Source organism: Platichthys flesus, chromosome 16, assembly GCF_949316205.1.
Source record: "Platichthys flesus chromosome 16, fPlaFle2.1, whole genome shotgun sequence".
In the NCBI taxonomy this organism is placed as follows: domain Eukaryota; kingdom Metazoa; phylum Chordata; class Actinopteri; order Pleuronectiformes; family Pleuronectidae; genus Platichthys; species Platichthys flesus.
In genome coordinates, this window is record NC_084960.1 from 1,582,682 (window position 1) to 1,721,435 (window position 138,754).

The 138,754-nt window shown below is 46.1% G+C and overlaps 13 protein-coding genes across 21 annotated transcripts in view; 3 read left to right on the forward strand and 10 right to left on the reverse strand.

Moving 5' to 3' along the window:
- Nucleotides 1–10,310, reverse strand: part of LOC133970586 (nuclear factor 1 X-type) — a gene marked incomplete in the record, with an annotated part of 42,082 nt that extends 31,772 nt beyond the window's left edge. Inside the window, 2 exon segments of the mRNA XM_062407494.1 lie at nucleotides 6,543–6,578; nucleotides 10,046–10,310. Of these exon segments, the coding sequence (XP_062263478.1) occupies nucleotides 6,543–6,578; nucleotides 10,046–10,072 (63 nt within the window).
- Nucleotides 10,311–48,792: 38,482 nt separating this feature from the next.
- On the forward strand, nucleotides 48,793–50,691 carry gadd45gip1 (growth arrest and DNA-damage-inducible, gamma interacting protein 1). Its single transcript, XM_062409067.1, has 2 exons — nucleotides 48,793–49,220; nucleotides 50,143–50,691. The coding sequence occupies exons 1-2, from the start codon at nucleotides 48,832–48,834 to the stop codon at nucleotides 50,432–50,434; spliced, it is 681 nt and encodes a 226-aa protein (XP_062265051.1). The 5' UTR covers nucleotides 48,793–48,831; the 3' UTR covers nucleotides 50,435–50,691.
- A 137-nt stretch (nucleotides 50,692–50,828) lies between these two features.
- On the reverse strand, nucleotides 50,829–58,517 carry zgc:158403 (tetratricopeptide repeat protein 39A). 3 transcript variants are annotated; one of them, XM_062408946.1, is made up of 18 exons: nucleotides 58,251–58,517; nucleotides 57,588–57,692; nucleotides 57,015–57,146; nucleotides 56,737–56,795; nucleotides 55,957–56,024; nucleotides 55,789–55,853; nucleotides 55,568–55,667; nucleotides 55,400–55,465; nucleotides 55,196–55,304; nucleotides 54,993–55,060; nucleotides 54,260–54,319; nucleotides 53,901–54,062; nucleotides 53,230–53,321; nucleotides 52,747–52,867; nucleotides 52,531–52,642; nucleotides 52,320–52,434; nucleotides 52,080–52,196; nucleotides 50,829–51,570 (listed from the first exon to the last, which is right to left on the reverse strand). In XM_062408946.1, exons 1-18 carry the CDS (start codon nucleotides 58,283–58,285, stop codon nucleotides 51,462–51,464), a joined length of 1,695 nt encoding a protein of 564 aa, XP_062264930.1. In that variant the 5' UTR covers nucleotides 58,286–58,517; the 3' UTR covers nucleotides 50,829–51,461. The 3 variants fall into 3 exon arrangements, with proteins under 3 accessions (XP_062264930.1, XP_062264929.1, XP_062264931.1); XM_062408945.1 differs by having other exon boundaries at nucleotides 55,193–55,304; XM_062408947.1 differs by lacking the exons at nucleotides 57,015–57,146; nucleotides 57,588–57,692; nucleotides 58,251–58,517 and having other exon boundaries at nucleotides 55,193–55,304; nucleotides 55,957–56,019; nucleotides 56,737–56,796.
- A 1,075-nt stretch (nucleotides 58,518–59,592) lies between these two features.
- tspan34b (tetraspanin 34b) lies at nucleotides 59,593–64,072 on the reverse strand. Its single transcript, XM_062407379.1, has 8 exons — nucleotides 63,843–64,072; nucleotides 61,870–61,947; nucleotides 60,988–61,203; nucleotides 60,745–60,819; nucleotides 60,559–60,666; nucleotides 60,344–60,481; nucleotides 60,168–60,260; nucleotides 59,593–60,074 (listed from the first exon to the last, which is right to left on the reverse strand). Exons 2-8 carry the CDS (start codon nucleotides 61,924–61,926, stop codon nucleotides 60,015–60,017), a joined length of 747 nt encoding a protein of 248 aa, XP_062263363.1. The 5' UTR covers nucleotides 61,927–61,947; nucleotides 63,843–64,072; the 3' UTR covers nucleotides 59,593–60,014.
- A 1,929-nt stretch (nucleotides 64,073–66,001) lies between these two features.
- znf653 (zinc finger protein 653) lies at nucleotides 66,002–71,887 on the reverse strand. Its single transcript, XM_062407380.1, has 10 exons — nucleotides 71,575–71,887; nucleotides 70,665–70,705; nucleotides 70,093–70,425; nucleotides 69,534–70,003; nucleotides 69,226–69,403; nucleotides 68,855–68,936; nucleotides 68,607–68,724; nucleotides 68,408–68,522; nucleotides 68,229–68,328; nucleotides 66,002–68,077 (listed from the first exon to the last, which is right to left on the reverse strand). The coding sequence occupies exons 1-10, from the start codon at nucleotides 71,868–71,870 to the stop codon at nucleotides 67,900–67,902; spliced, it is 1,911 nt and encodes a 636-aa protein (XP_062263364.1). The 5' UTR covers nucleotides 71,871–71,887; the 3' UTR covers nucleotides 66,002–67,899.
- A 163-nt stretch (nucleotides 71,888–72,050) lies between these two features.
- On the forward strand, nucleotides 72,051–73,926 carry swsap1 (SWIM-type zinc finger 7 associated protein 1). The gene is made up of 2 exons (XM_062407382.1): nucleotides 72,051–72,474; nucleotides 72,976–73,926. The coding sequence occupies exons 1-2, from the start codon at nucleotides 72,220–72,222 to the stop codon at nucleotides 73,537–73,539; spliced, it is 819 nt and encodes a 272-aa protein (XP_062263366.1). The 5' UTR covers nucleotides 72,051–72,219; the 3' UTR covers nucleotides 73,540–73,926.
- A 137-nt stretch (nucleotides 73,927–74,063) lies between these two features.
- On the reverse strand, nucleotides 74,064–78,254 carry epor (erythropoietin receptor). Its single transcript, XM_062407381.1, has 8 exons — nucleotides 78,090–78,254; nucleotides 77,723–77,858; nucleotides 77,354–77,520; nucleotides 76,939–77,090; nucleotides 76,704–76,860; nucleotides 76,511–76,598; nucleotides 76,338–76,425; nucleotides 74,064–76,217 (listed from the first exon to the last, which is right to left on the reverse strand). The coding sequence occupies exons 1-8, from the start codon at nucleotides 78,190–78,192 to the stop codon at nucleotides 75,513–75,515; spliced, it is 1,596 nt and encodes a 531-aa protein (XP_062263365.1). The 5' UTR covers nucleotides 78,193–78,254; the 3' UTR covers nucleotides 74,064–75,512.
- A 1,054-nt stretch (nucleotides 78,255–79,308) lies between these two features.
- On the reverse strand, nucleotides 79,309–89,388 carry rab3db (RAB3D, member RAS oncogene family, b). Its single transcript, XM_062407383.1, has 5 exons — nucleotides 89,139–89,388; nucleotides 85,562–85,798; nucleotides 82,452–82,570; nucleotides 81,844–81,968; nucleotides 79,309–81,745 (listed from the first exon to the last, which is right to left on the reverse strand). Exons 2-5 carry the CDS (start codon nucleotides 85,796–85,798, stop codon nucleotides 81,558–81,560), a joined length of 669 nt encoding a protein of 222 aa, XP_062263367.1. The 5' UTR covers nucleotides 89,139–89,388; the 3' UTR covers nucleotides 79,309–81,557.
- A 2,678-nt stretch (nucleotides 89,389–92,066) lies between these two features.
- On the reverse strand, nucleotides 92,067–106,244 carry LOC133970610 (NACHT, LRR and PYD domains-containing protein 12-like). The gene is made up of 14 exons (XM_062407547.1): nucleotides 105,699–106,244; nucleotides 105,355–105,422; nucleotides 103,150–103,275; nucleotides 102,930–103,049; nucleotides 102,710–102,814; nucleotides 101,247–101,449; nucleotides 99,220–101,020; nucleotides 97,913–98,086; nucleotides 97,207–97,380; nucleotides 96,651–96,827; nucleotides 96,098–96,271; nucleotides 95,545–95,718; nucleotides 94,992–95,165; nucleotides 92,067–92,874 (listed from the first exon to the last, which is right to left on the reverse strand). Exons 3-14 carry the CDS (start codon nucleotides 103,191–103,193, stop codon nucleotides 92,862–92,864), a joined length of 3,333 nt encoding a protein of 1,110 aa, XP_062263531.1. The 5' UTR covers nucleotides 103,194–103,275; nucleotides 105,355–105,422; nucleotides 105,699–106,244; the 3' UTR covers nucleotides 92,067–92,861.
- A 156-nt stretch (nucleotides 106,245–106,400) lies between these two features.
- Nucleotides 106,401–108,636, reverse strand: tmem205 (transmembrane protein 205). Of its 5 annotated transcripts, none has more exons than XM_062407541.1 (4): nucleotides 108,518–108,636; nucleotides 107,596–107,702; nucleotides 107,349–107,512; nucleotides 106,401–107,094 (listed from the first exon to the last, which is right to left on the reverse strand). In XM_062407541.1, exons 2-4 carry the CDS (start codon nucleotides 107,693–107,695, stop codon nucleotides 106,792–106,794), a joined length of 567 nt encoding a protein of 188 aa, XP_062263525.1. In that variant the 5' UTR covers nucleotides 107,696–107,702; nucleotides 108,518–108,636; the 3' UTR covers nucleotides 106,401–106,791. The 5 variants fall into 5 exon arrangements, with proteins under 5 accessions (XP_062263525.1, XP_062263527.1, XP_062263529.1 ...); XM_062407543.1 differs by having other exon boundaries at nucleotides 108,530–108,625; XM_062407545.1 differs by having other exon boundaries at nucleotides 108,506–108,623.
- A 1,176-nt stretch (nucleotides 108,637–109,812) lies between these two features.
- elof1 (elongation factor 1) lies at nucleotides 109,813–111,810 on the forward strand. The gene is made up of 4 exons (XM_062407546.1): nucleotides 109,813–109,912; nucleotides 110,530–110,659; nucleotides 110,742–110,812; nucleotides 111,321–111,810. Exons 2-4 carry the CDS (start codon nucleotides 110,544–110,546, stop codon nucleotides 111,383–111,385), a joined length of 252 nt encoding a protein of 83 aa, XP_062263530.1. The 5' UTR covers nucleotides 109,813–109,912; nucleotides 110,530–110,543; the 3' UTR covers nucleotides 111,386–111,810.
- Nucleotides 111,811–111,951: 141 nt separating this feature from the next.
- Nucleotides 111,952–120,331, reverse strand: cnn1b (calponin 1, basic, smooth muscle, b). The gene is made up of 7 exons (XM_062407539.1): nucleotides 120,038–120,331; nucleotides 115,611–115,732; nucleotides 115,456–115,522; nucleotides 114,522–114,659; nucleotides 114,205–114,321; nucleotides 113,977–114,123; nucleotides 111,952–113,884 (listed from the first exon to the last, which is right to left on the reverse strand). The coding sequence occupies exons 1-7, from the start codon at nucleotides 120,095–120,097 to the stop codon at nucleotides 113,642–113,644; spliced, it is 894 nt and encodes a 297-aa protein (XP_062263523.1). The 5' UTR covers nucleotides 120,098–120,331; the 3' UTR covers nucleotides 111,952–113,641.
- Nucleotides 120,332–125,584: 5,253 nt separating this feature from the next.
- Nucleotides 125,585–138,754, reverse strand: part of tlcd4b (TLC domain containing 4b) — a 13,849-nt gene continuing 679 nt past the window's right edge. Inside the window, exons 1-7 of one of the 3 annotated variants that reach the window (XM_062407285.1) lie at nucleotides 137,964–138,112; nucleotides 135,223–135,375; nucleotides 133,211–133,300; nucleotides 130,465–130,523; nucleotides 130,154–130,248; nucleotides 129,933–130,006; nucleotides 125,585–129,831 (exon numbers count right to left, since the gene is read on the reverse strand). In XM_062407285.1, coding sequence (XP_062263269.1) covers nucleotides 129,462–129,831; nucleotides 129,933–130,006; nucleotides 130,154–130,248; nucleotides 130,465–130,523; nucleotides 133,211–133,300; nucleotides 135,223–135,368 — 834 coding nt within the window. In that variant the 5' untranslated portion in view covers nucleotides 135,369–135,375; nucleotides 137,964–138,112 and the 3' untranslated portion in view covers nucleotides 125,585–129,461. Of the gene's footprint in view, nucleotides 129,832–129,932; nucleotides 130,007–130,153; nucleotides 130,249–130,464; nucleotides 130,524–133,210; nucleotides 133,301–133,406; nucleotides 133,578–135,222; nucleotides 135,376–137,963; nucleotides 138,113–138,754 lie in introns of those variants that run through there. The other 2 variants (XM_062407284.1, XM_062407286.1) reach the window with 2 other exon arrangements.

The window sequence follows — 138,754 nt, forward strand, 5'->3', positions numbered from 1 at the left end:
AAAAGGAACGCACAATGTGCACCTCTGCACCCCCCCGCCCACACCGTCCATCGTAAATCTCCACCCCCCGGCTGCAGCACACCGTCAATCTGTGGCCCCCCCGTGAGTCCTAACTCCTGCTTCCAGAGTACTGCAGCTCAGGTGTGCAGACGGAAAGACAAAAGCATAAAATAGAGTTAATGTGCGTGAAGTGATATGTGAGTCTGGTGCACAGGGCGGGGGGGCAGGGGGGGGGGGGGCTGCAGGAGTCGTTTCTCTGCGGCAGCTTGCCACAGGTGGTGGAGATGATTGCACTTTATTCCAGATGATGACCATAATGAGCCCAGTTTCAAGTTTCCCGGGACACGAGACTGACAGCAGCTTGACATGTCAGACAGCCCCCCCCACCCCCCCGACAGAGCTGCAGCCACAACAGAGGAGCGGCACAGGCTGTTTCTCCATTACGGCCTTTTTTTAAAAGTTGATCACATCACGTAGAGGACTCCTGTGGGATTATTAATCAGCGAACATGAACACCGTCTACACATCTGAATACCAGCGGTGAGAGGGAGAGAGAGAGAGAGAGAGAGAGAGAGAGAGAGAGAGAGAGAGAGAGAGAGAGAGAGAGAGAGTTTAATTCCTAGCCGTGGTAATGAGCGTTGGAGACGCTGCCACGCCATGAACTCACGGGGCAAACGCTAAACGTGGTCCATCTGTGTTTTGTATTTCAGCAGCGACATGGAATCCTTATCCTGCACCGAATTTTTCCTGTCAAATACACAACTTTCCATGTAACGCACACTAAGCCTGCAGCTATTTCTCTGAGCCTAAACAGAGCAGAAAGTTTATATTTGAATTCCCTCGCAGAGGATTCGCTGCAGCTGCAGCCGGGACAGAGAGGAGAAGCCACAGAGTCGTGTTGGAGTCTAACCCCGGGTTCTGCTTGGCCTTCGTCTCCTCTGCTCTGACGCTCTGTTTCTCCTTCAAACACACCAACAAGGGTGTAGTTGAGTGTAGTGCACCGGGCCTGCCTGGGCCCGGGGTCTCACGCAGCCCCGGGCCTGCCGCGGCAGCCTGCAAACACAAGTCCCAAGCAGCATAGAGCGAGCACTCATACCCAACACATACACAGACACTTCCACACAAACAGAGTCGGTTAATAACACACAAACTCCCGCCCTGCAGCTCTGTTTGCTCACAGCTGCCAGGCCTCCTCGGAGTTCATCTGAGGTAAAGATTTGTTATATTATGCAACCGAGTATAGATTTTCCAGCCCTGGCCTCGTGCCAACTTCCTGCTCCGAAGAGCGAGCTCCAGCACTTTGTTCCCTGGGGGGGGGGGGGGGGGGGGGCAGCGATTCCTTACTGGACGGGGGGGGGGAACCAGATACGCAGACACAGACAGACAGGGAGAGGTAACAGGACGACACGAGAGGCCAATAAGAAAGACAAAGTTAGAGACGCACACTGTGTGTGATTGTTGTCGTTTTGTGTGTAACCTTAAGAATCCTCCTCCCCGTCTCCTCTGTGTCTTTTTGTTCCCCGGCTCTTGAAATCAGGTCACAACTGTTTTCATTACTGTTTGACTTGCGGGTTCATAAGCCTCCGAGCGTCAACGCTCCTCCACCCCCACCCCCTCACCCCCCCACCCCCAAGACAGGAAAAGATTTTCTCTGTGACATTAACCCAATAACTGCCTATTAAGCCTGATCAGCAGCCTGAAGCCGGGTTCCTGGTGCGAGAAGAGAGAAGAAGATGTCAGATGTTGATGTAGTGAAACTGTTGAAATAGAAGATACTCATGGTTCTAGTTTTTAAATAGTTTGCTAGAAGTTATGATTAAAAAGTTGAAACAGTTTGTTGAAGTACTTAAAAGTTATGAATTAAAGGTTGAAGTAGTTAGCTACGGGTTAAATTGGTGTTAAGTTTGCTTAAACTTATAATTAAAGACAGCTAAAAGTTCCAATCCCATGACAGCTCAACTGAGTGATGAAGATACTGGGATAATATAGATGGAAGATGTTCATCTGAAAACACTCTGGAGCAACATGAAGATCATGAGCAGCATGAGTTGCATGAGGATTATCAGGAGCATGAGGAGCATGAAGAGCATCAGGAGCATGAGGAGCATGAGGAGCATGAGGAGCATGAGGTGCATGAGGAGCATGAGGAGCATGAGGATTATCAGGAGCATGAGGATTATCAGGAGCATGAGGAGCATGAGGAGCATGAGGAGCATCAGGAGCATGAGGAGCATGAGGAGCAGGAGGAGCATGAGGAGCATCAGGAGCATGAGGAGCATGAGGAGCAGGAGGATGAGGAGGAGCATGAGTAGCATGAGGAGCATGAGGATTATCAGTGTGCAGCCTCACTGTTTCTCTGATAGATTGCCCCCCCGTGCCTCCTGTGAGTAATGAGCAGGTGTGTCATGCAGGAGAAACCACAGAGTGGAACACGTTGACTTTGGGCTTGAAGTCAAACAGACACAGGATCCGGTTTGTTTCACACCTGGAAGACGACCTCGTGTTTGTGTGGAAGCTCTGAATCTGCCTCTCGACGGAGGGCGAGTGAAAGTGAGCGAGGAGGAGAGTCTGTGCAGAGAGAGAAGCTGCAGGCGAACACACAGAGATCCGATTTCATCCAGATGAATCTGGAAGCTTTGTAATGAAGGGTCTACTGTATATATTTAGAGATGTAGGTCAGACAGACTAAACAACGTGCCCACACAGAGAAGACCTGGAGTGGACCCACAGCGATCTGCAGCTCTGAATCCAGCTGACCTGTGACACACGAGAACAACGGCTCACCGGCTTCAGACCTGAGGTTCTTCTTCTGCAGGACACGACAGATCCTGGAAGTTCACCGCTCCTCTACATGGAAACGTTCTGATGAAGGAGCCCAGAGAACCAGTTACTGAGTTTGCTCCGCGGTCGGATCCTGGCGTCGGTTCAGCTCCGAGCGAGAACAAAGCACATTTCTCAGTCTATTAATAAATTGAGTCTAATGCTGATATGAATGCGCCGGTCATAAATTCATGTGTCAATATGTAATAATGCACTCGAGCTTCTTCTTCTTCTGCTGATTCCTTAGCTCCACTTGTTCTAGTCTTAACATAAAAATGTGCATTGTTATGTATCTTGGAAGTTTGATATTTATTGTAAAGCGTTTTAGAAATAGAGTCGTTTTCAGGCTTGATCCAAAATGATATGAAAATGGGGTCTGGACATTTTCCAGAGTTTGTCTTTCAAGATTTCTGGATCAGACTCTTTCACAACATGAGATATTTTTCTATTCTTTTTGTTTTCTTCAGTTTTATGTTTGTCACGTGTTTGAAACGTCATCGACACAATTTTCCAGCTATTTTCTCATATTGGCCTCACTTATGTCATTTTCCTGATGTTTTACCAGTGGGGGGGGGGGGGGGGCTTGCAGGAAATGTAGCGGGAAAATTCCAGAAGCAACAGACTCAAATATTTGCATTCTCACATATTCAGCCTCTCCGGAAAATTTCAGGAAAATGTTGTGTGTTTAGCTCTTTAGCCGCCACTTCAAATTAAATAAAACAAAAAGTTGTGTACTTGTAAACTTGTAAAATGTACTTTAAAGTTTTGATAATGAGTCAGAGGGGAGTTTTGCTTCAGGAGGTCGTTAAGGTCACAGCACGTTCATCCACCCTGAACCAAACCACTTTGCAGGTCAAAGGTCGTATCCTTAAAACCAACTCCAGTGTCAACCAGCCGTGACACAACCAGTGGAATTCAACACACTCTCACAACCTGGAGGAGGACGAGTGCAAAGAGAGAAGTGTGTGTGTGTGTCTGTGTGTCTGAACTCAAGGGGCCACACCCTCTCTACAACACACACACGCCGTCACTTCTCTCCGTCTCATTGTTTCACACAAACACCACATGTGTGTGTGTGTGTGTGTGTGTGTGTCACCACAAACACTGTATCCTCATCTGCCCTGTCACAACCAGCACTCACCACAGACCCACATACTGGTCCCAGTGAGGGAGGACTGGTCGTGACAAAAACATCCACCGGAGCTCCACTGCTCTTCTGCTCGTGGTTCCTTCTGGTACAGACACACTCTGTCCCGGTGGTTTCCAAAATGAGACCCCCCCACCCCCACCCCCCCCTCCTCTCATATTGTACAAAGTGTTTTGTGTTGCTCTGTATATTCGAGCTCAATTATGTAATTTAGCACCGGAGTGGTGTGTGCTCGGTAGCGATGGCAACAGCACAACATATCGGCGACCACAGAGCCGCGGCGCCGGAGTCGAGCCAAACACTAATCCATGCCAGAGGTGACATGAGCGCAGGAAGAGTGAGGCGGGTGGAGACAACATGACACACACATGAAGAAATCACACGCACATTCGTAGACAGACGTGTACACACACACACAGACACACACACACACAGCAGTGTACGACTCTCTCCTCTCACTCCTCGGCTTCCTTTTAAAACACGAGCGCACACACTGGATTTCCTCCCATTCTTCTTGGCTGGAGCCTCCCATGGCACTAGCGGTAGGAATCCATTCTCCACGGGCGCCGGGACAGCTGTGCTGATACTGAGTGAGACACCGGCGGTTCGGCCCCAGATAAAAAACTACATGCTACTTAATTCAAATCTACATCGCCGGCTGCCAAGAGGCACTCGGCTCATCTCGTCTTTGTCTCTGCCACCAAACACAGGCTCTGGATTTCATTGCGAAAAAACTGTCGTAAATTTGCCGCTGCTGACGCACGGTGGCCCCCGGTCACGAGCCGACAATAAACACACACAATTTATATGACTGACAAAGACGTTAATCACAGAATCCTTCATAAGCCTCTCATTTAAATGTGTAGTTAGGATGCAAATAATCCACAACACGCTGCCGGTTGTAGAGCGTCACAGACCATAAATAAAAAGCTCCCGTTTGGAGCCCTGTGATGAGGAACCAGGACGAGCTCCTGGTTTCAAACTGGTGACACAAACAACCAGACAACGCCACCTTATTAAATGAGCTCCGGTGTCTTTTAATGGTGGCGGGTTTGGTGGAGGGCTGTGCCGTCGCTGGCAGCACGCTCCAGATGAATAAGTGAAAGGAACATGGTGTCCTTGGCAGTGTCTGGCATTATGACCTCCTGGTACACCACAAAACAGCAGCCCGGCCAATCAGGGACTCCGATTTCACCCGGTGTACTCCCTTCCTCTCTCAGTTACACGAGAGCACAATAGATCAGCCCCACCTGTCAATCAAACCGACTATGAGTCCACTCCCGTGTGTGGTGGCCAAGCGGAGAGTGGTCCCCTGGCTGCCACGTCACTGCTCCGCACAAACATCCACACAAGCCCCACCTCTGGAGCCGGTTTGGCACCCCCGAGCCACACCGGGGTTGTGTATCACATTTATATACATGTATAATCAAAGTCAGTCCAGGTTGGGAGCGGCTGAAACAAACTCCGCAGTCATATCATGAGTCAATATCTGAGAAATGCAATAGAGGCCATAAGAGCCTGTGACTTTGAAGTGAAGTGAAACAGCAGTGAACTGGCTGGAGAAGGGATTTCTGTCTTCAAAGGTCAAAGGTGAGACAGTCGCCTGGAGACTGGGATCCTGCAGCTCCAGGCCAGAGAGACACTCTGCAGGAGAACTGGCATGAAGACTTCTGGCTTCTGTAGGGGCACTTTTGCATGTTCCCGCGTATGCTCGTGCACGTGTATGCTCGTGCACGCGTATGCTCGTGCACACACCCGGGTGCGTAGGTGTGTGTCCTTATAATTCAGAAAAATCCGACATTTTTTTCTGTTTATTCAGACTGCGGTTCCATCAGATTTTAATCCTCGGAGCAGCTGTTCCAACTCATTCTCCAGGCCGGGGGAAGAGAGGGGGGGGGTAATGGCCACCTCACCAAATATGTGTAAACGCAAAAAGTTCTAATGCGTCAGTCTCATCTGCAGGAACAACTGGCGATGACGTCAGGAAATTATAACACAACGCGTCCCGCTGGAGACAAGTGCGCGCCTCCTCCTCACAACGCACGGGGCGAGCGAGGCCGTGCGAAGTCAGGCGCGCGTGCACGGAGCTGCTGCAGCCACCTCCTCTCTTACTTCTGAGAGCACGAGCACGACAGAGGTCTCGTGCAGGAGCGAAGGGGAACGTCCGCACTGGAGGTTACAGTTTGCACCAGTGTTAAATGAATCTGAGAGAATTAAACCAGTTCGCTGTTTTTTAAAGGATTGTTCTGATCTTCTCTTCTTTTCATTTCCACATCGCGCAGGAAACTTATATTTCCCTATTTCCAAAATGCGACCTACTTTCAACTTAAACATAAACAATAGTTTTATGGTCATATCGTCGACACGAGGCTTCACAACAGGAGAGAAATTCAACTTTTCATGGAGCGTGTGCGCGTGAAACCAAAGTCCCCCCTCCGCTGCGCAGGCCCGCAGCTGCAGCGGGAGATACACCACAAATACACATTCTCTCATGATGGAATATAGATATATATATATAGAAACACACACACACACACACCTGATGCTTGACAAATAGGGACTAAAGAGGACTTACCACTAAGGCATTGTTTAGAAGATGAGTAGGGTAATACTTTAGTGTTGAGAGGTGTAAAGAGGCGAGGAGAGCAGGGGTCAGCGTCCAGGCGGGCAGAGGAGGCAGAGGGAAGGAATCAGTTAACAGGTCGCGAGCTGCACAACATACTCAACACATTTCAGATTTCAGATGCAATGACATTAAATTAATAAGAAGAAGAGAGAGAGAATGGGAAAGAATAGGAATGTGTGTGTGTGTGTGTGTTTGTGCTGCGTCATTGTGGCCTGCGGCGATCTGAGAGTTCAGGTTTAGATAAATAAATCAATGAATAAGTAAAATAAATGATGTTTAATATTTAAAATGATGTCAAAGATAATTTGAGGAGGAAAAATGAAACATTCACGTTACAGGGAATTTTTCCTAAATTGAGAAAAATAAGTACCTTTCGTCCATTTTATAAATAAAAGCCTCTACAGAGTATAAAACTACACAGAGCTCGATGTGATATTTATCTTTTATTTCTAACACACTGCATCGACTCTACACACACACACACACACACACACACACTGCTCTCCCTCTGTAATTTGCCTCCATTACGCAGCGTCACTTCCCAGCACGAGGCTTCTCTGCACTGAGGCTTTTATCACAGTTAATAATTCATTCGATTGTTTACAATTGTTTCCATATTCCAGGTCCAAGCTGGAATTTTTAATTATTAACAGCAATTAAATCAACAAAAAGAGACTTCACGTCCAAACAGGGAGCTGTGAGAGAATGCTGCGAGTGTGAGAGTGTGTGTGTGTGTGTGTGTGTGTGTGTGTGTGTGTTGGTGTGAGTGTGTGTTGTGCAGAGAAGAGGAAGAGAAGAAACAACTTTCCTCAACGTGCAAATAGCCACACTCCTTGGCCACACACACACACACACACACACACACACACACACACACACACACACACACAAACACACACACACAGATACAATTGATCAAATAACTAAAATACAGCAGCCTATATTTAATATATAAGTGTTTCCATCAATTTCCTGCCCAAGCAAAGACAAACTGCAAGTTACCATCAAGTGCACAAGCTTCTGATGCCAGCTTATTTTAAATTAAAGTTGAATTAATGTGGCTAAATGAAATATACTTACATATGAAGGATGCATAAGAATTTACAGATGCAGTCCAATAAGAAAGGCCTGTAAGGTGTTTGTATTCTCATCTGTGTGAAACCATCTGTTTCTAGTTTCTCTCCATCTCTCGGTGAGTTTCACCGTCTGAGGAGACGGCAACAGTTTCTTCAATAAAACTCAGAATTAAGGAAAATAATAAAAAATCTCTTTTCCCTTTCTGGTGCCAGCGAGAGGCCGGTGGTTCGATCCCAGCTGCTAATGTCTGCAAATGGAAAGCAGAGGCGCCTGGTGCCCATGCGATGAGCGAGGAACATCCTCTGAGCCTCTGGTGGAGAGCAGAGCTGTCAGAGGAGCACGACCAGAGGAGAACTCTTTTAATAAAACCACGGCGAGAAATCAGGAGTGAATTACACATCAAACGGGAGCCTGGCAGTCGGCTGTCAGACAAAGCCAATGAGGGATAAACAAGTCTGCTTCATGAGAGCAGGACTCCCAGCAGCTGGGCAGGCCTGTGCCACTGGTTGGCTGGGACCAGGGGAAATACCTTCAGAGTCTCAAGGACCTGGAAGAAAAGAGGCTCACGCTTCTGAAGGGGAAATATTAAAAAGGTAAAAAAGTCGTCTTTAAATATGAGATTTGAGTTTGTTTGGCAGAACACAAGCTGGTGACAGAAGTCAGGACAAACACCTGATCACAGAGGATGAAGATCCACAGAGAGACTCTTCAGGGCAGATGTGCTGCACAGCTGGAAAGGTCTCATAACGGTGTTTTACTTACTTCACCATCAATCCCTCAGTCCGTCACTAAACGTGTCTTATCAGGACGAATATTTAACGATTTTCTGCAACAGAAATATCAACTAAATGTGATAATGTGTTAATAAAGAACAGGAAATTTAAATAGTTATGACTGAGGAGAAATATTAAAGCTTGAAGTAATATTTATCAGGACTCACACTGAGGAGTCTGTGAGAGCTCAACACCGGATCTGAAGCCGTGGATTCGACTCAACCAACAAACGCTCAGTTAAAAACTACATTTTAAACTATAAACTCTTTATATAACTGTTTTTCTACAGAAACTATCTCAAAAGATCAGCAGGTTAAAATCTTAAAATGTGAAGTGATGACAAGAGTTTAAAATAAGAAGCAGTGATTCCACATCCTACAGAGGAAAAGAGCCGGAGTCTTTTACTTTGAATAAAAATTAACTGTGAGAAATGAGGAGACGAAAAAGAGCTACTAAAAAATATTTAAAGGAATTCAAATAGATATCAAATCAGCTTACTTTAGGCTATAGATACAATTACATAAGTTGAAAATATAAAATCAATCAGAGAGTAGAGACATAAAGAAATAGATATGAAGTTTTATATACATAAACTATATAATCAGCACAGAGTGTGAATGTAAAGATGTAGATATTAAGTTATATACACACCTTCTAAATCAGTAGAGAGATAAAGATGTAGATAAAATGTTATATATGCACAAGCTATAAAGTCACTTTAGAGTACGGATATAAATATTTATCTATGAAGTTATATATACAATGGTTATAAAACCAGTAGAAAAATAACTAAATATATATATATATATAAAGATTTAGATAAGATGTTACATATACACACGTTATAAAACTCTATAAATATAGTGTTGTATATACGCACAAGTTATAAAAGCACTATGGTATGGATATAAAGATAAAGATGCAAAGTCAAACACACAAGTTACACAATTAAAAAAGATCAACTGGTGCAGCGGAGTAACAAAATGTCAGAAGATGCACGTAGAACTTTACGCACGCTTCCCCACTCACACAATAACGTACGCGCACAGACGCACACACACTAACACACACACACACACACACACACACTCACACACACACGCACACGCACACACACACTCGCTTCCCCCGGTCTCAACGTGCAGAGGCGGCAGCGGCGCGCGCTCCTCCAGCTCCTCTCACGGGCCAACAACTCCCCGCGAGCTCCGACACTCGCGCGCAATCACACACACACGCACACGCACGCATCTTCCAGCAGAAATATTAAACTCCACAGTCTGTGTCCGTGCGCGCGCTCTCACTCCCTCTCTCTCTCTCCTCCTCCACGCACGCTCCCCTCCTTCTTTCCTCTCTCTTTTTTTTATATATGTAATTCATCTCGGGAGAAGCGCCATTTTCTCTCCAAAAAAAAAAAAAAGAACCCATGTGCGATGGAAATTACGCACGAGAGAAAAAAGTTCCGCGCGACGGCCCGAGCGGAGTCGAGGGGGAAGTTGGACCCGGAGCCCGGCAGCGCAGCGGGTTCGAGCCCCGGGCAGCGAACACATGGAAACACATGGAAACACAGAGAGCGGGTAGCGGAGCCCGGCAGCGGAGGGTTACCTGCGTCAGGCAGTACGGGGAGTACATGTTGACTCAGAGCGGGTTCAGGTCGGAGGGACGCTCGGTATCGTGCTGCATCGCACGCGCTCCTCGTCCTGGTTCTCTCTAGTCCATGCTGCTGCAGCGCGCTGTAACCCCGCCTAGAAAGTGAAAGCTTGCACAAACTTTCAGGGAAAAAACTTTGTCTCCCTCCCCTTCTCCTCTCAGGCGCTTCCACCGCGCTCCTCTCTGCGGCGCACAGGACTTCACAAAAAATAAAAAGAAGCTGCACGTTCATGGAGGAGCTGCATCAAACTACTGTGTCTTTTGCAGAGTGATAAGTCTTTTATTAATATTTGTTTATGGGAGGGAGGGAGGGGGGGGGATCTCTACAGAGGGTTTATTTATCCGCGTTCACGGACCAGATCCAGAAAACACCAGTAACACCAGTAACACCAGTGCGCGTTTTTCCCGCATTTGCAGATCTGAGGAAACAACGTGAACGCGTCACCAGCGTCATCGCGTGTTCTGAACCCTGACACGTTTCCTCTGCAGCTCGTGTTCACGTGAACAGTCTCTGATCTGACAGATTAAATACTTCATTAATAATGTGCATGTGTACAGAGCACGGAGTTCCGTGTGAGGCTGCAGGAGAACTTCACGTGCAGCTCTTCCTCGTGCACTAAAAGCTCCAAGTGCTTCTCTTAACTCTTAGTTTGCAGGCGCTTGAATGGCTGCACTATCTCGAGGAGGCTCTGGAGCTCAGTCTATTTATTTGCTGAACCGTATTTGACCCAGTCTGGAGCCCACAACTGCAGTTTAGAAAACCAGTGAAGTGAGTCCAAGCCAAACAGTTTCTGCAGCACTCTCACTGGGAAGTAGAAAACCAGCAAACAGAGGAGACCAACGTGTAATCACAGCCTCGGAGCCGGATCAGAACCCGGCAGCTCGGAGGGAACAGAACCGCTCTCCCTCTCCTCCCTCTCCCGCTCGCTCACAGGCAAACAGCACAGAGCGATCCACATATCACATGAGCGTCAGAAAACGAAGCTGCCTGCACCCGGGCCTGTGGCTCCGGGGGAATTCGGGTGGGAGTGGACTCATGGTGAAGAAGCTGGAGGTTCGGGGCCTGACAATGGCGTCCCACAGATTTATGGGGCCTTCTCCTCGTGCACCACAAAGAGATCTGGGCTCCGTGTGGCCAATTAGTGCACAGGGCCGGACGAGCGAGCCGGGGAGGAGAGGGAGAAAGTGTGCGGTTGGGTGGGGGGGGGCACGAGCACCACAAAACCGTAATCCAGTCCTCGCCACCGCACCGGGCTCCGACGCCAGCATTCCTTTCCCTGGATGCGATACACGACTAATATGAAACACACGGGCCCACCCTTCCATTTAGACAGGTGTCCTGACATCACCACCCGTCTCACGCTCGCCTCGGAGTCTTTAACAGCACCGCAAATACTAAAGGTTACCAGGAGCGGTGGGCCGGGGAATCGAACCTCCCTCCTTTATGGAGTCGACTCGCCGGCAACACACACGCACACCAGCGCCCCTCTGCCGCGGCTCCTTAAACCAGCAGCCACACATTTAGTGGTCTGTGTGAGTAAATCTCTCATTAAGTAACACATGGTGGAGCCATATGCTCCGGGTTGTGGGTCTGCTGCGGCGCTGCTTTTTCACACGCTTAAAAATACACATATGTAGCAGCCGCTGCGGAGACGTGTGGAGAGGACACCGCCAGCAGCACGGAGACGGACGTCCCACTGAAGACTGATGGAGAGACGGAGACGTCCTGTTTGTCTCCGGCTTAACGAGGTCTGCAGAACAGGTTGCTCAAGGATAGGAGCCACTAATGTGCCAGAGACACACACACACACACACATAGACACACACAGGGTATCATACCACAAGCAGGGATGACACCACACCTGAGGTTGTGTTTTCACCTCCAGCGACTCACAGTTGTGACCTTTCATCCATTTCATCCTCTTTACAGACTTCCTGCAGATTGAATTCTTCAGTTTGGACAAAAACCCTGTTTGGTGAAGTCACGGTGACCTTTGACCTTTCGCCCACCAAACTCTAATCAGCTCCACTTGTGCACAAAGGGAACGTTTGGACCACGTTCGATCCCGTGTGGCGTTTCTGAGAGATCGTGATCGTGAGGATGGGACAAAGAAATAAAATCTGCCACCACTGAGAATATTTCATTTTTTTTACTAATATAAATTATACAATAAACACAGTTTGAAGTAAAATTCTTCCACCAAGTTCAAACAGTAGCTTTAAATTAAATCAAGCTTCACCAAATTTCACACAATCATAAATATTAGTCCTCATTTATTTATTTTTATCAAGATCCCTGAATTATTCTTTGGGAAATTCCTGAATTCATCAAACTGTCATCTGCCTCACAATAATAAAGAAACAATCTTGGATTTATTTTCTCAGAAATCTGTCTGTAGCTTTTAAATAATTTTAAAAATACAAACTCACACACAGGGATGAAAACACAAATATCATGATCTTAAAAATATGTTCATGATATTTCAGCCAATTGATTTTCTTTTATAAGTATAAACAGAAAATATCCAACTGTTTTACATTTGTTTTTTTATATTTGTGAACAAGATAAATAGTGAACAGAATATTTAACAGTTTCAACTTTCTTCATCTGGCTGATACACGACCTCAGATCAAATTAACATTTTACAGACTGTGACGTTTCTTATCATTTGTTATAATAATAATAGATTTATAATATCATTTAAATATAGTTTTTAAGATTTCATTATAGACAGAATTGACTTGATTTCATGTGTCAATCATTTTTTTCACTGGAATCTTTCACATCTTGAAAATCCTTCAAACGGTCGATCTGAGAGGAAACGGCTGAATCTCTAACTCGTCTCCGTCATTCGACTTCATTTGTATTTTTAATCACTTCCACTCGTTCTCCTCACTCGCCCGACGCCTTCACACTCTGGAGTTTTAGTTTTATTTTGGACGTAGACGCTCGCAACCACTTGATTGTTTTCTTTCCATCACGACTTAAAGTCCTCAGTGATTCGTCCGGCTCCTGTCACGTGACCTCAGAAGAAAACACCCGACGTCAGCCTCGGCTTCCGGAGCAGAACATCCGCCCTGTTGTCTTTAAGTTCAATTCTGTATTTTACAATGATGGTTTACATGTGGAGGAGACGAGTCGTCATGAAATCAGGAGGTTGAGTCTGAACAGGGTTGAAGCTGCGCAGCCAAAACGCAGCTGAGGTCAGAGACGGTTTTATTTAGATTACACGTAAAGCCGTGGTGATGTGGACGTAGCCTCACATCCACACTCCATCACTAACTCAACAACTGACACCACTTCATAAACACCGAGGTCCCTTCATGTTTCCATTCCCTCTTCCTCAGAGGGCGGCTGCTCCCTCCTCCTCCTCCGTCAGCAGGGCCCTAATGAAGACGGAGGGCGAGGGGAAGCCATGATGCGTTTGCCACAACACCAAGCCCCCCCCGGACCTCCTGGGGAGAGGCTGGAGGTGGACTACCCTCCTGTGGATGTTCTTGAACCCGCTGCCCCCGCAATCCAACCCAGCTCGGGCGACGCTCCTCCCCAGCCGCGCTCTGCGAGGAGCCTCCTCCACCAGCCTCCTCCACCAGCCTCCTCCACCAGCCACTGCTCCATTACAGACATAATGGTTCAGTTCTGCAGCCGAGACACTCGATACGCTGCAGAGACCCAGATCCTCCCGGAGACTTGGCGAAAGTCTCAACTCTGGGAAACAAAGAGCGCAGCCTAGAAAACTGGCTCCCACCTCATTAACAATCAGGTTTTCAGTCATCCCCCCCCTCCCCTCTCACCCTCCCCCCCTCCTCCCCACCTCCTGCTTTTTATTACCGTTTTATATCACGTCGATGGCTGTAAATCCACCGCGCTCGCTGGGTGGATTCTTTTACTTCTTCTAAAAAAGAAAAGCTGCTCCCTTCCTTCAACTTTTGCTTTATTCCTTTTTCATTTTCACACGACTAAGCATGCTGCACATTATCGTTATAATTTCAGTCCCGTGAGGCCACGGCGCTTCGGCGAAGTTGCAAAGGCCCCTTCCCTCTTTCCCTCTTTCCCTCTTTCCCTTTTTTCTTAAAATGTGCCTGTGGAAATAATGATTGTAATGGTTTGCAGCTGAGTAGAGGGAGCTGTGAATGACATTATGATTGTGGTACAATTACCAAGAGCATGAAAACAGACTGTCAGTCACAGTAATGAGTAATGACTCAAATAACACATTTAGGACCAACACATGAAGTAATAAGAAGAAAAATAATAATAATAATAGATGCGTACCCTGTATGAATCTGATACTACAAAGCATTCAGGCATCCCAGGACCTCTGGAGGGTTCTTCATTCAAGAGAAAGGTTTCGGTTGCCTGAAATGTAACACAACAGTCATGAATTCATTAGTCCACACTTTCTTTAGGGGTTCATGGAATTTAAACACAAACCAGAGAAGAAGGCTGCAAAGCTGTAAAAAGCAGATTTCTCATTTTAGAATCTCTCTAATCCTGCTTCTTTACATATTGACCTATATTTAATAATCATCCTCAAGTCCCACCACCAGAGAAACAGGGTTTTTCATTGACATTCTACACACACACACACACACGCACACACAGACACACACACAGTGGATGGTGTGCGCTGCCTGCCGGAGCCCATATGCTGCTCAGGCCTGAGGCCCGGCCCTGCCAGTCACCAGCACTTGAATGGGGAGCGACACGTTTAGCTGCCGAACCCGAACACACAATACTGCTACACAAAGGCGTTTCCTGTCCCTGCTGTTTCACCTGCATGGTCACTTTCTGTCGGTGTGCACTGATTCAGCACTAATCATTCACAGACGCTCACGTGCACGCCCTCACACATGCACAGGCCGCTCTGCGATGTATTCACTGATAGATGCGGCTAAAGTATTTATTCCAAGTGTTTGTTTCTATTCAGCGCGGTTCATTTGTATTCTGTGGGACGCACCAGCAGAGACTTGGAATCTGAATGAGCATCCATCCCAGTTCAGCTGTCAGTGGAGGCAGCCAGGCCAACATGGACGGGGGGGGGGGGGACCACAGGCTGTGGGGCAGCTCAGCCTGACGAGCTCGCCGGTGGCTAACACCCATCTGAGTACACACTGGTGCAAATTGGTTTTTGCCAGGCTAAATTTGAACGTGTGTTTTGGAAGATGAGTAAACCTGTGAGACGAGGGTTCAAACTGACAGATTAATGAAAATAACTCTGAGTTCAGGGGAAGAAAGTTTCACTCACAGAAGGAGCAGGAGACTTCTCGACTCGGAGAGAAGACGAGAGCCACTAATCCTATTTTCCAGAACTTTACGTTCTGATCTCTCAACGTAACGTAAGTAGAAACAAACATGGACCCAAAACAGGAACAAACATTGCTCCTCGCCAGCAGCAACATGTAAAGTTATACTATTTAAACTGGCATGTGAGGTAAACAATTTTTTAGAGGAATTCAAACAGACGTTAAGTTACTTAAGCATTTACATATGCACACAAACACACACACGCACGCACGGGGCGACACGGGATTGTACTTGAACAAATACATGCACAGACACATGCATAAACACACGGCTCTATAATAAGGAGCAGACGTGGGCTAACCAAGTTGTGGCTGGAGACACAGGCTATTCATATCCCTCAGAATGAGAGGTTGCAGCTCGAGTCGTGTCCCTTCTCCTGTGACACGGGCAGGGCTCCACCGAGCGGCCTCCTCTCTCTGTGGCCCCGGGGCCCCCCCCCCGCCCGGCCGGCTCATTAACACAAGATTAACATTGGTTTTGTCGAGCGCAGCCTCTCGTGCTCACAACACATTTAGCACCGGGCCACATGAAGCGCTCGCTGGGTTAAACAAAGTTAGAGCTCAAGTCATCCAAGTGACTAAGAAAACACCACCCGTGGCACCGGGCCCCGGCGTCCGACCTCGGGCCTGTCACCATTAATATGTGGGGAAACACTGGAGGAAAACCATTTCAAACCATTTGTCCCACTAAATGGTGCCCGTGTCAAGCTGCCTGGGCCTCCTGACGAGCCCCTAAACTGCCTGGTGCACATGAAGGATATATTTTTCTCCAGCTGGTAATCACAGAGCAGCTCGACGCTCGCTCTGATCACCGCTCTCTGACAAGTCGCTCTGGGTCATTTACACTGGGAGAGGATTCACGTCGCTCTGACAGAGGGTTTCAGGATCAGGGAAATAAAACGACAAATAAATGAAACGATGAAAACACGAGTCACTTATTATCATTATTATTATTATTATTAAATGTCATTTGGCTGATGCTTTTGTCCAGAGCGACTTACAGTTAGTACACTCAACATTTATGAGGGGCCATTAAGGGGTTCAGAATCTTGCCAAGGACACTTCGGCATGCAGATGGGGAAGAGTGGGGATTGAAAAGGCAACCTTCTTGTTGGAGAACGACCACTCTACCCCCTAGGCCACACCGCCCCCAAAGTTAAAGTTTTGAAGTGTCGCTCTGTCCTCGTCTTTCTACCTCTGTAGCTCCATCTCCCCCCCCCCCCCTCCCTCTCCTGTCTGCTTTTATGGAGCATGGTATCAATTATATATAAATATACATGTATATATATGTGTGTGTGTGTCTATGTGTGTAGTTCCAGAACCGCAAGTAATTAACACTCGGAGCGCCGTGCAGAGCGATTGAAGTCGGAGGATGTTGACTCTGCTCTGTCAGATTTTATCGAGGCCGAGCGGAGAGCGTGGATTCACGACTGCAAACAATCACAACACGGACGAGAGGAAGAGAAACTTCTACAGCAGAAGAAAACATCGGTGCTGCTCGGTGCCAAGTTTCCAACACAGACATTAGAGGAAAAATCTAAACCCCTTCTTTCAGCCATGAGTTACGTCTTCGGTATTCTGAGGTTCATTGAGGACAGAGAGACATCGATCAAATCACAGGAAAAGACTCTGAAGTGTCCATCATCCATTCTTTTGGACGAGTTGAAAGATGACGCATGGAATGTGGGAGGAGTCACAGACGATTAGTCTCCAATGCATTTCTGCAGGGAGCTAACTGCAGAGTTAGCAACCCGAGCTAACGCTGGTGAACCTGGTGGATCGACAGTGAGAAAGACATTTCCATCAGAAGGCTGTGGAAACCGAAACAGGTCAAAGGTCACGAACAGGCCTCAAATCTGCTGAAAGGTTTTAATATCACCAGTAGGATGTGACCGACCAGTGTTGGTGCTAAAATCACAAACTGGAGCGTCTCTCAGTGGAGCTCGTTCGTCCACCAGGGCCAAACTAATTCATACATTCACCGAATTGTCAGCTTCCTGTTTCAGGACCGGGACATTGTCCCTCGTTCCAGTTCTGAGGGATTGACTTTACTGACAACTCGCCCATAACCAGTAGAAGAACATGGTGCTAGATGGGGTTCCACTTCTTTTAAAGGAGGAAACCGAGACAATCAGTCGGTCAGTGGGTCGGATCCAATGGGGATGCTCAGATCTTTCATGGCACTGGATGAATCAGAGAAGTGTGTTTATTCCACTGAGCTTCGACTTTCCCTCATTCGTACTCGAACCCTGCACAGAACCCCCCCCCCCCCCCGCCCGGGCCTCGAGGGACAGGTCCGTCCTCCCAATCGCTGCTAAACAACCTGCTGATCCGTCCACGTCCTCATGGCCTCCTCCAGCTCAAACACCTTCTGGAGCATCAGAGACATAAAGAGACGTCCAACCCAGTCCGTCCCTCATTCAGCCCAGATCGGCTCCTCGTCCCTCACCTGATGTGGGCCGCACATCAAAGAGAGGGAGGGACGGGGAACTTGTTTGTGGAGGGGAGAAAAATGTGTGTGTGAGGGAATATGAATATGAAAGGAGGGGGGGGGGGGGGGGGTTTACGTTGTGTGAGTCCAAGCCAGAGCCACCTCAGGGAGGAACGCTGGGAAAATGTGATATTTTACACCTGCATCTCAGGAGGTGAGAAGAAGAGACAGGGAGCGGGGGAGGCAGTAATTAGAGCAGCGTGTGTGTGTGTGTGTGTCTGTGTGTGTGAGTGTGTCTGTGTGTGTTATAAAGGATTGCTACATGTTTCTGGGGCTTGCCACTGGTTCTTTTTCTGCATTCAATTTGGTACGATGCATTCGGTGCCAGATTATTAAAAATGCTAAACCTGGTTTACGAATTCAAAAAAAAAAATGTGTTGAAAACTTAAACAAATATGCAAATATTGTTCCAGTGATAAATAGCAGGCGAGCTCTGTTTAATGAATAATGCTATTGGCTCTAATTCCTCATTAAGACCCTAAAGACGAGAGTGAGGTGAGAGAACACATGTATTGTTGTTGGGATTCTTCCCCCCCCCCACAGCCAAATTAAACTGGTAAGGCAGAAGACGAGATACCGACACCTTCCTAAATTAAGTAGATTCAAATGACTTGGTTACAGAGCGGCTGCTCTGTCTGGGGCGTCTTGTGAAACCAATTAGCGCGGGGGGGGTTAAGTCTCGATAGAGTGACAGCGGCCGGGCTGGAGAGGAGATGGACGAGTTAAGAGAGTCATGTGATCGGGCTGAGCTCCGGGAGAAGAGACTTCCTCTACGCGTCCTGCAGAGCAAATGAAAGAAATGTGTCTGTGTTGTGTTGAGGTGTTGTGTTGTTTCCACAGCAAACTAATCCGACCTGTTCCAGGGTCAGATTGTCCTCGCTTTAATTCACCACACGGTCACTAAAGAAACTCTGCAGCTGTGCTGGGAACCAGTGGGATGACCTCACTCCTCTGGTTTCTCTTTCACATTTTGAATTGAGAGCTGGACCCCTGCAGCTCTCGTCTGCACGAGAAGTTGTCTCCCGTCACGAGTTCATCACGGAGCGTCGGAGCTGAACTTTGAGACGTGAAGCTGAGGAGAGTCGTTCAGGTTCTGGAGAGTTATTCTGATTCAGGCTCGAGACACGAAACATCTGACAGCGACTCCTGCTTCATTATTCAACAGGATGAATGAGAGATTTAACGAATCAAGTTATGAGGGCAGCAGAACCTGGTGTTGTTAGACTTCCACTCACAGAGGGAACTAGAAGTCAGGATATCTCCGCATCTGCTGCTTCCATTCTGTCTTTTTTTAAATCTCCCTCTCGTGAGTCTCCCCAGCTTTATGGATGTGGAACACTAAATCACTGTCATGCCTCTTTAACTATTGCTTTTGTGTCTTTAAAAAATTCCCTTGGCCTCCTGAAAAAGACAAATTCCTCTGCAATTCAAGCCAATTGTCAAAATTGAGGCTGTTTTCTAAATCGTTGGATCTTCTGTCACATCCCAGCAGCAGAACCCATCTCACTGGTCCTTCCTCTCGGCCCGATAGCCTCGGTGCTCACGCTGGAACCGTTACAACAGCTTAAAAACAGATCGACCTGACAAGGCTTATATCTGAGCTCACTATCCTAATATTTACACTGTTTGATTGTGGACCAGAGTTTCCATCTTTGAAACCATACGGCCCAGTCCGGCTGCACAGGCACCACGCGAGCCGGCCCCGCCTGCTCCGGGCCTTATTTATTTTTCCAGGGAAACGTCAAGGCCAGGACAAACATAATAGTATAATATTCTGTATACAGCGAGGGATGACATCACTGGCAGCTCCAGCCAAGAAGGGAGATCACACACAAGACTGGAAAACCACTTGTCTGATCGTCATGTGGCAGGCGGCACAGAAACACACAGAAACACACAAACACACAAATACTGTGGTATACACACACACACACACACACACTGGATCTGCCTCTCCACACTGACACATATGGTGACCATAGAGGAGTTACGCTTGTTGTAGGAATTTGGGAGAAAACTTGTCGTTTGGTTTTCCCCCGTTTTTCAATGACATTCAGAGAAAATCAATAAGCCCCAGTGCCACAGATATATAGATCATCTCTGGTGTTTGTGTTTCTGAGACGGAGCATAATTCAGCCTCTGGGGGGGGGGAAGCCAGCTAAATCCTGACACTGATTGACAGATGCCTCCAGTGGATTCTGACTAAACTAACATGCAACTGAAATATTCTGGCACGAATTCACAATATAGCCTTTTTCTTTAAAAATAATTTAAAAAAAGAAGGAGGTGAGTTGCTGCTATAAGTAGGAGAATAACAAGTGGAGATAATCCCATGTGAGGCCTGTCCTGAATTCTGTATCATTTTTACTGATGAGCTTCTTGGGCAGCTGCCATGTCAGCGAGGATGCTCGTAAACAAATAATTATTCATACTAATAATCTTTCATATTCATGTGCAAATAAGTTCCCTTCCCGGTGCCGAGGCAGCTTCAAGGTTGCACGTGGGAGGTTCGCCTAACTATGCCTGACTTGACTCATTTGATGCCAGAAGAAAAAGAGAATTTATCTAAAGGTCAAGGACGTGGGAGTTATAGATCATAATTCTGCACAGAGCTGAGCTTTTTATTGCTAATTTTAAAAGCTACAAGCTCTGCGATCAAATGCTTGTTCTCACAGGGAACACGTGCAGACACACATCCTATTAAGGGCGAATGTGGATAAAAGTGGAAACAACAGATTTGTGTGCTCAGCCAATTCAATTTATAAGGAAACTAATGAAATCTCAAATGTTGATGGAATCTTAAAAAGAAATGCTCAAAGTGAGCAGATTAAAAAAAGTAAAATCACACACTTGTATTTTTTGATGTCACAGGATTTCCCAACATTTTCACAAATCAATCAACTGCGTAATGAGGGAGTTGGTCGAAGCCACCGTGTGTAAATTACGCACAAATCAAATAGCCACATATTTGAATTTTGGCACAAACAGGAAGTCCAGTGCTGTTACAAGCAAAATTTCCCTGAATATAATAAACTAAGTTTGGGTGGGAATCGTTCTCCAGGGGCTGTGACGCATCTCGGAGCTGCTTATAGGCCTATATCGTTTCTTACGTGGCTATAAATAGAGCAGAGACGGCGCTGAAATGAGAGTCGACCTGTTCTCCATGTGGATAACACGGGAGAAGGCAGAGGGGGCAACCGGCGGTGACCTGAGAGGGCCGGACCCTGAAGGGACCAGGGGGCTGGAAATAAAACCTGGCAACGCGTTAAATAGCTATTTAAAAAAAAACAGTTGTTTGTGTTGTTCCAACAGCAGCTGCGTTTTAAAATGAACATTTATAATTCAACCTTATTGACAAATATCCAGAACATGTGACAGCACAGACACTCAGGTGGGTGGAGGGACTTGGCAAACTCTCTAGTGACTGCTCCCCATTAGCTCCCAGTGGATAACGAACACACACACACAGCTCAGCCCACTACACGTTAAAAGTTATTTCTGTGTATCATTAAAATCTACGTACAACTGCTCGAATGGATCTGAAAGCTGACGGCAGAAATGAGAAAATTATTGGTTTACACAGCACGTACCATTGTGGTGCGGGGAAATGTGCCAACACTCTCAGAGACCCATTTTCCACTCTGAACAAAGTTCGGCTTCCAAAAAAAAAAAAAAAAAAGAGAGAGAAAAGTGAGAGTGAGAGAGAGAGCGGCTCGGTGCCTTGTTCTGGGCCTTAAACCGGAAGCAGAAGAGCCCTAACACACGGCCTGGTGCCCGGGGAGCATGCCTCTAGGACCGGGTCGTCTCCGCGCAGAATAATCCAACTCGTCCGCTTCTCGTGCTCCTCATGCAGAGTGTTTATGTTCGCGCTCAACTCGTGACATTTCCATGAAAACCAGTCGGTGTCAAGGTTGTGCGCTCCTGTCAGTGCACGCGCTCTCTCTCTCTTTCTCTTTCTCTCCCCCTCTCTCTCGCCTCTATCTCCACTCTGTCCCGGTACCGGAAAGTCCGCGGAGGCGCCACCGACACAGTCCCCGTGTGAGCCCGAGTGGCGGAGCAGGCGTGCACCGACAGTAAGTGGCCTGCGCTCTCCGCTTATTACGCGCTCCCCAGATCAGCTGTTGCTCCTGCAGGAGAGGAAGACCACGCGCGCTTTCCCCTCGTGCGTGCTCCGGCTCCGGCTCCGCTCGTGTGAAAAGACGCGGAGTTCCTCCTCGGTCCGCGAGCTGCTCCACCTGCGTAAAGTCTCAGAGAAAAGGGACGGCGTCTCAGACCAATGGCGGGGCAGAGCTGGTGCGGGTGAGCGCGGGGGGACTTCTGTGCCACGCACGCCGGCGGGACTGTTGCAGCCTGAGCGCCTCAGACACAATAAGGAGAGGGTGGAACGCACGTCTCCCCCGCTGCGAGCCACCGAGCAGCCGAGCCCAAGTCCACACGCGCTGGAGGTGAAACCGCGGCGCGCTTCAGTGAGGACGCGCGGTGTCCTGTGGCCGCGGCCGGAGAAGCGGAGCGCGGGGCTGGTGAATTATTAATAACCCGAGCGGTCCACAGTCTGTCGTGTTCAGTGAGTAACCAGGGCGGCAGCTGGGGGTTTAGAGGAATTAAATACGGGCTCAGAGTAAACCGCGGACGCAGGGGATTAATAGCTCTCACCGGCACCAGGGCAGCTCGGGGCCGGCGAGGAGGGCGGGAGGGAGGTTAGGGAGCCGCGGGGGAGGCGGTGGTGGTGGAGGTGGTGGTGGAGGTAGTTTATGATAAACTCAAACAGTTTCTGAGTGTGTGGCATGGGGGGGGGGGGGGGCAGGCTATAAAACCTTCATGTCCAAAACACGCAGAGACGCACGGTTGGTCAAACGTGACCCTCAGCTTCATGGCTTCAACACAAACTGGATTTACAGTCTCATTATATTCTGTTTTTTATTTTATTTAAAAACAAATCGTGTTTCCCCCCCTCAATGGAAACCAACACCAAAGTGTTACTGGCCTCCTGCTGCACCCAGATGCGGAACTTCCTCTGAGGAACCGCTGAAGTTCAGATATAAATCTCTGACCAGGCTCGATTTAACTCTAGTAAATCAGAGTGACTGCACAGACCAGTGTGACCAGTGTGTGAAGCCTGTGGTGGGAATAAAGTGTGTGTGATTCATATCTGCACCTATTCCCCTGATTTAACGCACCGCAGTTTAACCCCCGGACCACAGGCCCAATAGTTCACATCCATAAACCACCGGGTCCGAGTCCAGGTGGAGTCGTGAAGAAGCAGAACCACCTCCTGGCGGGTGGAGGCGGCTGCAGGACAGATTTATTCTCCACAAATATCTGATGAGCTCCTGAAATTCAGATCCAGCCCCAAAAGCAAAGAGCCTCTGACCTGCTGGTGCAGACGTCACAGCACGAGGAGGATGATGACGCGCGTGACGACCTGGATCCACCTGCGGCCTGTTCCACGCGCACCGGCTCAACGCGTGAGAACGAGACCTGAGGAGAAGCTGCTGCAGACAGAGACACGTGGAACATCTCACAGCAGCAGGTTCACGAGGTTCAATCATATTTCATTCTTTCAGGAGAGATGAGCAGAGACTTTATTAAAATCCATGTTCAAAACAATGTTGAATTCATTTAGATTTACTTTGGAATAAAAAAGGAAAATATAAAGGAGTCAGGTGATATTTTTCTAATTCGAACCGTTACAACCAATTCATTGAATTGTGCAAATTTTATAATTTTATTGTGTATCATATTTGATCAAACTTAGCATTTTGCATTTCTTGGCTATAACAGTGAATCAGTTTATCACCTTGACAGGAAGTAGATTAATTTATACCTCATTTTAGCTGTTGTGAATTTATGTGATTTTAATTTTTAATTTATCACATTTAATAACTGAACTCATATTTATTTAAGAATTGAACATTTCTGTTTTTAACCCCCCCCCCACACACACACACAGACACACACTTAGTCTACCTGACAAATATAGATCTTAACAATCAATAGCAATTTATATGATAATCAATATAAAACATTTTATTTGTAATAACGAAAATTGGCTAATATTAAAACAATTCATAAAAATTATAATTATTATAATAACATTGAATGTGAGATAAAATACCAAAGTCTAATATGATATTTACTTTTATTATAATATAAATATAAATAAAATGATATGCTTAATTTTAATGTCTGTGTGTGTGTGTGTCTGTGTTTGTGTGTTAGTGTGTTTTTGTTAGTGTGTGTGTGTCTGGCCTGCAGGACAAGGCCTGTGAGTCTGAACACAGTCTTTTCTTACAGTGTTTGAATGTTTTTGTTTATCATGTCATGTTCTTTCTTAATTTAGTTAGAGTGCAAAACTATTATACACACACAAACACACACACACACACACACCCACACACACGTGCACACACAGACACACACAGTTGACCTGATGTTTGACCTCAACAGTTTTAATAATCAAATGTTTATTTCAGTTTTTGGGACGAACTCTTCCACTTTATGAAAATATGAATTAAAGGTCGAATCGAATTCAAAACCAATAAACGTGTTTTTTTATCACGCTGCTCGTTTCCTCCTGGTCCCAGTGGAGCTTCCTCACTGGGCCGCTGCACCAGGATCAGTTCGTTTCACCACTGATCACAGAAACAGGCGGCGGAGTCCGACAGCTCCTCCAGATTCTCTCCAGCCACTGAACTCGCCTCGTTACGCATGAACCAGTGGAACCAGTCACTGGCTGGTGTCCATGCGCTGGTTGCTCACTGGGATAAATTCACCTTTTCGTTTGAAAAGTCAAACATACTCGGGCCTGTTTCCTGTGCAGTCCATTCTGGGAATCCCTCTCAGGCAAAACCTGGCCAGTATTCACACCTTTACGCGCACGTGTGACCCGCATGCACGGATCCATACTGGCCCCCACAGCCGCCTGCGCTCCCAGTCCTTTCTGTGGCCTGTCTCCTCTCTATATACCGTCTCTCCCTGGAGGTTTACACAAACTGGGAAACAAAAGTTCCACTAGGCAACGGCCTGTCGAGGAATGCTGACCTTGGCACGGCTAGTGGAACCGGCCCGATTCCCTGCTTTTCTTCTTGGTGTAAATTAAGACGCATTTGACCCGAGCCAACTTCCAGGCGGTGCCAGCGGGGATGGATGCGCGGGTTGGATCTATAGGCTGCTGCTGCGGGTCTGCACCGAGTGACCCGGGAGAGGGGAAACACTCCAGCGGGATTCAAACACACACGAGCACCGAGTCGCTTCATATGGAGAAGGACACGTGGGAAGTGATGGAAGACGTGATATTACTCCATCACAAGTCCAAGTAACAGCGAAATAAAAGTGTCCCGAATGAACCATGTGTCATAAAGTTATTAATATTCAAATGTCACCCTGTGTGTTGGAGGTGCAGAGATGTTTAATCTAAAATGATGCATTATTCATAAATCTATCTGCTTATTTTCATATTTTAAAGTCTTTCTATTCACTTGTCAGATAAATGTAAAAGAGAAAAAGAACATCAGCACAATCTGAAGTGTAAAAGACTTAATATAAAAATAATTATTCAAGTAAAGCAGTTGAGTAAATGTTCTTATTGACTTTCAACAAGTGAACTCACTATAAAACCACACGACTTTAAAGTTAAGAACAAACTTTGCTGCTTTTTTATTCTGAAATACAAAAGAGAGAAAGAGGCCAAATCTGGTGAAGTCTGGTTCTGGACTGTGGACGTTACCTCTCATCACAAATCCTTTAAAAAATGAAATATACATATTTATATAGAATCAAATAATAAAGAGGAGACACATCCTCAGCAGTTGATGGTAAATATTTTCTGCATCGATATCAGAGGGATCGCTTGAATCTGGAAAACTGAAGAACTCACCACTGAGAACAATAACACACACACACACACACACACACACACACACACTTTATTACTGAGTACTGTGTGTACTATTCATGTCTTTGCACCAATGTATCTGCCTTGAATCTGTGTTTATGTTTATTATCAGATATATTATTAATATTATATATGTTTCCTTTAAATGCACTTCTTGAAAAGTTGTTTATTTATATATTTTTTTAAACCCAACTCCATTCTAAACTTTGCCTAGACGCACATTAACTATAAACTGTAATTTGTGGGAGTCATCTGGTTCTTTTGTCACAGAATTTGATATATATTATATATTGTTATATATTTATCTCCTTCTCTTCTAAGTCTAATTTCCAGAAGGCCTCAGGGAAAGTGTTGGCCGTCGATATTAAAATGGATAATTCTATATTTTCCTTTACGGTCACGACTCTTCAAGTGAGTTTTGATGTTGAACCCGACACTGATTCATCTGTGAGTGAATCCCTGAGGGAACAACAAACACAGGTGGAGGCTTAATTCAGCCCGAGTCACAAACTGGACTTAATTACCTGGAGACTCTGGAGGAAGCACGTCGGCTCTTTGAACATCAAGGAGGAAAATCTGTGTTGAACAGGATTAGACTTGAAGTCACTAACTTCAAATATGTAGTTGTTTACTGAGCAGAGATCAAAGTCTTTCTCTTCTTCATTGATTAGGTTTCGATTATAGATTTGATAGATTTTATAATGTCTCCTCTGATGGACCTTAAGACTCAGATTTACTTTATTTTTATTGTTCACCTTCTGAACTGTGATCAATTCTTTATCACAGTGCAATTTTCATATGTACCCATGTGGCTAACACACACACACACACACAAACACACACACACACACGCTCCACCTGCAGGCTGAGTGGTGAGATTAACAACACCTGATGGAGAAGGCTGATTGGAGGAGCCTCAGGCCCTGCAAGCTGCTGATTGGCTCAGAGGCGGATCTGGCTAACTGATGCTGAGCAGAGTGAGTGGTTGTGTGTGTGTGTGTGTCTGTGTGCGTGTGGATCTCTCAGGGTATCCCACACTCCCCTGCCTTATCAGGCGGCTCCACGGCACTGCTAGAGGAGTGCTGCTCTCAGGAGGGCAGGGCTACCAGCTCACTGCTTATCTTCTACCAGCAAGGAGGGTTTATAGGTCTGATTAACTCTGTGTGTGTCTCTGTGTGTCTGTGTGTGTGTATGTGTGTTTACGAGAAAGAAGAGAGAGCGGCAGTGTATTATTGTGCAGTGTACACGATTGTGTTTGTGTGTGCGTGTGTGTGTGTGTGTGTGGTGGCTGGGTAACAGAGATGTGTGTGAAAGAAAGCTGTTCACTCAATGCAGTGAGTGAACAACACACATACACACACAAATACACACACACACACACACACACACACACACACACATTGATTGAGCCTAACCTTAACCTAATCTATCCTAATTTAACATTAATCCTAATTTAAATTTTACCCTTAACCTAAAACATGTCTGTATCTTAAAATGTCATGAATGTTAAACAGATTTAAATCCAAACAAGATGAGTAATACCTGGACCACACACACACACACACACACACACACACACACACACACACAGACACACACAGTAGTTGAGTGTGGAGCATATCAAACCAAACACAGCGTCTCTTCTTAACCACTGAGATGAAATTTCAAAACTCAAAAACCTGTAAAATCTAAATAAAATTCAATAAACCGTTTGTCATCATGACGATCGCAGCTCATGTCCCAGAGCAGCTCAGGTCCCAGAGCAGCTCATGTCCCAGAGCAGCTCAGGTCCCAGAGCAGCTCAGGTCCCAGAGCAGCTCAGGTCCCAGAGCAGCCCAGTGGAACCAGTCGCTCTGATTCAGGTCGAGCCGGCACCACCAGAGAGTGTCATCATCTGAGGGGCTGCAGGAGGGGGGGGGGGGGGGGATGGAGGGGAGAAGGAAGAGTGTGGTCGACCCCCCCCCCCCCCCCCCCCCCCCCCTTCTAACACTGCCCCCAACCACCAACCCATTGGGGGGGAGCAGGGCTCTAATCTGTTTTCCTGGCTCTCCATGAAAGAGAGAGGAAGAACCACCAGAGCCTTGGTCCGCTTAGATCTGCTGCCCCCCCACACCCCCACCCCAGCTCTCCTATCTCCTATCTCCTATCTCCTATCTCCTATCTCCTATCTCCTCACTCCTCTCTCCTCACTCTTATCTCCTCTCTTTCGTTTTCTCTGCCTCTCTCTCTCTCCTGCAGCTCGTCCTTTGCTTCACGTGCTCACTCCCCCGGTGGTCACACTTCACTGTGTCCATCTCATTTTACTCGTTGTGGGTCTCCTCTCACACTTTGAGGTTTTCAGCATCCATGTTAGTGGAAGGACTCTGAGGAGGACACTGGTGATTGACTTTGACTCCATGAAAACACATCGACTCTGCTACAGATTCATCTTCACCACAACTCCAGAGTTAGAGCCGCTACAAACGTAGAAGTCTTCAAATGCTGCTGGTCCTGTTTTCGTTTGAAAACTCTGGGGCTGTGTTTTAGTCTGGACGACCCCCCCCCCGGACACGATGACTCACAACCTTTTGCTCTTTGGGTCTTTTCACAACCTGCTCTGATTCGTCACTCGACCCCCTTCCGGAGGAGAACAGTGGGTTTCCCACTCGACTCCACGTGCAGGATAATCAATCACAAGTCTTATTAACCCCTCGTCTGCCAACAGCTGCTGTTGAATTCCATAATTTTCAATGATAGACGTGTTTACATGTGGAGGAGACGACATGTTTATACACCGGGAGACGCATGACCTCTGTCAATGTAGAAGTATGGATGAAGCCTGTGTCTCCTCACTGTGGTGATCCCATGACATCTTCTCTAGCGCCACCACCAGGTCAAAATGCTCACGTGCAAAACCTTGCTTTGCTTTTGGCTGTAGATGCATCACGAGTCTTTTTGATTATTAAATCCATCCGCCTCTGTCTGTCCTCCTCAGATCTTTGAGGCAGCACGAGATTCTTTAAAGTACAAAATGTTCCAATACCCCCCCCCTCACTTCCTTCTCTACTTCCTCCCACGCCCTCTTCTTACTGTGCTCCCTCTTTCACACCTCGTGGGGGAGGCAGGGGGAGGGAGGGAGGGGGGGGTAATCAATTTATGGATCCCTGCCATTCGGTCTGGTCGCCCTCCCCTGTCTCCGTCTGCCTCCACTTCCCATACTCTTCCATCAATCTTCCCTAGCTCCCTATCCTTCCTTCCTCCCTGCTTCCTCTTTCCTTTTCTTTCCTCCCTCCCTCCCTCCCTCCTCACCCGGCTGACACCCCCGTTTTAAATGGGTGGAGCCTGTTCTGTGGTGCCATTTTCTGTTCGGTGGCACATCCAAGAGCACATGAATATTCATGACTAATCCGCTCTGCGCCCCCCCCCCCCCCCCCCCCCCCACAAAACCGCCACCACCCTCGCTCGCCCTGCAGTCGGAGGCAACACTTGGTGGTGGCACATGGCGAGACAGCTGTTGAGAACCACGCCAGGCATCTGTGCGGTGGGAGAGTACGAGGAAACGAGAGAGCGAGGCAGGAAGAGAGAAACAGATGAAAAAGGACATAGAGACGTAGAGACAGAGAGGGGCGAGGGGACAGAGGGGACAGAGGGGACAGAGGGGACAGAGGGGACAGAGGGGACGCTGAGGGATGGGCAGGGGTTCGAGGGGCACGTGGGTAAAGGAAAAGCCAGACAGACAGAAGGAACGGGGCGGCGGCAGGGTCATCTGGGTGAAAGGAAGGGGACGAGCCAGACGGAGGGAAATGGGCACTGATGGAGGGTCTGTCTGGGGACAGGGAGGGAGACAGATTGGAAGAAGATGGGAGAGAGGGAGGGGGGGGGGAGGCGGACATATGATCATAAGAGAAAACCTGGCAGGAGACAGCGAGAGGGATGTGACACACCTTGACGAAAGGGAAACACTCATCTTCTTTTATAGAGCATCGGTTCCCAGCCTGAGGACTGGGACCCAACGTGGGACCCAACGTGAAGCAGAGGGGACACAACGTGAAGCAGAGGGGACACAACGTGAGGGACACAACGTGAAGCAGAGGGGACACAACGTGAAGGACACAACGTGAGGGACCCAACGTGAGGGACACAACGTGAGGGACCCAACGTGAGGGACACAACGTGAAGCAGAGGGGACACAACATGAGGGACACAACATGAGGGACACAACATGAGGGACACAACGTGAGGGACACAACATGAAGCAGAGGGGACACAACATGAGGGACCCAACGTGAAGCAGAGGGGACACAACGTGAGGGACACAACGTGAAGCAGAGGGGACACAACGTGAGGGACACAACGTGAAGCAGGGGGGACACAACGTGAGGGACACAACGTGAAGCAGAGGGGACACGACGTGAAGCAGAGGGGACACAACATGAGGGACACAACATGAGGGACACGACGTGAAGCAGAGGGGACACAACGTAGAGCCGTAGCCAAGATGTCTCCTGAGGTCATGACCCCAAGTCACAGGACCAACCCTTCACCAGCTATCGATTCAAGTTAATAAAGTAGAAGTAGAGTAGAAATCAGCTGATGTCTTCATCTCGAGCTGTCATCAAACAAAAGGCCCCCGTCTAACAACTGGAGCTTCATCTTATTCCAACTACACGTTGTTTTGTGATTGTTGTTCATCTCAGTGTCAGAATCTTCTCAGGCCGATGGAAACATTAAGATCTACAGCTGGTTTCACTTCCACAACAGCATCATGTTAATAAATAAGAAGTTTAATGTATAAACACTAAACTTCACTCAGTGATGATCTGAGTGAATCCCTCCTGACGCCCACCGGCTGTGAGTCGATGCTCGTTTCCCAGCCTGAGCCGCTCTGCCCCCTGCGCCACCCTGCAGACCCCCTCAACCCGCCTCCCTGCACCATCTCCAGCATCCCTGCATGGGGCCCCAGTGCTGGCTGCCGTCCCTCCCTCGCCCCCCCGTCCCCCTGTCCTCCACCCCCCCCCCCCCCCCGCTCCCACCCAGGGGGGGGGGGGGTCTCGCTCTGCCCTACATAGCGTGCGATGCGCAGCAGGCTGGCGCAGGGAGAACCCCCGGGTCCACAAACTGTGTCAGGCCTCGAGACGCCTCTGTGATCGACACCGGGCGCCCACACGGGGGGGGGGGGGGGGGGGGGGCGACTGCTACCCAGAGACGTGAGTGATTGATGTTGTCAATATGTGAAATCTGGGCTAAACGAGCTCTCTGATCCAAACTGTGGATGTTTGAGACGCACGAAGGTCAAAAAGCACAAAAGAGAGAAACTGCAGCGATGACAGAGAAAAGTTTTCACAACAGCTCCAGTTGAAACCAGTCAGTGAAATATAACGTTCATAAAAACCATGAATCTGAACCTGCAGCAGAGAGCGGATCAGAAGAACGAGAGAAATCAGGTGCAGCTTGAGAGAGAAGGGTTTCTTCAGAAGTGAAACTCGGCCTTGATGTGATTCTGGATCTTTCTCTCTCTGGTGACACAAACAGGTTTTAATTAAAAACTCTCCTCCTCCGGACGAGTCCTAGATTTCTTTCATGAGTCAATCACTGGAAATGATCTTATAAATATTGTGTGATAAATAGATATGTCGCTGTCAGCACTTCACTACACAAACACAACAAGGTTTTTAGACAAACACATCTTGATCTCAACAACTTCAGGTGTGTTGACTCTCCTTCGGCCTCAGGTATCAAAACACATCCGGACACTAAACACTTTCTCTCTGACGCACAATCGCAGACACACACAGAAACCCTCGTGTCCCGGCCAAGACACGTTTGTACCTCAAGAGCAAAACAGAGACGGAGGACACAAGGAGAACAGAAGCAGAGACAGACGAGGGAGGGACAGGGTCTATCCTACCATCCACCATGACCTGGCACAGACGTCATAACACAGCTGCCACCTGGGCCCGGGGTCACGCTGACTCTCCCACGCCATTCCTCCTCTGCCACGCCACAGTCCTCTTCTGATGGCAGATAATTAAATAAACCACAGAGAGTGAGGGGAGACACTCGGATGGAGTCACCAATCAGGAGCCGCCGGTCACCGGGATGCTGCTGCCGTGTGAGTGATGGAGAGAGTGTGTGTGTGTGTGTGGGTTTATACTGTTTGTGTGCTCCGATGTGTGCATGTGTGTTGTGTTGTGTGTATGTGTGTGTGTGTGGAGGGGACACAGCCACAGAAATGCCACGGAGCCCTCTCAAGCAGCTGTGCCTCTTGCCTCGCCGCTTCCAACTGCTCCTGTTGCCATGAGCCGACTCGCCGAGCCACCAGCCCCGCACCGAACACACACACACACACGTGCACACCGACACATGTGTGCACGTGTGGGTCACATCTTTGCAGTATGTAATTCCTAACATTTTTCACGAGTCACATTGTCGGTCAAACCCCATATTTCACGCAGGGCTGTGCACGGTGCTGATAGGAAGGTTCCAGGAGGCCTCGGGCCAAGCTCAGCCGATCGGAGCCAGAGGAGTGAGGGCTTCCACCGGACGCTCTACATAGAGGGGCACCGCTGGAACACAGTGTTTAATACTTCATCAAATATCAGCTCTATTTGTTTGATAACAACCGGAATAAAACACAATAAACTCCAGTGATTTAAACTGGAAACTACAGCTCCGTGAAATTTGAGCTGTTCTCTTAGGAGGTCAAAAACAATTCTGTAGTTTGGATTAATAATTTAGTTCAATGATTTGGACACAAAATATATATTGTTGAAGATTTATTGATTATTTAAGCCATAAAATAATCAATAAATTTGTTGCTGAAGCCATTTCTGCAACAAATAAAAAGGATTATTTAAAACCAAATGAATCTTTATGAAATGATAAAAATACATCACTATCCAGATCCATACTCTAATTGAATGGGTTCCTCCCTGATGCAGGTTTTGCACTAATTGCCCAGTAGTGTTTGTGTTGTGCTTCTAACAAACGTGGATGAAAACGTCTCCTTCTCGTCCCCTGAAAGTCGAATTAATACATCTTTACACAAAACTACATGTGTGTCTTTGTGTGATTCCTCAGGACGAGATCTCCAGCTACACTCACTGTTAGTCGGTCTTCACCTGGACAATGTTCCCTTCCTCCTCCAGGTTGTGTACTTTTTATTCTCTGTCTGGGTTTGTGTGGTTTTCTTTTCTCTGTGTGTGTTTGTCTTCCTTTGTTCTCGTGTCTAAAACCCCAAATATAACTGACATACGTATAAAAAGCTTTCTCGGGGCCCAGGGTCTTCACCTAAACCTTTATTTATAATCTAGCTATTTTAATGAATTCATAATGTTTTATTTGAATTAGTTGTGTCTCTGTTCTCATCTGCTGCAGCTTCACTCTCATATTTCTGCTGTAATGTCTCATTTCTTTTAACTGTTTCCATTGTTTGGCTTCAATCTTCCATTTGACCTTGAGAAGCATCTTGTTACTGTGTTTTGAAACATGCCGTGTAAATAAAGTTAATATTATCATGAGCCATCCAGAAGCTGGGGGACAGGACCCTCCTCGTGCACGCCGCTCCTCGTGAAGTGCATGTGAACCAACAGGACGGATCTGTTGTTGATGAACAGAATAAAAACAAGTGAAAGTCACTTTCTGCTGTGGTGTAAACAGAGCGGCCATGTTCACATGAGGACGGCATTACTGTGGATTTGATTTAGTCACGCCTGTTATAGAAAATAAAAAGACGCGTCTGAGAGTAAGATCGCTTTTGACTCCTTTGTTTGAATTCTGTGCTCGATCCAATGGAACGGAGGATTTTATCTGATGCATTGTATCTGTTGGATCAACTGGCCGGGCTCTCGCCAACATGTGAGGCCGTCTCGCTGCTTTTGTCTCCGTCTCACTGTGTTTGTGTGTGTCTGTGTGTGTCTGTGCACGTTGTGTGTACTCGCTGCCTATGTGAACCGGCCGGCCCTCGACTCTCCCTCCTTCAGCCCCGGTGCAGTGGGACCAGTGGACCTGTGTGGTTCATGCACGGTGGAGCTCGGCCTCCTACATGTGTAGATGAGTGTACTGTGGGGGGTGGAGGAGGAGGAGGTCAGGGATGGGACCAGTGGGAATCACTGGGCCGGTTGTGGTTCGATATCCTGCTCGATGGGCGGCTCATGGAGTGGATCCCTGATTGTTTAAAAACCACTAGACGTTTCTCTGGTGTCTCCTCCGTCCATCACTGGCTTCCACTCAGGATCCAGGGCCGTATCAGATCTCAGCGGGGCCTGAGAGCTCCGGGGCCCCCCGGTAACGTTGAGATGAAGAGAGCCACCCTCCTGTCATTCAGTTCCACATACCCACAGTCACTGAGAGCCTCATTTTACTACTCAACAACTTTCCACCAGAGCAGCTTCACCTCAGAACCTTTCTACCAGCAGAGCGTGGCTCTCCTCACCCCCCCCCCCGTCCCCTCCACCACTGCAGATAGGCCCCTGTTATGTAACTGCACCAGGACCCCCCCCCCCCCCCACACTCACACCACAGGTCCAGAGCTCACACACTGAATAGCAGAGGATCATTTCCGGTGAAGTGCACTAGAGAAGTGTCAGAGTGGATCAACATGCACCACACGCCTGAATCTGCCGTCTACACATTAACATATAAATTCACATGTAGATGTTTGTTGTACAGACTCTGTGCAAAGTTCTCCTCTGATGAAATCCTCCCACAGTCCGAGTCTGAGTCGGGTTTCTCATCGTCCAGCTTCATTTTTCCACTCAGGGCTAAATTTATGCTTCAGAGACAGGATACACTAAAACTCCAGAGTTTACCCCCCCCCCCGCACTCCCGGCGTAATTTGTCTGCCCACTGGTTTCACTTATTAAGTTTCAAAAGGTTTCTGGGCAACGTGGTTTGAGAGGGGGGGGTTGGGGGGGGGGGGGCTGTGGCATTTCTTTGGCACACCGCTCTGCCCGTCCTGCCCAGAACGAGGAGGTTACCATGGCATCAGCGGGCACCTCATAAAGCAGACCATTGTTGGTTTGGTGCTGGTGTGTGTGTGTGTGTGAGCTTGTGTGTGTGTGTGAGTGTGTGTGTGTTAGTAGCAGCGTTTAGCTATGGCCGTGGGGTCTGAAAACTGGGACACACTATACTTGTGAGGTCCTGAAGGGGTGTGAGGACCAAAAGGGTGGAACCCACAAGTGTAATGGGTTGTTTGAGGGTTAATCCTTAAATTTATGGTTGGTTTGGGTTAGGTTAGGTTAGGTTAGGTTGGGTTAGGTTAGGTTAGGTTAGGTTAGGTTAGGTTAGGTTAGGTTAAGTTAGGTTAGGTTAGGTTAGGTTAGGTTAGGTTAGGTTAGGTTAGGTTAGGTAAGGTTAGGTAAGGTTAGCTTTAGACATTCAGGTGTGATGGTTGTTAAGTTAAGAGGCCACATCATGCACGGGGAATGCAGGCTACAACACAAACCTTCCTCCGTCTTGACAAACTGTGGATTTCCTCTAAATTTACAAGTTTCCCATGAGCTATACACACACACACACACACACACACACACACACACTAAACCAGTCCGTCTGTCAACACAGAAAGTGAAACATCTCATAACTTGTGACTTACATCATCATTTTATTTTCCCTGAAGCACAAGGTAATGATTTGATCTTGAGTTTTTCTTTCTGTGCAGTTGTGTGTGAGCAAACTTTCATTCGAGCTCGATCACTGCTGAGAAACCTGCAGTTTAGAGAAGAAGAGATAATTAGAAAACACAATTTCAAACAACCTGAGGGGGGGGGGGGGGGGGAACAGAACTGTTTTATATTCTGGCCTCATCAGATCCATTAGCGGAGAGCGGCTCGGCTCTAACTCAGGTTTGTTTGGAAGCATTTCATTTCCAAATTGCCCAAAACACTGAGTTACTATGTGTGAAGATCTGGACACAATTTGTGGTTCTGCTGGAAAAAAGAAGAGGAACATAAAAGAGGAGAAGAAGTGAAAGGAGGGAAGGAAGGAGCCATTTCCAGTTCGTGGAGGTTCTGGTGTTGACAACAACCTTTGACAGGTGTTTGCTCTCTCGTGCAGCTCAATGGGAGCACTGGGATAGAACAGAGGAGACAGCAAGAGGCGACACGTGGCGCACTCTGCTGGTGAGAGGGGAGAACTACACACACACACACCAATGCAGGAGAAAAAATAATTTGTGTGAGGAATAGAATTTGTGATCACATCTTAAAATACGTTCTAAACTAATGTCTAATTAATGCTTGACTTAGTTAATCATGATTAATTAAAGAAGAAGTTTTCTTGTTTTTAAATAGTGTTATACGGTATTTTTATTATTTTATTAAGAAAACTTATACAGAGACATAATATCTATGAACAAATTCTGAGAATAAAGAGAGCAAAGTATTTTCATGGTGGATGATCTTACTCGAGTTATTTTGTGGAGACAAATATTCATTTTAAATAATATATTTAATTTGTTTGAATAAAAATAAAACTTCTATGAACATTGTTTATGCATCAGATCCTAAAACATTCAAACTGTCGCTCAGTTAAAACAAGACACACTATGAAGAACTGATTATCTGATTCTACTGTTTGTTAAACGCAGGCACAGCAGCTCACTCTTGTAAAATTAATATTCATTCAGACCTGCACCGCTGTCTGGAAATGTTCTGGAGATCCTCCAGAGGAGCTGAACGTGAGAAAACAGAACATTTTCAAGAACTTTTCCTGCAGCCGCCTTTTTGGAAATTTCTGGAAAAGTCACAGCGAGCAAACACACAACAGATGTGAAACTGGAAGAAAACAAAAAGGTTAGGATGAAGAAGAGGAGCCGTACGAGAGGAAGAACTCGACTATGGATGTAAAAAAATATGGTTGTAAAGTCAGTCCAAGGATTAATGAAATATAAGTGTAAAGTAGCATGAAAATTCTCAAGTAGAAGTACTTCTAAATTATATTTAAGTCTGAATGTATTACTTTGCACTATTACTTTTTGTTAAATGTGTGTTAAGATCCTGTCTGACACACACAACACACAAAACATTGCACAACATTGTAATTGATTAGAAAACTAACAGTGACACTAAAACACATACACACCATAACACTACAGGTCGTATCTCTTTTTCTTTTAGGTTTCAAAAAGCTTCTTTGTTCACACGGTTTGAAAATCTCCAACCTGAGTAAACGGAATCGAACATGTGAACGCATCGGCCCGCTCCTCCGAGAGAACGAGGTTCACACGGATTGTAACTTACACATGCAGCCACCTGGAAGACACTTTCTCACGTGCCAAATACATGCCATGTCTGGCTGTTCTTAGTGTGTGTGTCTGTGTGTGTGTGTCTGTGTGTGTCAGTGTGTGTGTGTGTGTGAGACCCTCTGCAGCATGTGGCCCACAGATTAATGCTTTAAATGAGACTCTCCTGTTCTGAATGCCTCCTCTGTTTGCTGACGAGGCGCGGGTGAGACCGAGTGGATTTAAAGGGGGTTTTGTATCTCCTCCTGTTGGGGGGTGGGGTGGGGGGGGAGGCACCCTATTATGAGTGAGCAGCTAGAGGGACCACTTGGTCACAGAGGGTTAAAACCGAGGAGTTGTTTTCTGGCATCATGAGCAGAATTGGCTTCTTTTCTTTTTGACATGTGGAAAACAGCTCCAAACAGATTTTAGGTTTGAGACAGGTGCCAGCTCTGCCATCTGGTTTCAGTTCTACCTCCCTCCCTGTCTGCTCTCAGCTGATCCCCTCCTCTCGGCTCACTCCATCCATCCCTCTCTCCACCAGTCACACCAGTATGATTCCCCCCCACCACAAGAAAGAATCCCTCCCCACCACCAGTACGAAACCACCAGTCCGACTGCCTCCCCAGCACCAGTACGACTCTCTCCCCACCACCGGTATGACTCCCTCCCCACCACCAGAACGACTCCTTCCCCACCACCAGTACGACTCCCTCCTCACCACCAGTACGACTCCTTCCCCACCACCAGTACGACTCCCTCCCCACCACCAGTCCGACTCCCTCCCCACCACCAGTACGACTCCCTCCCCACCACCAGTATGACTCCTTCCCCACCACCAGTAAGACTCCTTCCCCACCACCAGTACTACTCCCTCCCCACCACCAGTATGACTCCTTCCCCACCACCAGTATGACTCCTTCCCCACCACCAGTATGACTCCTTCCCCACCACCAGTACTACTCCTTCCCCACCACCAGTATGACTCCTTCCCCACCACCAGTACTACTCCCTCCCCACCACCAGTATGACTCCTTCCCCACCACCAGTATGACTCCTTCCCCACCACCAGTACTACTCCCTCCCCACCACCAGTATGACTCCTTCCCCACCACCAGTGTGACTCCCTCCCCACCACCAGTATGACTCCTTCCCCACCACCAGTATGACTCCTTCCCCACCACCAGTACTACTCCCTCCCCACCACCAGTATGACTCCTTCCCCACCACCAGTGTGACTCCCTCCCCACCACCAGTACGACTCCTTCCCCACCACCAGTACGACTCCCTCCCCACCACCAGTATGACTCCCTCCCCACCACCAGTACGACTCCCTCCCCACCACCAGTATGACTCCTTCCCCACCACCAGTAAGACTCCTTCCCCACCACCAGTACTACTCCCTCCCCACCACCAGTATGACTCCTTCCCCACCACCAGTATGACTCCTTCCCCACCACCAGTATGACTCCTTCCCCACCACCAGTACTACTCCTTCCCCACCACCAGTATGACTCCTTCCCCACCACCAGTACTACTCCCTCCCCACCACCAGTATGACTCCTTCCCCACCACCAGTATGACTCCTTCCCCACCACCAGTACTACTCCCTCCCCACCACCAGTATGACTCCTTCCCCAACACCAGTGTGACTCCCTCCCCACCACCAGTACGACTCCTTCCCCACCACCAGTACGACTCCCTCCCCACCACCAGTCCGACTCCCTCCCCACCACCAGTACGACTCCCTCCCCTCCACCAGTCCGACTCCCTCCCCAGCACCAGTACGACTCCTTCCCCACCACCAGTAGGATCCCCCCCCCCACCAGTAGCTGACACACACCTTCAGTTTTCTGGAGGAAAACTACAGAGAAGAGAAATAAAATCAAACAGGAATTCATTCACACACTTCGTAGGAACTGTGCAAAAATTAAGACATTAATATAAATGCAATTATGAAAAATGTTACATTTCAAATTTGAGATATTGGAATGAGAAAATAAAACAAAACAAAATATGAAATTCATTTAAAATAAAGGAGCAACTTCCAACCATCAGACTCACAATAAACCAATTCATGCAGCTTCAAGTTATTATTTCATCTCTCGCTCATAAAAGTAGAATAAAACCAGTAGAGTCAGTTATTCATAATTTGGTCCTGTTTATTTGTTGCATTATATTAAATTGATGGGTTTAAATATTTAGATGGTTTTCTTTGTGTTTTAAATAATATATGTGTGTGTGTGTGTGTGTGTGTGTGTGTGTGTGTGTGTGTGTGTGTGTGTGTGTTGATGCCCATTTGAGGATGGTTGAGGGAATAATAAAGGAATTAAATCAATTAAAATAAAAACCCTGAGATAATATGATATTTTATCTTTCCTTTATTTCTGTACCTATTAATTATTCACACTCGCTTGTGTCTATTCCTTGATTGATAAAATAATCACGGAAATAAAACACAAACTGCTTCACTGTGTGTAAATATAAGACAGAATTAAAGTTGTGTTATGTTTTTCACGATCTGGACAAATATCTAACTCTGTGAAATCAGTTCCGTGAACTCAAGCTTTCGTTTAATTCACCAAAAAGACACAAAATGAAAAGTGTGGAGCCGTGCAGAGTGTTGAGGGTGTCAAGATCCTGACACACACACACACAACACACAACAACGTGCAGAGTGTTGAGGGGAATCGTCCCAGAGGGCAAGCGGGCTGCAGCTGAACTGTACGTCCACTGATGCCACAGTAAGCTTCTCCTTCTGGAGCGTTCAGATGTCATGATGCACACAGGCCAGCTGTCCCTGCACGCACACACACACAGACACACACAGACACACACACACGCACACACACACACACACAGACACACACACACACACACACACACACACACACACACACACACACACATGACCTCTGCACTGCTGATCCTCGTCCCTTCACCTTTTTAAGTGTCTGTCAGGAGAAGCAGAGAGCTGCCAGATGTGGAAACCTCCTGGACTGTAATGTGATGTTCCACGGTACAAACCTGCTCCTGCATTAAACCTGAAGTGTGTGAGCACATCGTGAAGTGTGTGTGAGCACGTCGTGAAGTGTGTGTGAGCACGTCGTGAACTCGTGTGTGTGCACGTGTGCAGCACTCGACTGAGCATTAAGCGGGGAAAGGGAATTTAATTTTAGCGCCAGCGTGTTGCTTTCTTGGACAAGATGCAGCGTCTTGAGCAAAAACATCGCCGATGGAGGCCAAGTAGATGACTTATGAAAATACATAAAAGTGAAAACACATTGTTGGCTGCTCCGTTCACAGCTTCCCCCCCGAGACGAGGGGCCAAGCCTCATTTAGAGCGCGGCGCCTGGGCCGTCGATCCAGAAATGTGAGGCTCTAACCTGGTGGTTTTCTCTCTGGAACGAGGCCGTCAGGACAGAGGTGAGATCTGAACGAGTGGAAAGAGAAGTCAACAAACCAGGTGACTAATTACACATCGAGGAGCCGGGACGTCGATTCTGTGAACAGCTTCAAACCTGCTTCACGAGGAGAAGCAGTGCGTGTCGGTGTTGTGAGGAGTTGTGGAGGCCGGAGGGTTTTGTCTCTTATAGGATGCAGGTGCTCTTTTCAAAGGCTGCTCTCCGCCAGCGGCTTGTTGGCCGCGGCTGAATGTGGAGCTCCCACAGTGTTTGTTTGGGTTCTCTTTGTCCGCTCAGTGCCGAGGCCTGCTTGATACCTCGTCCTCTTCTCCACGGGGCTTTAAGTGCACATTTAGTAGGAGGCAGTTCTAAAGCTTTACAGAACGTAAAGGCTGCTCACAGAGTTCAGGTCAGCTCGTCTTTTCACAAGAAGGAAAAGAAACGACGTAAAGAGAAGTTCACGAGCTCCATGAATTCACCTGGAGGTTCAGACATCGTAGCTCGACTTCTTCTCCTCTACAACCTCGTGGAGTCAGATCGTAATTCATCCTGAGTTTCACACAACATTCACTCGGTGTGTGTTGTTGCCTGTCGTGTGTGTGTGTGAACTCATCAGTGTGTCAGCCGGGCGGTGCCACTCTGTGTGGTCAGGGCACAGTGTGTCCTCTCAGCTGCTGTTTCACATTCACAACTAACTTGACAGCAGCAGCATCCTCGCTCATTCACTGCAGCAGATGGCAGTGAGCTTGATGCTCGCGTGTGCACGTGTTTGCCCATTTCTTACTGGGAGGCAGCTGTGGGAAGCAAAGCTTTGCCCACTGCTGCGTCGGCTCCGTGGGCCGGCCACAAAGACGAGGACAATCTGAATAAAAGAATCTCTAACAAACAAAAAGAGGATGCTCCCAGCGTGGGCTTGAATATAATCTCACATATCACCCAGCATCACCGAGGCTGGGCCGGTTTCATCAGAGAGTAATCCTTGAGATTATAACCCTGCATGGTGGACAATGAGCATATTGTTGTGATCTTGTTTCTGTAATCCAGCTCAGAACCATATGCAATAGACAGCAACTCTCTCCCGAGCTGCAGCTGGGAACAACACACAGTCCCATCTTAGCACAGGAATCCACCACAACATATCTCCACCCGAACCCGAGCAGGATTCAGGGAGTTCTCCAGAAACAGGAGCAGAGATCTTCCTCAGATTCAGTGATCTGCTTCTCCTCACTTGGACTCAGGAGGAAATGGAGCTGCTGCATGTTTGTGCCTGGAAGGGCCACAACAGGCAGCAGCAGCTCAAACCTCCTGGAGTCTCACATGAACATGATTTCAATTTTGGTCGTAACCTCCAGTGCACGGAGCGGAGACAGATTAAAAACGAGGACGGGGTGAAGCCATCTGTTTTGCGGTAGAAGAGAGAGAGACAGAGGAAGAGATCCGGAGGAGCCGAGCTCGTAAAGAGCCGGCGGACTCGGGCCAACTCGTCCGTCAGTCGGTCGATGGGATGTCATGCTAGCCAGACACGCTAGACAGCCGGGCGGCGCTGCCCGAGGAGGAATCCCACTATTTAATGTGCCTGTGCGACCCAGCTGATTCTCCACCGCTCCATCCAGTCTAATGGGCTCGGTTCTGATGAATCGCTCCGGGTTTCCTTAATGGAAGAGCCAAACACACGGCTCTAACATTGGGTGACAAGGGCACCTTGGGTTTGCAGATGTTCATGCAGATGACAGATGGCGCCGGCGCAGCTAAGGGAACGGCGGGAAGGATGTCTGCGCCAGGCTGGTGCCACATGTACCCCCCCCCCCCCCCGTTTAAACTCCGACTCTGTACTGCATAACCCCCGTCCCCCAAAAAACTCCACAATGAGGAGAGTAGGTGTGTGTAGGAGTCACACGTGTGAACGAGGACGTGACCATGAACAGGCGATGACTCAGCCCCCCCCCCCCCCCCCCAGCTGTCACAGCTCCAGGGACGATCCAGCTGTGACGGGCAGGTGATCAGGTTCCATCAGGTGGACGCTGGTGGGAGGTGGACTCCACCTTCTCCATGACGAGGCAGACATTATTAATATCAGGATTTAACTGAAAACCACGTCTGCACTTTGTTCACGTGTTCAGATGAAAATAAGTTTATCAGCTTCATGATATTAGTTAGAGCTTCATCTCCCCAGCAACACACCAGGAGCTTCTGCAGCTGATGATTTGATTGGCTGATTCGATTTTTGATCATTTATAATTCAGTCGTTGCTGTAAAACCATCTGGATATTATCTCATCATAGGATAAACTACAACTGGCAGCCTGCGGCCAATAATAATATCTGTCCCGCCAAATCATTTAGATAATTTGTATTTCTGCGTTTTGGACTCCCAATTCTCCCAAGAGCTTTTATTTTGAAAAGTTGTGAAATTGGGTCTGAAGATTGTGTTGAGTAATATAGCCGACATGCAATGTTTAAAAGAATAACTGTAGTTCAGTAAATCATTCAAAAACTAAATATAAACCACACACGTGAACAACAATAAAACAAACTCAGTTTTATGTGATGAAAAACATCGACTATAGATTCTCCACTGCAGATAAACCAGGCGGGATGAACACAAAGTTTATAAAAATATCTGCAGACAAACATTAAAAAGTGACAGAATATCGTAGAAGAGTTTGAGGACGACTCACTAATGACAGAATAATTCTGAAGCATCTAAAGAGAAGAGAAACACGACTTTACAAACAACCTGACTTAGTTTCCAGCAGTTTCCGAAATCACTCAAACTTTAAATGAGTCGCACATGTCAACAACAACAAATCAAATTCACTTTCTAAGTTTGGTCCATGTCCCATGTGCTAACACGGAGGAGGCGGGGCCGAGCCTGAGCTCTGATCCTGTTGTTTTTCAGACTTATTTTTCGGTGAATCTGGAGAATTCCTTAGCGCTGTAGTGGAAAATCTATAATAGTGGTTGTGGAAACTAAATGAAACTCCAGGGCTGAGCATGTTTTTGTCATATTGCAGCTCGCCGCCCGATTAGTGGTCACCGCTGCTGCGACTTGGCAGCGAGGAGCCGGAGGGTTCACACTAACCAACGACATTTGACAACGATCCCAACGGTGACGGCTCTGAAGTGAAGCTCCGAGTCGGAGGAGGACGTTTAGATCATTCTGTTTCCAGCGAGCAGAACGAGGCGACAGTGAGGTGGAAGCATCTCTGACTTCAGGTCCATCGATAGAACGATTTCATCTGAGCTTCAGCTCTTTGTGCAAACACACCAGGGCACCGGGGGAATCCCAGAGAGCCTCAGCGAAGAGGAGGGGAGATAATTACCTCCATTCATCTTCTGCTGGACCCCGGCTCTGCTTCACGAAGGCGCATGCGAGTGCACCACCCGAGTTTGATGAATCTCCCTTTAAATCAGCAGCCACCGGTGGTTCGAGAGCCTCCGTCCCACCGTATGCTCCCATTCATCATCCCGTCAGGACCCTGGGCCGGGCCCGAGGACGCCCGAGGACGCCCGGAGAGCAACGAGAAACTACGGGCTCCATCACAACCAAACATTTTCAGGGATGTTATCGCGGGTTGTTTACAAATCTGTCTAATTGGGCACATACACAGTTTTCATAAGCCGCAATCTGTTCAATTCCCAAGGCTGTGCGATCGTTTGTAGGAAAAAAGCCTCTGAATGTATCAGGGGCAGAGAGTGGCACAGTTGTTTACTATCGCGGGAATCCAGTGCCATTACCGAGCGGGAACAAATGCCAAGTCCTTCTGTAAACCCGGAGTGTGTGTGTGTGTGTGTGTGTGTGTGTGTGTTGGTGTGTGTGTGTGTGTGTTTACAGGACGCGTTTCTCTTCAGGTGTAAAGATTTGTGATGCAAGACAATTTGTTTGAAACGTTACAGCCGTTATGTGGCAGTGAAATGCAATGGGAGTCCCGACTCACTGCTGCTGTCTGGTGACTCCACTGCCCCCCCCACCCGTCCACCCCCCCGTCCACCCCCCCCCCCCGCCCAGGTGGATGGATCTCCGGGAGAGGACCCAGCCACCCAGGCTTTGAGACGCATCACTAGCTGCGGCCTCCATGTGCTGCATCTATTACAGTGAAATACTCTGGCTATCCTCCTCTGCCCTCACAACACATCAGCCCCACCACCGCCACTACCCCCCCACCCCCCCGCCGTAAAACCGCTTACACTGGCAGTTCTGAATTGGGTTGAGGCCAAGTTTAACATTAGTGGGGGTTGGAGGGGGTGGGGGGGGGAGTGGAGTGTTTAAAAAGCAGCCTGCTGGAGAACTGCAGGAGTGATCCCAGCCCTGACTCCAGCTCCAGTGAGAGGAGCAGCCTCCTCATTACTGGTTTGATGGTCTTTTCTCCTTCAAACCACAAACTGGGAGAGAAACCAGTAATGCAACACAGACGCTGGGAGGAAGCTCAACTTATCTACGGGCCATTTACATCCACGTAGCCAAGCACAACGTTAGTGACTTTATTAATTTCTATGTTCCGGTAGAAAGCAGTAATTCATCAGCTGCTCTGCAGGGACTGGTCTTACCGAGGACCCCCCCCCCCCCCCCTCTTCTTCTTCAGACCCTGTCCTCTCTCACTTGGTGCAGCGCTCTTGTCATTACCAGGAAAATGGAGATATTTTTGGGGCTCAGCTCTCTTTTATTTGGATTCCGTCCTCATCCCTTGTTCTGGGGAAACGCTGACAAATCGGGTTCCCGGTGCCAGCATCACAGTAACACCCCCCCCCCCCCCCCCCCCCCCTCCATCATTGTTCCCGGCCGACAAAAGAGTGGTTCATTTAGAACTCAATTTATTATGATTTCTTCTCTGTGTCAACAAACAGTAACACTGGCTCGGCAAATCGCTTCACAGTAAATACAAAACCGTGTGTGTGTCTGTGTGTGTGTGAGAGTTCTATTAGTACAATGGAAACCCCTCGATAACTATAATCCTTTTGATATATGTTAACATGACAAACGAAGTGGAAGTCCCGTGACGTTCCGGAGCGTCCGGAGAGGGAGACGGGGGAAAGCAGATTTCCACATGGCGTCGCCTGCGTAAGAATCTGAGCCCCAGCTGCAGGAGGCCGCACTTGTAAAATCATGAAGTGTGATAACAGGATTAACTGGGTGCAGTGAAGCAAAGGTCACCGACATGAGACCGGAGCCGCGGCAATTTAGACATGAATTTTGCATGTGTTTATTAGGACGTGAAGACCGTTAAAATTTTATTAGACAGGCCACACGGGGCGGCCAGCGGAGACGCTTTCATTTAAAAGGGGAATTTCTAAATAGATTATGAGAGGAAATTAATTTAAAGGTCTTGTTTTACTCAGCTAACAGAGGGCAAAACATGATTAAAGCAAATCTTTTCTTCTTGAAAATGTATTTAGATTCATAATTGAAAATCAACATTTCCTGTCAATACGTTATCAACAGAGGACACAACAATGTCCTGTTTCCACTGTCGTCCTCGATGCAGTGACAGCAAAGAGACAAATGCAAAAAGCTTCACGTCGAGTATCACATAAATGTCTCAGAGTCAAACATCCAAAAATGAAAATACTAAAAATAAAAACCATGTCGATTGAAGCAGAGAAACTTAAAGATCCCCTCCAGATGTTTTAAGACTCTGTGACTCATCATCTGTGACTGATGTGATTTTTCCACACAAAAAAGTTGAGTTATAAAATTTGAAAAAAAACTAAAAGCACAAACTTCTTCTCCCTTTTTGAAACAATAATAATAATCTTGAAATATGAAAGTGTTATTTATCTGTGTTATTGTAACTGCTGGACGCTTCACTGTGTTTCCACAAGAGAATCATATTTGATCATAACTGAGATTTAACGCAGAGAAACTTTCCTCCTCCAGCAGATGTTTGTTTACTTATATGTTTAATTATACAGTGTGAATGTGTTACTTTGGTTTTACACTTGCATCATTTAATGTATATAGTTTTTTAGTTATTTGACTTTATTAAAATGTTCCCCTCTCTTCTTCTTGTTTAATATTCTTTCTATCTTATTGCTGAGCTGACGTTTCCTCGTCCAACACTTTATTGCATCATGAGTTCATTTAAATATGAAGAATCTTTAACTTGAGAATAAGCAGAACATGGATCTGACTGGACGAGGACGTTAGAGCTGAACTGGTTCACACCACCAAGGAGGTTATGTTTCCACCTGCGTTTCATCAGGATTAAGTAAAAGCTACATGACTGATTATCACAGAACCTGGAGGGTGAATTCAGATATGGCTCAGTGAAATAACGGCGTGGCTGTGGATCGAGGTCGAATCTGGAAATCTGTATTTCATAATGTATATTTCGACGTTGTGCTTCAAGGATCTTGATGGAACCACGACTGATAGATGTGTGTGAGGGCCTGTTGGGCCTCGTCGGGGGTCGGCTCTCTACCGAGGGTCATTCTGCTCGTTTCAATGTGCTCAGCTAACATTTCTCCAGCTCCCGGCAGCACAAAGGAGCCGACACCATGTTTGCATTAAACCTCAAGCTGTCGTCAGGAGTCCCCACGTCCCTGTGGAGGAGCTCTTTGGTTCGAATCCCACAAAACCTCAAACTGCTGCATTTCAAGGTGCAGTCCATCATCGAGTGCAGCTGTGGAGTTTCACCTCTGACCCCCACAGGAGGCCGACGTGTCTGAACCGCTGCCTCTCACATGCAGCTCCAGTGGATTTGGATTAACAGGGTATGAACAGAGTCATAATTCAGGTGAGCATGTTCCACACGTATCAGCACAGCACCCGTCCCTCCTACTCGCTCAGAAATAGACCTGTCACCTTGCCACCATCCCCTTATCGTCTAACCGCTAACAAGCCTATTTGCCTGTGACTGACGTTGATGCGATCCGCAAAGCCCCGGGCTTGGCACCAGATCGCTCCTAAGCCAAATTAAGCCTCTGTCATGCCCACCCCCTCCTCCAGCCCAGTGCTACCCCTGCCATGGGAACCCTAAATCTTTAATGACGATGGAGAGCTCTGCGCGCTCCCACGACACAAAAAAAAGCGATGACATCTGTCCCTGGAAGTGCGGCACTCCAGAGCAACCCCATTTGTTCTGTGTCCGCGGCTTGAAAAGAAATTAAATATAAAAAGTTGAGGGAGGGTGGAGGCTGCTGAAGGAGGAAGGAGGAGGTGGAGCTCAGGAGGTTAAAACAAAGATCCTTTCTTTTCACAAGGTTTATTTCCCTGCACCAGTGGAGCCTGGTGTTCAAAGAAGGTGTTAAAAGAGTCTCGGCTCCACCTGCTCTCAACCGCGTCCAAGTTAACGTCCAGTGAAAAACATTTAATCTGAAAAATCACTGAAGCTCTGAAAGTGATTCATTCACCAGGAGAAGTTAATTTCTTATGAAGTTACATAAAATGGAAAATGTCTGACACCGAGACGCCACAAAGAGAGAGAGCACTTTCATTTAGCCTTATTAAAATAAACAGAGTACAAAGAGTCGACTGGTCGGAAAGAAAAATATAAAATGACATAAGTATTGCAGAATTGAATAATTAAATATACATGATTAAATGATTAAAATATATAATATAATACAGTTTGTAATATCCTGTGTTCCTCTCAACTTAAAGTGGATTCAATGATGACACGACTTTAACCAATCTGACTATAAACTAATTTAAGACTTAATTCACATATGGACGCGGAAATGCGACAAATAATTCACAAAGGATGAGGAAGTGTAAAATTAAAGGAGTGAATGATTGTGGAAATACAGAAATGATTAAATAAACATAGAAATGAATAGGCTAACTTGAAATGTTAAAATACAATAATGTATTTGTATAAAAAGAAATGAATGAGTGTGTATAAATAAATTAATATCGATTTTTTTTGTGCAGAAATAGCCTTTTCCTTGCAAACTGATTTGTTGTTTTTATTAATTTATACTTATGTCATGTTTTTCCATTTTCATATCCCACCTCTAAGTATCTTTAATCCAGATTATAAATTACTGAATTGTTCATTAGTTTGAACCACTGTCCATCATACTGAGGATTCATGTCTCAATCAATCTTTAGTCAATAAAACTAGGTTGTTTCACTCGTTTTGAAGAGAAACTTGTTTAAATTATTTGTCCCTTTTGAGCTAAAGTCCAAACTTTTGTCTTTTAATCATTCAAATAAGAGAAAAGTAGAAAATGGACGATGTTCAGTTTTTTTTAATTAAAAAAGCAGATATGAATTGATCAGTTTATCCTTTAGTTTTTAAACTCATGGTTTTTTGAGTCTTGTCTTTGAAACTTATCTTTTAATATCGACACGTGCTGTGTTAATAAAGTAGTTTCCATGGAGATTAAAGAACCAAACTTTTAACCTGAAATGTTTCCAGTGCACGTGAGGACCCGCTGATTTGAACAGGCAGAGCGGAAGACACCTATCACTTCCTGCCCGGGTCCTTCCTGCGAGTGAACAAAGATGGCGGCCTCCGTGTTGTGCAGGAGGACAGCGGTGTTATGTCGGACTTTCCGGGGGATTTCACCGGTTCCCGCGGGCTGTCAGTCCGGGACCGTGCAGCAGACCGCGGCCTACAACCCCAAGCCGCTGCGGCTGAACCTCCGGGACCCGCACATCCCGGACAAGCTCAGCGAGCGGACCCCGGAGTGGCAGAAGACGGCCCGGTACGACGGGAAGCTGTTCGGCCGCTACGGCTCCGCGTCGGGGGTCGACCCCGCGGCGCTGTGGCCGAGCCCCGAGCAGCTGGACGGGATCATCGCGGAGGAGAAGCAGTGGCAGCCTCCGCTTGAGGAGATGCTGAGGAGCATCGAGCTGAAGGAGAAGGAGGAGACCGGGAAGCGACTGGCCAAGTAAGTCAGGTCCATGCGTCAATTATCGGACAGGCTAGTTTACCTGCTCCCTCTAATGTCTGACCTCAGATCAGTTTGCTCCTCTCCATTAGATAATAACGATCATATCTTTATCTCCACTGTTTGTCATATTACAGCAGCAAACCTGAAAGTTCTGTTTATAAAATCAAAACATAAACAAATGAACTTAAACACAATGATGGATTCTAATATATAGAATGTAAACAGACAATACAGTGTAACAGATACACATCAGATTGAAATGGAGATTATTTCCCTTTAGTTCCTTCTGTATGTCAACACTGTGTTTGAATCAAAAGTCCAAGAAAACAACTCATCTACTGTGAAGTTAAACAAGAGAAAAGGGATCTGATCAAAATGTTAAAACAGTCTCAACACAACAACACAAACTAATGATATGACTTACCAGAGAGTCCATGTTTTCTTTATTCCATCACATTAGACATGATTAAACAAGCAGTCTGTAGGACTTGGTATATAATATTTCCATTTCTATCTTATTTTATTATGGATTGTGGTTCTATTCATTTATTTGTTACTACATTTACTTTTTGTGTATTGCTGAGTCTGAATAGAATTAATACATTTACATCTAAGCAGATTACTACTTAACGTGATGATTAAATTCTTACCTGTCAAAATGTAGAACATATTCAGGATTTTCTAATGTAAAATAAGTAGCTGAAAAACTTTGTCCAAATAAACTCAACATCTAAATTTTGTTATGATATTAAAAGCTTTAGACAGATTAGGACCATATGGTGGCACAAGTTGAAAAGTATAAAGTTATTACTATTCTTCCTTTAGAGGGGGAAATCACTCTCTGAACTGAAACATGATCCATCCAATTGCTGCTGAAGCGTTTCTCTCAGAAACTAAATGTGTTGTGTTTGCATCTCAGAGAACGAGTCATCGCAGCGAACATGGCCAAGATGCCCAAGATGATCTCAGACTGGCGTCGAGAGAAGCGTGAAACCAAGCAGCGGCTGAAGGAGGAGAAAGATCGGCGTGGGAAGCTGCTGAATCAGGCGAGGGAGCGCTTCGGCTACGCGCTGGACCCCCGCAGCCCCAAGTTCGTGGAAATGGTCGCGGAGATAGAAGCGGAAGAGAAGAAGCAAAGGAAACTGATGAAGCGCCGACAGAAGGAAGAGCAGGCGGCCGCTCCGGTCTCATCACCGGCTGCCGGGTCGTAGTCTCAGGATCAACTGAGCGTGTTTAATGAGAGGAAAGAACAACATGGCCGAGAGGGACGGTCGTTAAAGTGAAGAACAGTTTGATCCTCGTTCGGTACATCACAGATGACATCAGACATCTGACCTGATCACACAGAACCTCCTCCATCATCTCGTCCTTCAGTATAAATATGTGTTTGGATTTGTTTGCCGCGTTTCGTTTCTTGACCGACGTATTTAACTGTCACTGAAATAAATTAATCTCTGTGAAGATTGAATTTTGTCCAGAATGTTTTTAAGGAATACACATTACAAGATATAGAAGATGCACAAAACTATGGATTTAGAGAGAAGTTAGAGGTCAAAGGTCAAGGTCACTGCAACCTAACAAAACATATTTGCCACAACTCAGCAATTCATTAAAATATTTAATACATTTTATTAAATTACTTCAGTCTTCCACATATCTCATACATAGTCATGGACTGTTATTTTATGATTTAAATGACTTAATACATTTGAAAGCTGTTGGGACGTGCAGACACTGATCCAGATGTTCCAGCTGCTGATGTGATTCAGAACACCAGCTGATAATATTAATCTTTTAACTAATATCTAAATTAGTTTACAGTTGTGTGAGAAATACCATGAACATCTCAACAGTATGTCGATGTGACAGAATTATAAGCAGCTCATGCTAAACAACGTACTTATACAATTTATTAGGGCTTGAAATGAAAAACATTTGATATTTAAAGTGACTATCAAATCAATTGTTGATTAAGATTTTAGAGTTCTTAAATTTTCTAGTGTAAACAAAAAACATTGACCATAAAATACAAGCGTTAACTTATCAGAGAAGTTCAAGGTCCCTGGTTTTTAAATGTTGATCTCTGACGTCAGAGTGAACCGAACAGCTCCTCCCGAGTATTCAGTTTATAAACGTGGGTAAACGTTAAATACTGCAGTATTCACTTCTTGAAAAAACGAGGCTGACGGCAGTGAGGGAGGTGGAAGAGCTCGTGTGGGAGGAGCCTGTGAGGTCGTCTCAGAGGTGAGTGTCCGCGTCTTCACCCGGATCCGCCTTGAGTTTGGCCAGAGAGGCGTGGATCCTGAACTGAGTGCGAGACTCCATCGAGTAGTCTTTGTAGTTTTGTCTGCAGCGCAAAGAAGACGTGATGAGAAAAGGATCCAAGGGGATTCTGTCCTGTTCATTAACAGGCAGACAGCGACCTCTAGTGGTCTGTACATGTATGACTGACTGAGCACCTCCACTCGTTATCAACGTTAGTGTTCACACATGGTTTTAAGATCAGTCCTGAGATCTGATCTCAAGTGGACAGCTCTAAAGGAGTATACATCCTGAGTTCAACTAAATGATGTTTGGACCCAGTGTGACTATCGATGTGTCAGCGTATGTAAACATGTTAAAAACAGGAGCATCGAACATTAAACTGATCAGGTTGAGGTTTTAAATCTGGTGGAATCAGACATCAAACTTAATGGTGAGGGTCAGACTCTGCTCTGTAACATGAAAACAGGAATATGTTGTATGTCTTATTCTGAATGTAAACGTACTGATCACTAAATAGAAATATCTATAATTCATATTCAATGTTCTGCTTGGTCCTGCTCCTGGTTCTCTGATGCTCTGGGATTGTCTTACTTTGCCTTGTGCAGCAGCTTGATGGCCTCGTCCCTCCTGCCTTGGTCTATGTAGAGCAGACTGAGCTCCACCACAGAGTTGGGCACCAGGTAGTGGTCGAACCTGATCTTCTTCTCACTGGGCACACACACACAGGAAGCAGGTAGATCACACGACTGTTATCTAGTTTGACCCACAACTTTGTACTCAGAGTTGTTGTGTGGTTTCCGTCTGGGATACTGTGTGTGCGATGGAGCTCACCTGGAACACACTTTCTTGAAGCTCTCCTCAGCAGCACTCAGTTGACCCTGGTTCTTCCAACACAGACCTTTCAGCAGGTGGATCAGACAGCGGTCGTCCACTGAATACTCGTTTTCTGCAGAGGAGAGAAAGCGTTGGTTAAAGGAAGCAGAGAGACGGGGGGGGGGGGGCAGGGGCTTCCTGGGTTGTGGTTCAGGATGTGTTGCATTACCAGGAGACTCCTGCAGGCTGCGCTCTGCCTCCATCAAAGTCTGCAGCAGGCCCTCCGTCAGCTCCGGCCGTTTGCTGATCATACTGAAACCATTCCAGATGTACATCATCTCCTGTAAGGAAGCAGAAAGTGATGTCGCAAGGCTTTGTGTGTCAAACACAGATCCCTTTGTGTGTGTGTCTGTGTGTGTGTGTGTGTGTGTGTGTGTAACTTTACCAGCACTGGCACCGGTAGCCTGACTGGACGCGACGACTTGTAGCGTCTGGCTTTACGAATCGCAAACTTCTCCGTCGGGGGGGACTTCCCCGCGATCTTCTGCTTGAAGGAGGGAACTTGTCTGAAGACAGAGGAAAGAAATGAAGACAAATGTGGACAGACAGGATTTATTAAAGGTTCCAGGTAGAGATACAGTTCTTCCTGTCTCTGGTGTTGTGGCCTCCTGACATCCTCACATGATGCATGTTAAGTTATTAGTGTCAAAATGAACATGTGACCCGGTTCTGGACCAATCAACGGACGGGAAAGGTGATCAGAATAATAAATATGTCCTCTTTGTTCTACCAGGGGACGGACTAATGATTTTGTATTGCTGAGGATATATTTGACCTTTGTGCGTACTTGTGTTTAGATTGAAAGAGAAGTTCAGATCAGTTTCCTGCTCGTGTCTCCTTCAGACACAAAGTGAACAGTGTCACTTACCTGAAGAGTTCCACCTCGTCTTCTCCGAACGGCCTGGACTCGTCGTTGGGCAGCATGCTGAGGTACGCAGCCTTCATGTACACATACATGGCCTGACAGAGGGAAGCACAGGGACAGGGGTCACTCAGTGTCTCCAGATGTTCACCAGGAGTCACTCAGTGTCTCCAGATGTTCCCAGGAGTCACTCAGTGTCTCCAGATGTTCACCAGGAGTCACTCAGTGTCTCCAGATGTTCACCAGGAGTAACTCAGTGTCTCCAGATGTTCACCAGGAGTCACTCAGTGTCCCCAGATGTTCAACAGGAGTCACTCAGTGTCTCCAGATGTTCACCAGGAGTCACTCAGTGTCCCCAGATGTTCAAGAGGAGTCACTCAGTGTCTCCAGATGTTCACCAGGAGTCACTCAGTGTCTCCAGATGTTCACCAGGAGTCACTCAGTGTCTCCAGATGTTCACCAGGAGTCACTCAGTGTCCCATGATGTTCGACAGGAGTCACTCAGTGTCTCAAGATGTTCGCCAGGAGTCACTCAGTGTCTCTAGATGTTCAACAGGAGTCACTCAGTGTCTCTAGATGTTCACCAGGAGTCACTCAGTGTCTCCAGATGTTCGCCAGGAGTCACTCAGTGTCTCCAGATGTTCACCAGGAGTCACAGAAGGACCTCAGCTCCGCACCTTGGACCAGCGGCTCTCCTTGCTCAGCAGGTCGGCGTAGAAGTACGCAACCTTCCACGCTCGTTTGTAGGTGAAGCACCACATCAGCTCCCAGTAGCACATGTGGTGGAACTGCTTCCACGTCTGCTGGGCCTTGCAGCCGTCTTCGAAGAGCACCACCGCCTGGCAGCAGCGAGAAACAACAACAGGTAGTAGAGTGACATGTCAGAGCGACAGTGAATTAGAGACACGTGGTGTAATATGCACATTGGTGCAGGGACTGTGGAACTCATGGTTCACTTACTCCAAACAAGGTGCTTTTACTCTTACTTTTACTTTTACTTTAAATCCATGCTAGTGACACATTTACTGAAACACACCTCATCAATGTTCCCTTTGATTTCTTCAGTCCTTCCTGCAAAGAAGAGGAATATGGCTCCCTGGGCAGAAGAGAGGAAAGAGCACAATGCACACATTTCAATTCCAATCTTCAATGTGTCACTGAGTGTGTTAAATTCTTATCTAACGCAAGAGACCTGCTGCACGACAATTACACGCAAGTTGTGTTTAACCAAGACACAGTGTGCTCTCAGGGAGGGGCTGGTATGTGGGCAGAGGGCGGAGTGGAAACAGGGATCATGAATTCACGAGCGCCTGAGTCAAGCGGAGCGGCCCGGAGAGATAACACAGACGAGGTGTGCGGCTGAAACTGAAGGAAAGAAGGTTTGAGGAGTGATGGAGCAGGAGGGACCGTGTGAGTGGAAGGTGGAGCGAGTTACACATGAAGGCAATCAGGGTGCGGAGCTGACCGAGAGAAAGAACTGAGATAGAGATAGAGAAAGAGAAAAGAAAGAGAAGAGGTTGAAGTGTCGGAGAAAAGAGAACAGAGGTTTGAATGAGGAACAACACAAAGCCACAAAAGGAACAACTTGTGGTTCATAACAACTTGCATCTTGTTCCTGTAGTTTGGTTTCTAGCAGTTATGATCACATTCGACTGCCAGAGGGTCGGTGTGATGAGAGAGATTCTCCAGAAGGATCTGATGTTCAGAACAATGTGACTTCATGAAGATGAGATAGTTAGAGATGGATTTAAATGATGATCACGACTCACCTGAGGGTAGAGATGCAGAAACGGTTTCAGCAGCCCTTCAGCTTCAGCCACTTCTCCTTCCCCCGTCCCTGAGAGGATCAGAACATATGATGTAACACGCTACACGAGGATATATGAAGAAGAGTGCGTTGAAGGTGCTGAATGATCAGTGAGAGTTTCTGAACGTCACATGCACAGGAGGTATGGAGTCGGTACAGAACTACCTAGGATGAAGGTGAGGAAGGTGTAGTAGCAGAGCAGGAGCAGAGCACACAGCATGGAGCGCAGGTTCATCCCCGTGGCTCCGTCATGCAGCAGGGACAGACCATACTCCTGCAACAGAACCACACGTGTAGAGAACATGCACACGTGTATATCAGTGGCATGACATGTTCCTTTAATAACCAAGAGGGAATCTCCATCATTACCTTGTCTCCGGAGAAGCCGGCGAACTTCAGGAGCCTGAGAATCCGTGGAGGGAACAGGGAGAGTGTCTGAGGATGAAGGGAACCGGGTGAATATCGGTGAACCCACAAGGGATCGAACGTGACGCTTGGTTGACTCGTCGTGTTTAGAGATTAAAGGAGTTTTGTTACCAGGTTGAAAGCCCCGACTCCAAACGATATCCCCCCCGCTAAGTGCAGGTGGCTGGGTCCTTTGAGGCAGTTGTTGGACTGAATGGATTCGTTTAGTTCTCTGGACGGAGACAGACACACCAGGTCAGCATCATGAACTAATACTGTGTGAGTCCTGTAGCCTCCATGCACTAACATGGAGGAGGCAGCAGCTTCACATGCTCAGTTCTCTCTTTACTTACTTGTAAATCAAGTAGCTGTTTCGGACTTTGATCCCTCCTTTGATGAAACTCACCATGTCCTCATCCTGCCAAAGACATGCAGTCAAACATTATGATGTTCTGATAAATAAACAACAACACACGCTGCATTTGAAGTGAACATCTGGACGGTGGAGCGTGGTGATGTACCTGCAGGAAGGTGAGAGCAGCTCTTTGGAGTTGACACTCTGCGTAACACACTTCTGCGTGAAGCTGCACTGCAAACACACACACACGCAGACAAACACACACAAAGATAATTAACAATCATAGTCACCAAGCAATACATCCTAAAAATACAGATGTTGCAATAACCCGACTTGATCTTCTCCTCTTCTCCTTTTGTCTTCTACCCGATAGCGTGACATTTGATTCAGAAGAAAAATAATGAAGCTTTATCTTCCGACCACATCTGAAGCAGAAGTCATCCTGTCAATCATCTAACAAAGAAATCTATCATCTGCTCAAACAGGCCTCAAGTGAGGAAATGGTTTTATCTTTGAACCTCAACAGAAAAAGGACGAGAAGAAGTCCACCAGCCAACCAGCCAATCAATCAATCAATCAATCAATCAATCAATCAATCAATCAATGAATCTTCATTTTCCTTTATTAGCTTTCCCCACCATCGTCCTGCTTATCTTTAGCCACACTAGCGCCCTCTAGTGACGGTGGTATCAGTCCGTGAACTACTGAAAGGATAATCCTGACATTTCCCTCTGATCTTTCCTTTAGCTCCTGTATAGATTTTATATCTGTGCAGAATGTTAAGCAGACACCATCCAGATATCATTGACCTTTTGACCTTTTGAGATACTGTAGATTTGATATTTAAAAACAGAAATCTCCCCTCAGCCCTCTGGAGCCTACATATCATCCTCGGGTTAATCTTTCTATTGAGAGGATTTTCAGAGACGTCCGAGCCGTTTACCTTCCGTCAGCGAGTCTCCGTCCGACTTGTTCGTCAAACTTGAGGATTTCCGTCGGAACCTGAAACGTCAAACGACATTTCAGCATCAGACTAACTCTCTGTCTCTGTGACACAGGGCGAGAGACACCAGTGTCCAGTGTCTCTATCATCAGCTGCTGCTCCTGTGACCACGCAGTCAAATGGCTCGTGTGATTAGAGACCAGCATGGAAATTCAGGAGTTATAATAAAGATGCGTGTTTTGAATTCTTATTTATCACGTGAGCGTTGACCTCCTGACCTCTGACAGACCTCCTGGGCACTCTTCATGGTGAGGCCGGCGTTGGTGATGTCATCGTGCTGGAACGTCATCATGGCCTGCATCTCCAGCACCGTGGCGTAGATGAGAGCGTGGTACATGCTGTCGTTCACTCTGCACAGGGAACACACGCAGGATCAACACCGTGCACATCACACTGGGAGCAAACACACACAGATACTGGGCTCCCAACACATTTTCCTGCTGGGAGAAGATAAGAGGAAACACCTCACTGGTTTTATCCTCCTCCACAGCCCCAGTGTCTCTCTCTCTCTCTCTCTCTCTCTCTCTCTCTCCTGAGCACACTGTTTATTCTGCAGAGCTGTCAGCACCTTGGGCGTCAGCTTCAGCAAACACTTAATATCCTGGAGGACTGAAGCTCGACTTCTACCCTCAGCTGACAGGAAGCGCACCAGTGAGGCACGGAAGCCAAATACTGATGACATCATGCTACACACGGATGCCACAATGAATTGGCAGAATTCAGTGACACCAGTGTGCAGCAGCAGGGGGGGGGGGGGGGGGGGGTCAGACCCTGGGGAGGCTCACTGTTACCTGGGCCGCAGCATCTCCAGGCTCTCGTTGAAGTGGTTGTTGAGGAAGAGGTCCAGAGCCTCCATGCACTCGTCCAGGGACTCCTTCAGGGTCATGGGTGAGGATCTGGAGCAGAGACATGAAAAACAGACGCTTTAGACTGATACACACACACAGACACACACAAGTACAACAACTAATCACACACACACTCCCTGCTGTTAAAGTTGTGTTACTTAGTTTGCATCGAATGTCTCACTCTACCTTGGAAAGTATTCAGGGTTTAGTTTTGTCTTTCTAACTTTTAGTTTAATTTAACTTCCTTCTATTGAACTGGTGGACGCTTTGTTAACTTGCACATGATAAATTAAAACTTGAAACTGGAACTAAACTGTGAGATTATTGTGTCTCTGAGTTTTAAATGAATGTCACAGCTGTTGTAATGAAATTAGTGCAAAATCCAATGGAGTGTCCTCGGTAGAGTTGTGTTCCTCCTGTGTTGTTGTTGTTGTGAGGAAGAAAGTCTCCACATCACTGGAAACATGCAACACAACTGAAACACCACAGCAGCAACCACCACCACCACCAGCAGCCACGTGAAGTCACCTGCCAGTGGCAACCAGCAGAAAACCAGTTCCCACCGTCCCCTGCTCCTCTGGAGACACAAGTTGTGTGTTTACTCACTTTCCTGCAGCATTTGCACCTTTCTCTCTGGACATGATCACTGCCCGGACACCTGTTCACAGCTCAGCGGCGCGCGGACACGAACCAGGACTCATCCAGGAGCAACACGTCACCACGAGACACGTCAGAAAGAGACACTACACAAAGAGACACTACACAAACGGCCCCGGGACACACGAGAGGACATCCAGGCTCACGAAGTTCCGTTAAAGTGCAGAGACGCGTCAGAGACTGAAGCTGCTGCTGGAGTGAAGCGCAATGGAGTCTGGAGTCTGACTCCTCCTCTGGGACACCACTGCCACGGACACACAAAGCACACACACAGCCCACACTAACACACATTAACCCAAAATACACACATTACATATATTACACTGCCTACTCTTTTATTAAGGTGTGATGTGCGGAAGTAGAAGCAATACTAATAATTAGTTATTTTATTAATTATTCATACAAAATTAATATAAACGATGTAAATTCATTCAAACTAATAATACTTATAACAATAATAAACCGGAAAAAATGACATCACACAGCTCTCATCTATCAGCGATACATGAATGTTAAAGATTAACATACTATTAATATAATATAATATAGCTTTTGTGTATATCAACAGCTATTATCAATGAGAAAATGTTATTTTATACAGATATATTATTATATTCTCTAAACTCAATATTTGTGAATCAACACGTCTCTCACTTCACGTGTGTTTTCACTACAAAGACACAAGGTGGCGCTGTTGTTGTTTTTGTACTTTGAACTCGTTGTTGTTTTGAATTTGAATTTGATTATATTAAATTAATTGCCAAGTATTGTGATATAAAATCTCTTTTTTGTTGTATATAAAAACTTCAATAATAGTAATAATACGATTAATAATAATAACAGTTTCTGTGCCACTGTCCATCAGGACACTGCAACCAGCCATATTCTCTCTGCTGATGCATTATGGGTATGTACTGAATAACAAATGACTCAATGTTTATTCACAGTATTAATTATAATCTGTCACATGCATTTCAGCTGCTTTCCTTGGGTAAATTTGAGGTCTTGAGTTTAAACTAAGACATCCAATGGGAGTAACAAAATAATAATATTCATAATAATACAAATACATATATGTAGAAACAGTTTAAGTTTCCTCACCGACGCATCAATCATCAAAAACTCTTTGTGGAAAATATTTTCACGTCCACGAGCTTTTAGAAAAAAGTGTTGTTTGCTTAAAGTACAATTTAAAAAAAGGAAGTAACACAATGTTTATTTTCACCTTCTCACTCAAACTGTTGGAAATGTCGCACATCTCTACGCAACCGACACAAGAACTCACACCAGCTTCTACAAATGATCTGCACTTTATTCCAAAATTGTTCACAACACAACTTACATACAAATAATGTGTCACTTCTGTCGTTATCTTACAAGCTGCACTGCGACAACACCCTTCCACAGCGTCGCACACAGTGAATTATAATTATAATTGAATTAACTGGCAGTGTGTTACCGGTTGTAGCAGCACTGTGCTTCATATAGTGTAGTGTAGAAATAGATTTGTTATATACAGAGTGTGTTAGATTTATATGTGGTAAAAAAATTGATGTTTCTGGCAGAAATGAGATGGGACTGGAACAGATGATTGACAGATGATTGACAGATGATGGACAGATGATGGATGTTGTCATTCATTAATCTGATTGCACGTGATCTGACTGCACTGAGACGTTTTTGCAGGAAAGGGGCGGAGCTCTTCACTCCCTGTCAGGCGCTCAGGGATTTGATCCTGCAGTACAGGACCATGGAGACGACCATAGCACAGATCTGAGGAGAAAACACACAAGCGTTGGAGTAAATGTGCACAAACAGAGAGACACGGTTTCATTTACAGTCGTTTCATTGTGTTTCTGCTCAAACCTCCAGAACTGCAATCCCCAGGGCCACTCCCACAATAACCAGTGTGTTGCTGTTAATCAGATCCCAGATCTTCTGGAAGCAGCCAGGGTTTATCTGAGGACAATGAGAAACAGAGCGAGTGAGTCTTTCACTTGGGTTTTGTGTGTGTGGACGTTTCTCTTGTTCCTGGTTCGCACCTTGCCAGTGTCGGCGTTCGTCTGGTTACAGGAGGAGGTTGTGTCGGGACAACACTGGGGCGGGAACTGATCGTCGTGATCCACATAATACGGAGAACCCACAAAGTCGGAGGAGTTGTGAAATCCACAACAATGCAGCTAACGTGGAGACACAGAGAGAGTCACGGTTACACAAACTGAGAGGAGAGTTGTGTAGCTGAAGATCTGACACGCACCCCGGTCATCGTCGTGTTCCACAGGCCGGTGATGTCCTGGTTCTTCCCATAGTCCTTCTTGATGTTACTCACGGCTGCTTTGCTGAGCTTCTGAAGCAGCTCCTCCGCCTGAAACACAAACACACATCAATACACACAGGACCACAGTGATCACGACACTCCACCAGCATCCAGAAGGTCACCTACCAAGGGTCTGAACACCAAGATCACCACTGCTCCGGCAACCTCTGCGATGAAGACCAGCAGCACGATGATAAAGAACTGTGGAGAAGATCAGAGAGTCGTCCAGTTTAATGGAAGCAGATACAACCCAACATCAAATCAATCAAATCAATCAAATCAATCAAATCAATCAAATCAATCAAATCAATCAAATCAATCAAATCAATCAAATCAAATCAGATCTACTAGGTGTCTTCAGCGACCTACCAGCAGCAGCATGCACTTGCTCTCCTTCATGGCGCCGCAGCAGCCCAGGAAGCCGATGACGAGCAGCAGCGCCCCGATGGCGATCAGCAGGTAGCCCACGTTCAGCACCTGACTGAGCTCCGAGGGCGCGTCCTCAATCTTCCCCAGGAAGCCGAGGACGGAGCCGCTGTCCACCTTCACCCAGATGCCCACGCCCAGGATGGCAGCGCCCGCCAGCTGATGGTGGAGAGGAAGAGAAGCACCGGGGTCATGGAGGTCGAGGGGTTTTACATGTAAAGGTCACGGGAGCAGGACTTGTAAAAACTATTGTGGACATGCAGGAGACATGTCTTCATGTTTATGTCTTTTTGATACTTCATCATGGAGGTTATGTTCTCATCTGCTTGTTTGTTTGTTTGTCAGCAGGATTATGGATTCTGCAGATTATGACTAAACGTGGTGGAAGGATGCAGAACTGGTTTATAAGTTTTTGTTCAAATCTCTTTAACATTGTGAGATAACACGTTAACATACATTCAAATATTTACTTTCTTAATCAGCGTCTCGTGAAAGAAGAGGAAGAAAATATAAGATTATTCTTTCGGCTCCTTTTCATTCAAGATTTGAGATTTTGTGTTGACAAATTAAAATTGTTTTTTTTATCGCTAAATGGGATAAACTTATATATATAAACATTTTCATTGATTTGATCGATGCAGATGTATGGGACTGATATTTATGAGTGTGGTAAAAATGGGGTTCTAATGAATTTAAAGAGTTTTTTTAACACTTTCGAACTTGGCAGAAGTTTCCTCTCTGAATCACCCTTTTTTCCGTGGCCCCTTTTCTTAGCACTTGCTTGTGACAACATTTGAAAATTTCTCGTCAAACACCGGAACTTACGAAGATGATGCCGTTGAACAGGAACATTGTGACCTTGAGGAATTCGAAACATCCCATTTTCACGTCTCGGTCTTGAACCTGCAGCCGGAGACAAAACATGAAAAGAACACGATCAGTCAAACTCCCTGATGATCACCTGCTGCCTTCGTGAATCACCGTGCTTCTCACTCCGTCAGTCAGGTGACAGACTAACAGTGGGATTGTCCCTCGCTCTGTCACCATGACGGGGGGGTGGGGGAAACACCTGCCTCTTTCCCAGCTCCTCCCCCTTTAGCCCTTTGAAAGCTTTAATAGCTTATCTCCCTCAAACACTCAGCGGACACAGCAGCTTTAATATCCATGTGTGACCTCACAGGGGCCGAGGCTAACGGCTCTGTTTAGTTTGTCATTGACAGATTGAGTGGAGACGCAAACAACTGCGATAGAGCAGCGAACGAGAAGAGGAACAGAACGAGACGGAAGTGGAACTGTGGCTTAATCCAAAGGTTCAGGATCCTGGAGTAGGAAACTGTCATGGTGGAAGGATTCTGGAGTCGAAGTCCAGTGTGTTAAAGCGACAAAGATACATTGTGTGTGTATTTGCATGGAAAATTCTGTGGTCAGCCAACTTCTCCATCACAAACAATACCCTGGTAGAGCCGTCGGGCCTCGTTCTGTTGTGCACAGGTGAACAAGTTAAAACAAAGGTTAAAATCTTTTAGATAAGAAGTTACAGTATGTGGAAGATTAATGAGAATGTGTTTGAGTTGTCGGTTAAACTTTGGGAGGACGTGAAGTGGCAGACATGTGATATATGACACATTTAAATGTTTAAGAACATATCTAGGACATTCCTCTTGTCTTCTTCTTTCACGTATAAAAGTAGGAGTGTAAAACAAATGGGTTATGTTTGATAATTCCAAAGAACATGTTTCCTGGCTGAGAAGAAATTGAGAACCTCCGGGGTGAAGATTCGAACACGACAACACAATCCAGGAGCTGACGTGTGTTCACACAAATCCACGACATCTCTCTTCATCGACTTGACTCATCAAACAGCCTCTGAGTCCTCTCCTCCCACCTCCTCCTTTTACAGCCTCACTGTTCCACAGTCACTTCAAGGTTGTCACTTCCAAATGTGTGTGTGTGTTTGTGTGTGTGTGTGTTGGCCTCCCAGGAGGGGAACAGTGGTCTTTGTGTGCTCTTTGTGCCCAAATTGTCATCCCCAACCACAAAGACAGAGCAGGTTCCCATTGTCCGCAGAAACAGGCTGGTCTGAAACCAATACATCCCAGCATATCTGGGTCATATTCATGTTCAGCAACATCCTCCTCAAACACGTCTCATTGACCAGGGAACAGGAAGTGGCTCGTCAGTTGATTTGCCTGCGCTGACACAGTGAAGCTGTTAATCATATATTTAGGATCCTTGAGACTGGAGCGTCGCCTTGACTCCCTCAAACTCCCTCTCTCCCTTCACTCCTCCGAGCGTCTCCCACCTCCTCCTGGTCAATGATTGCACTCGGACTCTGAGGAGAGAGGCTGGTGATGTATTAACGAGCCCGACTCACATGCAAATCTCAAAAAGCACCCAGCGATGACTGAAAGCACCGAGGACTTGTCTTTCTGATCGTGTCCTGCAGCACATGTGAAGAAAAAGGAGCATCTCTCTCTGCAGAGCGACACACTCGACACCGAGCATGTGTGAGATGTGTCAGCGGATACGTGGTTTGTATTCGTGGGTGTTAGATCGACGCTGCTCTCTCCCTGAACGTCCAGCTTCCATCTCAAAACACAGGCACAGCCAAATCTCAAAGGACGCCATTGAGGGCAATAATTGCAGGCAGGTCTCAGGAGACAAAGGATCATTGTTGGAAGGATCCTGCCTGCGTTGGTACGGCTCTTAGAAAAGAACCAGACATCTCACAGGAAGAAGAAGAAGAAGAAGAAGCAATAGAACGAGTTAAGAACCCAGTGAGAAGTTGTTGAGCTCACCTTCCACAGGAGAAATCTCAGGTTCCAGAGTCTGAACCTTCACGGTGGGGATGGAGGCGGCAGACGGACGGTGGGAGAACAGGAGCACAGGAGTGTGTTGTTCTTCTGTCCTCGGACAATGACCCACAATGTGCTCTGTGTGTGTCTGTGTGACACTTCCTGTGCCTTCGTCACTCCAACGAGCCTCTCGTGACTTTCTGATCTGCTTTCTAGTGTTATTTCAAGAGTCAGGTCTGGTTATAAGTACTTTTGGTGGGGGGGGAGGAGGGAGCAGGTGGGCGTCTCCACATCGGCTGAGTAATAACACACATCACCATGGAGTCAGGCTGCTTGCCTCCTGAGGGAGGGAGGGAGGGAGGGAGAGAGGGAGGAGAGAGAGAGAGAGAGAGAGAGCTCACCTGTAAGCCTCCGCTTTGCTAATTTGAAATATGAAAAAATAATCAGTCTGTATTTACATCAAAATCTAAAAGCTACAGGTTATTTTTCCTCCTCAGCATAATTTAAAAAGTTGTGTTTAGATATGAGAAACACAACAATGGCCAAGTTGGTGAAAAATTAGTAAACATGACACATACATGTATAAATAAAAGCAAATACAATATGTCTAGATGCTCTATCTCTATGGGTACTACATTTTCTCTGGGGTTCCACAGGGATCAGTGTTAGGACCACTGATAAATGCTTCCAATAAAGTTACATAAATTCATATTTTTTAACATCAGTAATGGATGACATCACATTCCCTCCCTCCCTTCATCCATCCATCATCTTTACCACTTCTCCTTCGCGGGTGTAGAGGTTTGGCTCACCAGCGTATCGGGACGACGCACAGAGACACACAACCGTTCACACTCACGTCACCCTGATGCCACACAGAAAGCCAGGATTCAAACCAACAACCTTTCTCTTTTATTAATTGCTTTTTTCCCCAAAAATTTTAAACCTGCAGGTGAATCATCAAATCCACCTGCCGTGGACGATAAGAAATACAGAATATACAAAAAAATAAAAGGTCAGGAGCCTCAGGATTACTTTGGACTCTGACCCGAGCTCTGAAAAAAATATTAAACCACTCGCAGTTTCTATCGCTTTGAAAAACAATCACATTAGTGATTCTGTCACTGAACCAAGAGGAACCAGTGGATTTTTACTGGCACAGTGCATTTCTCTTGACAAAGGGACGTGTTTGCCTTGCTGGTGTGTGGAGGTGCTGGTTTTCACAAACCACAGCCGAGTGTGGACTCATATCATTACCATCACAAACAACACTCCAGCTCATTTCAATGTGTCCATGCAAAGCTGCACACGTTACTCTGAAAGTGCTTTGTTTGACCTCTTTACCTTTTCTATTCTATTCTTTTTAACCCCTTTTATTGTGGTTAGAAATGTTCTGCACTTTCTGGTTATAGATTTCTCTTCATTTTGTCTTAGTTCAACACCTTGAATCTGCCAAATGAAATGTGCTTTATGAATAAATCTGTCAGACATTTACTTTTGTATAAATACTTCATTTAGGTTTGACAGTCTTTTCTCACCAATAGTGTAAATATTGCAGTTCTGTTGATGTTCTCTGAGGTTTCTACAGTTACATTTTCCCTCGGAAGCTTCTCCTCACTCTAGTCGACCTTGTTAAGCCCAACGAGGCAAAAAATTGTGATTCGTGAATATGAGTTTTCTCTGAGTAACACAACCCTGAGGGTGACGGATGGACAACAGAGTGAGAATAGATGATTTACTGTAGAATAATCTAATGATCACTCACTACATCACAATAGAGATGTGACATTTTGAAGAAGCTGTTAAGAACAGGTGTGGAATGTGTGTGTGTGAGGGAAACAAATAAATAATTAAATCATTAAACCTTTAAAATAGCAAACTTAGCTCTTTATCATGAATTAGCTGCAAACTAACCGATTGACAAAAACAGAAAGCAGCACTCAGCTGAGTGACCTGTTCTCTGAAGTCATTCAGTGACGAGGTGTCACGCGCTACCTCTCAGGCCTTTTCTTACTTCCTACACCCCCCCCCCCCCCGCCCCTGCACTTCATCACCAGCTCGCACAAACACAGAGGAGAGCATGATGTAAGAGACTTTGCATATTAAAACCCCCTCGTGTCACACAAACAGAAATCAGAAGAAAAAGACAGAATGCAAATGAGTCATTTTCATATATTTTAGTGATTCATCAGGGTGAGTGGGTTTAGTGAGGAGCTGGAAAACAGACGGGACACAAGAGGTGAATCTTCCTGAGAAACTGTCACATGAAAGTTACAGGATTCATCTCCTGCTCCTGTGAGTCAGGCCCGAGATGCAAGATGGAGAAGCATGTCCCACACAACAGATGCTCACATTTGAATGACTGAAATGAAAGAGCCGACATCTGTGTCACTACGAGCACAAGAGTGTGTGTTTAATGTATTCAACACACACACTCTGTGAGTAGTGAGATCTTCACTCACCACACTGCTTGTCATCAATAATCTGTCTTGGTTGTGTATTAAAGGGTCGAGCATTCATATTTAAATCAAGCTTTATCGCTAAAGGACTATTCTACTGGTTTTCAAGGTCAACGATTGTTTTTTTCCTTAAACGGAAAAAAACATTCGTTGTCAAACGTTAAATCATCTTGGAATCAGTGGATGTTGATTTCAGACAGAGGTAGAAAAGAGACTGTTCCTCATCCAAGCTGGAGACCATCGATTCTGCTGAGGTGTTCAAGGTCCTGTCACGATGTCATCAGGCCGTCCTTCTGTCTGTTAATTTAGAGTCTCAAGTCTTTAGACTGTGGGACGAAGCTGGAGGAAACCCACGTTAACACGGGAAGAACATGCAATCAACCAGCCATGTCATATCAGCTCCACACACTGCTGAAACCGTGTTTTACCAAAAGGCCACAAGAAGGGTAAAGCAGCGAGTCCAAGGCAAAAAGCCTCATGTGTAAACGTGGGAACAAAGAAACTGTTTAAATAATCCTGTATCGCAGCTGAGAGCTTCTAGTGTTTAAGATCTGATAAAGGAAATATGTAAGATTAGAATGTTGCTTTGTTCCAACGTGACTTTGCTCCACGTTAGTGTCATGGAAAGAAAATGGCTTCATAAGAAGGGTTTTAACCGTTGACCATTGTGTTTAACGAGCGTAATGCCACCTCCGATAAGATCAGGCTTTGTTGTCCAGGAAGGAGCAAGGCAGAGTAGCTCATGCTGCCAAACTGATATCAGACCAGCTCCCAAAAACAGTAACTAACTTTTAAATGCTGGATGTGTTGGTAAACCCACAACAACTTAGAAAGTACCACCGCCCTTAAACTGGTTTGCCAGCCATGCTAATGTCTGTAGCATGGCAAACTGTTTCTAACTGGATCATCATGCGTGTGCACAGAGAGCATTTGGTTGTTAGTGTCAGTTTGCTCCAACAATACATGTTAACAGTTGTATCAGTGTAGATAAAGACAACTGGGTCAGTAACACTCCACGTTGTGTTGTCCTCTGGTCGCCGGTGGGCTTTCTTTCAGAAGGGGGTCATGTGACGGGAGCCTGACGAATCAGCGGAGGCCACGTTGTGACCGTAAAGATCCAATCAGCAACCGGCTGTGAGCGTCTACCTCATCGTTTCCAAACTGGTTCTGTCGTCCAGACTTTTAAGATAAAAATCAAGCAGCAGCGTCTCCACTCCACAGCAGTGTGGACGGGAGTATCCTCAGCGTCTTTTCAAATTAAAATCTGCGGCTGCAGCCTCAGCACAGTCGTTCCCGTCAGGATGAAGAGAAACCCAACGCTTGACCGAGCTGCCGAGCCCAGTCATGGTTGAGTAACTCAGATTAGATGATCATTATTCAGGAACAGTGGATTAAGGTTTTCTCTCTGGCTGTTTCCTGCACAGCAGTCCGAGCGGCTCGTCCACTGTCTGTGTGTCCACGGGCAACTCCTGGACTTCCTGGACGAGAGACGCAACACAACCACGACCAGGAGGAACGTCTCTGTCCAACCTGGAAGTCGTCCTCCGGCTCGTGAGGGAGAACCTGCTCAGCTCCTTGTCAGCGGCGCCTGCTCCAGCGTCTCAGGTGGCCTGCTTGTCAGGGTGGCTCTTCAGCTTGTGGAACTTGACACTGTCCAGCTTCTCGAACCTCTTGTCACAGAACTCACAGGTGAAGTTGTAGTGAGCCTCTGGAGTGTGTTTCTTCATGTGCCAGTTCAGGGACGCACGCTGGCGACACTGGTAGCCACAGATCTCACATCTGACAGGTGACACGAGGGTGAGGAGACGAGATGGAAGGAAAAGAGAAGAGCGGGATGATCATAAGCAATGTATTAATATATGTTTAACATTTGTCCAACAAAATCCTGGTTCTGATTTGTTCAATGCATCAATAAAAGTGTTGTACTTACTGAAGCGGCGTTTCTCCCGTGTGCGTCCGCCGGTGAACCTCCAGGTGATTCTTTCGCTTAAAGGATTTTCCACAGGTCTCACAGATGAAGTCTCTCACCCCTGTTCAAAAAGATCCAGTTACACTCGGGAGGTTTGTAAGGAAGCGTTTCAGATTCTGAGACTCAAACTGCCGGCCCACCTGAGTGGATGATCATGTGGCGGTGCAGGTGGTTCGACAGGTAGAACTTCTTCCCACAGCCTGGATGGGGGCAAACCTTGGTCCTCCCTTTCCTGTGCACCAGGTTCACATGATTCTGAAGCGAGTGAAACAAAAGGATGATTTGAATCTGCAGCTACACAACCTGAGCAGGAAGCAGGAAGTGGAACTGGTGTTGGACCTGGAAGCTGCTGATCGCCACGTAGACCTGACTGCAGCCCTCGTACGGGCAGTGGAACATCTTGAGCATCCCGTCGGCCTCGATCACCGGGCCTCGTCTGTTCCTCTTTGACCGGACACTGCAAAGGAACAGACACCGTGAAGGTCACTGGGACAAGAAGACAACAACTGCAGTCGTCCCTCAGATCCTCAATCTACCAGAGTCAAGCTGCTCTGGATTTCCCCGTGTAGAGTGCACACATCACGAACCTGCTCAGATTCCTTTGACGCTCTCTGTCACCACTGAGTTCCAGAGCGTCCACCGGCTGCAGCAGCTGTTTGTCACTCAGACCTGAAGAAGAACAGTTAAAGAATATGATATCATCTGGATCTACAATGTCCCCCTGACTTTTGGACCGATGGCTTTTTACTGTAATTAACAACATCACATTAAGTCAAAGGGAGCCGGGCAAGAAGGGGATATTAAGTGATTCAGGAGATTTTCTATGTATACAGGATTGTTACAGTATGGAAGTAGAAGTAGACCTGTGTACTAGACAGGTACTTTCACCTGAAGACATTACATTAGAAGGGAGACATGACATTCCCAGCCTAGCGCCCTGATCCCAGGTGTAGCGCACCTGTCATGGAGTCCTCGTCCTCTGCTGTGGTGAGTTTAGAGTCACAGGAGCACACCTGGTTGTAAGTGACGCCCCCGATGACCGTGCAGGTGACCTCCTCCACGGTTCCTCCGCCCATGCTGAGCTGGATGCCCTCTGACGCCAGGGCCTCGTAGCTGGGCCCAGTGATTATAATTAACTGGGGGGAAGGGGGGGGGGGGGGACAAATAAGAAATGGAAAAAACATTTTAACTTTTTGAAGGAAGTAGAAGCACATTCCAGAGCGTTCACCTCGTCGACCTCTCGCTGCTAAACACTGATTCACAGACCTGGGAGCCGTCCAGAGCCGTCCTCTGGTCGGGGACCTCACAGCTGGTCACCAGAGGGTGGGGGGGGAACAGGTCACTCTGCTCCTGGACCTGCACGGAAGGGCCTGATTGGACGGACAGCTCCACGGGGCTGCTCAAGCCCTGAGACAGCACAGAGTCCTCGTCCGTCTTCTCCAGTTTATAATTAAGTGGTACAGTCCTGATCTCCTCTTCTATGAGTTTCTCTCCTTCCTCTCCGTCTCTGCTTTGCCTCAGATCCTCGGCCTCCTCTTCTGAGGAGATGGAGACAAACGCTGCAGGGGGGGACCCCGGCTGTTCCTCCATCTCCATCTGCCACACAGGCTGTTCCATCAGCGGGACATCCCTGGAAGAAGCCTCGAGTCTGGGCTGGTGGTTCAGAGAATCAGCCTCTTCGATCGGGCACATGTATGTTTGCTGCTCCTCAGAAACATCCTGGTTTTCTCCCACATCTTCAGAAAACAGTGGAAATAACGTGTTGATCATATAGAAACAACAACAACAAATTAATAAGACAAATAATAAAGTTTACATTCTGCACCTTTGAATAGTTTGAGAGTCTCTTTTCTTCTCCTCCTGCTCACTGCGCTTTTAGCCGAGGGCGAATCTGTTCTCGTCGTGTTCTCATCCTCCTCCTCCTCGTTCACCTCCTCCTCGTTCACCTCCTCCTCTCGTTCAGAGTCACTTGCCTCCCTCGGTGGTGAGAAGAGGTACTGCACAAAGGAGTGGTGGGCGTCACACTGCCAGGCGGCGGCGGTGGAGAAGTTGGGCTGCAGCTCCAGAGTCTTGAGCTGGGGCTCGTGAGGGCAGGAGTGGGAGTGCTCCTGGTACCAGCACACCAGGCTCTGCAGGCTGGACACACAGAGCTTCCTGCCTGGGGAACAGGGGGAGGGCACACAGGAGTGAGGAACAGCACGATGAACTGAACCAATCAGAAGATCCATACGTTAGACTGCAATCCCTGGGAGATGTTTGTTAGAAAAACGTTAGAGTAACAGAGACGACTCAAAGAAAAGCAAAGGACTCTTTGATTCAGATAAACACCCCCCCCCCCCCCACACACACACACACACACACACATATATATATATATATATTAGTGGCTCCACTCACCTTTCTTCTGTTTCACTGAGACTTCTGGAACAATCTTCTTCCTGAAAAGTCAGAATCAGGTTGTTTAGAAAGAGTCGAGTAGAAGAAGAGAAGAAGAAGAGAACCTGCAGATCGATGCCACAGATAAAACAAAGAGCTGAAAACATGGAGACACCTGCAGCAGCAGAGATTGATTCTCTACCTCTCTCTCCTTCCTTCCCTCCCCTCTCTCTCTTTACATCCACGCTCCCTCCCTTTCCCCTTCTCATTCCCCTCTCTATGTCTCTCTCCTTTTCCCTCTCTGTACATCCTCTCTCTGCCCCCTCTATCTGTCTCCCTCTCTCTCTCTTTACATCCACACTCCCTCCCTTTCCCCTCCCTATCTCTCTCTCCTTTTCCCTCTCTGTACATCTTCTCTCTCTCCCGCCCCTCTCTCTCCCTCTTTGTACACCCTCTCACCCCCTCTATCTGTCTCCCTCTCTCTCTCTTTAAATCCCTCTCACCCCCTCTCTCTCCTTCTCCCTCTCTGTACATCCTCTCTCTCTCCCTCTTTGTACATCCTCTCTCACCCACCTGTCTCTCTCTCCCCTCACTCTCTGTACATCCTCTCTCTCGCTCTCCCGCCCCTCTCTCCCTCTTTGTACAACATCTCACCCCCCTATATCTGTCTCCCTCTCTCTCTCTTTACATCCTCTTTCTCCCTCCCTCTCTGTACATTCTCTCTCTCTCTCTACCTCCCTCCCCTATCCCCTCTCTCCCCTCTCTTTACATCCTCTCTCCCTCCTTTCCCCTCCCTCTCTCTGTCTGTCGCCCCTCTCTCTCTCAACATCCTCTCTCCCCATCTCTCTCGACCTCCCTCTATTCCTCTCTCTCTCTCTCCTTCCCTCTCTCCTTCCCTCACCCTGTCACGGTGTGTGCACGCGGCTCGTACCCGCGGTGTGTCTCCTGGTACTTGTCCCCACACGTGGAGTCGAGCAGGATCAGATACTCCGCCAGCCCCGCGTCACTGAGTCGGGTCCGTCTGCGGAGCTCGCTCCACAGCTTGTGGGACTCCCCCAGATAAACCCTCCGGACGTCGTACTTCTTCCGGGACTCGAGACGCCTCTGGGCCCGGTCCGTGTCCGTGAGCCGGGGTCTTCCTCTGCAGCGCCGAAGGGCACATTCTCCCGGGTCCCCGGCTCGGTCGGTGTCCAGAGGAACCTCCGGCTCCGTCAGGTTGAGCGCCATCTTGGCCACAACAGCTGATGTTGTGATCAAGCCGGAAGTTGTACGAGACCTCACCGGAAGTAGTGGTAAAGCTGAGTTTCTTCCCACGGCACGGACCCGTCAACTTTATAACCTTTATATATATTGATACATAAACTATATATATATATATATATATATATATATAATGTATACCACTAAACTTGAAATACTTTGCACGCTGACAACCAGGGCGGAACTTTGAATAGACACCTGTTTTCCACCCGGACCGCAGCAGGCCGAACACCAACGTGCCACATGTAAACAAAGCGGGGAAGTTGAGTGAAAGCCTCGTTATCAGAGATGTAGTTATTTAACACGTGTTGTTAACATGACGGACATTTTAAACCTGGTGTTCAGGACCTTTGCTTCACCCGCGGAGCTCCGGGCGTCTCCTCCTGCACCGGTTCCCCGCTGCAGCACCCTCCTGCTCGGGGAGAACAGCGTCAGCCGCTCGGTGCTGCTGCTCGCGGCCGTGACCGCCGCCTCCCACCCGGGGCTGAGGGTCGTGTTCTTCACCCGGACCCTGATCCGGAGCCTCCCGGCGTCTCTGCAGAAACTCGTCCCGAGTCCAGAGAGTCTGAAGGTACGAGACGAGACGAGACCACTTCCATCATAAGAGCAACAACAGCTCTATGAACTATGCACAATGCATAAAGGTCCAGTGAATAGGAAGCTGTCATCAGTGGTGACATTGTTGTGTTGAGTTATAAATGACTCAGGTTATGAATTATGTATTTATTCATTCTTAACAAATCATTTGGCAGCGTTCAGACCGTGAAGAGCGATTGAAGAGCAGAGCTCAAACAATCTGTTGGTCTATTAACAGTCAATATCTTGATTGTTTGTTACTTTCTGTGCAAAACTACAAAAATATTTGAGGTTTGCATCTTCTGAAATGTGATCATTATTTTACTTTCAATGTACTGATATGATAGTAAACTGAATACTAAGTTCTTTAGCTCAAAGATATTGATCATTCCTTCACCGTTTAAAAAGTTTTTAAAGACTTTAAAGTATTTTAAAGACATTTAATAGACTCACAATCATATATCTTATTGTACTTTCTATTTTTTACTTTTTAAAGAAAATCCAGTTCTGCTACCCCCGGACGGTGGAGGAGCTGCTGCAGCAGGTGGCCGCCCTGCACGAGTCCCCCAGCACGGCTCCTCCCTCCCTGATCATCGTGGACGGGCTGGAGGGCTTCCTGCTCGGCTCCAGAGGTGGCAGCCACAGAGAGCTTCACCCGGGGGGGCAGTCGTGTGCTGCCCACCTGTCTGCGCTGCTCTGTGACACCGCTGCCTTTCTCACAGGCGTCCTGGAGCAGCGCTCCTCCAGCTCCGGCCCCTGTCGCGTCATCGCCTCTTTCCAGTCGGAGGTCGACGCTGGACCAGCGAGCAGGGAGCCGCTTGCCTCAGATCCCATCCTTGATATCCTCGATCGCTACTTCCAGGTGCGCTGCACTCTGGACCCGGACGGAGGATATGAAGCGGCAGCAGCTGGACTGCAGCAGGTGTGGCACGTTTACCTTTCAGGCCGAGGCATCACAGAGGCATCGTGTTCTAAAGACTGTGGGGACGGGCCCGCTGTGACCCGGGAGTGGAAGCTGTTGCTTCTTCCCAATGGTTTGATGGAGTTTAAGGTGGTTTGAATCATCTGTATCAAGACCTTTAGCAGTTAGACATTTGTATTTGTTGACTCTGGGATTGTTTCTGCTCAGAGCAAATGCTACTTTTCAGCATTTTGTCACAGTGACAGTGAGACATGTTAAAGTTGAACAGGCCTTCGTCTCTGTTCGTCTTTATGTGTTTTCATTTATTTCATGAAGCATTTCTTGACATTTTCTGATTGCTCATCGGGTTCAATGATATGTAAGGTCATGTATTTATGTGCTGTTCAACCTCTTGGTTAAAATTTAAATGGACCACAATGGTTTGTAAATGAAAAATGTTTAATGAGTTAAACTTTGAAATGATACACAGAAGTAAAATGTCAAAAACACACTGTATATTCAAATAAACATATATTTTATATATAGTATCAATGTTTGTTCCCTTAATCAACGCTACTCAAGTCCAGTCTTGTTAGAAACCATTGATTTACAAATTGAGAGGAATTAACAAGAACGAAACACTGAACTAAACTGGGTGATGATATCACAGTCGAAGTAGTTTACACATCAGAAAAATAAACAATGTCACGGCCGAGAGGAAAACACTTGAAATGTTTGAGGATTGAAAACATTGAAGGAACCAGTAGTTTGGAAATACAAATTTAAGATTCTAAAACCTCGCCCTCTAAAAATATACTGGCTGTCGCATATTATTAAGATTTCAAATAGTAAAAAAATAAAAAGATAATCATATTAAATAAATCTGGATTTTTCTGTCCAAAGACATGCCGATTAATTAAAGACTCTTAATTGACTTTATGTGTGAGTGATTTGTTTCTCTGTCGACACGTTGATAAACTGAAGAGCTGTCCAAGGTGGGAGAACGAGGAAAGATGGAGGAACTGCTGCTGTGGACAACTTAGAAGAAAGTTGGTTCAAACCTTTAGTTGTCAGTTAGTTACTTCTTAGTCACACTACTTTTATTTTTTACAACATATAAGTCAGAAATGTGTAGAAATATATTTGTATACTTTAAGAGCAGATACAATTTCAGCAACTAAATATTCTCCAAAGCCACAAAAGCAAAGAAACATAAAAAAAAAAAAACAGAAATTATTCAGTTTAAAAAAAACACGTGAGCTTTACTCTTTAGACGGCAGTGTATTAAAACTTTCCTGCACAGCCTACAGTAGAAGTAGTATTATTTGCTCAGGAATATGTTTTTATGAGAATAACAACAACTTAAGATTTTGATCCCTCTCTGATACAACTGTGATAAAATACAAAAAGTTATTTACAAATACAGTTTTATCAGGTTTGGAAATGAGTCTGACTTTGTAGCTGCCGGGTTCAAGTGAAATCAACAAATCTCATGTATAAAGAAAAACTAACTACTAGATCTTTCTATATTTTGCAACCTCCCAAAACTAAGTAAAGTTTTTATTAACTGAAACATCTTAGGAACCACAGGATGGATTAGATTAACTAGTTTATATTTATTATATTTTTATGTTCAATCATACTAATATCTGTTTCATATTAAGTTGTGTATTTAAGTGTATTGTATGATAAGTTGTTTCAATATTAAATATGTTTGTTATATATATTGTTTATCATGTGTAAATAAATAATTAGATACATTTTATACTTATGTAGAAAAAATTGGAGGAGAGTGGGATTTGTTGACAAAATACAAATGAGAAGGGGCAGAAAACGGCTCGTAATGTTCATAGTTTCCATTTCTGTACGTCTACTCATAAAAAGCTGTTTGGTTATTTAAGCTAAAAAATTATGCCAAACTTATCTCAAACATGAATATTTCCTTGCAGAAGCCACAGCTGCCATTTGCATGTAATGGTGTTGTCCTCTACAGATTGGGGATGACTTTGCAAAAGTAGAAATGTACATCCAGTGGACATGGAGTCCTTCAGCTCCGTGTTCCAGTCAGACACAGAATCCTGGATTCTCCTTTAACAGTTGTGGTGAGGCCATGTGGTTTGAGTCTCTTTGGTTCAGCCGTCACCGACCACGGGCTGATGCCGCGGCAGGAGCGGCCTCCTGCTCGAGGGGATCTCATTATTAAACCCGTTGGCGTAGATAACCACTTTCCCGATACTGTCCGTTCTGCTCATGGGGCTGTAATCCATAGAGACCCCGGAATCGGCCACTGCCATGTAGGTGTACCCCGGGCCCTTGGGGTTCCAGGGGTGGTTCGGGTACTCGAAGCTGGACTGGGACGAGAGAGCACCAGAGCTCTGCTGCACTGACCCCAGATCAGAGTGGGATTCACACAGCGCAGTGTTCCTGGAGGCAAAGAGCACCTCGAGGGGTGAGGTCTCCTCTAGAATATCATCCAGGTGCTCGGCCTCGCTGTGGTTGTGGTTACTGAGAGTGACGTATGTGTCCTGAGACTCCAGCAGAGAGGACTGGGAGACGGGCATGGGCTGCTGGTGGAGGGCACGTAAGCGGTCCATCAGCCAGTGGTCAGGTGGCGTTGCTCTCCTCTCTAACGTCTCCCTCTCATCCGGCCACTTCACGTCCACCTCCTCCTTCCGGTCTGCGGGTGGAGCTCTGGAGACTTTGGGAGGCAGAGGAGGAGAGGGCAGCGCCGGGGAGAAACTGAGCTCCGACAGCACCTCCAGGGCAGAGGGGTGTTCCTCTGAGCAGAAGAACGCTGGAGCCAACCTCAAGCCTCCGGTGCTGTGGCCTAACCACTCCTGTTCACCAACATGAGGATCAAGTTAGAGTGAGAGATCACTGAGACTCTGCAGCAGGCTCACAGTAGCACTTAGCTCGACCTCACAGATCCACTCGTGTGCCTGAAGTCTGATTCTCACCTGGAAGTCTCCACCGTAAACTGTGAACAGGTCCTGGAACTTGCCCTCAGGACTCGGGATAGTCGGCCAAATCTTCTTTGTAAGAAACCTGCAAAAAACATAATCCTCAGATGAAGCCATGTGTTCATGTGGTGAGAACATCTGAAGTGTGAATGTGTCCATCTTTGACCGACCTGCGATGGGACCGGAGGACGGTGAGGGACAGAACAACGAGGATGAAGGAGATGATGAGAGTCAGGGACATGATGAGTGGGTCGAATTCTGCAGGAACCACAGAATTAAACTCTGAACAAAGTAAGAAAAACAAACTAAACCAACCAATGTGTCACACCAAGGATGTGACACAGCCCTGTTTTGAGTTCTCACCTCCCGGCACTGTTTCTATGAACACCGGTTCACTCCAGGAACTCCAGTAGCCGTTGTAGCTGAGCTCATCCAGCTTCACGCGGACTTGCACCTCGTACCTTGTCCCCGGCTGCAGGTTCCTCAGGATCAGCTCCGAACTCGCTTTCACCTCCTCCACCTGCAAGAGAGTCCTCAACTTATCAGGGGAGTCCAGGATTCAACCTCTAACACATCAGGGGGTTGGATGAAACCATACCTGCGGACGGTGGCCGTCCGCTGGGGCGTAGCGGACCTCGTAATTCATGGCGTCGGTCATGTACTTGAAGGGAGCTGGCAGCCAGGTGACTCTTATTTGACCCGGGTTCTCCGTGTGGTTCACCGTCACGTTGGCAGGAGGGTCAAGAAGAACTGAAGAGACAAGAGGGAGGAAACAGAACATGATTCAATAACACCACACGTCTGTGTGTTGTTTAAATCTACAACGAGTCAACGTTTGGCCACACGAGGCAGCAGAAACCAGCTGGAGGTCTTGTTGTCAGTTGTGTGTCAGACCAGCAGCTGTTACAGTAGTCATGTGATATATTGTCAATATGAAAATATTGATCACAGCAGCTTCAGATAACGTTTCTCTGAAGGTAACATGTAAACAATCAGATGCTTTTCCTTCTTACAGACGAGCTCGATGTAGAGGCTGCGGTTGTGGATCAGCTCCGTCTCCCGGTGGACTTGAATGTCCATCACGATAAACATCTGGGTTTGACTCATGTGGCAGACGAACAGCATCTTCCCGCTGGCTGCGGGGACGGCTCTCAACGGGCAGCGGCTACTGTTTTCATTTCTGTTTTCAGGACACACACAAACACTGAGGCTTCAATTTTTTGAAATCACTAAGAAACTGAACCTGACACTATTCTGGATAGATCGAGTTCTTCTGTAGCTTAAAACAATTTTGAACCCATAGTTAATTCTCTAACCAGACTGTTCTTTTAACTCAAAATAGTGTTATGTTGATATTGTTGTACTCAACGGTTGTGACTCACTTGTACGTGTACGTGAAGGAGTACTGATCCACAGAACCGGCCCTTTCCTCGTCTTCCTCCCAGAAGCACGTGAGGTCGTTCCTGCCTTCAGCAAAGCACTTGGGGTTCACTGGCTCTTCCTTCAGCATCAAAGCCACTAAGGGGGGGGGGGGGGGGGCGACACGTGTAAGAGCCCGTGCGAGGCGTCAGATCATCACGTCAACCAGAAGCTTTTATGATTTCACGAAATACAGAAACCAGCTCCGACAACACAATGGAAACAACTCTTTCATTTTCTTTTTTAAACGGTTCATCACGGTCTACACTATAGATCCACTTGTTTTACATGAAATCGTCTCTAATATATTTCATATAACTGTTAATCTACCTTTCGTGTGGAAGTCCCGCGCGTCCTGGCTGAAGGAAGCGGTTCGCACCGCGCGGAGAAACACGCAGAGCGCCAACACGCGGCTCAGGTGCTCACATGTCATCCTTTTGTCTTCTGTGTGAACATAAACACTTTGTCCCTCTGTTGTCCGCCTGCATCACTGAAGAATAACTTCCACAGACGCGTCTGTCGCAGCTCTCGCCGGGGGGTGGGGGGGTGGGGGGGGGGGGGGCTTGTTTTTGGTTGAGATACCATGGATAGCGCAGCGCGGTTACGCATCTGTTCTGGAGCGATAAGACGCGTCGAGCTGAGCTGTTTACTTTCTCCCAAAGTTAGTGGTTGTGTGTGTATGGGGGGGGGGAGCTTATACAACTTTTCAATGTCTGGATGATGGGCGGGAATCACGTGCTCATCGATGTTTACTACTTTTTAGTGAGTGAAGGGTGGTGATCCAAGCCGACCTGTGCCGTGCGTAAAAGCGCACGAATGATAATATAGATCACGTAAGTCTTGGTGTTTATGGATCGAAGGAAGTAAAAAAACATGTTATTTATCTGTTTGAAAGAAACGTCAGTGAAGCTGATGCGTTCAGATGAATCCTCAGCTCCTCGCTGGCTCCAGACCAGTTTAATCCCTGCATGTGTGGAAGTATCGGTGGCCGCAGAGTTTCACACACCTACAGACCTAAACGGTTTCTTATCTCCTCGCTGCACCACCATGTTTTCCCGTTCAGCAGCATTATCAGAGCTGCAGACGACCCTGTGTCTTCACCCATGATAAGTCGCCTGAGGGGGTGTAGCTGCCCATCCCCTGAGCCCTGAGGCTTCTTCACATCACTTGAAGGAGCGAGAAGACGCTGTGGTCCCAGTGAAGAGATGCAAAGACAAGATGTTCTGCATTCACGTGACGACAATGACTTCTCAGAAGCAGCTTTATGATGTTTACCCCTTCAGACGCAAGTGAACAACACATCCTCAGAGGGTTAGTGCAGAGGCCCAGCGCAGGAGAGGTAGTTGTGTGGTAACAGGAAGAAGAGGATGAGGAAATCTGCATTGTTGTGGAGGACAATGGCAGAGTGTGGTTTCTCTGGTTCTTCAGATAAAAGCTGGAAAATGCCCCGGCCTGATGTTTTGGGGTTAGGAGGTTGAGTTCAAGGTCATAAATTACACTTCAGAGGCCGAGGGACCAACACAGCCTCACACCGCAGAGAAGAAGCATCTGAAAACAGGTCCTCTCCCTTTTGTAGTGAATGTACTCTTGATTTTCATACACACATTTACACATGTTCCATTTCATTTTGTTTATTTTTCACAAGGCTTCCATCTGACACCTTCAGAACTCACAGATACAGGAATCAAAGATCTCATCTCCCGTCGTTATGAAAGTTACCACTCACATGAAAATACCACAAACTTCAGGGAGGAAGCAAAACAGAAGGAAACACACTGAGCAGCTCGGATGCTACAGACCTGTCTGTACAACAGCAGGGTCGTGTTCCAGACATGAGTCCAGTGGTGCAGCTTCAGCACATTCAATATGTTTGATGTGAAACTGTCCCAGACACTGTTCACCATCTGATTCCATTGGTGCACATATAACAGCACAGTGCTTCTGCAGAGATGTAGTGTCAGCCGGTGGACGCATCTCCACCTCGGTGCAGAGGAGACGATGGAAGCAGCTTTCTGAGATCTGTTAAATCTATAAAGTCCTCTGCAGCACACACACAGACGGGACAGACACAGGACCACAGGCAAAGTCAATAGCAGGGGGGGGGCTCTGGCACGGCCACGTGAGGCTGCTATCACAGCGAGAGGCTGTGGTTGATACCAACTGACAGTTACTGGTCAGCAATGTGGCCGGCGATGGTCAAACTGCTCCAAACCGTGTTCAGAATTAAAAGCAGGTTTGTAGGTTTTTCTATCTTTCCTGATTTGTGTTGCGATTCAAATTTCAATTGCATGAATCTGGAGCCAGGTTTTAAACAAAGTGTGAATCACTGGGGAATGCACATATTAAACCTTATTTTGGTCACTTTAATGAAAAGATGATTGATTTACCAGTAATTTGATATAAAGACAATAATAAAAATGGAATAATTTGTGAATACTCAAGTGATTGAGCATTGTGTGTGTTTGCCATGTCAACTGTTTTCTCGTGCAGCAGCAGCAAGGGGAAGTTTGTGTGTGTGTGTGTTTGTGTGTGTGTGTGTGTGCAAGACAAAGTGGCACAAGGCGAGGACGTGCCACTCACCCCACGCCACCGATACCTCCTGTGCCGTCAGAATTAAACGACTTCCTCACACAAGCGTTCACCAGTAAACCCCCCAGCGGCTGAGTCGGTGTCCCTGCGTGAGAAGAGAGATTCTAAAAGCTTCGATAAGCTTCATGATGACTTCCTGTCGAGCTCCTTTATCACCAGGAGCTCCATCTACCATCTTTAAAATGACCGACCAGGAGATAAATACTCAGAATCTCACACCACAGGAATTATCTATAGCGGAGGAAGAGGCGACATGAATTTACATACTTCACTTTCATTTGAGTCAGGATGTTTTGTTTTTGCAGAGCAGGAAACACGATTGTATCTTTTACATTTAACAGAATCTGATTTCTTTTTATATGACGTGATTCAACATTTAGGGGATTATTCGCTTTCTTGCAAAGAGTCAAACAGGAAGAGTGAGCGGTCGGTTAGCTTAGCTTAGCACAAAGACTGGAGACAGGTGTAAACTGTTAGCGTGGGTCTTTCCAAAGTTAGGGCGAGGGTACAATCTTTAAGTTATGTCTCAATTGTTTATCTGAAAAAGTCTTTGTGTTAAGAAAAGATAAGAACGTTTAACAAGAAGGTGGAAAAGAGTTTTTCCTAAAAAGTAAAATATGTTTTTTAAGAACCTAAGGTTGAGACCTCAGCTGCTGTCAGAGTAAATGTGGGAAGTTCCAGAGTTATGAGGACTTTCTCACTCTGGGTCGCCTCGTGGAAAGTCTACAGAAAGTTAGGAAGAGTTCCCAGAGAGGGGGGGGGGGGGGTGATGATGATGCAACGGACTCAAAATACAAAAAGAAAACAAATATGTCAGGATGAGAAATCGGAGCCGAACACTTAGAAGACAAAGACGTCCAGAGAGCTGGAGAGTACCAGACGTTCCAGGGTAGGAAGTTACAAGTTACATTTACTCTAGTTACTGTGACAAAGTGGTTTTTTGGTTACTTTCACTATAGCTCCAACTCAAGTATGATTCCTTATACTCGAGTGATTGAGTGAGTGTGTGTTGTGCGGATGTTTGATTGTGTGATTAAAAGCCAACTGTCCTTTGGTCTGTGCTGTGATGTGGGGGGGAGGGCGGCAAAGCAGAGAGAAGAGACAGGAAGAGGTGGGACACGTTCCATGGTTAAGACACAGAGAAGGAGTTGATCTTCACGTAGGAGCATCAGTGTGTGTCTGTGTGTTTGTGTGTGTCTGTGTGTGTGTTTAGCAGGCACAGCCCCCACTGCTGTCTGAAGGCAAGTCTTTGAGGCCCTGGTTCTTGTGGTTGGACACGAGGCCGGCCTCTCCGTCCATGCTCTCGTTCATCTTCTCACAGATGACGTCCACCAGCCGCTCGAACACCTGCTTCACGTTGATGTTGTCCTTGGCGCTGGCCTCGAAGAAGTGGAAGCCTGAAGTCGAGCAGCGGAGAAGAAGTGGTTCAGTCACTAGATTCACGGCTAACAGGTGGAACATAACCACGGGGGGGGGGGGGGGGGGGGGTTCTCACCCAGGTCCTCTGCTAGTCGCTGGCTGTCCTCTGTGGGAACCAGCCTGTTGTCCTCCAGGTCACACTTGTTACCCACAAGAATCACCTGAGCATTGTCCCAAGAGTAGGTTTTGATCTGTGTCGCCCTGCAGGTCACACACACACACACACACACACAGATACAGACACAGACACACACAGACACACACAGGTGTATGGTCTCCATTATTAAAAAGTAGTAAATACATGATCTGTGAATCTGATTCTTAGAACAGACAAATAAGATACGATCCTAGATATAAGGATTTCTCAGAGTTGCGTTATGAAAACTGCAGAACATCAGATCCTTGTTGAAAACTCTCCTGAATATCACAAAGTAAATGAAAGTATTTTTACTTCAAATCATCTTAATGTACTACTTCATGTGGTGCAGGTTGGGTGAGATCTGTAGAAATTAACCTTTTGCAAATTGGAAAATAGAATGTGTGGGAACAAATAAGTTAAAGAATCAACTAATGAGCAATAAATAAATGACCACACGGTGGCGCAATCCAAACAAAAGAGCGATGACCCCCCCCCCCACTGGATCCTGGTGTTGATGTGAAACTGTGGAACCACGACCGACTCACCAATCCTGCACGGCGTTGAAGGAGTCCTGGTTAGAGATGTCATACATGAGCAGGAAGCCCATGGCTCCTCGGTAGTAAGCTGTGGTGATGGTGCGGTAACGCTCCTGGCCCGCTGTGTCCTGCATTCACACACAGACACACACAGGGCAGTTGTTGTGTTAGGTTATTGTCTCCATTTGTTCGTTCGTCTGTAAATTAGCAGGATTGTGCAAAACCTATGGCCCAGATGTGAAAGGATGTGATATGAAAATGCTCAACATGTTTAGAGGACAGATATTCATGAGTGTAATTTGGTGCAGATCCTAATTGAAATCCAGATCTGGTGAATTTAAATGTGTCTTCATTAGACGAGTGTTGGGCTTTTCTAGTTCAATGTACAGTTTTAAACCACAAGGTGGCAGCATTTCTCAAACCGTGGCCTCTCGATGCAATATTACCCTGTCATCATTTAAATTGAAGAATTTTATATTAGTGTTAAATGTTATTACACATTTTAAAGATGAGACATTTTTAAACAGTGAACCATAAAAGCATAAATAGCAAATAACACCCAGACTGAATTGAGAGAATATATCAAAACTCTACAACTCAGAACAATACTTTCCAAATGTACTGTGAGATTTTCTTTTCTCTCATTTATATTCATGTTCTTAACAATTCTTCGACAGTTTTCTTTCCTATATATCATATCCTATAATTCAATATTTGTTTATCCACATGACTCTTTATGTAACTGCACCGTCACTTGAGGTGGATATCTTCCTGCGTCGAGCACATATTTGAACAATGTTTAAATAAACACACATCTGTAAATAAAGTTGTTTAAGAGAGATATTATTCCACAGTGCCGCTGTCGGACAGAACTCGTTGTGTAAGACACGAGTGGACAGTGTGAAGCCTTCATGTCTTTCTGTCCCTCGCCCCCGTCAACATCCTCCACCTCCAGATGACATTTAGATATGAGCTCCTGCCACAATCGCTCCTCATCAGCCGGGACCTCTGGCTTCCATCAACAACCCGGCTGCGGGGAGAAGCACCTGATAACAGACGTGTGAGTGTGACGCAGGCGGAGGGAAGCTGCGGCGTTGGAACCAGCAGCCTCAGCCGGTGACCTGCTTATCAGGAAGCATCTTCTAATTAAACCGAGGCTGTGTTTGATTTCACAGGGGGGGGGGGGACGCTGGAAACACAAAGATCAGGGTCCTTCATTTGCATCGTGTGTGTGTGTCTGTGCGTGTGTGTTTATCTGATGTTTTCCTCACAGTGAAGAGGGAGTGGGGGGAGTGTGTGTGTGTGTGTGTGGGGGGGGGGGGGGGGGGGGGGGTTGTCCAGGTAACCAGAGGCCATTGAAGGTTATGAATGTTCCATTACAGCCTGGACCGCTCTGGGTGATCGGCCTAAATGATCCGTCTCACTTTACAGCACAGACACAGAGTCGGGGGGGGGGGCTTCACACTTTATCATCTGATTCTCCCACAATGCAACAGTCACAATCTGCTTCCTGTCTCGGCTGCTTTTGTGAAATATTCCAGGTCCGCAGAGATGATCACATATTTGACATTAAACCAGATGGAGAATTATCAGAGGCTCCTGGGATCGACCTGGCCAGTAAACAGGAGCTGCTCCCCCCCCCCCCCCCCCCCCCCCCCCCATGTGTTTATGTATGATGATCGAGGACAATGATCTTTAAACATGGGTCACCTGTGTTTACGTTAGCTGCCGACACAAAGCAGGAGATTCACAACAACACAGACGAGTGGTCAGGATGAGACGTGGAGAACATCTGCTGCAGGAATCACACGGTTCTGTTCACATCACTAAAAGATCTCCTGACATCTCCATCGATGTCTTCTCCGTGCACGCTCCTGAGATATGTCTCATGTCAGAAAGGTCGTGACCTGTGGAATCTCCTGTGGTTTGATCACATGAGCTCAATCTGAGATTATCCAGAAGCTTTACTGGGTGACTGACAGGAGAGAGAGAGAGTGTAGAGCGTCTCACTCGGACATTTGTGTTCTCAGCTTTGCCATTTACACACATTCACACACAGTCACACACAGTCACACACAGTCACACACAGCATCTATGTGCAGCACTTCCTCATCACTCACAGCTGAATGTGGGGATCAGCTTCTTGCCCAAGGACACTTCAGCAAGTTGAAGGTGGGCTGGGGGGCGGGGGGATCGGACCATCAACCTTCTGGTAAGTTGACAACCCATTTTGCAACATGTGAAGGATGGTTATGGTTTTATTGAAGTTGTCCACAATGAATGGAAGTCAATGCAAAGTCCATAGAAGGATCCCTGTGTAAACCTGTGTGTGTGTGTGTGTGTGTTTGCACAAAGATTAACAAAGATATTTCCATGACACAAAAGCCGGGATGTAAACAGCGAGTACACAATACGTGCACATGGTGAGAACACACAGAGTTCTGTTTGATGAGCCGGGGCCATGTGGTGTCTCATCAGGCTCGGGGAGAACCGTCCACGATCACCTCGGGAGAAAACGTGGATTCTACAGGTTGATTATTAACACCACGCACACAGAGACATGCCCCTCTGCTCCCACACCCAGTAAACACACTGCTCCACCAGCTCCACCAGCTCCACCAGCTCCACCAGCACCACCAGCACCACCAGCTCCACAGCCTGTCCTTATCCCGGCTCTGTGAGATGGTGACAGGGAACTTCCTCTGCTTCCTGACCCGAGGGAAACAACACGTCTCCTGGTCATCAGCAGTCGAGTCAAGAGCCAACACACACACGTCCAGCTGACACACAACTTACAGGCATTACACAACGAGCACGTCTTCCATCAGAGACACGTTGGCGGAGGTAGCAGAGAGAGAGCGAGAGAGAGAGTGTGTGTTTTGGTGTGTGCTGCTGTGCTGCAGCTGCTGATTCACCTCAGCCACCGTGTGTGGATCACACAGTCACTCAGGTTGTTGGTTCTAATGACTCATCTGTTTGAACAGCCTTAACAATATCAATAGGATTTGTATCGGGGGATGTGAGGCGTGTGCGTGACGGCTTGTTTGTCCTGTGACCTGTCCTGGATGACCCCCCCCCCCCCACCCGGGACCTGATCCAAACCCCTCCCCTCCACTCACCCAGATCTGGAGCTTGATCCTCTTGTCGTTGCGGAACACGGTCTTGACCTTGAAGTCGATTCCCACGGTGCTGACGAAGGCCGAGGTGAAGGAGTCGTCGGCGTAGCGGAACAGGAAGGAGGTTTTCCCCACGCTGCTGTTGCCGATGATCAGCAGCTTGAACATGTAGTCGAAGTTCTGGTCGGCCGCGTCCTTCTGAGCGGGCGGCGGCTGCGTCCGCGACTCATTGGACGCCATCTGGAGAGAGAGAGGGAATAAAGATCTAAATATCATTGATACCTGCGTCTACTCTGGTTTAGACTCTGTTCTGGTCCCATGGCTCTCAAGCTGCTAAATAAAGAATCAGGTTAAAAACAAAACCAGGAGCTGATGGACACGTTGGAGTCGAGAGGTTCAACTGAAGTTTTCTGTTTCCAGTGGATTTGGGGAAATAATTATGATATGTGGATAATTTTGTTCCTCAATTTATCATTTCAGCTTCATCAGCCAAACTCAGATTAGAATATTACACAAGTCACAAAGTGTGGAACTGATGAATCTGCCATTGATTCAAAGAAGTTAAATAAAGTGTAAACGATGACATAAAGTTTAGAGCAGCTAACGAGGCAATTCAATTAAAGGAGGCGACACCATCTGCTGCACTGGGACCAGTCATGGAAATCTCTCCTGAGGGCAGGTATGAGATTACCTGTCATTAAACCTCTGTATGTCACTCGTCCACACACTGGGAGGAGGGAGGGGGAATGATAGAGTCTATACATCTAAATGTTAACACACACAGACCTACATGCACACACAAACACACACACACACACGATCCACTGTCCTCGGGGGGGGGGGGGGGGGGGGGATACAGCTCCGCTCAGCCCTGCCTCTTTCTGGAGAATCTCAGCTGCCAGAAAGAACCATTAGTGACCGAAGAGGTCAGTTCACTCAGCTTTGAACTGGTTAGATGGAGGATAGAGATATCAAGAGGAGAGGAGGAGAGGAGAGGAGGAGGAAGAGGAGGAGAGGAGAGGAGAGGGGAGGGGAGGAGAGGAGAGGAGAGGAGAGGAGGAGACTCAGGGAGGAGAGGAGAGAAGAGGAGGAGGATGAGGAGGAGAGGAGAGGAGGAGGAGAGGACACAGGGAGAAGAGGAGAGGACACAGGGAACAGAGGAGAGGACACAGGGAACAGAGGAGAGGACAGAGGGAGGAGAGGAGGACAAGACACAGGGAGGAGAGGAGAGAAGGGAGGAGGAAGAGGAGGAGAGGAGGAGAGGACACAGCGAGGAGAGCAGGAGAAGAGAGGACGAAGGGAGGAGAGGAGAGGACACAGGGAGGAGAGAAGGAGGAGGAGGAGGGGAGGAGAGGAGGACACAGGGAGGAGAGGAGGAGAAGAGAGGACGAAGGGAGGAGAGGAGAGGACACAGGGAGGAGAGAAGGAGGAGGAGGAGGGGAGGAGAGGAGGACACAGGGAGGAGAGGAGGAGAAGAGAGGACGAAGGGAGGAGAGGAGAGGACACAGGGAGGAGAGAAGGAGGAGGAGGAGGGGAGGAGAGGAGGACACAGGGAGGAGGAGGAGAGAAGGAGAGGAGGAGGAGAGGGGGAAGAATGGAGCCAAATCTCTCATGTGGACAGAGACAGATTTCATGTCATAACAAAACCTGGTGGATTCAGCCTAAAAAATACTTTTCACAGACATGAAGTTGATTCAGAGTCTTCACTTGTGGACACAACTGACCAGAGGATTTTGTTATTCGTCTCTTTTTCTCTGTAAGAATAAAATCGAGTTGACTTTCAGAGACATTCCGTCCTTTCCATCTAATCACGTTCGGCTGCTTTCAGAAGTCAGTGAAGCTCAGATGATCTCCTGACGTTCTCCAGAGGAACCTGTTTGAGTCAAGGGCTCCAGAGCTTCCAGGTGAAGGTGTCATGAAACGTCTGTGATGGTAACAACTGAACGTCTATCTCTCAGTCCCCTATGGAAGGAAACAGGTTTTCTACATGTTGGTCGATGTTGTAATGGCTGCTTTAAGACACTTCTCTCTTATAGAACTTTACGTCACGGTTCAGTCTGTAGGTTCACAAACTATTAACACAATCTGTTCTCAGGCCGTTACACAACTTCTCTAATCTCACCAGACGTTTCCAGTGAAATCACATGATGCCCGTTCTGTGTCGGGGTCTCCCTGGTACATTTGTGTGTATTTAAAGTGGACGCCCCCCCGGTAAAGTGATATTATTCTCCCAGTCCTCAGCCTCTAATCTGGAGGTAAACCCGGTCACATGCTGGTTGTGTTTCTGTAAAGCTCAGAAAGTTTCAGGCCAAAGAAAGATGTCCTGAGACGTTTCTTAAACTTCCCTTTTTCTGAACGTGTGATGTCAAAGAGAAGATTTACATTGTGTTTTGTTGTGTTGCTCAACTCTGTGGTGTTGAGTTCCCTCTTGAGTACAAACTGAGGTGAAATATAAAGCAACACAACAATTGACTGCACTAATGGAACCTCTTCCCCTCACGTGCTGAAGAAGAGAGAACCTCTTCATCCCTCTGAGCAGCTGTGGTGACCCTGATGTCCCCGAGTCACCTCAGGACGTCCTCCGTGTCCAGTGGGAGATGAGCTGAGACTGGCAGCTGCTTTATGGCACAGGGCATTATCATCTCCAGTAAAACAAACAGGTGAGTACGGGCCTGACGACGCCCCCCCCCCCCCCAGCTGCCACTGTTTACTGAAGCCAGGATCCTGACCCACAGCAGATAACCACTATTGATCCACCGGCAGCTGCCACATCTGTTGTCTCATTAGAGGAAGAGGAGAGAAACAAACATGGACCACCAGTGGTAGCTTGGAAACAGGGCTGGATCCGGGGGTGGATCCGGGGGGGCTCATACCACATTTACAGGTTCAACCCACAAGAAAAAGGCGATGAACTATTTGTCCTTTGCTGTTTTAATGAATTACAATGTTCACCTGGATGTCACGTTTCCATCACTGCTGATTAAACCTGTCACTTCACTGAGGAGTGAATCCTGATGGTTTCTGTTCCCATTACAGACACAAGCCAGATGTTAGTGGGTTTAACCAAATTTGCAAGTAAACACAGGTTGTTGTTTATCTTTTAACGCAGGCGAACGGCAAATACATAAACAGTTAACTCCTTTTCTATCGCCACTACGCGTTTCTGACTATTGGTGGACACAGGATTTCAGCAACATAACCAACAATAAATACAACAACTTGTTAAGACACAAAGTTCTCGATGAGGCAACGATCTTATAGAAATATTCAAAGATGTGCTCACAACTAAAAGACACAACAGTAAACTACAGGACTGACATGTGCACCTGACTGAGTCAGAGATCTTTAAATTGTGGCACCTCCCTGGCCCCCCAGGTTCAGCTAAGATCCTAGATCCGCCCCTGCTCATACAAGAGTTTTACATCACGTTCTTTACAAAACACAGACAAAGTGGAGAGAATCGAACCGAACCTCATCTGAGAGGAGGATGAACCTGGAGCAGTCAGAGCAGCAGCTCGTTGTGAACCAGAGACACGAAGGAGAAGAGAGAGGCAGAAACAAGACGAAGCTCAAAACTCACAACAACTCAGCTTCAGGAGGAAGAAACAGGAACAGCTCGAATCCTCAGACACTTCAGATCCTCCTCAGACTCTTCAGATCCTCCTCGATGCTTCAGATGCTTCAGATCAATCCTGAAAGATCCTGGAATCTCCTGAACGATCTGAACAACCTGCAGCTCCGGCAGCAGGCGACGCTCCTTCCTCCTCGGCTAGTGCCACCTTTTTCCTTTTCCTTCCCCGGCGTGTGTGTGTGTGTGCGTGTGTGTGTGTGTGCGTGTGTGTGTGTGTGTTGGACTGGAACAGCTCCCGGATCTCTCCCGTGTGTGTATTAGTGTGTGCATGTGTGAGTGTGTGCCTCACACTGCAGAGGCTGGAGAAGGGGCGTGCACTGTGCTCTGCGCGTGCACGGGTGCGCGCGGGCATCACACTGACGCACACACCCTGAGGAAACAACACAACTTTTTCAACAAATACTTTAAGTGTGTTCGAGCTATTAGGTCATTTATAATAATGAGGATTGTATACACATACTTTACAATATTTGATCATTATCCTAAGATTGGGCCAAAATTAACATCAAAAGAAAATATTTCATATCAGTTGATTTGGTTAAAAAAATCACAATTAATGTCCAACTATTAATAATTCTAAGTTTAAAGACTAATTTCATTGAGGAAATAAAAACACAGGAACCAACACATTCATTAAAAGAATAAAAACAGAGAAACGATTCTGATGTCAACACAAATTTATCTTTATACATTCGTAAAATAAAACATTTTCACGTGCTCAGAAAACTTTGTAGATATTTAATAACTTCTCCCCATATTTTAAAAAGATGTTATATAGATATTAAATCACTATTGGGACTTTAATGTAGACGTGATAACAGCTAATTGTTTTCCTTGTTTTTTATGATGAGGATAACAAGAATATGAATATGAAGAGGTTGATAACCACTAACCAAAGCAGTGTGTGTGTGTGTTAGTGTGTGTGTGTGTGTTTGTGTGTGTGGTTACTGTAGGAATCACTCTGAGCAGCCTCTGTCTTTTGATCGATTGCACTTCCTGTCAGGATCTGATGTTTTCACTCTGAATCCATCACTGAGATCACAATCTTGCATCTTAGGTCCACATGAGATGTGATTGAGTAAAACTGCTTGAGCCTCATAAATAATATAATAAGTCATATTCCTGCTGGGATGCTCTGCACCATCACTGCAGCTCCAAACAACTGGGCCCTGCACCAGTGGTTGCACTGACGTGTTTTCTGACACACAAACGTGCACGCTCTTTTCTTTGTGTTGCTCAGGAATGAGGGAGGAAGCTGGAACTTAACAAATCCCAGACACTTCCTTCTCTGTCCTTACTTCCTGGTGTTGTGCTCTTGAGGAACTTTGAAACAGCTTTTCCTCCTGGTCCCTGACTGATTTACTCGTTGCTAAATGCAGATCTTTGATATTTTTTTGACAAGCTGTGTCATGGATTTGAATAATTAATATGGAATCAATTTCTCATGCCGTGAGGAGATGAGTAGATAAACCTGTTACGTGGTTAAACAAGCTTTGTTTCCTGCGCCACTGCAACAGACGATATTCTTTTTAAAGCCTGATCCCAGCGGAGGAGGCAGAATGAGTTGCATTGGGAACAAACCTCATCCCTTCTCTTCCAGTCCCTGAATTTTATATTGAAATGAGTCCATTGTGTGAGCAGCTTGAAATACAGATTATTAGATTTGAATCAACCGCTGGGGGGCGCTAACACGTCACAGAAACAACATGAGAGAGAGAGAGAGAGAGAGAGAGAGAGAGAGAGAGAGAGAGAGAGAGAGAGAGAGAGAGAGAGAGAGAGAGAGAGAGAGAGAGAGGTGTTAAACTTTAACCTTAAAGTAACCAAACACTAAACTGAAGCTGAAACTACTGATTTCTGCTCCTTTTCATTCAGGATCAGAGGTTTTGTGTTTTGCATTTAAATGTTTTTTTTAATTTGGTGAATGAATGAAATCAACTGATAAATAATGTTTATATTGAGACATATTGTTCAGATGTAGAAATTCATTACGAGCACAAGCTTTCCCTTATAAGTATAAAGTATATTCCATAACTGTGTGTCTAATGGATCCTTTGGACGACGTGTTGTTCACACTTTGTGTTTGGTCACGTGACACCAGCCTGGTGCACAGCTCCATGAAGAGATGATGGTCTCACTCTGCTGCAGAGGAAGTGGACCTCAGAGCTTCAACATCTGCTGGACAGATGTTAGAGCAGCGTGTTCATGAACATGGCGTCACAGTCACATGTTACACTGACACACGTGTGTTGAGGATCATCACAAAGTCACATGATGACCTCTCCACACAGTGAGAACTGGAGCCTGTCAGGAACTGACTCTGTCAAACAATTCTGATCCTGAAGTCACAAAGAACTGAGACGGGCTTGAACAGGAAGTGACATCATCATGTGGAGACAAGTGTCTCCACAAAATAACACAAACTGTCCAACACAACAGGCCCAAAATGTCCACTGTCTTCAGGACATCATCTCTCAGACACTTTCTGTCCCTTGTCTCTGCTGGGAACCTCCCATCATCAATTATTTCCCAGCATGCTGCTGTTCCCAGAGGCCTGCTACAGTCTCCCCCTGGTGGTAGTTCTGAGGTGGTGGTCGAGAACGAACAACAAGAATCTTCATCTAAGTTTGTATAAAACGTCCTCAGGTCAGTTTTCTATTAAATATGTTAAAATGTTAATTAATCAGTTTCCTCAGAGACTGAAAGATGCTCTGCTCTTCATCGACTCTTCTTCATACTGTAAATGTCTCATTCACTTTTCTTCTGCTGGCTTCCATTATGTCAAACTGGTGATTTTGTTCTTTTACCTGCACCAAGGACGAGATGTTTCCACCAGTTTGTTTGAAGAGGAAAGAAAAGCTGAGTCATGATTCCAGTGAAGTCGGTGGAAGGATGTTTATTGAGCATTAAAGCAGAGACAAGTAGAAACAGAACTTTTCTCTCTGAGATGTTTTTCTTCTCGTTACATCTGGTTTGTCACAGAGGAAATGATCCATGTGTTTGACTCATAGACTGAATATAAAGGCTTTGACTGGGATGTGCTGCTGTTATACTGCAGCGCCACCTGTGGGTCAAAAGTAGAAAAGCCACCACCGCTCTGCACCTGATGCAGAAATGAAAATGTCCCATTTTTAAGTCCAGAGTTTTGATCTTTTGTGTCAAAGACAAAACTCTGATTTTAAACTCAAACTGATTTCAATGTGTTTAACTATGTGTTGAACTAAATCAATTTGTGACGTGAATCCAGGAACTTTAAGATCATAAACAAACATATACACAGAATGTGGTTCTACACACATGGAGACACACTGAGGGACAAAGGTGGACAATAATAAAGACAAACTTAAACACACTGTATGTGACTCTTTATAGAGGGTTTATATATTCTGCTTGTGTTGTGTCATTTCAACAAACACATTCTACATGTGAATAAACACAATCAGGGCAAGAAGGTTGCTGGTTTGAATCCGGTTAAGATGGGGTCTTCCTGTGTGGAGTCTGCATGTTCTCCCCGTGTTTTCTCCAGGTGCTCCGGCTTCATCTTGTAAACACATGCAGATTAGGGGTTGTGTAGATTGGAGACTACACACAAGCTGCTGCTGCTTCAGCCTCTGGATCCTCAGGACACAACTCAGCCTCCGTCCACACACACTGTCCTCTTCACACTGTCCTCCACTAAGACAACCACCTGTTGAGAGGAGAAGACATCAGTGTCACAGAGACTCACTTCATCAGCTGTGAGTCAGTGATGCAGCTCATCCAGTAGAAAGAGCAGCAGGGACTTCAGTCCTGTTCAGAGGTGGAGCAGCTTCCTCTCTGCTTCATGTTCACGTGTTTGAATGAACACGCTAAGAGCTCAGTGTGTGTCCTCTGCATGTCAAAGTGCAGAGTGGACACCTGAGAGGTGGATTTACTGCTGTTACAGGTGAAGCCATGTTTCACTGTGTGTGGATGAACATCTGCTTCTGACAAACTGGGACCAGAGGAGACAGATGGACCTCAGCAGAGGTTCTGCTCTGTATAAAGAGCTCCTGGTTACCATGTGATGAGGAGAGGCTTCAGTCCCACTGATCTCAGAGCTGTGACAAAGATCCACCTGATCAGTTCTTCACTGATGAAGTGAGAGGACAAACTGTCTCAGATCAGATGAAGACGACACCGTCTCTGTCCCTCGTGTGAGGCTGTCAGCTGTGGTCCAGCTTCACTTCCTGTTCACATGAAAACAACAACAGCTGTCGTCTTCATGTCAACTCAATCACATGATCCCAAGCAGCTTGTGGCTCGTCTGATTGGCCGACTGTTGTCTTTCTGTGTCTCTGTCCAATCCTGACGTCTGTCCTCATTGTCCTCTCACAGCTTCACTGAGGAACACTGAGGCCTGAACTACGAAGACACTTCAACATGTCCAGGAGATCTTTCTGAGATCAGCTCAACTGAACCTGATAGACACAGTCAGGCTAAGTGGTCACATGACCTGGTTATCAACTCGTTAAGTTAACTCAGGTTTTCCTCATTGAGATCTGAGCGGGCACATAAAAGGGGCGGGGTTTACTGTGTATGACCAATCACAGACAACGACAGTTTGACTGACGGCAGAGCCTCATATTTCACAACCAGGATCAAACTGTTCTATAATAAAAATCAGAGGAGAACAAACACATGATCCAGAATAAAAGAAACTCAGTCACAGCTGCTAAATGCAGGAAGAACATCTGGGAAAACATCTGGATCGTGTCAATGTGTAAGTTACAGCGCCCTCTGGTTGGAATCTGGTAAAAATATATTACATGACCATGACATAATAACATGTGAACGGGATAAATAACTTGAGGCCACGAGATCTGATCAGAAGAGAAGAAGACACACTGTCTCACTGTCTCTGAGGACACAAACTGTCTCACTGTCTCTGAGGACACACACTGCCTCACTGTCTCTAAGGACACACACTGACTCACTGTCTCTGAGGACACATACTGACTCACTGTCCCTGAGGACACAAACACTGTCTCTGAGGACACACCCTGTGTCACTGACTCTGAGGACAAACACTATCTCTGAGGACACACACTGTCTCACCGACTGTGAGGACACAAACTGTCTCTGATGACACACACTGTCTCACTGACTGTGAGGACACACACTGACTCACTGTCGCTGAGGACACACACACTCTCTCTGAGGACACACCCTGTCTCACTGACTCTGGGGACAAACACTTGACTCTGAGGACACACACTGTCTCACTGACTCTGAGGACACACACTGTCTCACTGTCTCTTAGTACACACACTGTCTCTGAGGACACACACTGTCTCACTGACTCTGAGTACACAAACTGTCTTTGAGGACACATACTGTCACACTGTCTCTGAGGACAAACACTGTCTCACTGACTCAGGATACACACTGTCTCACTGACTCTGAAGACACACAGTGTCTCATTGTCGCTGAGGACACACACTGTCTCACTGTCTCTGAGGACACACACTGACTCACTGACTCTGAGGACACACAGTGTCTCACTGTCTCTGAGGACACACACTGTCTCACTGTCTCTGAGGACACACACTAACTCTGAGCACACACTGTCTCACTGTCACTGAGGACAAACACTGTCTCTGAGGACACACACTGTCTCACTGACTCTTAGGACACAAACTTTCTTTGAGGACACACACTGTCACACTGTCTCTGAGGACACACACTTTCTCACTGACTCTGAGGACACACACTTTCTCACTGACTGTGAGGACACAAACTGTCGTTGAGGACACGTACTGTCTCAAATTAAGTGAGTGAACTGACCTCACAGTCTCCAGTCGACACGTTGACCTCTGCTGTAGATCAAGCAGCTCCTTCACTCCTGAGTCCTGCAGCTTGTTGTCAGTCAGATCCAGTTTTCTCAGATGAGAGGGGTTTGACATCAGAGCTGAAGCCAGAGAAGAACAGCTGATCTCTGACAGTCTGCACCTCCTCAACCTGGATAAAGAATAAAACTTAACTGTAAATTAAACTGAGTTCATGTGTGAAAATAACAGACACATATTAATGTCTCACTGACTCATTACATGGAAGATAAATATGAAATCAGACATGTTGGACTAAAAACGAGTCCTGATTCAGTACAAATATATTATTTGGACCCGGTCTCTGTCCTGCAGATCAGTTTAGGAAATCCAGAACTAAACTCAGTGTTTTAACGAGAAGCTGAATATTTAAAATTTCACAAATTAATTAATGAATGAAATCAAGTTATGTATGAAGAGGAATTACTTTAAATTAGAATTAAACAAGATAAATTGTGTATAGATGCTGTTTTATAGATATGAGATCTACAAAAGTCAGTCAGTGAACTGACCACAGAGTCTCCAGTCGACAGGTTGGACTCTGTAGAAAACCAAGCAGCTCCTTCACTCCTGAGTCCTTCAGGTAGTTGTTACTCAGATCCAGTTTTCTCAGATGAGAGGGGTTTGATCTCAGAGCTGAAGCCAGAGAAGAACAGCTGATCTCTGACAGTCTACAGCCCTCCAACCTGGATAAAGAATAAAACTTAATTGTAAATTAAACTGAGTTCATGTGTAAACATAACAGACACATATTCATGTCTCACTGACTCATAACATGGAATATAAATATGAAATCAGACATGATGGACTAAAAACGAGTCCTGATTCAGCACAAATAGATTATTTGGACCCGGTCTCTGTCCTGCAGATCAGTTTAGGAAATCCAGAACTAAACTCAGTGTTTTAACAAGTAGCTGATTATTTAAAATGTGACAGATTAATTAATGAATGGATTGAAGTTATGTATGAAGAGGAATTATGTTAAATTAGAAGACAGTGAGATAAGTTGTGTATAAATGCTGTTTTATAGATATGAGATCTACAAAAGTCAGTCAGTGAACTGACCTCAGAGTCTCCAGTCGACAGGTTGGACTCTGTAGAAAACCACACAGCTCCTTCACTCCTGAGTCCTGCAGGTAGTTGTTACTCAGATCCACTTCTCTCAGATGAGAGGGGTTTGACCTCAGAGCTGAAGCCAGAGAAGAACAGCTGATCTCTGACAGTCTACAGCCCTCCAACCTGGATAAAGAATAAAACTTAACTATAAATTAAACTGAGTTCATGTGTGAAAATAACAGACACATATTCATGTCTCACTGACTCATAACATGGAAGATAAATATGAAATCAGATATGTTGGACTAAAGACGATTCCTGATTCAGTACAAATAGATAATTTGGACCCGGTCTCTGTCCTGCAGATCAGTTTAGGAAATCCAGAACTAAACTCAGTGTTTTAACAAGTAGCTGAATATTTAAAATGTCACAGATTAATTAATGAATGGAATCAAGTTATGTATGAAGAGGAATTATGTTACATTATAATGAAATGAGATACATTGTGTATGAATGCTGTCTTATAGATATGAGATATACAAAAGTCAGTCAGTGAACTGACCTCAGAGTCTTCAGTCGACAGGTTGGACTCTGTAGAAAACCACATAGCTCCTTCACTGCAGAGTCCTGCAGGCTGATGTTGTAGCTCAGATCCAGTTCTCTCAGATGAGAGGGGTTTGACCTCAGAGCTGAAGCCAGAGAAGAACAGCTGATCTCTGCCAGTCTGCAGTCCTTCAACCTGGATAAAGAATAAAACTTAATTGTAAATTAAACTGAGTTCATGTGTAAACATAACAGACACATATTCATGTCTCACTGACTCATAACATGGAATATAAATATGAAATCAGACATGTTGGACTAAAAACGAGTCCTGATTCAGCACAAATAGATTATTTGGACCCGGTCTCTGTCTGGCAGATCAGTTTAGGAAATCCAGAACTAAACTCAGTGTTTTAACAAGTAGCTGATTATTTAAAATGTGACAGATTAATTAATGAATGGATTGAAGTTATGTATGAAGAGGAATTATGTTAAATTAGAAGAAAGTGAGATAAATTGTGTATAAATGCTGTTTTATAGATATGAGATCTACAAAAGTCAGTCAGTGAACTGACCTCAGAGTCTCCAGTCGACAGGTTGGACTCTGTAGAAAACCACACAGCTCCTTCACTCCTGAGTCCTGCAGGTAGTTGTTACTCAGATCCAGTTCTTTCAGATGAGAGGGGTTTGACCTCAGAGCTGAAGCCAGAGAAGAACAGCTGATCTCTGACAGACTGCAGTGATCCAACCTGGATAAAGAAATATGAATATTAGAATGTGTCCTCCTGTTGTTGTGGGTCATCATCATGTCAACACAGACTCTCAACATGCTGCTGACCTCAGTCCAGTCTGTGACCTGAAGATAAATATCAGATCAGACATGTTGGACCATTGTTTCATTCATCAGCTTCTTCTCTGTGTGTTGGTCACTGAGCAGGTTTGTGTAATTAAACACTGTTTAAAGTAGGGATGGCTCCTGACAGTCACTTCCTGTTTCTATACTTATCAACTTTCCAACGTGTTTCAATAAGAATGTGTCTTATTTTGAAAACCTGAGGAGGACGAGTGCTCGGCCTCAGTCCACATGTTATTTACTGACACTTTCTTAGTGATCAGGAGCAGGTGAGTGCAGGTGAATGGAGTTGATGAGGTGGACGTGACTGACAGGCTGGGTGAGTGACAGATGACTGAGGGACAGTGAGCAGAGCAGAACTGAGACAATTTAAATAAATAATGACCCAATAAGAAGAAAGTCTGAAAAGTGAAGAAGGATTTAAGGACCTCAGAGTCTCCAGTCGACAGTTTGGACTCTCCAGTCCAGAACACAGCAGCTTCACTGCTGAATCCTGCAGGTTGTTCCTACTCAGATCCAGTTCTCTCAGATGTGAGGGGTCTGACTTCAGAGCTGAGGCCACGACTTCCCACTGAGTCTCTGAGAGTGGACAACCACTGAGTCTGTAATTAAAGAAAATATCAAACCTGTGAGAATTAAATCAGAAAACACAACATTCATACAAAACGTGATCATGTGACCCTCACCCTGGTAAATCCCTTTTTTGTTAAAAACTCCTCAAGCGAATCCTTTCAGATTTGGTTCAAGCGTTCATTCAGACTAACAGAGGAACTCATTAGATTCAGGTGGTAAAAGGTCAAAGGTCAAGGTCACAGAACATGTTCATGACCTTTTGAACATGATATCTCAAGTCTGTCTTTAGGGGATTTGTTCACATTTTGACTCATAGATAAACTAATTCGATTTCAGTGGTCAAAGGTCACAGTGACCTCATATTATTGTAAGGTCAACATGTCAGGAACCTGGAGGGACGGACACTGCACTGGTTAGTGGTGGAGGGCAAATGCAGGGTGGGAATTCTATTTTGAACAATAAACTATATTTCCTGCTTCTTCAGTTTAAAGGAACCGTCAGTGATTCTCATCCAAAACACGGATTCAGTGATCGTCTCCTCATTCTGTGCTAGCTGTTTGATCAGATATATACAGTACTGTGCAAAAGTTTTAGGCAGGTGTGAAAAAATGCCGTAAACTAAGAATGCTTTCAAATGGAAGTGTTAACGGTTTATTTACATCAATTAAGAGAAATCTAAATAAAATAAATATTTGGTGTTACTACCCTTTGCCCTTTCTTAACAGCATTTTTTCACACCTGCCCTAAAACTTTTGCACAGCACTGCATATTTATATAAATATATATATACAGTTTACACAATAATCTCCCTTACTCGCCACATGGTCGTATGTCTGAATCCTCAAACTCCAGCACAGTGATCACATTGGATTTCACTCTCCACATCTGATCTAGTTGTTCTCATACGTACATGAGAACAATGAGATTGTTTATGTACATAATAATAATAACTTTATTATACACACGCACACTCTCCAATCAACCTAACTCTGATCACCATGTCCTTGAGAATGTACATGTATACAAACACACACATACACACACACACACACACACACACACACACACACACACACACACACACACACACACACACTGATTGTATTTGAAGAACGACTCATCTCCACTGATTGAACATGTTATTGATCATGTCTGGACTCACTGAGCCTTCCTGCAGTTCCTCACAGCTGGGATCAGTCTCCGTCGACCCTGGTCTGATGTGTTGAACTTGTCCAGGTCCAACTCATCCAGAACCTCCTCTGACATCTGCAGCATGTAGGCCAGAGCTGAGCAGTGGATCTCAGAGAGTTTCTCCTTCGATCTGTTCTCTGACGTCAGGAACTGTTTCATCTGCTGATGAACTGAGTGGTCGTTCATCTCAGTCAGACAGTGGAAGATGTTGATGCTTCTGTCAGGAGAAATGTTATCACTCTTCATCTCCTTCAGGTTCTTGATGACTCTCTGGATGATCTTTGGATTGTTCCCTGTCCGACCGAGCAGGCCTCCTAAGACTCTCTGGTTTGACTCCAGACTGAGGCCGTGAAGGAAGCGAACAAACAGGTCCAGATGACCATTTGTACTGGTGAGGGATTTCTTCAGTGTTATCTTCAGGAGGTCATTCAGGGAGAAGGTATTGACTGTGTAACAATTTGTTCCCAGGAAGTTGTTGAATTCTTCTGTGTTCCTCTTGGTGTAACAATGGAACATGTAGACTGCAGCCAGAAACTCCTGAACGCTCAGATGAACAAAGCAGTAGACTGATTTCTGGAAGATCACACACTCTCTTCTGAAGATCTCAGTACAAACTCCTGAGTACACCGAGGCCTCTGTGACATGAAGACCACTCCGCTCCAGGTCTTCTTGGTAGAACATGATGTTTCCTTTCGTCAGATGTTCAAACGCCAGCCTCCCCAGCTTCAGGAGAACGTCCCTGTCAGCCTCCGTCAGCTGCTGTGGACTCGTCTCATGTCCCTCACCGTACTTGTTGTTTTTCCTCTTTGTCTGAACCATCAGGAAGTGTGAGTACAGGTCAGTCAGGGTCTTGGGCAGCTCTCCTCTCTGGTCTGTGGTCAACATGTGCTCCAGAACTGTAGCAGTGATCCAGCAGAAGACTGGGATTTGACACATGATGTGGAGGCTCCTGGACGTCTTGATGTGCGAGATGATTCTGCTGCACAGCTCTTCATCACTGAATCTCCTCTTGAAGTACTCCTCCTTCTGGGCGTCAGTGAAGCCTCGTACTTCTGTGAACCTGTCAACACATGCAGGAGGGATCTGATTGGCCGCCGCAGGTCTGGAGGTTATCCAGACGAGAGCCGAGGGAAGCAGATTCCCCCGGATGAGGTTTGTCAGCAGCACGTTGACTGATGACCTCTGTGTGACCTCAGACACAAGCTCCCTGTGGTTGAAGTCCAGAGAAGGTCTGCTTTCATCCAGGCCGTCAAAGATGAACAAAGGTTTACAGACAGCGAGCGTCTCTGCCGTGAGCTTCTGTAACTCTGGATGGAAAACATGGAGCAGCGTGAGAAGACTGTGCTGCTGGTCCTTCACCAGGTTCAGCTCCCTGAACGAAAGCACAGCCAGCAGACCCACATCCTGGTTCTCTAAACACTCTGCCCAGTCCAGAGTGAACTTCTGCACCAAGAAGGTTTTTCCAACGCCAGCGACGCCGTTGGTCAGGACGACTCTGATGCTGCTCTGCTGGTCAGTGGAGGCTTTAAAGATGTCGTGGACCTTGATGGGAGTGTCCTGGAGGATCTTCATCTTGGAAGCCGTCTCAAGCTGCCTCCACTCATGTTGAGTATTAACCTCTTCACTCTGTCCCTCTGTGATGTGGAGCTCAGTGTAGATCCTGTTGAGGAGGGTTCTACTTCCTGTTTCATCACTTCCTTCAGTCACATGTTCACATCTCCTCCTCACACTGAGCTTATGTTCATCTGAAACCTCCTGAAGACCACGATCTGCTGAAAGACAAGAAACAATGTGAGAGACAGAGAATCTGAGAATCTGCTGATTGTTTTCATCAGATCCAGAAAAACTACAGAAAATAAAAGCTTTTTAACTTTGTGCTTTTCTAACGATTAAATGTTGATGCTGTATGAAGGAACAAAATAAAACCACATGTGCTGTTGTCAGAAGTGAAGACATCAGCAGACACATGTACAGTGCTGCTCTGACCGGCTCTCTGACCTCCAGCTCCTGTTCTGGATCTTTGTCCACACTGGGGACAGGAGGAGTCTCCTGAAGAACCAGACTGGTCCCAGTATGAGGTGATGCACTGTCTGCAGAACCAGTGTCCACAGCTGGTGGAGACTGGATCCTTCAGGACGTCCTGACACGAAGCACAGCAGGACGACTGCTCCTCCTCAGAAACATGACTCCTCTTCCTCTCCCTGTGAAGACATTTCCTGATAACTCCGGGCAGGCACGTGCACAGACATTTTTGGGTGCAGGTGCTAAACCCCCAAAAAAGGGCACCCATCGCCAAAATTATTTATGAAAATAATAATAATAAATCAATAAAAAACAGAGTAGGATATTTTCAACTTATATATTTATTTTTGTTAACAAACTAAGTCAAATTAACAAATTGAATAAATAAATGAATAACATGCAAAAACAGACAAAACAAGGCCAACTGTCCATTTGAAGCAATAGCAGCATGACACTAATAATATACCACAATATACCTCACCAGACTGTCATGTAGCTCAACTTAGGACCTACCTTTCATTTAAATAATTACGATTTTTAATGAAACAAAACTAGTGAACTTGTCTAATTTGCAGAACAGTAAAACTGCCTTTAAATTATCTGCCTGTCTGCCTGCCTGTATCTCTATCCCTCTCTCTCTTCATTAAACATGACGACCTTTAGTAACCAGCTGGACAAGGCTTTGAAACCCCTGATTTCGTGAGTTTTTTTGGTTGTTTATTTTTTAGGAAACGTAGGACCAATTGCAACGTTTTCAGCGGCGCTAATGTTGTGGTTCATTTATCACCAAACAACGTCTGAGGATTGCACAAACACCGTCATTACCTGTTTGTCTGATGCTGCGGGTCAGAGAAGAAGTGGCTGCAGCCTTTTGGCGATCAGCTCTGCATGAGCAGAGTACTTTTTATTCTAAAATATTTATGAATAAAGAAAAAATTGGGCTCCAGCAGAAGGGGCACTTTTCTCATCCAGGGCAAAAGCACCACTAGGGGTCCATCTGTGCACGTGCCTGACTCCGGGTCACAGTCACAGGTTGTCATCACTTCTGTCAAGGAGGTTTGTTTTCACCCAGTATGTTTGTGTGTTGGTTGGTTCGTTAGTGGGATTATAAAAAACAACAGATTACCAGTAAACTTGGTGGAAGCTTGTGGTCTGTGAACCATATCAGGGGGGGGGGGGTCCTCTTTCACAGACATGTTCAGAGGACAGATGTTTACCAGCGTGTGGAATTTGGTGCAGATCCAAATCAAAATGAGTCTCTAGTGGATTTCAAAGTGGTTTCATAAGGAGCGTGTTGGTTCTTGGTGGAGGTCTGAGCTCTTTGAGTGATTCTGAGAGATTAGTCACCAACTTCAATGAAGCTGTGTCCTAATGCAGGGGCCACACTAGAGGAAACTAGATCCTCTTCAGAGCAGGTCCCAGTGGAAACAGTCTCTTACTTTGTGGGTGAGGGTCCAGGTTCATTACTGAAGTCTAGAGGAAATCCTTTGGACCAGTCACTCTTCAGAGACAGACAGCTGGACCCTGGAGACTCTGCTCTCAGTCTGTGGTCCTGACCTCTGCAAACACAAACATGTTTTTATTCAGAACACATCATTCACTGGTTCATTCTGTGAGGATTCAGTTTGGAGCTTCACATGTTTGCAGCAGGTCTCTTACTTTGTGGTTGAGGGTCCAGGTTCATTACTGAAGTCTAGAGGAAATCCTTTGGACCAGTCACTCTTCAGAGACAGACAGCTGGACCCTGGAGACTCTGCTCTCAGTCTGTGGTCCTGACCTCTGCAAACACAAACATGTTTTTATTCAGAACACATCATTCACTGGTTCATTCTGTGAGGATTCAGTTTGGAGCTTCACATGTTTGTAGCAGGTCTCTTACTTTGTGGTTGAGGGTCCAACTTGCTCTGAAGTGTCCTCGTCCATGTTGCACCGGCTGCGGCTCAGTTGTGGTTCAGACCACGCTGCTTTTCTAGATATTCAAGGTCTGGTCTATTTCCTTCTGGTTCTGCGCTCAGTTTACAGCAGAACACAGTGAAATGATCTTTCACACCAGTTTCAATGTTTATCTGTTGAAAACGTCACAAAAATATTTGCAACACATCCTGTAGCCTACCCCTTTCCAAATAAAAGCACTCCAGCGTTTCTGTCGACTGAATCAATTCATTTATTTTTTAAATGTTTTATTGTGAAAAAGATGCAGGGCTTCATAGTTAGTAGAGGAGAGCGTGGTAATGTGAGACATTTTTTACATTTGATCCCCTCTAGACGAGCAAAAATATTATATCAGTAAAATTTACACATTTTCCATTAATTCAGGAGGTTTCCAAGCAATTCAAATGATCAGAATGTCTTCAGGACAAAGGGCAGTGAAAATATGATTGTTTTTTGTGGTCTTCTGTCTCACTTTACCCCATCCAGGGGGTAAAGTGGTCCACTTACTTTTTCCACTTTAAAACTAGCTTCACAAGATGTGTTGTAATAGTTAAAATCCCGACAGCAAGATTAACAACCACTAATATCGGACTAGTAACAGAATCATGGGGATTGGTCAATTCAGCACATTTATGATTATTATGATTCATGTGATCTCTTGCACACCCTAGCTTACCGGCACATTGTTTCTCTGTCCAATTGGCAGGGACAGGGATATTGTTTTTCTCTGCGTATTCAAATGCCAGTTCACGGCACCTAACTGGAGCAAGGCCATGGAACTGGTCAGCTAGTTGTTTCAAGTGTTTGGCTCCTCCTCCATCTCATCTGTGAATATTCTCTTTACCTCAGCTTCTGCACCCCAGGCTACTTTCCTTTCTCTTTTTTCTGGTGTATAGTTTCTTGGCATGATGTCTTTTCTACAATGTTTATGACATTAAAAATGAAACATATATAATGTCATATTACACTAAAACATGTTTAAGACTAAACTTAACTTGTGCTTCATGTCCCACTTTACCCCACAGCCACCGTTTTAGAAAAAACAACATCTCTTAGCAATTCATGCTAATCTTCAGCTAGCATCAATCACATGGTTTAATATGTTGGAAGTTCACCAACATGTATGATATAAGTTTTTCTACCTGATTCAAATTATTTTGAAACAACAGTTGATTAAGTTCAAAGCAAGAAAATTTACTTTTACATGCAAAAAACACATTTTTGTGAAAAAACATACTTTCCACAGCACCAGCACCAACTTCTCCTTCATGGCAAGGGGGGAATGGGAGGGGCTTGAAAACATAATGGTCACATGACCACGAATGTGTACCGTTGCGTACAGGGGGTGTCTCACATTACCCGATGTCCCACATTACCCCGCTCTCCCCTACTACTGGTATTTGTTTGAGTAACCAGGACTTCTTATATACAAGGAAATACAGTGATCACATCAGAAACCTCAGGAAGGCTGTAATTACATTCAAAGTAAAAAACTTCAGGTGACTCTCTCTCTCTCTCTCTCTCTCTCTCTCTCTCTCTCTCTCTCTCTCTCTCTCTCTCTCTCTCTCTCTCTCTCTCTCTCTCTCTCTCTCTCTCTCTCTCTCTCTCTCTCTCTCTCTCTCTCTCTCTCTCTCTCTCTCTCTCTCTCTCTCTCCTGACAGGTGACCATAGGAAGCCTCAATCACTCACTTGATCTATAGATTATAGATTTATAGGTGGACTATAGTACAACAATAAAGGTCCCTATCATATTATATTGGTTTATGTCATTTGTTAATCCACCAATAAACCTGCATAGCCATAAACAAACTTTGAATAACACTCAAACCAATAAACTAAATTAAAATGAATCAATACAAGCTTGTAAAGGTTCATGTGACCTTCAACCCACGGCCACTAAGAGAAGGAAACTAAACATCTAGTATCATGTTCACGTCATAAAGACTGGAAATGAATTACAGAACTTTATAGACAGTAACACTGAGAGCACATCAGTCACAGCTTGAAGCAGCACTCTGTATCTCCACTCAGTTCTATGGCTTTGTGCCCAAATGAAGGTCAAACACAAGCAACAACTTTATATTCACTTTAAAACTCACACAAAACCAGTATCAAGTTGTGTGTGTGTGTGTGTATGTGTGTGTGTACTCACAACTCAGCCAATGAGTCCAGAGCTTTACTGGGATCCAGTGAAGACTCTCCACTGGTTGGTGACCACTGCTGTAACATATGATTGTGAAAACACGTTGTGTTATTAAACACTTGATGAACAGATGAAGATAAAAAGTGAAACTGTGAGTTAACTCTGTTAATTAGTCCTTTGAAGGCTCTTTGATCCAGACCTGCTGTTCACATCTGTCTCTGGGATCCGATCAAATGACGTCTGTCACCAGGTGTGTACTGACAAACTTAGAGTCATGTGATCAGCAGACGGATGTTAACAGCAGGTGTGAGACTGAGACAGTGAAACTTTCAGAAAGTTGTGTTCACACTCACCTGCTCACTATCCTTCCTTCTGCTCGTCCAGGTGAAAATGGAGTCTGACCGCTCCCTGTCCTCGTGCTCCTTCTCCCTGTTGAACCAGTTCACTCTTGAAAATAAGCCGTTCAAAGTCCAGTTCATACCCATAAAGATTAACTGGTTCACAGTTGATGTTTTATTGTGATGTTATGATGTAGATAACAAAGATAGGATCATGTATTCAGTTAATAATGGACGGTGTCAGTTTGCAGAGACCTTCAAGACCAGTACCAGTGTAGGTGTGTGTTTGAGATGGATATTACTGGGTTTGAATGGTTTCACCGTCAAACCAAAGGACTGATTCAGCTCTGCTGTTACAAAGCAAGTTTCAGGAAATCAGTCCTTCTCTTCACGATGAGCTCACATCTGTCAGCGTAACATCTGTGATCCCTGTCTTCATCCATTAGAGCAGAGACTGAAGCTGTGCCTCGCTCACCCTGCAGCCGGCCAGCAGACACACTGCTCTCTGCCTACGAAGCTGATTCTCCGGTGCATCACTGGTAATTAAATCAAAAATGTTCCTATTCCAAATCCAGGCCCAGTGTCTGCTGGGTCTGGGTTCGCTCACCGTCCTGGTTCTGTCCAGACCGATCTGTCTAAGGGATCCAGGGTTTGGTTTCAGGGCATTAAAGACCCAGAGGAAACCCAACAGGAAGGAGATTATCAGTGGAGGCAGAATAAAACAGACCATGTGTTTAATCTCACAATCACAGTGACAAATTCACAACAACAAATTTCCTCTGCAAGGTCATGAAACACAGGATATAACAAGTGAAATGAAGTTAGTAAAGTTCCTGAGTGTAAACACCACCCCCTGCTGGGGATGCAAGGACACTCCACATCCTGCACTAGGTGTTGATTAGATGTTAGATCTTGAGTCAATGAGTCAAACATTAAAAAGAAAAAGCACATCCGGTTTTATGAGACAGGATCAATTAGATACTGACAAACAGAATAAAATTGTAATGAACAGACCTCCTCACACATCATGTTTGATTTATCATATGAAAAATACTGAGATGACTCCAGAAAAAAGATCATTTTCACATGCTGAAATCTGCTTCTTCCTCTAGATGGTGGATAGCTTCAGAGCCGTGTAGATCAAGTTGACGGTGGTGCAGAGGAACCCGATCAGGGCGCAGAGGCTGGACAGCCCGTGGTACCGGAGGAACGTGCTCCTGTACGCTCCGTACTTCGGGTCCTGCTCTTTGAGTTTGGCGTACGCTGCTCTCAGGCTGCCGCGGCCTATCTGGTTCCCCAGGCCGTGCTCCGTCTCCACCTGCCTCATCTGGAACATGACCTCTGTGACCTTCGGACCGAACCAGCGGGCGTTCAGACCCGCCGTGACAGGCACCACAGAGAACAGAACCATCTGCAAGACCACAAAGGATGAGGCAGTTAACTGCAAGGTAACGAAATGATGATTTGCCTTTTAATAATGTTTAAAATACATCATCAGATATGAACGTCCCTCACAACTTTGTCTACAAGTTGTCTTTCACCACAGCAGGAGATTCTTCACTCCAGAGCAGCTCCAGAGAACGTCTAGAGTTCGGTGCATGACTGAAAGCAGCTCTAGAGGTCTGACATTCACCGTGTGTGTGTATCACAGGTGTGACGCTCTACCTGCACGGTGTGGTGCCAGTCCAGCAGCTCTCTAGGGTGGAACACGGCGTACACAGCCAGGCTGAGGAGGCTGCTCCCCAGCAGGAAGTGGAAGTACACAGGAAACAGTTTGCTCTGCACCAGGCCGAAGGTGTGCAGCGTCACCTGCCGCACCAACGTGAACCCTGCAGGGTCGAGATCAAGAGACGGGTCAGAAACCCGATGATGAAATGACACCGGGCTCAGGGGGGGGGGGGGGTCATCGTACCTGCGATGAAGGTGACCCACACCTGCATGCCCCAGGAGAAGGAGAGCAGGAGGAGGTGCAGCACTTTGATCAGGTCGGTCGGCTCCCCCTCTGTAGCCATCGTGTCACTGGGCACACAAAACACACAAAACACACATAACACACATTTTATCAACATTCAGTCTCTACTTCCTTATGTGTCAGGATAATATTTGAAAATTATAAGCATCCATCCAGCTGAGAAGAGAGCTGACAACCTTTACAAAATAAAAGCAAGAGTACACAGGACTCATTTTATACAAGGAAATACTGTAGTTGTACTGTATATATATATTTATATATATATGTATCGATACTAATAAAATGAGGTACAGTAAAGTTTTTCACGGCTGAGTTTACAGACACCGTTCTAGTGTTGATATACTGTGCAACACTATGTTGTTGTTGTTGTTGCTGATGCTGTTGTTGTTGTTGTCTAAGCTGAAACACACAAACAACATTAGAGTTATATCAGTAGGCTTTTATGTATCACTGGAGCCTGAAGCTGAGCTGATAAAGTGCAGCAGGAGGAGGAGATAAGGAGGCTGCATCAGAAAACACACACACCCACACACACAGACACACCCACACACACGTACACACACGTACACAGACCCATGCACACACACACACACGTTTCATGTCTGACAATTAGAACAGATACGATCGTCCCTGAAGGCAACAACGTATCAACATGGATCTGCAACAAAGTTTCAACACGGACACGAAACAACAACATGTGACAAAGTTTCAGTACGGAACTTGATACAACAACATGTCCACATGAACAACAGCAGGTGTAAACAGCTGGAGCTCAGTAACAACTGAACTAACATTTCGACCTTTTCCCTGACTGACATATACAAGTGTGTGTCCTCGCCTGTGTCCTCGCCTGTGTCCTCACCTGTGTCCTCACCTGTGTCCTTAAACGGAGAGTTACTGAAAAAGGTTAGAAACGAACCGAAGTTCAACCACTGGGTCACTTCCTCTACCGCATGAACAAGCCCCGCCCCTGTTGAGCTGAAGCCCCGCCCCTGTTGAGCTGGTCGACCAATGATATTCCTCCATGAGGCTCTTGTAACCTATATCTTTATATTCTCTCATTTGTCACGTGTGTTTCTAACTGAAAACGTTTTATTCGAATAACCAGACGAAGCTTCATTCTGGTTATAAATTATCTATGACTTTATTGGAGAGCCACACACAGAGTGACAGTAAACAACACAAAGTGTCCCTGCTCTGAACACTCTGAGGCACATCGGGACACACACACACGCACACACAAACAAACACACACACACTCTCTTATTTTCCTCAAAACGCTTTAATCTCAAGTTGTGACTCAGACCTTTGATCCTTTGTTGAGGTGAACCTCTCATCACTGATCTTCTCAGCTTGTCGCTGTCTATATGAGAACTCATCAGTGTGTGTCACTTATTTACAGCTGCTAAAAAGAAGCACATTTCTAACTTTTGGTTGGTTTCTGATTTCGTTATAGACACAATAATCATTATATAAACTGTGTATTATCTAGAATGGAATAGAACGAGATATCATACTCATTAATTAGTGTGAATATATGAGGGAATTTGATGTGTTAGAGCAGCAAAGTGGATAATACAAGTAGAAATCACAGTACAAGTAATAAGATAACACAAGAAAATATAAAAAATACATTTTATAAACAGTGTAACATTAAACATGGGACAGTGAATTATACAGATCTAAAATGTGTATTGCAGTTTATTAAATACGTTTATTAAATCAGCTCTGTTTCCCTTGAGATCAATAATCAATCTAGATATTTTAATAATAATATTTTATTTTATAGTATTGTACGTTTCAAGAACATCAGAGACATTAGGTTTAAAAGAGACTCTAAATATGAGTTCAATGTTTCCCTTTGGATCAATAATCTATATATCAATTTAATTTTAGTTTTAATTATCTCTCTCTCTCTCTCTCTCTCTCTCTCTCTCTCTCTCTCTCTCTCTCTCTCTCTCTCTCTCTCTCTCTCTCTCTCTCTCTCCATGCATCATCCGTCCATCATTTGAAAAACCCATCTGTATCATCACTGGAGGAGGAGGGCGTTAACCTGGAAGACGAGAGCAGCCATTGGACACCCGTGGATGTCAGTCTCGGCGTCTGAGAGCCAATCACAACCTTGACAAAATCTCTAACCAACCAATCAGACGCGGTTCTGCGGAGACGCTGCATCCGGAGCCCGTGAACCCACAGAGCATCTTCATCACCTCCTCCTCCTCCTCCTCTTCCTCCTCTTCTACACACCATCCCTCAGGTGAGACCTCGTCCTCGCGTCGGTGTCACTCATTAAAAACCACCGACACGAAACACATCGTTTTACACGTGAACTGGAAACGGGTTCGAGTCCAGATGCTAGCAGCTGTTAGCGTTAGCTCGCTAGCATGTAGCTGTTCCTGAGTGTTTTCCTCCTGGCAGCTGAGATGATGAGATGCAGCTCACAGGAGGAGAAACCGACCAATCAGGTGATTCCTCTCATTAGATCACAGCTCCACGTGTCACTCAACCTGGTTCCAGGAGCTAGTCAGTGATTTATAGACACATGGGTCAGTGGTGCAGCTTCCTGTTGGTCAGTCCAGGTAAAGTCAAGTCAGGTGTGTTGTCAATAAAAGAGCTTAACCAATCAGGGCGAAGGAGGAGCAACATTAACATGGATAAAGGATGCACAATGTCAGATTTGTGGAAAAGAGAAATGCAGTGAAAGGTGATGGAGATTAATTTAAAAAGATGGATGTAGGGTGAGGTACAGGAGATGTGTATGAAACAGACACGTGCAGGAGAAGATGAGGTGTTAAAGATGTAGAAGACAAGTTAAAACAGACAAATACAGTGAGAACACGTCAAGTTGTGTGTTGTTATGTCTTCGCTGTGTAGATACAGGCGTGAAGATGGGGCGCAGGAAGTCCAAGAGGAAGCCGCCTCCCAAGAAGAAGATGACGGGGAACCTGGACACCCAGTTCACCTGCCCGTTCTGCAACCACGAGAAATCCTGCGACGTGAAGATGTGAGTGGATCCTGAGCATCATGTAACCTCACGACAAAGAGTCTACACAAAAAAACATGCCTCGTGAAAACCTCTCTTCCAGGGAACGGACCCGGAACACGGGGATCATATCGTGCAGCGTCTGCCTGGAGGAGTTCCAGACGCCCATCACCTGTATCCTTCAGTGTTTGGCTGATTCCAGTTACCCTCAGCTGCAGGAGACATTTATCTGTAGTTCTGTCTTCTTGGGAAATGAAATAATGTCGAGGGGACACACTTACTGCAGATCTTCTGGGGTAAGGAGGTTTTGTATGTGTAGCTACATACTGTAAAGGTGGAGGGTTAGATGGATTGATGGAGGATTTACCTGGATGATAAACAAGATAAATTAAATGATTACCAATGTGTAGCATGACGAAAATAAATTTAATATAAAGTTACTGCATCTGTAAAGTCGAATCATCTGGATTCTTCATCAGGTACAAAAACTTCTCTCACATATATCAACACCAAACATCTGTAAACATCTGAAACATCCAGTGAGTTAGAGTTCATAACAGAAGGAACTTATTAAAAGGATAGGAAATTAATTATCAATCATTTGACCCAATAACCTCCCCCCTTCAAAGCTCCTCCCCCTCCAGGTGTTCGTCCTGAATGTCCCTTAACGTCCCCTCGTCAGATCTGTCCGAGCCAGTGGACGTCTACAGCGACTGGATCGACGCGTGTGAAGCAGCCAATCAGTAGTCCCGTCTCCCTGTGACTCCTCCCTTACCTCACGCTTCACCTCTGGTTGGGTGAATCAGCTCCTGTCTGTCCCACCGTCCTTTCCCGTCAGAGACTCGCTGGGAGACACGCCCCCTCTGGCTGGGCCGGAGGCCGGACAGTAGCGTGTCAGCGTCACGGCTTCAGGATCATTTCTCATGTCACTGATGAAAAGTTTCCTTTCACAGAAGAAGAAAGATGCTCTGACATTCGCCGTATTAAACGTCATATTATTATTAAGTTTATAATATAACCTGACTTTTTAGAATTTCTGTTATAGATAAAGAATCATTCCTTTCTTTAGGTTGTATGCAGAATATACTGACGTACACAAGTGTTAGTGTGTTTCAGATTTCATTCCTGTTACAAATGCACTGAATCATTACGATGGTTTCTCCTTTTTTAGACTTTTGTGTATTTGTACTTCTAGATTTTAATTTTCCTTTTGAAAACCACAAACATGTATTGTCTTTTACACTCTTGTGTATTTCACCTGTACTTTGTAACTTGATGTGACGACAATGATGAGAAAATTAACCAGAAAAAAGTATTTTTCAAGTGTTTTTATTGCACAAATGTGGCGTAAAGAAGAAAAGAGTTAAGCGCAGTGTGTAGTTTGAACAAATGTTGAAACACATGAGGACGATGTTGTTTTCTGAATATCATGCTGTGATAATTATGATTCACTCTCACATTGGATCGATTTAAAAAGAAGTTTGGTCGTTTGATGGATTAATACAAATTCAGAAGATGTAAATGTCTGTGTGTGCTTTGTTCCCCACTAGATGGCGCTCTGCTCCATGTCCAGTATCATAGCTTTGGTGTTTTGTTGAAACTCAAACTTCAGCAGCTCAGTTGGTTCATTTCCCCTCTGAGGCTCTGATGTGTGACAGCGTCTGAGCCCCGGTTGGTTCCAGACTCACACGTCTCTGCTCTCTGATGTGGTGACAACACCTCTAACCTCACAACGTTACATTCAACACATTCTGTGGTTCTACAGCGTGATGACATTTCAAAGAGGGAGAATCTCATCTGGATTTGACAAACATCACAATCACCAGCAGGCACCAGGGTCTGTGGTAATACTGCGGTTTGCTACCAGTGGTGGACAAAGTACTCAACACTTTGCATAAGTACACGTGAAAATACTCATGTTGCAATTTCAAAAGTACCTAAAGTATGCAGAGGAAATTATCTTTGTTAAATAAATGAGTTATGAGTGTTAAAATCTGATTTATTAAACTAACTACAACTGAGGAAAGTGGAGAATAATCTTCAAGTGGCACCAAATGGAAAAACTGGGGCCAAGTTCAAGTACCTCAAATTTATAACTGAGTACAGAATCTGAGTAACTGTACTTAGTTACATCCGTCCACTGTGTTACTGCAAAGTGAAACCGGGTAAAGTGCAAATGAAGAAGTTCACTGAGGCCGAAGGCGACTCGGAGAGTTTCCACGAGAAGACGACAGGTTCACACGCAGTACAAAAAACTACCGGTGACTAAATTCACCCGAACGTCACGACTCAAACGTTTACTCTTTAATTTCATAAATGCATCGTGTGACGCACCAGGCTACTTCTACTGAAAACCACAAGGACTCACACAAGCCATGTAAACCCGCCCCTGGAGAAAGGCACCATGGGTAATTTGTCAGGCTGGTGAACATGACGATGAGTCAGGTGCTCACAACACAAAGCGATGAAGCCACGTGTCCTCCGGCCCGGCGGCCCCCGGCCCGGCGGTGGAGCCGGAGCGTCGGCGGCGTCCGGAGCGGTCGGATCCCGGAATGCGGGTTTCCACAACCGGGTCAAAGTTCAATAGCACCAATAGCACTTGCTTCCTTTGGAGGAATCTTTAAAAAAACTCTGCTTTGTCAGTGCTCAAGGTCGTAGGGAGGTGAGCGGGGGGAGAAGGGGGGGCATCAAACATTTAAAATCTCTAATTACAAAACACAAAAAGCAGTAGAAAAAAAATCTATAAATAGAAAAGGTCATCAAATCTCATCTTCTGAGTGTTTTGGTTATTTAGCAGTGTGAACACTTTTTATTGTTTTACGTCCTAAGAGTAAAAATCTTTTAAGAAGCGAATCGGTGGGGGGGAAGACGAGGACGGCAGTGATGAATCAAAATCTGCTCGTCACAGTCGTGGTCGTTTGTCGGGAGTCAAAGCAAAATGGAGGGGGGTGGGGGGGTGGGGGGGGGTTCAGTGTGGCTGTCCGTGACTCATCTCTTTATCTCTTATTCATCCGAGTACTGGTTGTAGCCGTCGAACTCGGCCTCGCTGCCGTTGTTGTCCTCCGTGGGGTTGGAGCAGTACTTGTTGTCGTAGACCTGGCGGGGGAGGCCGTACGAGGTCATGCCCTGCTGGGACGCCACCTTGTTGGTGCCCATCTGCAGGGAGATGGTGGTGCTGTCACAGTTCTCCAGGTCCAGCTTCTTGTCGAAGATGTGCCTCCTGGTTCCCGGAGCCGTCATCCCGGCCTGAAGGGAAAAGAGAAACAACTATTCATCTTTTATTTTGAAGGGAAAGAAGCTTTGCTGTTTAGAATGATCTCAAGGAGCTCTGTCCTCACCTGGCTGGCTCCCTTGTTGGTGCCCATCTGTAGGCTGATGGTGGATTGGTCCAGCGGGTTGTCCATGCCGCTCTTGGAATCATACAGGTGGCGTCGCGTGCCGTACGAGGTCATGCCCTTTTGGCTGGCGAGCTTGTTGGTGCCCATCTAGACAGGAAACACAAAGCAGTGAGTTAGAACGGCTGAGCACCTCCGTTAGTCCGGGGCCGAGGACAGCTGGACCCGGACCTGCAGGCCGATGACGTTGCGTCCCTCCCTCAGCTTCTCGGGGGCGAAGCGGCGCTGGTGCTTCTCGGCGTACTTCACTCCCATGTCGTACTTGGACTGGAAACCTTTGGACCTGGCCTGGGGGGGGGGGGGGGGGCACAGACAGAAAGGAAACACGGCTGTGATGGAGTGTAGTTTCCATATTGTTTGTATTATATAATCACTGTGGCAAGATGCAACACTAAACACAGGTAAATGAACTTCTACAACAGTGTGTGTGTGTGTGTGTGTGTGTGTGTGTGTGTGTGTGTGTGTCTCTGTGTGTGTGCTGCCCTCACCTGGCCAGCCAGGGCGAGCAGTGTGCTCTGGACCTGAGTGTAGTTGACGTTCTCGAACAGGTCGTTGGCCTCAAAGAGGTCGTGAGGCTTCAGGCCGTACTCGGTGATCGCACGCACGAAGTTCCCGATGTTTTCCAGCTGAGGAGGGAAAACGGGAATAATGAGAGAAGGAAGTCTATTCATCCTCTGACTCACACGTGAAGCCTGAAGAGTTAAATTCAGAGTGAGCACATCGACTGTAAATAAAGATGGACAACTCGTGTCTTGTTCCTCCCACTATCCGTAAAGTAAGACCTGGTCCTGGTGAGACATGTAATCGACCAATCAGGTGTCAATCGGGACAAATTAAAACCTAACCAATTTGACGTGTCCTTTTTAATTTGGTCCATGTCCCATCTGCTAACACGGAGGAGGCAGACCTACACTAGAGGGCGATAGAGATGCTTTGACTTTACTTTATGGGGATTAAAATCATCTTTATTTACAGTCTATGGATGACTGTTTGCTTTTTAATTCATGAATAAACTTGCTTTAGAGTTGTTTATGCTAAGCTAAGCTAACTGGCAGCTGGGAGTTATATATTAATATAGATAATGAACTTGATCTTTTCAGTTTGATGTGGACACCGTAAAGTGAAAATGCTGAGACACTTTAAACAGCTGGAGCTAAATATGAAAGGTCTCAAGTCTTTTTCCCTCATAAGGTCCGACTCACATTAAAGGGAGAGTTGTTTCTAAAGAGCTTCAATCAAACCTCAAAGGAAACATTTGTTTTTTATTCAGTTAGGACCTTATAAATGTCTCTGGCTCGGTTTGATATGGCAGCGACTTCATGGAATGTAAATAAGCTCTGTGTCTTCGAGGCAGCGTGTCCCGCGCTCTGGAGAACGTCCACTCAGCAGGACAGACACAGTGTCTCTCCTCTGTCCACGTACCTGGTGCCAGTTCTGAGTGGAGCTGTTGATCTTCCTCACGGACCCCGGCTGCAGAACGTTAATGAGTCTGTGAAGAGACAGAAAACAGTGAGTTAATGACAGACCTCATCAAAGTGAACGTCTCCGTGTCGTCCTCCCGGCGTCCGTCCACTCACTCGCACAGCAGCGCCCCGTCCTTCAGGCTCTCCATGAAGTTGTCTCCCATCCTCTTGCCGGTCACGTCCTCAATCCACAGCCGGAGCTCTTCCTCCTTCTGGGGGTCGTACTTCCCGGCGAGCTGATGGGGGGGGGGGGGGGGCACACACACAGAGGTCAGAGGTCAAACAGAACAACTCTCTATTGATTTATATTCGGTTGTGTGATGGTTGAATTCAGCCCAAACCAGCCGAGTGAAGAGCGGCACATGTTCTGTGTTTATGGAATGAAATGAACACGATAAACCATAACCTGAGTCTCACTGTAAAATAAAAAGTGAGTGATGAGCGAGAGAGAGAGAGAGAGAGAGAAAAAAAGAAAACAAGAGGAAAAGTGAAAATAGCTTCTGGACATTCCTGCTCGGAGAAACACGCTGGCCTCTCTCTCCTCTTTCCATGTATTTCCTTATTGGCACAATCCCGTTGGCCTAATACTTTGAATTCTGGTGTGGGGTTTAAGGCTGCTCCCCCCTTACACACAGACACACACACACACACACAGACACACACACAGCCTCGACCCCTCTTCCTGAACGCTCTGCAGATAAGTCCTCACAGTCTGGGATGTGCAGCCAACACAAACAAGTCTTTCAAAGCAGCAGGGATCGCACAGCTTCCAGTCCATCACACCAAACTTGGGAGAAACAGCTTTTCCCCAAACCCCCCCCCCCACCCGTCTGCACCCGTCTCCGTCTCCCATTGGCCCAGCTCACATTTCTCCCTCTCTCTCTCTCTCTCGTCCCCTCTAGCTTTTCCAGAATCTGTCCTTTTACAGCGAGTGGACGATTCAGATGAAACCGGTCTGATGGAGACAGACCAGCAGGGACAGGTCCCGCTTGCACTCGAGGTGCTTCAGCTCAGAGTGTTGACTCGGCTGTGGTAGGTGGTGGAGCTTCAGGAACGTGGTCAGAACATTTCTTTAAATCACAGACGAGGAAGAAGAAGCACGAACACGTCAGGATCTCCCTTTAAAAACATCAGAGCATTTCTGTTATCTCCTGTAAAAACATGTCCCGTGCACGTCCACCCAGTTCCTCCATATAAACCATCACGGTGGAGGTTTGCCTGAAAGGTCGTCCTGCATAAAGAAAGTGTGCACGAGCAGAGACAAGTGATAAAGTCTCTAATCTGAGCAGTGGACGGCCACCAGTCACAACAACAGTCCGCTCATACCAGACCAAGTAAGGCTGCAGTGACCAACAGGACCAGCTGACATGAGCCGAGGTTCACGTTAACGCTTAGAAAGCATCTCAGGGAAATATTAAATACTCTGATATTAGTTTGAAACATGTAGCTGTGGGACATTTAAAAAATACTTCATAACAAGTCCTCCCTTTACTTGACTCAAAGTACATATATTTATTCGGCTAAAAGTACTGAAATTATCTAAAAAGTACTCATTCTGACAGTAACTGGTTGAGGTAACACTAGTTACACAACTACACTTAAATTTATATATATTTTATTTGCAGTGTTTCCTGCCTGTAGTGGTCACAAGATAAATCTAAAGGGGTGTGAGATGATTCAAAGTCCTTAAATGAATAATTTAACTCTCTCTGTTGCATTTCAAACAAGTTTTTGTACAAAAGAACAAAAAGTTTGGCAAACCTGGTTTAATCTGTTTAAATAAATTGTATTGTAAAGATCTATCATTTTTTTTCGTAGTGTTTTATAGAAATATAAATTAGGCAAAGTGACGTTGTATAGAAAACATCTGCAATGTGAGAGGTTCGGCTTCTTCTGCTCATTTAAACAAGGGTTATTATAAAAGATATATATATATATATTTATAAATATTTCTATAAGTGAGGAGCTGAGAAAGCTTTGCTTGTGAAACTCAACATTATGAACGACTTCCTCTTTAGAAGCAGATTTTGTGACCTCAGTTGAAACGTAGACATTAAGCAGCAGCTGCAGGAAACAAGAAGTCGATGAACAGACTCTGAAGTCGAGTCGAAACAGATCAGTCTCATCATTCAAAACCAACGTTAGCTTCTGTTAGCTTCTGTTAGCCTCTGTTAGCTCATCATCACCCGGCACCAGCAGCAGAACCCTGCGTGTACTGAACCCGTTTGTGTGACACAGCCTCAAATCTGTGAGAACAGAGTCTCACATGTGAATCAGGACATCTCAACATGTGCACAGTGTAATTCACTGTGCTTCTTTGTGGGTGTGAACTGGACGCTCTCCATCGAGGTCTGGTCCATGTGCTCTGTGTCAGGCCAGTGTTCTGTCCTCCTTGACTCCAGTGTAAACTGTTTAGACTGAGGACACTCTCTCATGTTGCAGGTTGGAGCCCGGTCTCTCCTTACAAGGCCGTGGGATTCTCCCCGTGTACCTGCCGGCTGGTCCTGCCTCCTCTCTGAGGTCATGCTGCTGGAACTCCTCATCGCTCTCTGAACCCACGAGGCCTCAACACACATTAAAAGTTATTTCTCTCTGGCTAACGTCGTTTCTGATCCACGGCTCCACCCGCCCCTCGTGCACATAATCGACTTGGAAACAGAGATGGCAGCGGAATAAGAACCAGAGACTGAGGGCTTCATTCCTGACTGAGAGCCTGCTGGCTGCTGAAGGGCAGTAATGAGAGGAATGTGGTTTCATGGAGCGCAGCGCACCTCAGTGTGAGATGAAAGCTCTGATGAGCGACGGCTCCTTTCAGGGAGGAGGCCACAGAGCCTGCAGGAGAACAACGTGATGAAGATGAAGATGATGATGATGATGATGATGATGATGATGATGATGATGATGATGATGATGATGATGATGATGATGATGAGGCAGCTCGGAGTCATCACTGCCTTCATGAGCCTGAGGAGCCGGCACTGTATCTACTGTCACTTCATCACCAGCTTCACCAGGAGGCTCAGAGCTGCAGCTTCATGTTCACTCTGGGTACAACCACGTTCAGAGTACATTTACTCTTGTGCTGTACTTTGAGGTACTTGTACCTTGTTTCTTTCACTGCTGCTTGTGTCCTGAACTTCACAACACTTCAGAGAGAAGTATTATACTTTTACTCCACTGAATACTTCAAAAACAAATATGAAAAGCTGAAAAACAACTAAAGTATATGAAGGAGTTCAAATTTGCCTAAACCAATAATGCATATATAAAACTACTCTGCTGCCCGTTGAGAACTTTTACTTTTATTTCTTTTATACTTTTAGTATATTTACCTTTGCCATGCAGGTTATATTTGTTAAGTTTGGTGAAAATCCAGAGATTTATTTTTTTTCTTTCTTTAAACTGTGAGTTCTGATGTTTTATGATATTTTAATCTTAATTTAGGGGCCTGTTGTTTCTGAGTGTGTGACATGTGATGCAGCTTGATTGAATTAAAGAGACTGTTGGGCCTTGGTGGAAATATGAGCTCTAATATCATACTAGTTTACTTTTACATAAATAAAACAGTGAAAACAGGACTCGTGGTACTTTTACTCTGTGGTATGAAGTGGATCCAAACACCCACTCGTTAGTTTTGGGGAAATATTCATCATTGGGCTGCTTCATATCACAAATACCTCACAGGTTGGTATTCAACTCCTCCATATTTATATATTTTTATATATTTATCTCGCTTAAAGTTATTATATCATACATTACCTGTTAATACTGTTCTACTTCAGATATATTACTTCTTGCTCATAGTTCTTATATCATACAATACCTGTTAATACTATAATATTCCATATATATTTGCTCCTGTACATATCTTATTTATTTACGTTACATTTTAAATACGCACAATACTCTGCACTTTAACTCCTTTTTCTTGCACTTCTGATTAGACGCTTAACTGCATTTTGTTGTATAAGTACTTGTACTGTGCGATGACAATTAAGTTGAATCTAATCTAATCTAATATTAATAATAACAACTCGGTCAGACCTGATCTGCCGCTCTCTCTCAGACCAACTGTCACTTCACAACAGAACAATCAACTCTCTCTCTGCTAAACACAGAAGGTCAGAGTCGTTTCCCCTGAACACGACCTGCAGTCACACAGGACATCCCATAATAATGAGGAATCCTTCTATACGATGATCAGGATTCAAACTCAACATGAATTATAGATAATATATATTTAATATGGTCTTTTGTAGGGAATCATTGAATCATTCAAATGTTTCTGTTTGAGGATGAAACATAAGAATGAATCCTACAACCTGCTGGTTTTATACCATTAGTTCATAGAACATATGTCAAACAACCAGTGGACAATAAGCCTGAGGACAGTGTGTGAAGAGACAACATTCTGATGAAGACAACAGACTCACACAGGACCAGAGTTCATCCATCCTAAAGCTGAGAATAAACTCCCACTGACTCCACTGGTTTATCTCCAGCGCCACTGGTTTAACACATGAATCAAAGAGTGAACTCACTTTACTCTTGACCTCGGCAGAAAGTCCGAAGGCAGGTCCGCTCCTGAAATGTGTTGTCATCCTGCAGCTGATGAAGAGGAGGAGGAGGAGGAGGAGGAGGGTTTTAAAAATGGAGGAGCAGCTGTGTGTCCAACACTGAGAATAAAACAGTCCCAACGAATCCCTGCGTGTCCTCCTGTCCTTCTGTCCTTCTCTATCCTTCTGTCCTTCTCTATCCTTCTGTCCTTCTCTATCCTTCTGTCCTTCTCTATCCTTCTGTCCTTCTATCCTTCTGTCCTGTCCTCCTCCTCTTTGTGTCGCAGCTGCTCCAGATGTTGAACAACTTCTCTCAGCTGGATCCTTTTTTAAACGCGTCCCATGTGCGTGCCCTCTGATTGGCCGGAGCCGCCGTCCAATCAGGACGCAGCCTCCTGGTCGTGGGGGAACAGTGATGTCACCGCTGCGGTATTGGATTCGAACAGTGTCACTTTTTCCACCTTCAGGCCGGAGAGGGAAGCTGCTGTGATCAGATTCTAACGATTCATCACATGATCGATCACTTCTCTCTTTAATGACACTTCGCTAATATCACAGTGAAGCTGAATATTTGATATAAGTTTATCTATATGATTTACTGCATCACATCCTCACTCACACATAATCATAACTATTAAATAGTACTAATTATGTATATTGTCTCACAATGTTAAATGTTCATTGTCTGTTAAAGTTCAATATAATTTACGTCCAATCCTATACATACAGTCCTACTATATACTCTGTTTACATTGTATAACATTGGTATTATAATATTAATATCATATTTACAGATATGTAATTATTTGTAGCTTTTTTGTCATATTATTATAATAATAATAATAATGTTGCATCGTATCTTATCAGAACATATTGTTGTTGAACAAGATGTAATATCACAATACTATTACTACTACTAATAATAACACTACTATTAATAATCATAAGAATATACTACTACTACTAAAGGAAAGTTTAGCTGAGATTAAGTGACAATGTCTTAAAGTTAAATTCTCACACACTCACAATAACAGAGCAGGTCAGATTCCCCTGGTTCATCATCACAGCTCAGTTAACTTGCCTGTTAACATTTGTATAAAACTGTAAATGTATTTTGTATTAAATTTTACAGTTTAAACTTGAGCTATATAAATACATTTACAGTACGTTTTATACAGATGGTGAAACTGGTACGCACTGGGAGCGACTGACTGGACGAGGTTCACTCAGCTGGTGACTGTGGATCTGGACAGAATCAAACTTTTCTGTCAGTTTGAGATTTTAAAGTCGACATTGACAAGAAGTCCTCATTAGATCCAAATATATATGTGTGTTTATGGAATCCCATCTCTGTGGGGCCGACAGCAGCATGTCTGTCGTGTGTGTGTCTGTGTGTGTCTGTGTGTGACTGTGTGTGTCTGTGTGTGGAAGCTTCTGAGCGCCTGACGTCAGCCTGAGAGCAGTGAGGTGGTTTTCCTCTTTTACTCCAGTGTGGTACCCCCCCCCCCCCCCCCCATGGGCCGGTGGACGACAGGGAGAAGGAATGCACCCGATCCAGGGACTGTGGAGTCAGAGGGGGACAGGGGAGGAGGCTCCGTGATTCACCCTCTGCTGTGTGTTTGTGTGTCTGTGTGTGTGTGTCTGTGTGTATGGACACATGGCCGGCTGATGGAGCTGGAGAGGACATTTCTGGAAAGGGAGAGAGAGGGACAGAGACAGCTGAGGTACAATAGAAAGATTACTGGACACATACTGTTACACAGCAACACACACACACATAAACATGCACACGCACACACTCAAACAAACACACACACACACACACACACACACACAGGGCTCCAGCACCGGATCAATATGGATCCTGCAGCATCACAAGCTGCTCACAACCTGCAGCCTGATGGAGAAAGGTTCTATCCACTAATGGATCTGAGATGTGATACCTGAGGCCTGTTTTTAATTTGTTGTTTGTAAAGTGCACCAACCACACCAAGGCAATTTCCTGTATGTGCAAATATACATGGCAATAAAAAGAATTCTGATTCTGATTCTGAACAGCAGAGAGAGTCGAGTCCCACACAAGAGACTGAGAACATTACATTTCATTTAGCTGAATCTGAACCAAGAGACGTGAAACAGCCACTAATATTAAACCTGTTCTTTTCTCTCTGTCTTGTCCTCGTCTCATTATTGCTGAGTAGGTTTACAGATGAAAAGAAATTTGCTGTGGTGTGTTTGGTGCAAATACAAAATATGAAAATATAAATAAATTATTATAAACACCAGAGAAGAGTTTCTGCAAATTGGACAAAGAGTCAGTAAAAGTTTGTAAATTTAGTTTGAAGTTTTAGCTCCAGACAAAAGTACAAGTGAAGACTGAAAGAAACAATAAATACACTTGACATGTCCCCTGAGGGCCACAGGCAGCTGAAGGGTCGGCTGGTAGGTAAACAACAACATGTTTAATTTTATTAAATAAACTTGAAAGATGAGTTTAAACACTCAACGTTTCAGATGAAGGTGAAATGTGTTCAACTCACGACACATATTTCATAGATTCCTGTTTCTGGCCCTGATGAGATCACAAATAATCAACAGGGCCCAATAAATAAAACAAGTTTATTAAATAAGTGGGAAACTTTCTACATTCTACTTTTACAAAATAGTAGTTTCATTTTTTTGTAATATATGATGTTCCTAAAATCATCAGCAAACACAGATTATATTAAACTTAATCCAGGAAATACAAATTCTGCTTTCGGCACAGACGCTATGCACAGTTACACACACGCACACACACGCACACACACACACGCACACACACACACGCACACACACGCACACACACACACACACACTAAGTGAGGGTCTTATAAACATTTCACAGGGAGAAGAAGAAGTGTACACATGGAATTCAGACACTTTATTTGGGCATGATGGGAGAAGGGAAGGGCCTGAGCAGACGTGGAGAAAGAGACAGAGGTATAGAGATGTAACGTGGAGGAGGAGGAGGACGAGGAGGACAGGGAGGAAGAGGAATCCCTCACACTATAAATAACACATATATTTACATCCTGCTGGGACTTGTGTTGTCTGTACGTTTGGGTTAATCGGCGTCTTCTGGTAAATTCACTGTGCAGCGTGATGAGATGAGTAAAAAGATCAAAGACATTAAAAGTTCCACAGTTTGACCTGAGGCAGAAATAAACTTTGTGTTTACAGTAAATTTACATTGAATCGACAAAGGAAGGTTTAACAATCTCTAATTTCTACTGGGACTTGAACCTTTACGTGTAGAACATGTGTCGGAGAAAGTTAAGAGACAGATGAGCAGTGAACTCATCTGGGAGGGGGGGGGGGGGGGGCTCCAGGCTCTAGGTGTATTTAAGATGGAGGTGTTAGGTCGAAGCCGGGAGTCATGAAATTCAACAGACTGCAGACGGAGCATTCCATGGAGCAACACTGGAGGAAGGATGCAGAGACCCAGTTAGGGAGGGAGAGGAGGGGGGAAGGAGGGGGGGGGGGGGGAGAGGAAGAGTTAGAGAGGGAGATCAGTGCAGAAACTCGGAAGGGCATTTCTCTCCCCCTCTCCCTCTCCCCCCCTCTCCCTCTCCCCCCCTCTCCCCCTCACCTCACTCCTCTCTGTCGGGCTATTTATGGAGACGGCCCTGGAGATGCTGCTCAGCTCAGGAGTTCTGAGAGCTGAGTTCATGGCAGCATGATTCTAATCTGTCGCTACCGTCGGACAGGAGGCTTCAAACAAACCTGGATCTGGTCAATGAGACCACCAGCGTCCACCAGGACGTCCTCCAGCACGAGGCGTCCCCCTCAGCAGCTCACCATCACGTCAATGTGTCCGTCTTCATCTGGTGTTTCATGTGAATTTCACTTCTTAGCCCAACGGGTCTCAAACGTTCAAGGAAAAATCAAGAGACACAGACTCGACCACCAGACGCCCAGTGGAACAGATCTTTGATTTTCTATGTTTTAATTCAGGAAGTGAATGAAATTCAGGATCAAAATGTTCAAAGGTTCGATCAGTGTGTGACCTGGAACCCCTGGAACCCCTGGAACCCCTGGAAGACCCTTGAGAACAGCTGCTTTAGAAGACATCTCAGCTTCTACACTCAAACCAGTGTATTAGCTTCAATTTGACCTTTCAGTCACAGAACTTCTCTCTGTGTGTTAACTCCATCTGAAACTTTCATTTCCAAACTTAAAACTACAATCACAACTTCTTTTTACTTCCATTTAAACAGCTAATTCAACTCAAATTTCATTTCTTCTCTAAGTTTTTAGCTGTTTTTTCTTTTAATGGATGTTTTTACGTTTGTTTTCTGGTCAGAAATATCTATAGAAATATTCCCTTGCCTTCTGATGCTCCTCTTGAGGAGACGTGAGTGGACTTCATGTTTTCAGATGTTCTCTCACGTCCTGATCGAGGCTCAGACTCGTTAACACTTTGATTGTTAACGAGTTGCTTCAGAAGTCATTTCAATCGCCTCCGGGCAGCACCTTGGAAAACCAGCTCCGTTCCACAGCCTCTCCACTGGAATGTAAAAATGGTTTTAATGTGTTTTGTTTTCCCAAGTCTGGGAAAGGTCTTCAGCATGAATTCCTCCTGAAATATCCCTATAATCTTATTATTTTACATAATTATAACTTGCTTGGAGTCGTCAGCGGCCTGCGCTGCTCACAGGGAACAAGCTCACCACACAGATATGAGACCTGGTGAATGGGGGGGGGGGGGGGGTTCACATTTATAGACAGGAAGTGGAAATGTCCAACAAACACAACTGACAGGAGGTAAACACCCGTGAGAGGCCGGAGAGACCTGAGGGAGCTGGAAGAAATCCTGTTGAGTCAGAGCGACGACAGACTTCAGGTGTGCGTCTGTGTGTACACAACACGCAGGTGATGATATCCACCCTGTGTGAGTCTGTGTGTGAGTGAGTGTGTGAGTCCACACTCTGAATGTGTGCCGTAGTAGCAGGAGGAGATTTTCATTGAGCCTCTGTTACGTGACCATGTTTGGTAAAGCTGCTCGAGCAGTCTCTGACCAAGCCCCTTGACCGATTGGTACGTACACACACACACACACACACAGAGACAAACACACACAAGGTGGTTTAAATCAGACCAGCTGTGGATCAGACCCCCCCCCCACCTTTCGAAATGGCTCCTTTACATGTTTCCTTCTCTCCTGCCTGAGGCAAACCTCCTGTTCTACTCCTTCGTCTCATTGTGAACGTCTCACTCCGTCTTTGTCTCTCCATCTCTCACACATACACAATTCAAAAGGAAAGAGAAGCTCCCAGTGGTGATGCCAGCTCCCAGTAGGATCCCAGTGTTGATGCCAGCTCCCAGTAGCAGGTCTTGGCGAGCTGGTGCAGAGCTGTCACACAACAAGCCGGCTGCCTGGGTCAACAGGTCGCTCCCCTGATGACATCATCACTCAGAGGACAATGAATACACACACAACACAAACAGAGGCTCGGATATGATCATAACAATAAAACACACGTCAGCAGCTTCTCGCTTGTCTTCAACTTTATTGAAGATTAACACTTTCAAGTAAGTCTCCGCTGTCAGCACTACAATTACATGATCATTAGTAGTGGTGATTGTAGACGAGGCCCCCAAGGCCAGTGTGGAGGTGTCGGCTGTTTCACATTAAAACCTCCAGGAGGAACAAAAAAAAAAATCACAGAAAGAAAATTGCATTGCATTAGGAGACAAAATTAAAAAGGAGGGAACATAAGCCACATTGGCAAGTCATTCAACAGGAGAAACACAAACTGGCAGGTCACTTGATTGAAGGTTTTTTTTTTCCCAGTCGTTTTGAAACCATCACACCACAGCCGCCGTCCCCGGAGACCCATCAGTCACATTTCATTGTTCGTACAGGATCAAATTTGAAAACAAAGATTTGAGAAGCACTTATAATTGTTAGATACCGTGTGTAGCCTCGAGATGAGCAGCTCAATAAACTGAATTAGTACCAATTTGAATGCAGCTTCGTTTTAATGTACTCAATCTCAGATCAGGAATCAGAGCTGGTTCCTTATACCTTTCTGATATATATGTATATATATAAATTTAATTTTTAAATATATTCATTATATAACATAATGAACAATGGCCTCCCCCAAAAGAACAAAGGCAATCGGGTTGTTCTAACCTGACACCGTGCTAAGTGCCGTCTCAGCCTCTTCACTTCATTCTGTCGATTTCCAAGCAGCTCCAGGTTTTTGAGATTCAGCACAAATATCAGGGCTGGAAATATATTCTGTAGAAAATCCTGACAAGTACAAAAGTTCAGTTTCAACGTTCAAACTAAAAGACATTCCAGAACACGCGTGACGCTGCCGCAGGACGTGTCGTCAAACCCCCCCACCCCCCCCCCGATCACGTTAATATCTAGACTGAACAGTTACAGCTTTTATTCTACGTCTATTCACAGTTTTGCGTTGAGAAGGCCGGAGGAACGAGAGGTCGTGTCAAAAATATATAGTTTGATTTTCAGTTTTCATCAGAGCTCATCGTAATGCCACTGGACGACCCCTCACAACATTCACAGACACACACATCCTCTGTAATCAGGGGAGCACAACAAAGAAATTCTACACACAACAGGCTCCTGACGACGGATCAGTTTTGGATTATAATACTTGGCCGGATTAATCATTGTGCAGGCAGATTATAAAAATATACACAGAGTATACATACGGCATAGAGGGGAAACAATCACTGGAGATTTATTACAAAGATCATGCTAATCCAAATCTGCCTGAATCACATCCACCGTTTGTGTGAAGGCACGAGTTACTGTGGCCCCTCCCCCCGTGGTGACAGACAGAACAACAGGAGATCGCTGAGTCATGGTTCCAGTGAAAACACCTCCACACATTCTCAGACCAACTATGCAACGACGGATACTTAAATGGGAAATCCAACTGGTTTCAGATTTGTTCACAGACGTTGGGACGTACTGGTCGGGTGAAGCCTGGTGTGGCTCCGGGAGGAGCTGTGCAAAGATCGATGAGAGAAATGCCTCGAGTGACGGGGGGATGGAAACTAGACGTTAGGAATAAAGAGTGAAGCGGACATGCTCCTCATCTCTGCACCAGTTAGCCACTGGGAGCATAACGATGCTGGGGGGGGTGCTCAGACTTCCTGAATCTATCACGACCCACGTGAAGCTAATGGGACTGAACCATTAGCTCCATTAAAGAGATCAACTTAAGTGCCAGCTCCCATCTGATGTGTGTGGAGCAGAGGAGACAGTTCATAGAGTTAATAAAACATGATAACTAGTTATGGTTTTCCAGTGTTTCTTCTTAAAGTCTCTGTCTCGTTACACCTGGCTGCAGATTTACAACTACTCAATGGACAAGTGTAATTTCATAGTGTTTTTGAAACCCGACGGAGATCTCTGGTTCTAATGCATCGACTCTTTTCCCCCTTTAAAAATCAAAAAAGCAAACAACTGACATTGTGAGTCTGAAAGTGTCACAGGAGCACAATGCTGTACTGGTGGAGGACTCGTTAAAGCAAACACAAAAACAGGAAGTCAAAATGAGAGCATCTGTATCTTCAACCTCTTGTGTTTCTGTCTGTCGTGACGTCGCCTGTGAAAACTGAATTTAACCATTCTGCAGAACTCGGGCCAGGATCAGTGAGTGAGCCATACAGTGGGAGAAAGGTTCCTGCAGAGTTACTGTATGTGAGACTATGTACAGACATGCAGGGCAGCAGAGAGGAAGCTAACGTTCATGCAGTCAGTTTCCTCCCAGAGGCAAAAACATCACCTGTGTTTGGAAGACAAACCATTTCAGCATTAGATCAATGCAATTCATGTTTAGATGTTATTCATCTACAGAAACTATTCACTAAGGCATCACAGAAATATGTCAATCTCCCCATGCGATAGAGACATGATTTATACATTTATACAGAAAGAAAAAAACAAACATGCAGATTGCTTTGGACAGCATGTTGTTGTCACAGGTCGGTACATCCATTATAAATCTGAGTAGTAGATAGAAAAGAATTTGAAAAAAGTCATTTTGCTAACATTCAGCAAACAGAGGAGCACCACGTCAGTGTTGGAGAAGGGCACCAAGTACAGTGTGTGGTTAGCATGCTATCATCTGTGTGTGTGTGTGAACCCCCTGTCCTCCATCAGGTCCTCAGGGTTACTGAGAATAAATGGAAGTATAAAAAGCCTCGGGGGGGGGGGGTGCTCGACACTGACTGGACGTTTTAGTGAGAAAAGTGATGTCACTGCGTTTCCCTGCACGGCCTGGGCCCAGCAGACGGCCCCTCTGCACCAGTGACACCAGTACACACACACCACACTCAGAAGGCTACGTACAGAAGAGTCGAAAGAAAAGAGGGAGTTGATCAGATCACACGGAAAGGGATCGACCGGGTGTCTGTAAGGCCGGGGGAGAGGTAGAACCAAATCAAATGTCGGAGCTGGACGGTGGAGCTCTGTCCAGTGAGGCAGAGGGTTGCGATGGATGGATGTTGATATTAGATTGAGACGCGTTACTGAGACAGAGACTGAAGAGACCTGATGAATACTGAAAAGGCATAAATCGTCCTGCGTGAAGTTAAAGGTGTTAGAGGGCGTGTCTTTTCCCTTTCCTGCATACTCACTGCTCTACTTTATATTTATTCAAATCATGAGGAGGGTTGGAGGGCTGGTGATATCGGCAGGCGCCACATGTCACAAGGAGGCCACAGCAGGTGAAACTGTAGAAGAGGCATTATGGTGTTTTTACTGTCTCTTTTTTTTTTTGTCGTGAGGTCAGATGAGTTCCAGATGAGAGCCCTGTAAGATTCACAAACACTGCACGGGTCTGACGGGTCTGACGGGGGGTGGGGGGGGGGGGGCTCCTCGAGCGTGGACAGGGTATTAAAAACAGAAGAGGTCGTTCTTCAGGAGCAGCCGCGACCGAGAGAGGGAAGTCGTCTAGAGGGGACAAACAGCGGTGAGCGTCGTGATGTTGTTCCTCCGGGATTATTGCTCTCCTGTCGGTCACAGGCTCTTCAGAGGGGTGGGCTTTGGCTGAAGTCGAGTGTGACAGGAGACTGACGGGGAGGGGGGGGTGAGAGGGAGGAAAATGGCGGCGGTGGCGAGTGGAGTTGAACGTGTGCTTGTGAGCTCTGTCTGAAGCCGCCTCCCAGCAGGAAACCAGTCTGTCGGTGAAAAACCAGGCTGGTGCTTGAGTCAGTCAAAGAGCCGTCTCCTCGTCCGGTGACGGGGGCGGAGCCTGAGGAGTCGGAGCCCGGGTCCAGTAGCCAACGAGATCAGGGGCTAACTGTAGGGCTTGGAGCGGGGGGGGGGGAGGATGCTGAGTGCAGCCTGCCTCCCTGCTTGTGTCCTGTACTCTACGTCTCTTTAGTCCGTGTGGTTGTTGACGCACTTCCCGTCCGGGGGGGAAGAGGACTCCTCTGCTCCGTCCTTCACCTTCCGCCCTCCTCCTCCTCCTCCTCCCACTCTCCCCATCATGACCTTGTAGCAGCCCCGGCTGATCTTGTACATCCAGATAGTGTTCAAGATGTCCAGGGCGATGCAGGAGGTGATCCAGGCCACCTGGGCGCCCAAACCCAGCCGATCGAACTCCTCCGTGCCGAAGGTGGCGAACACGCTGAACCAGTACGACGGCATGACGGCGATGCGTACCAGGAAGAACACCACCGCCATGGCCACGCCGTTGGACACCACCATCCAGTGTCCGCGGGGGAACTTCAGTGCCTCAAAGAACCACCTGAGGGAGGAGGAGGAGGAGGAGGACACGTCAGGATGGGACATGTTTCAGTCAGAGGAGCTCACGGGACAAAGAGGGACTCACAAACAGGAGTGACTCACCTTTGGTTCACAAACGGTGTCGACAACTCCGAGAGAAGACGAAAGTTTGCAAAGTAAGGAAGCACGCCACGACTCTGCACAGACACACACACACACACAGACACACACAGGTTATTAAAAATACACATCATCATGATGACACAAGCAAAACACCTAAATCACCCAGTCTGTTAAATTACTATTTTGGTTTTCTACTCCCTGGATCTAGAGGAGTGACTCACCAGCACATATCCATATGCGTAGAGCGCCGCCAAGTGGTGACAGACGAAAAACCTGTCCCCCATAGTCCTCCAGTTACAGGCGAGCAGCACAAGGTCTAGAGGGCAGGGGAGAGGTTGGTCAGACACTGATACGTCTGATTGTGAAGGAGGACGGTCGTGTAAAAAGATGTTTTAGGCTTAAAATCTTCAGTTTCTCAAAGTGACTCAAATATAGAGCGGTAAACAAAATAGAAAAGGGCTCATATCGTTTCCTTTGACATATGAATCTCATATTTCAAAGTGCAGATTGACTTTTCCAATGAAGGACTCACCGTAGAGGAGGTAACCACATGTTATGGCCACGTTGAGTTTGACGAGCCCGGGTTCGCCCCTGTGAAAGAACAGAGTTTAAAAAGGTGTTTTCCACTTTGACTCCACCACCCTGAAGGTAAACACAGGAGGAGGAGGAAGCTTTGTCATATTCCAGAAAACTCAAACCACCATGAGTGATTTGTATTCTTCTTATCAAAGATCTACATCTGTACGGATAGAGTTTCATTGTGTTTGGCTCAAGGCGTTCTTTGATTTTCTAGAGAAAGACACTCAGAGGCTACAGCTTAGAGGAGAAGTTAATCCTGAATGAAAGCATGTTAACACCCTCATCACGAACCAGTCAGGTCACTGAAGGTTGATGGTCTGATGATTATCTGCTGCTGATGAGCTTTACCCTCGGACACTGATTAAATAGAGCAGGACGCTGACGAGAGCAGAGACCAGGTCGAGCTGCTCTGCTGTGAATGGACGACTCATCCACGTCTGTTGACTCTTCGGTGCCCTCCTCTGGCAAAGCGCCTGGATCAACAGTGACCGGTCGAGTCCACGCACCGGTGCACGGTGACCGGTCGGTGTCCTTGCAAATAGCAACTGTTCAAAATAACAATGAATGTGTCTGTGTCAATAGACACCGGATCCTGGTATCACTCACAGGTATCGTATAGCCAGTGACCAGCTGACTGCTTGTGTTACACAACACACACACACACACAACCACACACTATACAATGGCTCATTAACTGCATTTGTGTTTCACACGTATACATTGAAGTCTCTGGATCTTGTCCGGCTTCACCAGAGAAGCTATGAAGTGTCTGCTGATGAGTCACCATCTGAAGTAGAAGTGGACAGATAACTGGACAGGATATCTGTCAGGATTCTCCAGGATTCTTTCTGGAAATCAAACAACATTCCAGAAAAGGAAAGTAAAACCTCAAGAACGATTGAATAAATGGAGTAAATGTATTTTCCGTCCCTCTACAAGTCGACTGCAGAATATTTGAAATAAAATGTCTTAATCTCTACACAAGTCTGAAATGAGCTCCTCCACTCTCCTCTGATGACCCCTCAACTGTTAACTCCAGATCCAGAGCAGCCGATCCTGAATCTCAGCAGAGGCCCGGTGGTCTCACCTGCAGCCTGTGTGTTACCTGAATGGATTATGATAAGAGGCCACGCTGCCACACTGACACTGAAGGAGTCTGAGCAGCAGCTGGAAACAAAGCAGGTTTCCACAGCGGCCACATCCAGAGCAGCGGGCAGAACAATGCGTCTGTGTGACGGGTCTTAGTGGAGCTGTAATACAATCAGATTGACCGGAGAATTAATGCTTGCACCACTCCTCTGTTGCAACGGGCTGAGCTGTAAGGCATTAGGAGACCGCCGGGGATCGAGTAGCGGTGCTGCCGGGCGCCGGGGGGGGAATTCAACAGAGAGAAGTGAGGAAACGAAGCCGCACAGTGGAGGAGGAGTGACACAGGAACTGGTCCCACAAAGAGACAAATGCTGAAACGCTCAAATTATGAGGAAGAAACTAAATCCTCAGAATCCAGTCCACGTGGTGAGAAGGACACGAATAGACTTGAAGAGGAGGGACGACACTAAGCACCTGACTACTCAGAGGAAGATTGGTAGCAGGAGGGGGGGGGGGCCCTCTTGACCCCCACCCCACTTTCTTTTTACCACTTTAGTGAGGCAGGCGACGGGTGTACACACAGAGACAATGAGAGCGAGGGAGGTGCGCTGCATTGATTCGACAGCCTGAGATGTGGGATGCTGCTGCATGAGATGGTGGGGGGGGGGAGAAGACTGGGCTGCTGTTGTTTGCAATGAAAAGGATCCTTGTTGGTGGGTTTCACGTCTGTCTGCCCGCAAGCCAGAGAGGAAGTGAAACAAAGGGGAGAGGAAAGGAGAGAAAGAGGGAAGGAGTGTTGAAAGAATACAGGAGAGGAGAGAAAGAGAAAGAGAAAGAGAGAGAGAGAGAGAGAGAGAGAGAGAGAGAGGGAAGGAGTGTTGAAAGAATACAGGAGAGGAGAGGTGAGAGAGAAAGAGAGAGAGAGAGAGAGAGAGAGAGAGAGAGAGAGAGAGAGAGAGAGAGAGAGAGAGAGAGAGAGAGAGAGAGAGAGAGAGAGAGAGAGAGAGAGAGAGAGAGAGAGAGAGAGAGAGAGAGATGAAAATAAATGTCTTAAAGGACTGATTTAAATAATGGAAAGGAGAGATTTCTAATTTTCGGGATTCAATGATGAAAATAACAGCAGCAGCAGCAGAGCGGGGGGGAAGACGGAGAGACGACTGGACAGACGATAATCAAAGAGAGAATCTACAACTCACTGGAGACTCAGATCCTCTCTCCCCCCCCCCCCCCTCTCGCTCTCCCTCTGATGAGAGGAACACCGTCTCCATCTCACCAAAAGGTATTCAACCACCAGCCCGGACGTTCCTTACTGCTCTGCACCTCCCTCGCTCTTCTCCCCCTCATCTGTCCCCCCCCTGCCGCTCGTAAAGAGCAGCTGTGAGAGGACCGGTTTCCCCTGGAGGCATCTCAAGCATTCAAATCGCCTCCCTTCTTTTGAGCCTGCTACAATGACCACATATGATTTGTGACTACCTTTGCCTTATCGGCCATACAGGATCATTTCTGTTTATGAGGCTATTTATTGGATTTGAAGGTCACATGTTGGATTATTTTGTAACACAACAATGTTGTTGTGTATTTAAACTGTGAGTTAGTTCTTGTTTTCCTACCAGACGGGGTTGGCGTTGACATCGTCATCGAACCACAAGATATACAAACAGAGCAGACCCACAACGAGAGCGTGCACGGTCGACACCAACCTGAGGAAGGACACACACACAAAAAATCAATTCAGTAAACATGATGGCAGAGTAATACAGGTTTTTAAAAAAGGGTAAACGTCCCAGCTGTCCATCATTTACATACAGTTTGAAATTACATCCACGTTCTCCCCCGGGTGCATCTCCCCTTTCATCAGCAGCGCCCCTGAACTTTGGATCAGTTATCTGGGCCACAGACGAGATACTGAGGTCCAGGTATCTCTTATCTGTCCTCCACCAGGAGCACATTTCCTGATCTGACACCGCCTCTGGAGGAGGAGGACACTGACCCCCCCCCCCCCCCCCCCCCGCTACAGGCAACAGCTGCTGGGCCTGAGCCCGGCCGAGTGAGAGTCCACTGTTGTGTCAGAGTCAAGTGTCTGAGAGCGGAACGGACGTGGAGGAACTTGGCTGAGGGGAGTTTGTAGAACCATGTGTCCTTAAAGTTGTGCGTCTCTGTTGTGAGTCTTATACAATATATCTGAAAATACATATTAAATGACCGCTCGTGTACACTGGGCATTCCCATGTCGGTGTAAACAGTAGAAACATAGTAAAATGCCAAATTTAACTCCACAACAGCTGTTAGCTAAGACGACTGGTTAAAGTAGAATCGAATCATCAAGTCCAAACATCTCAGGTTCTGCTCCTCAGACCCGGAGTTATCAAACTCAACAGTGTTTCTAAACTTCTACTATTAGCAGCTCTGAAACTCAGTTGACACCAGACGTATGATTTGTCCTCAAAAGAAAACGAGAGCAGCTTTAGAGACTTTCTGTTTCTTATCTTCCTAATTATAACTGTAAACACTAAAGGAATCATTTCTCTAAAGTAGAGGGAATATATTACCAAGCTGTGTTTGACACTGACCCTGTTCTTTCTTTGGAAAAGCCTCCTCCCTCTTCCACTTGCTCTTAAGTTGTGGTTACATAAACAACACGCTGACACAGAGCGCAGGCTGTTACGCAACAGCAGGCCACTCTAAAGGCCTGGCCTGCTTTCAAGGCTCCGGTCAATACCCTCGGCACTAATGGGCTAATGTAAACGATGGTTGTGTGAATCAGCGATCATCTGCGAGCACATGTGGACGACTGAGAGAAGAAGAAGAAACAGCCGGGAACCTTCAGTGACAGATGTTACACAACTACAGATGATTCCCCCCCCGAACTTCACCCCTGACGGGAGTGGTTTTTCACAGCTGGAGCTGAGTGGAATGACGATGAGCCTGAGGGGCGTCAGGGTCCAACTCCACACGTAGAACACTGGGGGGGGGGGGGGGGCAGTGTGACATAACAACAGTATCTTGAAGAAGTGTCTACGTGGTACAGTTTCATATCAGATTCTAACTTCACGTACTTTTCACTCCAAATGCTGGTTGAAGAGCTGAATGGAATCCGGCTCCTACAAACATGAAGCCCTGTTCAATCCTCTAATAGGAGAGAGGCCCAGTGCATTCTGGGTGTTGAAGTATTTCTACCTTTTGGGCAAGAGGGAATACCACAGTCCCTTTCTATTGAAAAGATTCACAAGTTTGATTGGAGATCCTCCCAGCCATGAATTATTCCTTTGGGGAATTAAGGGAGATTAAACTTTAAACACGATTTCCATTTTGTGATAAACACGGAGCCAGGCTTGTTGGCTTCTCCTCAGACGCTCAGTGTGAAAGAAGATAAATATCTCCCAGTTTAAACTTCACTGGCTGCCCTCTCTGGCCCAGTTGGCTGACTAAGGTTCACTTGATAACGAGGGGTTGTATCTGCAGTCACACACGACCACACGATAACCTTTTGTATTGACTTGCACTGGAACTCTGATTAGGTGCTGAGCTGGCAAACTGTCCAGCTCCGGCTTCCACGTGGTTGGCAGGATCAAAGTAGTGTGTGTGTCTGCAGGAGAGACACCGGTGTGATCCTGGGACATACCTGGAGTTCCACTCGGTCAGTTTGGTGTGAGGCAGCCGTCCATAGCCCGGGGCGATGGCGGACGACAGCAGCGGGCTGGCCACTGAGAAGAGTAGCTGGAAACTCACGAAGCTGCCAGCTACAACGGTCAACTCCCTCGTCTCCATCACTCACCTAGACAAAACAGGGAGGGAGAGGGGACGGGTGGGGTGGGGCGGGGTGGGAGGACACAGAGAGGGTGAGGCGATACACATGGACAGGTTCAATCGATGACTGTCAGTCATCCTGGGCAGAGGCGGAGGAGAAACTGAGGCGACGGCAGTGGTGAGAGGAGGAACTGGTGCCCGGTGTGGTGCCTCCAGTCCAGAGAGAAGAAAAGAAACAGATGGAGAAGAAATAAGGGGGAAGACACGGGCGGTCGAAGACAAGTAACATGAGAGCTGGAGACAAGCAGGGCTGTCCACAGAGGGGGAGAGGAGCAGCCGAGGCCGGGGAGAGGCACTAGAGTTAAGGGCAATAGAGGGGAGAGAAAACACAACAAAAGTTAGTGGGTGCAGTGAATACAGCAGAAAACACTGCGTGGGAATAAAAGGTCGATATTATTATGTATATTTTGCAAGAGGATTAGAGCGAGTTAGTTTGGACACAGCAACAATCCGTGAGAAGTAAACAAAAGGCTGAGCGAGGGCAGAAAAAAAGAGGATTGTCCAGATGAAGAAAGTGGCTCAGCTCGTGAGGCAGAGGCTGTTCTGCTTCAACAAAGCTTTTCATTAATGTTACAACCATCTGAGCTTTATTCTATCATTCAGCTTCGAGATGTAGAAGTAAAAGACAGAGGTGTCCAAAGCTGCTTTCAGACGTGCACTGAAGTCTGAACATATTCCTGAGGGTCTGTATATGAGGACATCAATGTTTCTGTGGACAGTCTCCAGAACGTTTCCTGTCAGGTCCCTAAAGTATCATAGTGAGGTGAAAGACACCAAACTGTAAAAACACAAATATCTCAGGGTGAAAAAGAGGATCCATAAAAACCTTTCCAGACATTTTCCATGGCTGTTGTCTAAAAACAGATACAGTGTTGGACCAATAGAAACGTGGGAATATCCCTCGTTAAAATATCCACACACACAGTTTGTGTGTTTATTCTCTCTGAGGTCAAACCGGACCTGAAACTCATCTCCTCTGATGACAGACAATCAGAGCGGATGAACTGAAATAGCACAGGTTTGCAAAATCAGCAACAGTCAGTTTGTTCTATAGTTAAATGAGGAAACTGGAGAAATGTAATCTTCCAATGCCCCCCCCCCCCAATTCTCTGTAGACTGATGCCTCTATTCAGACTGTATCATTACTGCTGTTCCAGAGTTATTTACATTCATAAAAAAGGTTTGATTCTGTTCTCTGGATGTTTCGAGGTCACTGACTCACTGGTGTCTGTCTCTAGACGAACACAATACAAAGCAAGTCCAGTAATTTATATTTCTAAAACAAGTTTAAAGCCTGTCATCACTATCAACTTAAAGAGATTTGCATCAGGCCTCGTTTCTCAGACTCTTTAATCTCAATAGATGTTTACACCTGTTCAGCAAATCTGTCCACATCAATATCAAAACAACTCCAATTATGAATCTGCGGGAATCGGATTGTTAAAAAAAAACAAACACACGTTTCAGAGGAAACGATGACATCTCATTTGTTGTTGAGTAACATTAGCTGTTGCAACATACTGTACCTGTGCTGGTCTGGACTCTGCCCCGACACATTCACAGAATTCTGATTAAACCACTGACTGTAAGTTATGCAAGTGATTTAAAACCACTTATTTCCACAGCGCTGCCGATTAGCCTTGTGAAAGGGGAAGATTACTTACACACGCACACACTCACAACGTGGTCACACCACAATGCAGTGGTGTATTTTGTGAAGGCATTGCGAGTGCAGAGCAACCTAAGTAGTTGCCCTTTGGACAACCCGTGATACTGGAGGCATGCAGCCTACATGAAGTTCTATTTTTAATCTAAAATGTCCAGTGTCCGGACGCTGCACGGCGGAACACAAAGAACACGAACACGCTCTCAGAGAAGGCCGAGCACCTCCAGACAGTTCTGTGAGTGCTGCTGAGGATTAGTGCCATGCTCAGGGGCACTCTTCACAAGGATTTGAAAGATGTGCAGAGTGGAATTAGTTTTACACAAGTGGAACAAGCTGACGGGGAAGTGCTTTTAAAAATCAATGCTGAAGACTTCCCTGATGGCTTCTGCAAATAATTGTTCATTTCTTACACGGTTCAGTTGCTTTCACTGTTTGGGGTTTAATATGACCTCAGTGTGTTGTGTTCCCTCATTAACAAACAAACAAACAAACCAATCAACCAGTAACAGAAGTACAAATAACCTCATGGTGGAATCAGGCTGCGTAAACAACACAGATATGCAGCGTATGAATATCAATGACCATGTTTTTCCAACTGGTTTAGATCTAAAGTGTAATCTATCTGCCCTCAACAGATCCACATCACGTTATACACCGCTCTACAAATAAACCTGCCATCCCTCGCATTGGTTTAAAACTGATTCCACATTCAGGCAGATCAGTTGCTACCGGACATTTCCCAGGACTTGCCGGTGAGGCCATGTGAGAAAACAGCCGGATTGAAATCCAGAAAAGTTCCCAGCGGATGAAGCAGAGCAGCCGTACGCCTGTAAGATGCAGACAAAGATGAGACAAGTTAAGGGCCGACGCCAAAGTGCTTCACCCCTCACCTGAATCCTCTGAACAGTCCTGTCGAACACGTCTGACACCTCTGGCTGCTTCCTCACACGTCAATGGGAAACTGAAGTGTTGGACCAATACAAGGTGCATAGAAGTCTGGATTTGAACCTAAAGTACACGTTTCCTGACACTCCCACTGACCTTTCCAGTGCCTCCTTCTCTAAACCACCAAGTTCACCAGGGAGGCTGAGGCTGGTCATTGCCCCCCCCCCCCCCCCCCCAGAGCAGCAGCTACATGTGCACATTCCCCCCGGCCACGTTGATCGTATGCAGCATGTGCCTGAATAATTCATTGGCATTCTTCACCTGGCAGGCCTGGATCACTACACTGCCCCATGGGAGGAAGAGGAGGAAGAGGAGGAGGAGGAAGCAGCACACAGAGCCTGCTCACTGCGGTTGACAGCCCGGACAGGAGAGCAGATCTGCCGTCCAGGGTTTGACCTTGTCCCGCTGCACTGTCATCAAACCGTGACCCTGTGACATATCGACCAAACATAAATAATAGCAGTTCAATGTCCTGTGGAAATCCAAAACCCCAGTCTACCGCAGTGCTGCACCTCCCCACACCGGGTGCACAGACCCAGGATCGGTGCAGCAGCAGCAGCAGCAGCAGCCCCTGAAGATCCCCGGTGGTCCCCGCTAATGCTGCAGGCTGGCCTGGGGTCAGGGGCGTGAATACTGATAAATAACCGGAATCTATAGGTGAAAGAAACGTGCACATCACGCCTGCAGGCTCCCGGCCACACGCACAACCAGCTGCCATCCAACGTGCACACTGAGC

Bases quoted from the DNA above. Each gene is read 5' to 3' on its own strand.
- tspan34b (XM_062407379.1), bottom strand. From the start codon at position 61,926: ATGGGATGTTTCGAATTCCTCAAGGTCACAATGTTCCTGTTCAACGGC. The intron at 60,482-60,558 runs GTGCGTGTCAGA...TCTCCACGTTAG, and splicing joins GGAACACGACGATGACCGGG to CTGCATTGTTGTGGATTTCA. The intron at 60,261-60,343 runs GTGCGAACCAGG...CATTGTCCTCAG, and splicing joins CGAACGCCGACACTGGCAAG to ATAAACCCTGGCTGCTTCCA.
- LOC133970610 (XM_062407547.1), bottom strand. From the start codon at position 103,193: ATGGACGAGGACACTTCAGAGCAAGTTGGACCCTCAACCACAAA. The intron at 96,272-96,650 runs GTCAGTTCACTG...TTCTTTATCCAG, and splicing joins TGTCGACTGAAGACTCTGAG to GTTGGAGGGCTGTAGACTGT. The intron at 95,166-95,544 runs GTCAGTTCACTG...TTCTTTATCCAG, and splicing joins TGTCGACTGGAGACTCTGTG to GTTGAGGAGGTGCAGACTGT.
- rab3db (XM_062407383.1), bottom strand. From the start codon at position 85,798: ATGGCGTCCAATGAGTCGCGGACGCAGCCGCCGCCCGCTCAGAAGGAC. The intron at 82,571-85,561 runs GTGAGTGGAGGG...GTGTGAATGCAG, and splicing joins GGATCAAGCTCCAGATCTGG to GACACAGCGGGCCAGGAGCG. The intron at 81,969-82,451 runs GTGAGTCGGTCG...TGTGACCTGCAG, and splicing joins TTCAACGCCGTGCAGGATTG to GGCGACACAGATCAAAACCT.
- znf653 (XM_062407380.1), bottom strand. From the start codon at position 71,870: ATGGCGCTCAACCTGACGGAGCCGGAGGTTCCTCTGGACACCGACCGA. The intron at 70,426-70,664 runs GTGAGTGGAGCC...CCTGTTCCCCAG, and splicing joins CTCAGTGAAACAGAAGAAAG to GCAGGAAGCTCTGTGTGTCC. The intron at 69,404-69,533 runs GTCTGTGAATCA...CCTTCCCCCCAG, and splicing joins CGGCTCTGGACGGCTCCCAG to TTAATTATAATCACTGGGCC.
- swsap1 (XM_062407382.1), top strand. From the start codon at position 72,220: ATGACGGACATTTTAAACCTGGTGTTCAGGACCTTTGCTTCACCCGCG. The intron at 72,475-72,975 runs GTACGAGACGAG...TACTTTTTAAAG, and splicing joins CGAGTCCAGAGAGTCTGAAG to AAAATCCAGTTCTGCTACCC.
- elof1 (XM_062407546.1), top strand. From the start codon at position 110,544: ATGGGGCGCAGGAAGTCCAAGAGGAAGCCGCCTCCCAAGAAGAAGATG. The intron at 110,660-110,741 runs GTGAGTGGATCC...CCTCTCTTCCAG, and splicing joins AAATCCTGCGACGTGAAGAT to GGAACGGACCCGGAACACGG. The intron at 110,813-111,320 runs GTATCCTTCAGT...TCCCCTCGTCAG, and splicing joins GTTCCAGACGCCCATCACCT to ATCTGTCCGAGCCAGTGGAC.
- epor (XM_062407381.1), bottom strand. From the start codon at position 78,192: ATGACATGTGAGCACCTGAGCCGCGTGTTGGCGCTCTGCGTGTTTCTC. The intron at 77,521-77,722 runs GTGAGTCACAAC...TCCTGAAAACAG, and splicing joins TCCTTCACGTACACGTACAA to AAATGAAAACAGTAGCCGCT. The intron at 77,091-77,353 runs GTAAGAAGGAAA...TTGTCTCTTCAG, and splicing joins CCTCTACATCGAGCTCGTCT to TTCTTCTTGACCCTCCTGCC.
- tmem205 (XM_062407541.1), bottom strand. From the start codon at position 107,695: ATGGCTACAGAGGGGGAGCCGACCGACCTGATCAAAGTGCTGCACCTC. The intron at 107,513-107,595 runs GTACGATGACCC...TCGACCCTGCAG, and splicing joins GTGGGTCACCTTCATCGCAG to GGTTCACGTTGGTGCGGCAG. The intron at 107,095-107,348 runs GTAGAGCGTCAC...GTGGTCTTGCAG, and splicing joins ACTGGCACCACACCGTGCAG to ATGGTTCTGTTCTCTGTGGT.
- gadd45gip1 (XM_062409067.1), top strand. From the start codon at position 48,832: ATGGCGGCCTCCGTGTTGTGCAGGAGGACAGCGGTGTTATGTCGGACT. The intron at 49,221-50,142 runs GTAAGTCAGGTC...TTTGCATCTCAG, and splicing joins ACCGGGAAGCGACTGGCCAA to AGAACGAGTCATCGCAGCGA.
- cnn1b (XM_062407539.1), bottom strand. From the start codon at position 120,097: ATGACAACACATTTCAGGAGCGGACCTGCCTTCGGACTTTCTGCCGAG. The intron at 114,660-115,455 runs GTACGTGGACAG...TTCCCTCCTCAG, and splicing joins CCACTCAGAACTGGCACCAG to CTGGAAAACATCGGGAACTT. The intron at 113,885-113,976 runs GTGAGGACAGAG...TTTTCCCTTCAG, and splicing joins CCAACAAGGGAGCCAGCCAG to GCCGGGATGACGGCTCCGGG.
- zgc:158403 (XM_062408945.1), bottom strand. From the start codon at position 58,285: ATGTCCAGAGAGAAAGGTGCAAATGCTGCAGGAAA. The intron at 52,868-53,229 runs GTAAGTGACACT...CTCTGTCTTCAG, and splicing joins GACGAGGTGGAACTCTTCAG to ACAAGTTCCCTCCTTCAAGC. The intron at 51,571-52,079 runs GTAAGACAATCC...TTTGCGCTGCAG, and splicing joins AAGCTGCTGCACAAGGCAAA to ACAAAACTACAAAGACTACT.